The 143,433-nt window shown below is 49.0% G+C and overlaps 3 protein-coding genes across 7 annotated transcripts; 2 read left to right on the top strand and 1 right to left on the bottom strand.

Annotated features, from left to right (window-relative positions):
- Positions 1–47,205: 47,205 nt before the first annotated feature.
- ISLR2 (immunoglobulin superfamily containing leucine rich repeat 2) lies at positions 47,206–51,945 on the top strand. The gene is made up of 2 exons (XM_073363074.1): positions 47,206–47,456; positions 48,694–51,945. The coding sequence occupies exon 2, from the start codon at positions 48,701–48,703 to the stop codon at positions 50,735–50,737; it is 2,037 nt and encodes a 678-aa protein (XP_073219175.1). The 5' UTR covers positions 47,206–47,456; positions 48,694–48,700; the 3' UTR covers positions 50,738–51,945.
- A 15,151-nt stretch (positions 51,946–67,096) lies between these two features.
- On the top strand, positions 67,097–76,138 carry ISLR (immunoglobulin superfamily containing leucine rich repeat). The gene is made up of 2 exons (XM_073363075.2): positions 67,097–67,166; positions 70,586–76,138. Exon 2 carries the CDS (start codon positions 70,591–70,593, stop codon positions 71,857–71,859), a length of 1,269 nt encoding a protein of 422 aa, XP_073219176.1. The 5' UTR covers positions 67,097–67,166; positions 70,586–70,590; the 3' UTR covers positions 71,860–76,138.
- A 7,645-nt stretch (positions 76,139–83,783) lies between these two features.
- STRA6 (signaling receptor and transporter of retinol STRA6) lies at positions 83,784–138,329 on the bottom strand. Of its 5 annotated transcripts, XM_073363070.2 has the most exons (19): positions 138,271–138,329; positions 137,862–137,942; positions 129,085–129,215; positions 112,485–112,563; positions 111,372–111,457; positions 108,393–108,532; positions 107,215–107,381; positions 106,653–106,775; positions 102,468–102,535; positions 100,531–100,601; positions 99,885–99,946; positions 98,974–99,157; positions 95,783–95,858; positions 95,333–95,466; positions 89,273–89,390; positions 87,917–88,018; positions 86,860–87,023; positions 85,773–85,910; positions 83,784–85,151 (listed from the first exon to the last, which is right to left on the bottom strand). In XM_073363070.2, exons 3-19 carry the CDS (start codon positions 129,192–129,194, stop codon positions 84,973–84,975), a joined length of 2,001 nt encoding a protein of 666 aa, XP_073219171.1. In that variant the 5' UTR covers positions 129,195–129,215; positions 137,862–137,942; positions 138,271–138,329; the 3' UTR covers positions 83,784–84,972. The 5 variants fall into 5 exon arrangements, with proteins under 5 accessions (XP_073219171.1, XP_078710753.1, XP_073219172.1 ...); XM_078854627.1 differs by lacking the exon at positions 138,271–138,329 and having other exon boundaries at positions 137,862–138,189; XM_073363071.1 differs by lacking the exons at positions 137,862–137,942; positions 138,271–138,329 and adding an exon at positions 137,978–138,189 and having other exon boundaries at positions 129,085–129,213.
- Between the last annotated feature and the right edge of the window lie 5,104 nt (positions 138,330–143,433).

Genomic DNA, 143,433 nt, shown 5'->3' with positions numbered 1-143,433 from the left:
TTAATGTCCAGGTGGTTGACTTGCAGGAAGAAATGTTAGATGGGGTCGGATCTGAGTCACTACAGAGAATTCTTTCCTGGGTATCTGGTTGGTGAATCTTGCCCATATGCTCAGGGTTCAGCTGATCGCCATATTTGGGGTCGGGAAGGAATTTTCCTCCAGGGCAGATTGGAAGAGGCCCTGGGTTTTTTTTGCCTTCCTCTGTAGCTTGGGGCAGGGGTCACTTGCTGGAGGATTCTCTGCACCTTGAAGTCTTTAAACCATGATTTGAGGACTTCAATAGCTCAGACATAGGTGAGAGGCTTATCACAGGAGTGGGTGGGTGAGAGAGATTCTGTGGCCTGCATTGTGCAGGAGGTCAGACTAGATGATCATAATGGTTCCTTCTGACCTTAATATCTATGAATCTATGAATCCAGAACTATGTCACTGCGAGAAACAAATAAATACCCCTGCATTCATGACTGCCTGTGATAAATAAAGCAGGGGGATAGCTCTCTTTGTTGGACACCCAGCCAGCCAGTTAGCTGTAAAATCCCTCTTGGTAGCTGTTGTTTACTTGCTTTACCTGTAAAGGGTTAAAAAGTCCCCCAGGTAAAGAAAAAAAAGTGGGCACCTGACCAAAAGAGCCAATGGGAAGGCTAGAACTTTTTAAAATTGGGAAAGAAACTTTCCCTTTGTCCATTGTTCTCTTGGCTGCAGGGACGGAGCATCAATGCTATAAGCAGAAATGCTGTGTAAAGTTTGAACCAGGTATGAAAAAGTATTTTCCATACCTAGAAGGAATAATTTGGATAGGCAATGTTTAGTTAGAATTGGTTAAATGGAATTAATTACATACAGTAATGGCAAAGTTCTTGGTTCAGGCTTGTAGCAGTGATGGAATAAACTGCAGGCACAAATCAAGTCTCTGGAGTAGATCTGCAGCTGGGAAGATCAGCTGCCAGACTGTTGCACTGGGCAACACAGTATGGGGAGGAGGTGAGCAGCCCTCAGTGGTGAAAGAACAGGTTAAGGACTATTTAGAAAAACTGGATGTGCACAAGTCCATGGGTCCAGATCCAATGCATCCAAGGGTGCTGAGGGAGTTGGCTGCAGAGACATTGGCCATTATCTCTGAAAATTCATGACAGTCGGGGAGGTTCCAGACGATTGGAAAAAGGCAAATATAGTGCCCATATTTAAAAAAGGGAAGAAAGAGAACCCGGGGAACTACAGGCCAGTCAGCCTCACCTCAGTCCCTGGAAAAATCATGGAGCAGGTCCTCAAGGAATCCATTTTGAAGCACTTGGAGGAGAGGAAGGTGAGCAGGAACAGTCAACATGGATTCATCAAGGACAAGTCATGCCTGACCAACCTGATTGCCTTCTATGATGAGATAACTGGCTCCGTGGATATGGGGAAAGCAGTGGATGTGATATATGTTGACTTTAGCAAAGCTTTTGATACGGTCTCCCACAATATTCTTGCCAGCAAGTTAAAGTATGGATTGGATGAATGGACTGTAAGGTGGATAGAAAGCTGACTAGATTGTCGGGCTCAACAGGTAGTGACCAACAGCTCGAAGTCTAGTTGGCAGGCGGTATCAAGCGGAGTGCCCCAGGGGTAGGTCTTGAGGCTGGTTTCGTTCAACATCTTTATAAATGATCTGGGTGATGGGATTAATTGTACCCTCAGCAAGTCTGCAGATGACACTAAGATAGGGGGAGAGGTAGATACACTGGAGGGTAGGGATAGGGTCCAGAGTGACCAAGACAAATTGGAGGATTGGGTGAAAAGAAATCTGATGAGGTTCAACAAGGACAAGTGCGGAGTCCTGTACTTAGGAAGGAAGAATCCCATGCACCGCAACAGGCTGGGGACCGACTGGCTAAGCAGCAGTTCTACAGAAAAGGACCTGCGGATTACAGTGGATGAGAAGCTGGATATGAGTCAGCAGTGTGCCCTCGTTACCAAGAAGGGCAACAGCATATTGGGCTGTATTAGTAGGAGCATTGCCAGCAAATTGAGGGAAGTGATTATTCCTCTCTATTCGGCACTGGTGAGGCCATACCTGGAGTATTGTGTCCAATTTTGGTCCTCCCACTACACAAAGGGATCATAGAATCATAGAATCATAGAATCTCAGGATTGGAAGGGACCCCAGAAGGTCATCTAGTCCAACCCCCTGCTCAAAGCAGGACCAATTCCCAGTTAAATCATCCCAGCCAGAGCTTTGTCAAGCCTGACCTTAAAAACCTCTAAGGAAGGAGATTCTACCACCTCCCTAGGTAACGCATTCCAGTGTTTCACCACCCTCTTAGTGAAAAAGTTTTTCCTAATATCCAATCTAAACCTCCCCCACTGCAACTTGAGACCATTACTCCTCGTTCTGTCATCTGCTACCATTGAGAACAGTCTAGAGCCATCCCCTTTGTAACCCTCTTTCAGGTAGTTGAAAGCAGCTATCAAATCCCCCCTCATTCTTCTCTTCTGCAGGCTAAACAATCCCAGCTCCCTCAGCCTCTCCTCATAACTCATGTGTTCCAGTCCCCTAATAATTTTTGTTGCCCTTTGCTGGACTCTCTCCAATTTATCCACATCCTTCTTGAAGTGTGGGGCCCAAAACTGGACACAGTACTCCAGATGAGGCCTCACCAATGTCGAATAGAGGGGAACGATCACGTCCCTCAATCTGCTCGCTATGCCCCTACTTATACATCCCAAAATGCCATTGGCCTTCTTGGCAACAAGGGCACACTGCTGACTCATATCCAGCTTCTCGTCCACTGTCACCCCTAGGTCCTTTTCCGCAGAACTGTTGCCTAGCCATTCGGTCCCTAGTCTGTAGCTGTGCATTGGATTCTTCCATCCTAAGTGCAGGACCCTGCACTTATCCTTATTGAACCTCATCAGATTTCTTTTGGCCCAATCCTCCAATTTGTCTAGGTCCTTCTGTATCCTATCCCTCCCCTCCAGCGTATCTACCACTCCTCCCAGTTTAGTATCATCCGCAAATTTGCTGAGAGTGCAATCCACACCATCCTCCAGATCATTTATGAAGATATTGAACAAAACTGGCCCCAGGACCGACCCTTGGGGTACTCCACTTGATACCGGCTGCCAACTAGATATGGAGCCATTGATCACTACCCGTTGAGCCCGACAATCTAGCCAGCTTTCTACCCACCTTGTAGTGCATTCATCCAGCCCATACTTCCTTAACTTGCTGACAAGAATACTGTGGGAGACCATGTCAAAAGCTTTGCTAAAGTCAAGAAACAATACATCCACTGCTTTCCCTTCATCCACAGAACCAGTAATCTCATCATAAAAGGCGATTAGATTAGTCAGGCATGACCTTCCCTTGGTGAATCCATGCTGGCTGTTCCTGATCACTTTCCTCTCATGCAAGTGCTTCAGGATTGATTCTTTGAGGACCTGCTCCATGATTTTTCCAGGGACTGAAGTGAGGCTGACTGGCCTGTAGTTCCCAGGATCCTCCTTCTTCCCTTTTTTAAAGATTGGCACTACATTAGCCTTTTTCCAGTCATCCGGGACTTCCCCGGTTCGCCACGAGTTTTCAAAGATAATGGCCAATGGCTCTGCAATCACAGCCGCCAATTCCTTCAGCACTCTCGGATGCAACTCGTCCGGCCCCATGGACTTGTGCACGTCCAGCTTTTCTAAATAGTCCCTAACCACCTCTATCTCCACAGAGGGCTGGCCATCTCTTCCCCATTTTGTGATGCCCAGCTCAGCAGTCTGGGAGCTGACCTTGTTAGTGAAAACAGAGGCAAAAAAAGCATTGAGTACATTAGCTTTTTCCACATCCTCTGTCACTAGGTTGCCTCCCTCATTCAGTAAGGGGCCCACACTTTCCTTGGCTTTCTTCTTGTTGCCAACATACCTGAAGAAACCCTTCTTGTTACTCTTGACATCTCTGGCTAGCTGCAGCTCCAGGTGCGATTTGGCCCTCCTGATATCATTCCTACATGCCCGAGCAATATTTTTATACTCTTCCCTGGTCATATGTCCAACCTTCCACTTCTTGTAAGCTTCTTTTTTATGTTTAAGATCCGCTAGGATTTCACCATTAAGCCAAGCTGGTCGCCTGCCATATTTACTATTCTTTCGACTCATCGGGATGGTTTGTCCCTGTAACCTCAACAGGGATTCCTTGAAATACAGCCAGCTCTTCTGGACTCCTTTCCCCTTCAAGTTAGTCCCCCAGGGGATCCTGGCCATCCGTTCCCTGAGGGAGTCGAAGTCTGCTTTCCTGAAGTCCAGGGTCCGTATCCTGCTGCTTACCTTTCTTCCCTGCGTCAGGATCCTGAACTCAACCAACTCATGGTCACTGCCTCCCAGATTCCCATCCACTTTTGCTTCCCCCACTAATTCTACCCAGTTTGTGAGCAGCAGGTCAAGAAAAGCGCCCCCCCTAGTTGGCTCCTCTAGCACTTGCGCCAGGAAATTGTCCCCTACGCTTTCCAAAAACTTCCTGGATTGTCTATGCACCGCTGTATTGCTCTCCCAGCAGATATCAGGAAAATTAAAGTCACCCATGAGAATCAGGGCATGCGATCTAGTAGCTTCTGTGAGCTGCCGGAAGAAAGCCTCATCTGTGGGATGTGGACAAATTGGAGAGAGTTCAGCGGAGGGTAATGAAAATGATAAGGGGGCCGGGGCACATGACTTATGAGGAGAGGCTGAGGGAACTGGGGTCATTTAGTCTGCAGAAGAGAAGAGTGAGGGGGGATTTGATAGCAGCCTTCAACTACCTGAAGGGGGCTTCCAAAGAGGATGGAGCTAGGCTGTTCTCAGTGGTGGCAGATGACAGAACAAGAAGCAATGGTTTCAAGTTGCAGTGCAGGAGGCCTAGGTTGGATATTAGGAAACCCTGTTTCACTAGGAGGGTGGTGAAGCACTGGAATGGGTTACCTAAGGAGGTGATGGAATCTCCATCCTTAGAATTCTATAAGGTCAGGCTTGACAAAGCCCTGGCTGGGATGATTTAGTTGGGGTTGGTTCCGCTTTGAGCAGAAGGTTGGATGACCTCCTGAGGTCTCTTCCAACCCTAATATTCTATGATTCAGTCTTTTCTTCAGAGCTTCAGTCTGTAGCAAAGTTCCTTCAGAGGCAAGAAGCAGGACTGAAGACAAAATGGAGGAGTTTTCAGGGCCTTTTATATCCTCTGCCCGGTGGAAGATCACAGCAGCAAGATGGAGCCTGGAGTCACATGGGCAAGCCATATGTCCATGCATGACTCCATTCTTTACAGGCCAACGCCATTGTTTACATGTTTGTTTGAACATTCCCAGGAAAGCTCAGATGTGGATTGGCGTCTCCCAAAGTTCATTGTCAGCCAAGTGTTTCTTGATTGGGCACTTACTGAGAATAGTTCTTTTTCAAGAAGCTGACCAAATGCTTCACTGAGGCTAACTTGGAATCAAGACATATTAAGGTACAAGTAAATAGCCAATATTCACAACTTCAGCTACAAAAATGATACACACATACAGATAGCATAATCATAATCAGCAAATCATAACCTTTCCATCGACACCTTATACAACAACCTTTGTACAATATTTGCTGCAAATATACAACAATGGTTGCTTCAATGATCTATATAGTCACAGGTTATGTCAGTAACGTCACAATCAGCTCAAGGCGGCCCTTACATCTGACCCTGTACTGAGGGCCCTGACTTCAACTAAACATTTGTCATAACCACAGATGCGTCCGAGTGTGGTGTAGGAGCAGTTTTAATGCAGGAAGGACCAGATAAACAATTTCATCCTGTCGTGTTCCTCAGCAAAAAACTGTCTGAGAGGGAAATCCACCGGTCAGCCTCAGGAAAAGACTGTTACACCCTTGTGTACGCTCTGGAGAAATTAGGCCCGTACATTTGCGGACAGTGGTTCCACCTGCAGACTGACCATGCTGCACTGAAGTGGCTTCATGCAGTCAAAGAGACTGACAAAAAAACGTCTTCGGTGGAGTTTAGCTCTTCAAGACTTTGATTTTGAAATACAACACATTTCAGGAGCCTCTAACAAAGTGGCTGATGCACTCTCCCGGGAAGGTTTCCCGGAATCAGCTGGGTAAAAATGTCCCTGCGTTCTAAGTCATTGCGGCCCTTGAAATGTAAGAAGTACTGTTAGTTCTTTTTGTAATTATTAGTAAAATTAGAGGTGATGTATCTTATTAATTCCATTTCCTAAACCTCCAGGAAGAAATCCCAGCCAGTGTGGACCTGACCTGAAGCAGGCTGGCCAGCACGGTCTGTGATTTTGGGGGCATGTGATAAATAAAGCAGGGGGATAGCTCCCTTTGATGGACACCGAGCCAGCCAGTTAGCTGTAAAATCCCTCTTGGTAGCTGTTCTTTACTTGCTTTATCTGTAAAGGGTTAAAAAGTCCCCCAGGTAAAGGAAAAAAAGTGGCCACCTGACCAAAAGAGCCAATGGGAACCTAGAACTTTTTAAAATGGGGAAAGAAACTTTCCCTTTGTCAGATGTTCTCTGGGCTCCCTGGACGGAGCAGCAATGCTATGAGCAGAAATGCTGTCTAAGGTTTGAACCAGGTATGAAAAAGTATTTTCCATACCTCGAAGGAATAATTTGGATAGGGAATGTTTAGTTAGACTCTTTCAGGTTTATTTCTTATTTTGGATTGTGGCTCTCCTCTGTGCTAACCCCTGATGCTTTTGTTTGCTTGTAACCTTTAAGCTGAACCCCCAAGAAAGCTAGTTTGGGTGCTTAATTTTTGGATTTGCTCTTTTAAAATCTAGCAAATGCCTAAGTTCCAGATGTATTTTCTTTCTTTTTGTTTTAATAAAATTTACTTTTTTCAAAGAACAGGACTGAGTTTTTGGTGTCCTAAGAGGTTTGTGCATGTTGTTTGATTAGCTGATAGCCACAGCTAATCTTCTTTGTTTTCCTTTCTCAGCTCTTCCCTGGAGGGGGGGTGAAAGGGCTTGAGGGTATTGCACAGGGAGGAATTCCCAAATGCTCCTTCCTGGGTTCAAAGGTTGTTTTTGTTTTTTTTTGCATTTGGGTGGTGGCAGCATTTACCAAGCCAATGTCAGAGAGAAGGTGTAATCTTGGAGTTTAATTCAAGCCTGGAGTGGCAAGTGGATCCATTGTAATGGCGTGTTCTTGTAATCCAGGGTTGGGATTTGCACACACAATACCAGCCTTAATCCTACCCCAGCTCCCAGCCTCTTTCCCAGATATCAGTACAGAAATATTCTGATTTACGTACAGCAGCAGCAGGACAGTGAGCTACCCTGGGGGAGTGTTTTCATCCTTGCCAGCATTTGGCCCCACAGGCCAGTTTGATTGCTAACAAGTGGGTCAGGAGTTTAGCATTCCAAGGAGAATTCCAGTCAACAGCATCACAGAGATTCCAGTCACACTAGTTACAGACAAGAGCGAGTCACTAACCAGACCAGAATTAGTATATGAAGAAGTCACTGTCCAGTGGTCTTAGTATCAAGGAGATCACAACCTGGCCAACTTGCTCATTGCACAAGTCTTGCTGGAGTCCAGCCCTGTCCCCTTCCCCTCCCTAATGCCAATGGGGGCAGCCTACCCCAGATGGAGCTACAGGGCCCAACCCTGCCCCTGCTGATGCCAACTGGGTCCCTGCCCCCAATGGGGCGACTCTTCCAGCACTGCCGCCCTAACGTTACCAAGCTCCAGCCTGCTCCACCTGATATTGTTTGGCCCAGTTTACTCCTGCTGTGAGGCCACTGGAGATGATGGCACTATGCCCATGAGGAAGACAAACAGGATTTGGGCCCCAGGCTGAGGAATCAGTGTTGCTGTTAGAAATCAGAGGGATACATGAAGCCTGAAACATTCTGAGTCATGTTTTAAGGTAAAAGGTTTGATCGACTTGAACATGAGTGAGGCAAGTCCGCGCAAGCAAGCGCCCATTAATCCCACCTGCTGTACCACTCTGTCCCATGCAACAGACACATCCCATGCAAGAGCTATGGGAACTCTGGCAAATATCATGCAAAGTAAAGATCAAACATGCAAATGCCCCCTGGTGCATTACCAGACTTAATGGTATGATCACATGTTAATTTCTCAGCTAGTATAACAATCTGACTGTATATAGTAATGGGGCTCTTAGAAGTACCCAAGCTACAGTATCTGGGCAACTCACAATCTTTATTGCATTTATCATCACACACCCCTGTGGGGCAGGGCTGTCATCCCCATTGGGCAGGAAGGGAACTGAGACACAGAGAGGCTGTGTGACTTGCCCAAGGTCACACTGCAAGTAAATGAGGTATTGAACCTGGGTCTCAAGTTCCAAGCTAACTTGGCCCTAACTATGAGGCCATCCTTCTTCGCAACTCCAATCTTAGATACTGTCAGCAGTACCAATCACCATGTGCCTCCCAGGGTCTTTACCTCTAGCACCCCCTGTTGGTCTCCTCATTGGACCTGTGAGGGCTTGTTCCTGTGCACAATCCAGCCCTCTGGCTCAGCGACTTCTAGTCCAGGCCCCTTTTGAGGTAACAAAATACAATTAAATGTCCAAACATCCCAAGAGGTCCTACCACCCGTCTAGGGCTGCTCCTCAACCCTCCCTCCAGGCCCAGTCCTCAGCCTCACCCTGGGCTCAAGAGTCCTTGTGCTGGGGCTTTTACGCCCCTGCCTCTGGGCTGAGAAGGAAACCCAGATTCACCCTCTGCTCTGTGGTCCGGCCCAGGGACCCAATGCTCAGCAGGTAGGCCAGCTCCTTCAGATACACTGCTGCTGCTTCCCTGAGCCGCTTCCAACCTCTCAGCCCCTTGTGCTGGTTCCCAGCAGCCCATGGGGGACACAGCCTCATCTCTGATTCCAGGCGCTCCCAGTTCCTTCCTCCCCTGCAACACCAACCCACAGGGTGCCTCTCCAGTCTGCCCCTTTTCCTGGACACCAGGGGGACTAATTCCAGCCCTATGGCACTCTTCAGCCTGCCTGCCCCAGGCCCTTCACAGAGAGCAGCACTCCCCAGCTCCACTGTCCTGGGTCTCCTCCCCGACTGAGTTCTGTGCTCTGGAGTTCTCCTTGTCACAGCTGGGGTTACTAACAGCAAATGAGTCCAGTCTAGGCTCAGCTGGGGGATGGCCACTGGGTCACAGGCAAGGCTGAGCCCGATGCCCCTTACGGGGCAGCTGCCTGTAACAGACCCAAATGGGTAATGCTGCAGGATAAATTTGCTATAGCCTAGTTCACTTGCACTCAGCTCACTATTATAACAGGATAAGGTCACTGCGGGCAGGGCTGGGAATAGAACTCAGAGACACAAAGGTACTTTGGGATCTAACTCTGAAGGGGATTTAGGCACTTAAATACCATTGCAAATCTTAGCTCAGGTCTCCAAGGTGTCAGAGCCAAGACACAGACACCTTCCATGTGTGTGCCATGCCTAGCATGCTGGAGAGCTGAGCTCTGAATGGAACTCCTGCATGCTACTACAATACAAGGAATAAGAAAGGCACAGTATGGTTTTAATGACTGAAGGCAGGATTTCCAAAGAGGCCTACTGAAAGTCAATGGCAGTTGAGTGCCTAACTCCCTTGGGCCCCTTTGAATACCGGTCAGACACTGCATATGATACATTCTGATAGTTGACATTTTCAAGAAGCACCAAGGTCCCATTGACTTTCAATGAGCCGTGGGGTGCCTAAATGCCATAGGCATTCTTGAAAATGTTACATGATTCTTTAGAGATAATGGGTAACTGTCCATGTATCACACCCCTAATCATGTTTCCCCCTCTGCATCCAGAAGGATCTCCACACAGGCTTTTAGCGCTAAACAGTCCGCACCATGTCTCTTGGAACAGAATTAGAAAATGTGTGTTCTTTTCCCATGTCATAATTACGCAGGTCTTTAGCCCAGATTTCTCTTTCGTGTGACCTAACCCCAAACTCTGAACAGCGGGGGACTAGATGGCTTGGCAGGAAGATCCTGTAAAATGATGAGCTATGTTTATGGTCTGTTGGAGCAGTTCTGAGGATGGTCTCCCAGTACTGAACTGCTGCAAAGCCAGTACATCCAGCCAGGAGACAGTTCTCCCTGCATAGGGGAATCTGCCACTGGTGCAGAAACCACCACAGTAACTCCTGTGCATCCCCACTCTTGCAGAAAAGGGTAACCTCCAGTCACTGGGACAGCTCCTGCTTTCTGTGAATAGGCTTGTGATGTTCCCTTCAGGTGTTATCTGGACCAGTGATCTGCTAGGTCACTCCAATCCTTGACTCTGGGAACCAGCCTTACCCTGCTCTGCTGTGAGAACCCCCACTCCTGGGCTGTTTATCCACAGACTCTGGAATATAAGCTGCTCCCACCTACTTGCAACCAAATAGCACTAGCCAATATCTCCGGTCCCAGACACAACCTTAGGAACCTTCGTCTTGCAGTGTCCAGTTATGCCTGCTGGACACTGCAAGCTTATATGAGTTCATCAATTTAACAAAGAGATTTATATGTACCAGGCTTGTTATCCCAACGGGAATCTCTGTCACGCTTCAAATCAAATGCACTGCTTCAGGTAGACTAAGCAAACAGATTTATTAACAATAAAGATAGATTTTAAGTGATTATAAGTCAAAACATAACAAGTCAGATTTGGTCAAATGAAATAAGAGCAAAACACATTCTAAGCTGATCTTAACACTTTCAGTGTCCTTACAAACTTAGATACTTCTCACCACAGGCTGGCTGGTTGTTCTTCAGCCAGGCTCTCCCCTTTGATCACCGCTTCAGTTGCTTGGTGTGGTGTCTGTAGATGTAGGTGGAAGAGAGAGGAAGAGCATGGCAAGCGTCTCTTCCCTTTATCATGTTCTTTCCTCCCCCTTGGCTTTGCCCCCTGCCCTTCAGAGTCAGGTGAGCATTACTGAGTCTCTCCAAGCAAGGTTGAAAGAAAAGGAGTACTTGTGGCACCTTAGAGACTAACCAATTTATTTGAGCATAAGCTTTCGTGAGCTACAGCTCACTTCATCAGATGCATACTGTGGAAAGTATAGAAGATCTTTTTATACACACAAAGCATGAAAAAATACCTCCCCCACCCCACTCTCCTGTTGGTAATAGCTTATCTAAAGTGATCACTCTCCTTACAATGTGTATGATAATCAAGGTGGGCCATTTCCAGCACAAATCCAGGGTTTAACAAGAACGTCTGGGGGGGGTAGGAAAAAACAAGGGGAAATAGGTTACCTTGCATAATGACTTAGCCACTCCCAGTCTCTATTCAAGCCTAAGTTAATTGTATCCAATTTGCAAATGAATTCCAATTCAACAGTTTCTCGCTGGAGTCTGGATTTGAAGATTTTTGTTGTAATATCGCAACTTTCATGTCTGTAATCGCGTGCCCAGAGAGATTGAAGTGTTCTCCAACTGGTTTATGAATGTTATAATTCTTGACATCTGATTTGTGTCCATTTATTCTTTTACGTAGATACTGTCCAGTTTGACCAATGTACATGGCAGAGGGGCATTGCTGGCACATGATGGCATATATCACATTGGTGGATGTGCAGGTGAACGAGCCTCTGATAGTGTGGCTGATGTTATTAGGCCCTGTGATGGTGTCCCCTGAATAGATATGTGGGCACAATTGGCAACGGGCTTTGTTGCAAGGATAGGTTCCTGGGTTAGTGGTTCTGTTATGTGGTATGTGGTTGCTGGTGAGTATTTGCTTCAGGTTGGGGGGCAGGTCTGTAGGCAAGGACTGGCCTGTCTCCCAAGATTTGTGAGAGTGATCCTTAATAATGCGTTGGAGGGGTTTTAGTTGGGGGCTGAATTTCCATCCCACCATCAACCTCAGCCTGGTCCAGTCCACATAAGAGATCCACTTCCTGGACACTACAGTGCTAATAAACGATGGTCACATAAACACCACCCTATACCGGAAACTTACTGTCCTCTATTCCTACCTACATGCCTCCAGCTTTCACCCTGACCACACCACACGATCCGTTGTCTACAGCCAAGCTCTGCGATACAACCGCATTTGCTCCAACCCCTCAGACAGAGACAAACACCTACAAGATCTCTATCAAGCATTCTTACAACTACAATACCCACCTGCGGAAGTGAAGAAACAGATTGATAGAGCCAGAAGAGTTCCCAGAAGTCACCTACTACAGGACAGGCCTAACAAAGAAAATAACAGAAAGCCACTAGCCGTCACCTTCAGCCCCCAACTAAAACCCCTCCAACACATTATTAAGGATCACTCTCACAAATCTTGGGAGAGGGGAGTGGAAGCCCCCAGACCCAGCCGTTTTGCTGTCAGCTTATTTTTGTAATTTTTTTCGGCCGGCCGGAAGCCTTGGAACACAGCCAACGCAGCTGGAGAAGAAGATTTCAGAAGACAGGAGAAATAACCCAGGGAAGCTACAAATCATCATGAAGGGGGCCGTAAGACTGAGTGATTTTCTGAATTATACTCTCGTGGGGGGGAGTTTGACTGTGGTTTACTTGCGTTTGTGGCGGCACAGGGGGTGTGGCAAGGAGCCCGCCCCCGATCCATCGGTGCCCCTAACCCCCCCACCATTACTACAACTGTTACGCCCCCCTCCCCACCATCCGTCCCTGCTGGCAACCTGCCACCTACCTTCGGATCCAGCTGTTCGCTTTGAACTTTGCCTTTCGGACCGGACATAACAGCCGACCAACCGAGACTCTTTGGACAAACATGCGTGGGTCTGCACCCCCCTCACCCCGGATTGCTTATCCCACAGCTTGCCCCTATTACCGGACCCTGATTTTTTCCCCCCCCAGTCCAACCCCTTTGGCATTCCCCCCCCTGCCTGCAGCCCAGCAGGGAGGAGCGGTTACTCTGCTTCCCCCTCCCTCCTCCTCCTTCCGGTGTCTCCCCGTCTCTCCCTGCTCACAATGGCGGGGAATGAGAGGGGCGAGGCCCCACCAACAAAATCAGTTGTCCCTCCCCCACCTCCCCCCCTGCCTGACCCCCAAGGTCCTCCCCCCACCACTATTGTTAAGATACTTGCCACCCCCCCGCTGGGGCACCGGCGGCAGGAGGCACCGGGGTGATTACTGCTGCTGCTGCGCCCAGGAGGCCCGGTGCTACCTCTGCCGCTCAGCGGGGCATGTCCGCAGAGACTGCCCTTTGGCCCCAGGGGGGAAGGGCACCCGAGACCCCCGAGACCTGGCAGGACATCGGCCCCGTCGCTGCCGATGCCCCTGGCTGCCCGGCACCTGAAACCAACCCTCCTCCTACTTGACCCATCGCTGCTCCCGTCCGGGCCCAAGAGATACCTTCCCTACAATGCCCGGGCGAGCAAGGGAGTTCCACCCTTGCTATTACCAATCCAGTAGAGCCTATGGAGGAGGGTGTGGCAAGGATATTACCGGGTATAGGAGAGGGCCCGCCACAAGGAGAACCCCCCGCCCCCCATGCTGCCTCACCGCTACCCCCCCCCGAACCCCTGAACCATCGCCTCCACCCCCCAACACGACCCCTGCTAACCAACCCCCAGACAACGCTATGGAGGGCTGGACCCTAGTCCAGGGGAAGCGAGGCAAGCGGAAGGCTCGAGCTCCGCTGCATCCATCTGACACGGAAGCCCCCCGGAAGACCAGGAAAGGAGGCACTGATATTGAGCCTCCCGCTACGGCCACAAGTGAAATCCATCTGCTGGTGTTGGGAGGGGAAGGCGGACTGGCATTGGAGGGCAGAGTCCCCCCTCCATGGGAGACCCTCCCCTCTGAGACTTCTGAGGACGCCCCTTCTGCCTGGATACCACCCGAACCCCCCGCGGACCCCGAGGCGACCGTTGAGGCGGGCCCTAGAGGAGAGGCCCCCGGGGTAGCAGGAGCTGGCCTCTCCCCCATGTATGCGGAGATTGAGGCCCTAGATTTGACCCCGGTCACCCAGGGAGAGGGTGATCTACTGCCAACTGGCCTCGAGCTGGGCAACCTTACCTCAGCCCCCCTTTCCCCATGCTCCTTCCCCCTAATTGCCTTCCTGGGCGAGCACCCTGCAGAAGGTGGTCCACCACCTGATGCCATGGCCGCCAAGACCACCACGGAGCCAGCGCCTAGCATTATTGGGAGCCCCCTCCCTTACCCCTTAACCCTTGACTCTGCTCAGGAGGCACTTTCCTTTAGCTGCTTGCCTCCTGAACCCCAGAGCCTTACCCCTGCCCCTGCCCCCACCCCTGTCCCTGCAGAATTCCCCTCCTCCTGCAATGCTAATGCCACCCCTGAGGTTATTTCCTTTCCGCCTTTCGCAGATTCCCCGCAGGGAGCAGTCTTTGCAGTTTCTAGTCGCGACCCATTAGGAGTTACAATTTTTTCCCTACCATCCCCCTCCACCCCAAGGCGTGAAATGAATTTAATAACCCCAGCCTGTCAGATGCCCCGTCGGTGGTCCGCACCCTGTCTACCCGCCTTAGCGGACCACGAGGCTGCATTAAGAGTCCCACCAAGGAACACCCTGGAAATTGTAACCCCACCCCCCCATGAGCTGCGGCATGCACTACGGAAGTTCCTAGAACACACCTGTGGTGCCTGCAATAGGGTACAGCTGGCTCTTCAGCTATGGGGGGACTTTGACCAAATCCTCCAGGCCACAAGGGCCCTTATACAGGAGGGCAGGGGGCAAGGAAGGTGCGGTGCTGCGGCATACGAGCAAGCCCGTGGCTTCTGAACAGATCTACTCATCCAAGGGATGGGTCATGGGTTGCTGCGCAACCCGCCGGGGGCCCTGAACACCCCCACCAACAAGAAACCCCCACCCCCCCAGCCCTCCGCATGACGTCTCTTATTATTGCAACCCTGAATACCAGGGGCTGTAGGATGGCTCTCTGCAGGTCCCAGGTGCTCTCTTACCTTCGGGGGGGGGGTACTCTGTAGTTTTCCTGCAGGAGACCCATACGGACCCGACCGCCGAGGACAGGTGGCGGCTGGAGCGGGGGGACGGGGTATACTTTAGCCACTTCACGACTTGGCAAGCTGGAGTGGCGACCCTGTTCTCCCCCAACCTACGGCCCGAGGTGCTAGGGGTCACGGAGGCCGTGCTGGGCCACCTGCTACACCTTCGAGTCCGTATGGAGGGGCTCGTGGTCAATCTTGTTAACATCTATGCCCCGCAAATGAGCTCAAGGTGGCCACAATTCTATCAGTGGGTGTCCGACTTTCTCGGCACCCTAGATTCGCACGAGTGCGTGGTCCTGGGAGGGGACTTTAACACCACCCTCGAGGAACGGGACCACTCAGGGGCCGAGCCGAGCCCGGCCGCCGCGAATATTCTCCGAGGGATAGTTGAACATCACTCCCTAGTGGACGTCTGGCATGACCATCACCCAGATGACACTTCCACGTTCACTTTTGTCTGGGTGGAGGCCCATCGGTCACACCACTCTCGGTTGGACCGTATTTACTTATCCCATTTCCATCTTTCACAGGCCCACTCCGCCATTCGGCCGGCCCCATTCTCCGACCATCATTTAGTCACTGTAACGGTCTCCCTCCGTGCACAGAGACCGGGGCCGGCCTATTGGCACTTTAACAACAGCCTGTTGGAGGACGAGAGCTTCGTGACGTCCTTCCGAGAGTTTTGGTTGGCCTGGCGAGAGCAGTGGCGTGCCTTTCCCTTGGTGCAGCGATGGTGGGATCTCGGTGCGCGCCAAGCTCTTCTGCCGTGACTACACTCAGGGCACCAGCCGACGGCAAAAAGCGGCGATAGAGCAGTTGGAACGGGAGGTCTTAGAGATGGAGAGGTGCCTGGCCGCCAACCCCAAGGACCCGTCCCTCTGCGGAGCGTGCCGGGAGAAGCGGGAGGAGCTCCGGGCCCTCAAGGACCACCGGGCCCGAGGTGCCTTCGTTCGGTCCCGCATCCGCCTCCTTCGGGAGATGGACCGCGGCTCCCGCTTCTTCTATGCCCTGGAGAAAATGAGGGGGGCCAAGAAACACATCACCTGCCTTCTTGCGGAAGATGGCACCCCCCTCACGGATCTGGAGGAGATGTGTGGAAGGGCCCATGACTTCTACACAAGCCTTTTCTCCCCGGATCCGACCGATTCTGGCGCTTGCGGGGTGCTCTGGGAGGAACTCCCCACGGTCAGCGTGGGCGACCGAGACTGGCTAGAGCTGCCTCTCACCCTGGCTGAGTTCTCGGAAGCCCTCCATCGCATGCCCACCAATAAATCTCCGGGCATGGACGGGCTGACCGTGGAGTTTTACCGCGCGTTCTGGGACATCCTCGGTCCAGACCTAGTCACCGTCTGGGCTGAGTCCTTACAGAGAGGGGTCCTCCCTCTGTCGTGCAGGCGAGCGGTGCTCGCCTTGCTGCCGAAGAAGGGGGACCGCCGCGATTTACGAAACTGGCGTCCCGACTCGCTCCTTAGCATGGACTACAAAATCGTAGCGAAAACAATCTCGCTGCGGCTAGGGTCCGTGATAGTGGACGTGATCCACCCAGACCAGACCTATACTGTCCCGGGTCGCAGCATTTTTGACAACCTATTTCTAGTCCGAGACCTTTTGGAACTCGGGCGTAGAGATGGTCTGTCATTCGCCCTCCTGTCTCTTGATCAGGAGAAGGCGTTCGATAGAGTAGACCATGGGTACCTCCTGAGCACTCTGCAGGCGTTTGGATTCGGACCTCAGTTTGTGAGTTTTCTCCGGGTGCTGTATGCCTGCGCGGAGTGTTTGGTTAAGCTCAACTGGACCCTGACTGAACCGGTCAGCTTCGGGCGAGGAGTGCGGCAGGGGTGCCCCCTCTCGGGCCAGTTGTATGCTCTGGCGATCAAGCCTTTCCTCTGTCTCCTCTACAGGAGGATGACAGGGTTGGTGCTGCGGGAGCCGGAGCCGCGGCTGGTCCTGTCGGCGTACGCCGATGACGTACTCCTCGTGGTCCAGGACCTGGGCGACTTGGTGCGAGTGGAGGCATGCCAGGCCATCTATTCAGCAGCCTCCTCCGCCCGAGTCAACTGGGTCAAGAGCTCTGGCTTGGCGGTGGGGGACTGGCAGCAGGTGAGCTCCCTCCCACCCGCGCTTCAGACCATCCGGTGGAGTGTGGGTCCACTGCTCTATCTCGGCATTTACCTTTCCGCCACGCACCCTTCCCCGCCGGAGAACTGGCAAAATTTAGAGGGCGGGGTGATAGAGTGGATCCGGAAATGGACGAGGCTACTCCGATGTCTCTCCCTCCAAGGGAGAGCACTGGTGCTTAACCAATTAGTCCTGCCCACGCTCTGGTACCGGCTCAACACCCTGGCCCCGGCCCCGGGTTTCCTGACCCACCTCCGGAGATTGATTCTAGAGTTCTTCTGGGCAGGAATGCACTGGGCCTCTGTTGAAGTTCTTCATCTACCCCTGAAGGAAGGAGGACAGGGCCTGAAGTGTCTGTACACTCAGGTCCGCGTTTTCTGCCTCCAGGCCCTACAGAGGCTCTTTTATAGTGCAAGTAGTTCGGCGTGGAGCATACTGGTGCACGCCTTCCTGCGCCGCTTCCAAGGGCTCCGATACGACCGGCAGCTCTTTTATCTTCGTCCGAGGGGTTTTCCGCGAGACCTCTCCAGGCTGCCGGTCTTCTACCAGGACCTCCTCCGGACCTGGAAACTGTTTCTAATGACCAGGTCCGTGGCGGCCACCGTGGGAGCAGATCTCCTCACGGAGCCCCTGCTACACAACCCCCAGCTTCGTGTGCAGGTGGCGGAGTCCCGCTTGGTGCGCCAGAGGTTGGTCCTGGCGGAAGTCACGAGGGTCGGAGACCTCCTGGACTACGACTGGGGAGACTGGCTGGATCCCCTGATGCTCGCTCGGCGCATGGGGCTCTCCAGCCCCCGTATACCCCGGCGCGTACTTCAGGAGGTGAAGGCCGCCTTGACCCCCGCTGCTCGGGCTTATGTCAACCGAGCCTTGCGCGAGGGCGCACCCCGCCCATCGTCTACCCCAGGCCCACCGGACCTTTCCATTGGGCCCCTACCCCGTAGATCCCAACAAACCCCTCACCCTTTCACTGCAAGCCGGCTGCATGAACTGCAGCCGGTCAGTTTTCAAATTGCACCATGGAAATATTTATACACACTTACGCTTCACACCCTTCACGCCCACACCCTGGTGTCCCGCCCTGATACAAAGTGGCGGGCCCTCCTGCCACCTTTGGAGGGTGAGCAACCTCGATGGGCCAGCCTGTATTCCACCTTGGTCCCGAGGCCTGTCGGGGACATCAGTTGGCGGCTCCTTCACGGAGCTGTGAGCACGGGCATGTTTCTGACACAGTTTACCCCCATCCCAGATACTTGCCCTTTTTGGAATGTGAGGGAAACCCTGGCGCACATATATTTAGAGTGTGCCAGATTGCAGCCCCTTTTCTGGCTCCTCACAAATATTCTATTGCGCTTCTGGCTTCATTTTTCCCCTCACCTTTTTATCTATACACTTCCCATCCATGGCCCCACAAAGTTGCGGGATCTCCTGGTTAACCTCCTCTTAGCCTTGGCTAAAACAGCCATTTATAAGACCAGAGAGGGGAGGTTGGCTCATGAAGTGTCCTGCGATTGTAGGGCCTTTTTCCGACCCTCAGTACATTCACGTATCCGAGCGAAGTTCCTCTGGGCGGCGTCCACCGACTCCCTTGACGCCTTCGAGGAGCGGTGGGCGCTGTCTGGTGTTCTCTGCTCTGTGACTCCGTCCGGTTCCCTCCGTCTGACCCTTTGATTGAGGGGAAGAGCGAGAGACGCCAGCCCCAGCCGTTGCCGCTGTGAATGCCATCATTACTGCCATCTAGGAGGGGTCCTATAATACATGGGTGTCTACCCCCTCCACCCCTAAACCGCCCACCCCGCAGCCGTGCCCATCTTGCCGGGCACTCTCAGGAGAGGGAGGATCAGTGACACTGGGCGCGGCACTAGGTGGAAGACCACGAGTGTCGAGGAAGCCCCCCCGCTCTGGGCCCAGGCCAGCCTGAACACTTCTCCCTCCTGAAAGCTGATGTGTTATACCTTCTGTTTGCGTTGTTTTGTTGCATAGTTTATTTTGTTTCCTTTGGTAATTCTTTGTAAGTGTTACAAATAAACTTCTTTTCTGTTTCAAAAAAAAAACCCCTTCCCTGTTACCTTACCCAGGGAAAAGGGACCTACTTAGCCTGCTCTCCTGCTGCTACCCTCTGGCCTGGGCTTTCCTTGCTTTTTGCCCCTGCTTTCGGCTTCCCCCCCCGACTGGGCCAGATGCTCCCCCACTTCTCCCTTTCTTTTTTTTGTTGTTTTTTTTTCCTTTCCTGCTGTTGCTAGAGTGCTGGCCGGCTGCCAGCCGGCTGTTAGCGCCCCCCCCCGCCCTCGGATGCTGCTGCCGCTTCAGCTGAAACCCCCTCCTGAGAGGGGGGGGGCCTGCCGGCCTGCTCCCCAGAGGAGGGGAGTGGAAGGACCCAGCCCCCAGACCCAGCCGCTTGCTGTTTGTCTGTGGACCTATTTTCAGTCGAGAGGATTCTAATAACTTACTCTGGCATTTCTGGAATGCTGTTGCTGAAAAAAAGAAAACCCGGAATAGACGGAAAAAAAGCCATCCACCAGAGGAACACTGTTAGGGGAATCTACAAATCGCTGTGGAGGGGGCCTAAGACTGAGTAACTTTCGAACTGTGCTCTCGTGTGGGGGGAGGCTTTGACTGTGTCTTAATTGTGTTTACAGGGACACAGGGGGTGTGGCACGGAGCTGTCCCCCGATCCATCTGTGTCCTCCCAACCCCCACACTACGACCTTCTTCACTGTCCCCCCCCGCCATCTTTGCTGGCTATCTAATATCTGCCTCTGGACTCAGCTGCTCGCCCTGATTCCTCCACGTGGACCAGAAGCACCAGCCTACCAAACAGGACTCTCTGGACAAGCGTACGGTGGTTTATGTGCGCCCCCCCACCGAATTGTCCATCCCACAGCTTGTCCCTTTCTATCTGACCCCAACTCCTGTTAACCACCTGCCACCGCCCCTGCTGGGGCATTGGCAATGGAGGGCACCAGGGTGACCTCCACCACTGCCATGCCCATTGCCTCCCCAGACTCTAGGGAAGCCCCTCCAGCCGGCGGGAAATGCCAGGGCAAGAAGAAGGGGAAGGGTCCCACTAAAACCACCGGGCCCTCCATGGCAAGGGCCACCCGCACTGCTGCGACCCTGCCACTGACCACGGCGTCCTCCCCCGCTGCCCCCTCCACCAGTTCTGCAGATGTCCCCCCCTCAGCCCCCAGGACTTATGCCCGGGTGGCGGCAGCCCCCCCGCCTGCCGCCTCATCATCTCTCCTACCCACTGCCTCCGCCTCCATCAATAGCGTCCAGAGCCCCTTTCCCACCATGACAAGGAAGCACGGTGTCTGATGCCTCCTGGTGCCCGCCTCGCCCCACATGGAGACCTACATGCGGGCGTTGGCGAGGGTAGTGGGGCCCTCGGCCATTGTGGCATCCTCCAAAATGTACGGGAAGGTCGTCTTCTTCTTAGCATTGGAGGCTGCCACCCAGGATGCAGTGGAGAGGGGCCTGGCGGTGGGGGGTGGTGTTTGTCCCCCTAGAGCCGCTAGAGGACCTGGGTGTCCACCTGGTCCTGACCTTTGTCCCTCCTTTTCTCCCCAATGCTGCCCTGCTACCCACCCTTTCCACCCTGGGGAAACTTGTTTCTGTTATCAGCCCTCTCCCGTTGGGCTGTAAAGACCCCACACTCAGTCACATTTTTTCCTTCCGCCGGCAAGTGCAACTTTTATTGCCGTCGGTGGCGCACGACAGAGTGGCGCTCAAAGGGTCCTTCCTAGTCCCCCACTAGCGGACCCATTACCGGGTGTACTTTTCCACGGGGGAAGCCCGGTGCTACCTCTGCCGGGCGTTGGGGCATGTCCGGAGGGACTTCCTCTTAGCCCAGCAAGGAGGGGCACCTGGGATCCCCGAGACCCGGCAGGACATCGGCCCTGTCATTGTCGACGCCCCTGGCGACCCGATACCCGAACCCGCCCCCCCCCTCTTCGGACCACCGCTACTCCTGCTCAGGCCCAAGGGGCACCTCCCCTACAACGCCCAGATGAGCGGGAGAGCCCCGTCATCGCTGCTGACAATCTAGCGGGGGTCTATGGAGGAGGGTGTGGCAGAGATACCACCAGGCATGGGAGAGAGCCTGCCCCAGGGAGAATCCTCCCTCCCTTATGCTGCCCCACCGTTCCTCCCCCAAGTCCTGAGCCATCGCCTTTACCCCCTGACACAACCCCTGCTAACCAGCCACCAGATGATGCCATGGAGGGCTGGGCCCTAGTCCAGGGGAAGCGAGGCAAGCGGAAGGCTCGAGCTCCACCTCATCTACCCAAGGCGGAGGCCCCTGGAAGACCAGGAAGGGGGGCACCGATGCCAAACCTTCCGCTTTGCCCATGAGTACATCCCATCCACTGGTGTCAGACGGGAAAAACATGGCAGCACCAGAGGGTAGTGTCTCCCCTCCACGGGAGACCCTCCCCTCCAAGACCTTTGAGGAAGCCCCTGCTGTCCTGACGCTACCCGAAGCCCCCATGAACCCCGAGACAACTGTCGTGGTGGGTGCCAGTGGGGAGAACCCTGGGGCGGCGGAAAGTGTTCTCTCCTCCATGTTCGAGGAGATCGAGGCCTTAGATCTGACCCCGATCGCCCAGGGGGAGGATGATCTTTTGCCAGCAAATCTTGATCTGGGTGACTTCACTCCACCCCTCTTTTCCCCATGCTCCCTCCCCTTAACTGTTGCTTTCGCTCCCACCTCCAAGGAGCCCCTGGACTCCTCCACCGACGCAGCTGCTTATGGCACCTGCTGACGACCACCGAGCCTGCTCAGATGACAGCTGGCGCCACGCAGCCTGGGCACGAGTCGCCAGGGGCACCCCCCGTTGGTGAAGAGCAATCGACTTCCTTCCTGGGCGGGGGCCCTACAGAAGATAATCCAGCTCCTGATGCTGTGGCCACTAAATCCACCACAGAGTGCGTGCCCAGTGTCACTGAGAGCTCCCTCCCCACCCCCTTAACCCTTGAGCCAGATCGGGAGGTGCCACTATCCAGCCGCTTGCCTCCCGAAACCCAGAACCTCGCCCCTGCCCCTGCCCCTGCCCCTGCCCCTGCCCCTATCCAATTTACCTTCTGCAATATCATTGCCACCACCGGGGCTGTCTCCTTCCCTTTCCCAACTGATGACCCCCAGGGAGCGGCCTTTGTGTTCTCCTGCCCCGACCCATTAGGAGCTGCTATTTTCCCTCCACCGCCCCCTATTGCCCCAAAGCTTGAGGCGGGCCTAGAAGCTCCAGCCCATCAGGCACTCCGTCCGGGGTCCGCACACTGCTTGTCCGTTTTAGTGGACCACAGAGCTGCACCAAGGGCCCCACCGGGGAACAACTGGGAAACAGTAACCCCACCCCCCCATGAGCTGCGAGGAGAGCTGCGGAAGTTTTTAGAGGATGTCCGTGCTCCCGCCACAAGGTACAGCTTGCTCTCCAGCGATGGGGGGATTTTTTTCAAATCCTCCGGGCCACAAGGGCCCTCATGGGGGAAGGTAAAGGGACGGGGAAGCAGGATGCCGCGGCCTACTGGCGGGTCTGCGTCTTCCGTGACCAATTACTCACCTACGGGATGGGTCAAGGACTGTTGCGTGGCCTGCTGGGGGATGCGAGTGTCCCTGCCAGAGAGAATCCCCCCTGCCCCCCCCCATGACACCTCTCACCATCGCAACGTTGAATACCCAGGGTTGTAGGATGGCTCTCCGCAGGTCCCACGTGCTCTCCTTCCATCGGGAGGGAGGGTACTCTGTGATTTTCCTGCAGGAGACCCATACGGATCCGACCGCCGAAGACAGTTGGCGGCTGGAGTGGGGGGACAGGGTCTACTTTAGCCATTCCACGATTCGGCAGGCTGGAGCGGCGACCCTGTTCTCCCCCGACCTATGGCCCGAGGTGCTAGGGGTCGCCAAGGCCGTACTGGGTCGCCTGCTGCATCCCCAGGTCCATATAGAGGGGCTCATGGTTAACCTCGTTAACATCTATGCCCTGACATCGGGCCCGGAGCAGCTGCAATTCTATCAGCAGGCGTCCGCTTTTCTCGGCACCTTAGATCCTCATGAGTGCCTGGTCCTGGGAGGGGATTTTAATACCATCCTCGAGGAGCGAGACCGCTCGGGGACCGAGCAGAGCCTGGCCGCCGTGGACACCCTCCGGGAGATAGCTGAACATCACTCCCTAGTGGACATCTGGCTTGACCACCACCCGGATGACACTTCCATGTTCACCTTTGTCCGGGTGGAAGCCCATCGGTCGAGCCACTCCCAGTTGGACCGCATTTATTTATCACGCTTCCATCTCTCACGAGCCCACTCCTCCAGCATTCGGCTGGCCCCATTTTCTGACCATCACCTAGCCACCATGACAGCCTCCCTCTGTGCGGAGAGGCCGGGGCCGGCCTACTGGCATTTTAACAACAGCCTGTTGGAGGATGAGGGCTTTGTGATGTCCTTCTGGGAATTCTGGCTGGCCTGGCGAGGGCAGCGGTGCGCCTTTCCCTCGGCGTGGCGATGGTGGGACCTGGGGAAGGTGCGCGCCAGGCTATTCTGCCACGACTTCATCCGGGGCACCAGCCAATGGAGAAATGCAGCGATAGAGCAGTTGGAATGGGAGGTCTTAGAGCTGGAGAGGCATCTGGCCGCCAGCACCGAAGACCCGCTCCTCTCCAGAGCGTGCCAGGAGAAGCGGGAGGAGCTCCGGGCCCTCGAGAACCATCGGGCCCGGGGCGCCTTTGTTCGATCCCACATCTGCCTCCTTTGGGAGATGGATCACGGCTCCCGCTTCTTCTATGCCCTGGAGAAAACGAGGGGGCCAAGAAACACATCACCTGCCTTCTGGCAGAAGACGGCACTCCCCCTCACGGAACCGGTGGAGATGTGCGGGAGGGCCCTAGCCTTCTACACAAGTCTTTTCTCCCCAGATCCGACCAACCCTAGCACTTGCAGAGTGCTTTGGGAGGAGCTCCCTACGGTCAGCGTGAGTGACCGAGACCGACTAGAGTTGCCTCTCTCTCTGGCCGAGTTCTTGGAAGCCCTCAGTCGTATGCCCACTAATAAGTCTCCAGGCATGGACGGGCTGACCGTGGAGTTCTACCGCGTGTTTTGTGATGTCCTCGGCCCAGACCTTGTCACCATCTGGGCCGAGTCTCTGCAGAGCGGGGTCCTCCCTCTTTTGTGCAGGCGAGCTGTGCTCGCCTTATTGCTGAAGAAGGGGGACTTCCGCGATTTACAAAATTGGCTTCCCGTCTCACTCCTCAGCACGGACTACAAAATCGTAGCGAAAGCAATCTCGCTGTGGCTAGGGTCTGTGCTGGCTGATGTGATCCACCCAGACCAGACCTGCACCGTCCCGAACCACAGTATCTTTGATAACCTATTTCTGGTTCGGGACCTTTTGGAACTTGGGCGTAGAGACGGTCTGTTGGTCGCCCTCCTGTCCCTAGATCAGGAGAAGGCATTCGATAGGGTGGACCACAGGTACCTCCTGAGCACTTTGCAGGCGTTTGGCTTTGGACCCCAGTTTGTGGGTTTTCTCTGGGTGCTGTACACTTCCGCAGAGTGTCTGATTGAGCTCAACTGGACCCTGACCGAACCGGTCAGCTTCGGGCAAGGAGTATGGCAGGGGTGCCCCCTCTCGGGCCAGCTGTACGCTCTGGCAATCAAGCCCTTCCTCTGTCTCCTCCGCAGGAGGTTGAAAGGGTTGGTGCTGTGGGAGCCAGAGCTGCGGTTGGTCCTGTCGGTATACACTGATGACGTGCTCCTTGTGATCCAGGACCCTGGTGACTTGGCGCGAGTGGAGGCTTGCCAGGCCATCTATTCAGCAGCCTCCTCCACCCGGGTCAACTGGGTCAAGAGCTCTGGCTTGGCGGTAGGAGACTGGCGGCAGGCAAGCTCTCTCCCACCAGTGCTTCAGACCATCCGGTGGAGCGTGGGTCCGCTGCTCTACCTCGGCATTTACCTTTCTGCCACGCATCCCTCTCCGCTGGAAAACTGGGAAAATTTAGAGGGCAGGGTGATAGAGCGGCTCCGGAAATGGATGGGACTACTCCAATGTCTCTCCCTCCGAGGGAGAGCGCTGGTGCTTAACCAGCTAGTCCTGTCCACGCTCTGGTACTGGCTCAACAGCCTGGTCACGGCCCCAGGTTTCCTGACCAACCTCCGGACATCGATTCTGGGGTTCTTTTGGTCAGGAACACACTGGGCCCCTGTAGGGGTTCTTCATCTACCCCTGAAGGAAGGAGGACAGGGCCTGAAGTGTCTACACACTCAGGTCCATGTCTTCCGCCTCCAGGCCCTACAGAGGCTCGTCTATGGTGCAGGCAGTTCGGCGTGGAGCACACTGGCGCATGCCTTCCTGCGCTGCATCCGAGGGCTCTAATATGACCGGCAGCTCTTTTATCTCTGTCCGGGAGGTCTTCCGCGAGACCTCTCGGGGCTGCCAGTCTTCTAGCAGGACCTCCTCTGGACTTGGAAACTGTTTTTAATGACCAGGTCCATGGCAGCCACCGAGGGGGTAGATCTCCTTGCGGAGCCCCTGCTACACAACCCCCAACTCCGTGTGCAGGTGGCAGAGTCCCACTCAGTGCGCCAGAGCTTGATCCTGGCAGAAGTCACGAGAGTCGGAGACCTCCTGGACTACGACCGGGGAGACTGGATGGATCCCCTGACGCTCGCCTGGCGCATGGGGCTCTCCAGACCTCGCACCCCCTGGCGCATACTTCAGGAGGCGAAGGCCGCTTTGCCGCCCACTGCTCAAGCTTACCTCGACCGGGTCCTGCTCGAGGGCACGCCCTGCTCACCCTCTACCCCAGGCCCGCCGGACCTTTTAATTGGACCCCTGCCCCGCAGACCCAATCGACCCCTTCACCCCTTCACTGCGAGCTGGCTGCATGAACTGCAGCCAGTACGCTTCTAAACCGTGCCAAGGAAACATCTATACACACTCGTTCTCCACACCCTTCACGCCCTCACCCTAGTGTCCCGCCCCGACACAAAGTGGCGAGACCTTCTGCCACCTTTGGAGGGTGAGCAGCCCCCGTGGGCCAGCCTATATTCCACCTTGGTTCCGAGGCCCATCGGGGACATCAGTTGGTGGCTCCTTCATGGAGCTGTGAACACGGTTGGCATGGTTCACCCCTGTCCCAGATACTTGTCCCTTTTGTGGAGTGAGAGAAAGCCTGGCGCATGTATATTTGGAGTACGCCAGGCTGCAGCCCCTGTTCCAGCTCCTCACAAATCTCCTATTACGTTTTTGGTTGCATTTTTCCCTCACCTTTTTATTTATGCACTCCCCATCCATGGCCTCACAAAGTCGCAGGATCTCCTAGTTAACCTTCTCCTGGCCTTGACTAAAATGGCCATCTATAAAACCAGAGAGAGGAGGTTGGCTGATGGAGTTTCCTGTGACTGTGGGGCCATTTTCCGATCCTCGGTCTGTTCATGTATCTGGGCGGAGTTCCTCTAGGCAGTGTCCACCAACTCCCTTGATGCTTTTGAGGAGCGGTGGTCACTGTCCGAGGTTCTCTGCTCGGTGTCCCCATCCGGGTCTCTTTGCTTGACCATTTGATTGGGGGAGAGAGTAAGGGACCCCAGCCCCAGCCATTGCTGTTGCGGACACCACCACCTTAGAGGGGTCCTTTCACATGTGGGTGCACGTGCCCCTCCCCCCGGATTGTCCACCCCACAGCCTGCTCCTCTTGTTGGGTGCTTTCAGAGGAAGGAATTGTTGGTGACACTCGGGCGTGGCTGCAGGTAACTCGAGGGGGTGAAAGACCACAGGAATCGATAAAGCCCCCTCACTCTGGGCCACCACGTAACTCAGAAGGGTGGAAGATCACGAGAGTCAAGGAAGCCCCCCCACTCTGGGCCCAGGCAAGCTTGAACACTTCCCTCCCCTGAAGCTAATGAGAAAACAATTGTGATTGGTTGCTGTGTTACACATTGCATATGCTGCTGTTTTTACTTTGTAAGTGTGTTATGCAAATAAAAAAAACATCTTTTGCTTAAAAAAACAAAAACAAAAAAAACACTCTCCTCTAGCCCTCTGGCCTGGAGGCAGAAGGAGGGAGAGGACTGCTGCTCCTGTTGCTGATACTGCTGCTGTTAGGCCCTGGGCTCTCCCTGCTGCTCCAGCTGCTCCCCTGGCTGGGCCAGATACCATCCCCCCCTTCTCTGCTGCTACCTGGTTGCTGGACCCCCCCACCTTTGGCTGCTACTACTGTTCCAACTGCAGCCCCTTGAGGGGGAGCCTGCTACCCACTCCCCAGAGGGGGGGAGTGAGAGACCCCAGCCCCAGCTGTTGCTGCTGTGGACACCACCAACACCTCCACCACCTGAGAGGGGTCCTTTCTGCCTGCCTGGACCACCAACTGGAGTTCCTGGAGCTGCTGCTGCAGAGTTTACTGCCTGGAGCCACTGAAGCCCTGAGGAGGAGAAGAAGAGGACCATCTACCAGTGGGGGAGCACCTAGAGACTTTGCAGACCACCGTGGAGGGGGCCTTAAGACTGAGTAACTTTTGAACTGTGCTCTTGTGGTGGGGGTCTTGATTGTGTTTGTGGGGACACAGGGGGTGTGGTGTGGAGCTGCCCCCCGATCCATCTGTGTCCCCCCCAACCACCCCCACTACTACCACCACCACTGCCCCCTCCACCACCCCCACTGGCAGTATACCATCTGCCTCAGCTCCCGCCTCTGGACTCAGCTGCTTGCTTGGCTTGCCACGCCCTGATTCCACCATTTGGGCCAGAAGCAGCAGCCAGCCTAAACAGACTTTGTGCAAGCACACGTGAGTGCATGTGCCCCCACCCCGGACTGCCTACCCCACAGCTTTGCCCTTTGCTACCTGCCCCATTTGCCACTTGCAGCCTTTTGCCCCCCCTTTTGCCCCAGCCCCCCCACTAGCTTCAGTTTGTTTGCCTGCCCCCCCCCCATTTTCCCTCTACAGCCTTTGTTTGTTTGCCCCACCCTAGCCTCTGAATCTAGCCCCTTGGTTTCCCTGCCCTAACTCCAGCCCGCTCAGCCCCTTGCTCCGTGCGCCCATGCCCTCTCCCATGCGCTTGTGCCACTCCCTATTTTAGTTTCAACCCCCTTCACTGCACCCCTAATGTTGTTGTATCCCCCCCACCCCTAGTGCAGCTAGAGGAGCTGGAATTCCACCCCGTGTCGGCGACTGACCCCTAACCCCTGTTTTGTCCCCCCACCCAGCCCACCCCTTTTGGCGCCCTCGTCCCCTGCCTGCAGCCTAGCGGAGAGGAGTGGTCGACCTGCTTCCCCTTTTCCTTCCTCCTTCTGGTGTCTCCCCTTCCCTCCCTGCTCATGATAGCAGGAGACAAGACAGGTGGGGCCCCTCCAGCAGCCCCAGCTGCCCCTCCCCCGCCTGCCCCTCCGTCATCCCCCCAAGCCTCTACCTTCGCTGCCGCTGCCGAACCACCTGCCACCGCACCCTGGTGACCTCTGCTGCTGCCATGTCCCTACCCCCCTCAGATTCGGGGGGAGCTCCCCCAGCCAGTGGGAAGGACCAGGGTAAGAAGAAGGGGAAGGGCCCCACAAAAAAGACCAGGCCCTCCACGGCAGGGGCTGCCCCCACTGCCATGGCCCCACAACCGGCCCTCTGTTCCCTCCACTAGCTCTGCGGGTGTCCCTCCCCCAGCCCCCAGGGCATATGCCCAGGTGGCGGCAGCCCCCCCGCTTGCTGCTACATCATCTCTCCCGCCCACTGCCTCCGCTACCATCTATAGCGGCCGGGGCCCCTTTCCCATCATGACCAGGAAGCACAGCATCCGTTGCCTCTTGGTGCCCGCCTCGCCCCACGTGGACACCTACATGAGGGTGTTGGCAAGGGTGATGGGGCCCACGGCCATTGTGGTGGCCTCCAAAATGTATGGTAAGGTCATCTTCTTCTTAGCATCAGAGGCCGCTGCCCAGGAAGCGCTGGAAAAGGGCGTGGCAGTTGGGGGGGTGTTCGTCCCCCTGGAGCCGCTAGAGGACCTAGACATCCTCCTGGTCCTGATCTCCGTCCCTCTCTTTCTTCCCAATGCTGCCCTGTTACCCACCCTCTCCACCCTGGGGAAACCCATCTCTGTGATCAGCCCTCCCATTGGGCTGCAAAGACCCCGCCCTCCATCACGTCCTCTCATTCTGCCGGCAAGTGCAGCTTCAACTGCCACCGCTGGCATGTGATGGAGAGGCGCTTGAGGGGTCCTTCCTGGTCCCCTACCAGGGGGCCCATTACCGGGTGCATTACTCTACGGGGGAGGCCCAGTGCTACCTCTGCTGGGTGATGGGGCATGTCCGGAGGGACTGCCCCTTGGCCCAGCAAGGAGGGGTGTCCAGGACCCCCAAACCCCGGCAGGGCACCGGCTCCATCATCGCCTGCGTCCCTAGCTGCCCGGCCCCCAAAGCCACCCCTCCTCCTTCCCAGTCCACCACTGCTCACTGGTACCTCCCCCATTAGGCCCAGATGAGCAGGAGAGCCCTGCCCCCGCTGCTTGCAATATGACGGGGTCCGTGGAGGAGGGTGCAGCAGGGACACCGCCGGGCATGGGAGAGGGCCTGCCCCAGGCGGAATCCTCCCTCCCTCATGCTGCCCCATTGTTACCCTCCCCGAGTCCCTGAGCCATAACCTCTGCCCCCTGACATGACCCCTGCTAGCCAGCCCCCGGATGATGTCATGGAGGGCTGGGCCCTAGTACAGGGGAAGTGGGGCAAGCGGAAGGCTCGAGCTCCGCTCCTCCCATCTGATGCGGAGGCCCCCGGAAGACCAGGAAGGGGGGCACTGATGCCAAGCCTTCCACTTTGCCCATGGGTGTATTCCATCCACCAGTGCTGGTTGGGGAAAACGTGGCAGCACCGGAAGGCAGTATCTCCCCTCCACGGGAGTCCCTCCCCTCCGAGACCCCCAAGGGAGCCACTTCTTCCCTGGTACCATCTGAAGTCTCTATGAGCCCTGATGCAACCATTGCGTCGGGTGCCAGCAGGGAGAACCCCGGGGTGGCAGGAAGCGATCTCTCCTCCATATACGAGGAGATCGAGGCCCTGGGTCTGACCCCGGTCACCCAGGAGGAGGACGACCCTATGCCAGCGGGCTTCGATCTGGGCGACCTCACTCCAGCCCCCCTTTTCCCATGATCCCTCCCCCTAACCATTGCTTCCGCTCCCACCTCCGAGGAGCCCCTGGACTCCTCCATCAACCCGGCCCCAGAAGGCACCCCACTGACAGCCACCGAACCTGTTCAGGTGACAGCCAGTGCCATGTGGCCGGGACCCGAGCCACCAGGGGCACCCCTCGTTGGTGTGGAGCAATCGACTTCCTTCCCGGGCGGGGGCCCTACAGAAGATAGTACACCTCCTGGTGCCGTGGCTGCCAAACCCACCATAGAGCCTGTGCCCGGCATCGCTGAGAGCCCCCTCCCCACCCCCTCAAATCTTGAGCCTGATTGGGAGGCACCACCATCCATCTGCTCGGCTCCCGAAGCCCAGAATCTCGCCTCTGCTCCTGCCCCTGCTCCTGCCCCGTCCCTGATTCCAGCCCTACCCTTGATGCTGACCTGTCCCTATCCAGTCCACCTGCCGTGATATTATTGCCGCCCCGGAGCTGTCTCCTTCCCTTTTCCAGCAGATGACCCCCAGGGAGCGGTCTTTGTGTTTCCATGTCCCGACCCACTAGGGGCTGCTATCTTCCCTCCGCTATCCCCTATTGCTCCAGGATTCGAGGCGGGCCTAGTGGTGCCAGCCCATCTGGCGCCCCGTCGGGGTTCCGCACCCTGTCTGCCCGTCTCGGTGAGCCATGGGGCTGTACCAAGGGCCCCGTTGTAGAATAACCAGGAGACCGTAACCCCACCCCCCCATGCGCTGTGAGAGGAGTTGCGGGAGTTTTTAGAAGACGTCTGTGGCTCCCGCAACAAGGTACAGCTTGCTCTCCAGTGATGGGGGGACTTTCATCAAATCCTCCGAGCTGCAAGGGCCCTCATGGGGGAGGGTAAAAGGACCGGGAAGCAGGCCACCGCAGCCTACCAGCGGGTCCGCCTCTTCCGTGACTCCTTACTCACCTACGGGGTAGGTCATGGACTGTTGCGCGGCCCGTCGGGAGCCGCGAGCGTCCCTGCCGGCGAGGATCCTCCCCAGACCTCCTCATGGCACCTCTTATCATCGCAACATTGAACATCCGGGGCTGTAGGATGCGTCTCTGCAGGTCCCAGGTGCTCGCCTTCCTTCGGGAGGGGGGTACTCTGTGATTTTTCTGCAGGAGACCTATACGGATCCGACTGCCGAAGACAGCTGGCGGCTGGAGTTGGGGGACAGGGTCTATTTTAGCTATCTCACAGTTCGTATGGCTGGAGTGGCGACCCTGTTCTCCCCGACCTATGGCCCGAGGTGCTGGGGGTCACCGAGGCTGTGCCTGGCCGCCTGCTGCACCTCCGGCTCCATATGGAGGGGCTCGTGGTCAACCTTGTTAACGTCTATGCCTTGACATCAGGCCTGGAGCGGCTGCATTTCTATCAGCAGGCGTCTGCCTTCCTCGGCTCCTTGGATCCTTGTGAGTGCCTGGTCCTGGGCGGGGACTTCAACACCACCCTTGAGGAATGGGACTGCTCGGGGACCGAGCAGTGCCCAGCTGCCATGGACGTCCTCCAGGAGATAGTGGAACATCACTCCCTGGTGGACGTCTGGCACGACCACCACCCAGATGACATTTCCACGTCGCTCCACTCCAGGTTGGACCGCATTTATTTATCATGTTTCCACCTTTCACGAGCCCACTCCTCCAGGATCCGGCCGGCCCCATTTTCTGACCATCATTTAGCCACCGTGACGGCCTCCCTCTGCACAGAGAGGCCGGGGCTGGCCTATTGGCATTTCAACAACAGCTTGTTGGAGGATGTGGGCTTCGTCACATCCTTCTGGGAGTTCTGGCTGGCCTAGCGAGGGCAGCGGCGTGCCTTTCCCTCGGCGCGGCGGTGGTGGGACCTGGGGAAGGTGCGCGCCTGGCTTTTCTACTGTGAATACACCTGAGGCGTCAGCCGAAGGAGGGATGCGGTGCTAAAGCAGTTGGAACAGGAGGTCTTAGAGTTGGAGAGGCATCTGGCCGCCAGCCCTGAGGATCTGCCCCTCTGCGGAGTGTGCCGGGAGAAGCGGGAGGAGATCCGGGCCCTTGAAGATCATCAGGCCCGGGGTGCCTTTGTTCGATCCTGCATCCATCTCCTTCGGGAGATGGATCACGGCTCCCACTTCTTCTGTGCCCTGGAGAAAAGGAGGGGGGCCAGAAACACGTCACCTGCCTTCTGGCAGAAGATGGCACCCCCCTCACGGATCCGGTGGAGATGTGTGGGAGGGCGAGAGCCTTTTACGCAAGCCTTTTCTCCCTGGATTCGACCAATCCTAACGCTTGCAGAATGCTCTGGGAGGAGCTCCCTACGGTCAGTGTGGGCGACCGAGACTGGCTAGAGCTGCCTCTCACTCTGGCCAAGTTCTCGGAAGCCCTCTGTCGCATGCCCACCAATAAATCTCCGGGCATGGATGGGCTGACCGTGGAGTTCTACCACATGTTCTGGGATGTCCTTGGCCCAGACCTAGTCACTGTCTGGGCCGAGTCTTTGCAGAGCAGGGTCCTCCCTCTTTTGTGCAGGCAAGTCGTACTCGCCTTATTGCCAAAGAAGGGGGACCTCCATGATTTACGAAATTGGTGTCCCGTCTCTCTCCTCAGCATGGACTACAAAGTCGTGGCAAAAGCCATCTCCCTGCGGCTAGGGTCTGTGCTGACAGACGTGGTCTGCCCAGACCAGACCTACACCTTCCTGGGCTGCAAAATCTTTGACAACCTATATCTGGTCCGGGACCTTTTGGAACTCGGGTGTAGGGATGGTCTGTCATTCACCCTCCTGTCCTTGGATCAGGAGAAGGCGTTCTACAGGGTGGACCATGGGTATCTCCTGAGCACTCTGCAAGCATTTGGCTTCGGACCCCAGTTTGTGGGTTTTCTCTGGGTGCTGTACGCCTCCACAGAATGTCTGGTCAGGCTCAACTGGACCCTGACCGAACCGGTCAGCTTCGGGCGAGGAGTACGGCAGGGGTGCCCCCTCTCGGGCCAGCTGTACACTCTGGTGATCAAGCCCTTCCTCTGTCTCCTCCAAAGGAGGTTGATGGGGTTGGTGCTGTGGGAGCTGGAGCTGCGGCTGGTCCTGTTGGCATACACTGATGCCATGCTCCTTGTGGTCCAGGACCCTAGTGACTTGGCGCGAGTGGAGGCTTGCCAGGCCATCTATTCGGCAGCCTCCTCTGCCTGGGTCAAAAGCTCTGGCCTGATGGTCGGGGATGGCTGGCAGGCAAGCTCCCTCCCACCCACACTTCAGGCCATACGGTGGAGCGTGGGTCCGCTGCTCTATCTCAGCGTTTACCTTTCTGCCACGTATCCCTCTCCGCTGGAGAACGGGCACGATTTAGAGGGCAGGGTTATAGACTGGCTCCGGAAATGGACAGGACTACTCCAGTGCCTCTCCCTTCGAGGAAGAGCACTGGTGCTTAATCAACTGGTCCTGTCCATGCTCTGGTACTGGCTCAACACCCTGTCCCACCTCAGGCTTTCCTGGTCAACCTCCGGACATCAGTTCTGGAGTTCTTTTGGTCAGGACTGCACTGGGTCCCTGCAGGGGTTCTCCATCTACCCCTGGAGGAGGGAGGGCAGGGCCTGAAGTGTCTGCACACTCAAGTCCATGTCTTCCGCCTCCAGGCCCTGCAGAGGCTCCTTTATGGTGCAGGTAGTCTGGCATGCAGAGTACTGGCGCATACCTTCCTGTGCCGCTTCTGAGGGCTCCGATACGACCGGCAACTCCTTTATCTCCATCCAAGGGGTCTTCCACGAGACCTCTCCGTGCTGCCAGTCTTCTACCAGGACCTCCTCCGGACCTGGAAACTGTTTTCAGCGACCAGGTCCATGGTGACTACCGTGGGGGCAGATCTCCTCTTGGACCCCCTGCTACACAGCCCCCAGCTCTGCATGCAGGTGGCGGAGTCCCTCTCGGTGCGCCAGGGGTTGGTCCTGGCAGAAGTCACAAGAGTCCAAGACCTCCTGGACTACGACCGGGGAGACTGGCTGGATCCCCTGACGCTCGCTCAGAGCATGGGGCTCCCCAGTCCTCGTACTCCCCGGTGCATACTTCAGGAGGTGAGGGCCGCTTTGCCGTCCGCTGCTTGGGTTTACCTCAACTGGGTCCTGCACGAGGGCGTGCCCTGCCCACCCTCCACCCCAGGCCCTCCACACCTTTTAATTGGGCCCTTGCCCCATGGACCCAACCGACACCCCCCCCGCCCCTTCACCATGAGCCGGCTGCACGATCTGCAGCTGGTCTGCTTCCAGACCACGCCAAGGAAAATCTATACACGCTCATGTTCCACACCCTTCATGTCATGTCCTCACCCTCGTGTCCCACCCCAATACAAAATGGCAGGACCTCCTGCCACCTCTGGAGTGTGAGGAGCTCCGGTGGGCCAGCCTATACTCCACCTTGGTCCCGAGGCCTGCCGGGGATATCAGTTGGCAGCTCCTTCATCGAGCCGTGAGCACGGGCTTGTACTTGGCGTGGTTCACCCCTATCCCAGACACCTGCCCCTTTTGCGGCATGAGGGAAACCCTGGCACACATATACTTGGAGTGTGCCAGGTTGCAGCCCCTATTCCGGCTCCTCACCAATATTTTGTTACATTTCTGGCTGCACTTTTCCCCTCACCTCCTTCTCTATGCACTCCCTATCCATGGCCCACAAAGTCATGAGATCTCCTGGTCAACCTCCTCCTAGCCCTGGCTAAAGTGGCCATCTGTAAAACCAGGGTGAGGAGGTTGGCTGATGGAGTCTTCTGTGGCTGTGTGGCCTATTTCCGATCCTCCATCCGTTCACATATCTGGGCAGAGTTCCTCTGGGCGGCGTCCACTGACTCCCTTGATGCCTTTGAGGAGCAGTGCTGTCTGGGGTTCTCTGCCCAGTGTCCCCACCTCGTTCTCTTCATTTGACCCTTTGACCACACTCCGACCACACTCCTGTCCCTGTTATTTCATTAGTTGTCCCCCGTACTCATTTGGTTTCCAGGTCCTGTGGATCCCCTTCTTAGGCTGTGGGGGGATCCTTTAGCAGTAGATCCCAATAGGATCCCAACAGGAACACTTCCCGGATCCCAATTGGAACACTCTCCTGTAGCCATCTGGCCTGACTCTGTCACAATACATAAGATCACGATTATGTGAAAATGAGGTATATGGGAGTTGCAACATGCTCCCCCAAGGTATAGAATGTCACAAGGCTCCAATATTATCCACTTAAGATGGGTTGTTTCCATGCACAGCAAATGCACTAAGACAGTGGTTTGTCCACTTTTTTTATTTGCGGACCCCTAAACAATTTCAAATGGAGGTGCGGACCCCTCTGGAAATCTTAAACAGTCTGCAGACCCACAGGCATCTGCAAAGCCCAGGCTGAAAAATCACTGCATTAAAATACGCATGAAAAGCAAAAGCACACATTCTCCTGCCCATGACAAAGACTGTGCAATCATGCACAGCCATACAAAGGTGCAGAGTTAAGATTACATGCACAAAAATAAAAATTGGTTGCTGCTGGATTCTGAATGCTTAACTGAGGAACCTTACGTTGCACTGATGCAGGATTTTTCACTGAATATTGCATATATGAAATAAATAATATTCAAAGCTACAGAACTTAAGGCACTCTTTGGTAGGGAGCTAACAAAGGACTGTGGACCAAAGCCTCAACCAATGGAAATAAGCATAGCTCTGTAGAACTACAGCAGTTTACACTAGCTGAGTATCTGGACCTACATTTTTTCCCCAAGTCATCACAATGAGAAATGTGCACAAATTCACACTTATCTTAGAAATAACAGAAGGAGTCACCCTGGCTTTTTAGAGCAATGAATAGCTTTGCTGCATTAAATTAATCTCATGAAATCACATGTAATATGCTTCTCATCTGATTGGTTATAAATAATGCATTGCTTAATTTAAACCATTCATAAAATACCTCTGTGTTAGCCCAGAGCAAAGTACTATGGGAGCCTCAGTAAGAAAGCTCAAATCCTCTGTACTTATGAAAGTGGATTTTTCAAAAAAATAATTAGCGCCAAAGGGCCAGATTTTGTGCTAATTTACACGCGGTGACTTTGATGGGATTGGACGCCGGGACATGTCAATCACCCATAATCACCCACGTCTCAATTACAAGAATCTGGCTCACACAGCCCAATAAATGTTTAACTGGAAGGATTATATTTCTAATTAAAATTATGCTGATACTCAACTAGAATTCGCTACCAAACATAATTCTGACCAGACGCCCCGTTAGCTGCAGGATATCTGGAGGAGGTGAGTGTAACAGGATGTATCCCCCGGGGTAAAACCTGGAAGCTGTGGGAACCACTGTACCCCCAAACCATTCAGCTGGGCTGGCCTCTCCCACCCTGCTCTACTGGTGTGCCTCACAACAGGGCCTGGAGGGGACTGGCTATCACCCAGCACAACAGCAGGTGGTGCCACACACCCAACTAAGTCACCTGAGTGCTTTACCTAAGCCACTCATGGATTCACAATGGCGGCACCAGCCAAGTTCCCAGCTCCCTAGCCTTGCACCTCTACTGGAGTATAAACTCAGAATTATACCACCTTGTACTGCACAGAGATCTGTATGATGCAATCTCATTAAACAGTCTGCTCCTCCCTCAATGTGGGGAAGATATGCAACAGCCTTTGTTACCAGAGCTAAGATTCCCTAACACTTCATTCAATAACACACTGAGTAAGATAAAACATAAAACAAGTTTATTAACTACAGAAAAATAGATTTTAAATGATTATAAGTGATAGCAAACAGATCAAAACAGGTTACCTAGGAAATTAAACAAAATCACAATGTAAGACTTAAACACATTAGACAGGATTTGAATCAGCAATATCTCAGTCTGACTGATGATACAAGCAGGCTTTAGCTTCCTTACACAGGAAGGGCTTTCTTCTTTCCCATCCGGGACCCTCTTCCCCAGTTCAGACTTTGTTCCACAAATGTTTCAAGGTGTTGTCTTGAAGGGGAGTTAGTCCTAGTCATGATGTCACTTCTCCCGTCTATAGTTTTTCCATAGGGCGGGAACCCCTTTGTTCCTAGCCCAGTTTGTGGAACAGTGTAGGTACAAAAATGGAGTTCAGTGTCATGTGATCTGGTCACAAGCCCTTGCAGGCTCCCAATGAATCATGGCAGCCATTGCCCATAGGCTGACTTAAGCATCCATAAGATCTTCCATGGTCCATTGTCTTTGTTGATGGACCATTAGCACTATCTAGCTTCTTTGTTGTACCTGAAAGGCTAGTTGTGGGTGTTTCCAACTTCATAGAATCATAGAAGATTAGGGTTGGAAGAGACCTTAGGAGGTCATCTAGTCCAACCCCCTGCTCAAAGCAGGACCAACACCAACTAAATCATCCCAACCAGAGCTTTGTCAAGCCGGGCCTTAAAAACTTCTCAGGATGGCGATTTCACCACCTCCCTAGGTAACCCATTCCAGTGTTTTACCACCCTCCTAGTCAAATAGTGTTTCCTAATATCCAACCTAGACCTCCCCCACTGCAACTTGAGACCACTGTTCCTTGTTCTGTCATCTGCCACCACTGAGAACAGCCTAGCTTCATCTGCTTTGGAACCCCCCTTCAGATAGTTGAAAGCTGCTATCAAATCCCCCCTCACTCTTCTCTTCTGCAAACTAAATAACCCCAGTTCCAAATCATTTTTGTTGCCCTCCACTGGAATCTCTCCAATTTGTCCACATCCTTTCTGCAGTAGGGGGCCCAAAATTGAATGCAATACTCCAGGTGTTGCCTCACCAGTGCCGAATAGATGGGAATAATCACTTCCCTCGATCTGCTGGCAACGCTCCTACTAATGCAGCCCAACATGCCATTAGCCTTCTTGGCAACAAGGGCACACTATTGACTCATATCCAGCTTCTCGTCCACTCTAATCCCCAGGTCCTTTTCTGCAGAACTGCTGCTTAGCCAGTCGGTCCTAAGCCTGTAGCAGTGCATGGGATTCTTCCTTCCTAAGTGGAGGACTCTGCACTTGTCCCTGTTGAACCTCATCAGATTTCTTTTAGCCCAATCCTCCAATTTGTCTAGGTCACTCTGGACCCTATCTACCTCTCCCCCCAGCTTAGTGTCATCCACAAACTTGCTGAGGGTGCAATCCATCCTGTTATCCGGATCATTAATGAAGATGTTGTACAAAACCAGCCTTAGGACAGACCCCTGGAGCATTCCGCTTGATACCTCCTGCCAACTAGATATCGAGCCGTTGATCACTACCCGTTAAGCCTGATGATCGAGCCAGCTTTCTATCCACCTTATCCATTCATCCAGTCCATACTTCTTTAACTTGCTGGCAAGAATACTGTGGGAGACCATATCAAAAGCTTTCCTAAAGTCATGGTATGTGATGTCCACCGCTTTCCCCATATCCACGGTCAGTTACCTCATCATAGAAGGCAATCAGGTTGTCAGGCATGACTTGCCATTGGTGAATCCAAGTTGACTGTTCCTGATCACCTTCCTATTCTCCAAGTGGATGGCACAGCCTGTGGCTCATGACCTGTTAAGTGTTTCTACTGCCAAAGGCCTTAGCTGGCTGTGTGGAAGCAGGCCCCATACGGAGACTCATCACACCCAGGTTCTAGCCCTGACATTCCTCACAGTTATGCTGATTTATACCCACTATAGCTCTGGCTCATTGACTCTAGCAGGGACGCAGTGATTGACACAGTTGGGGATCTAGCCTGCTTGTTTCATTAGAGCTACACCATTCACACCAGCTGGATATCTGGCCCACAGTCCATCTTCCCCTTGGTGTGCATCAAAATCAGTGGTTCTCAACCTATTTACCACTGTGGGCCACATCCACACAATATATGTACTACCTTTACAGCCCTGAGGATGTCACATTGGCTGCAGCTGTGTGCTGATTGGGCCGCAAACAGCCCTCAAGCCCCAGGTTGAGAACCATTGGTCTAACTGCATTTCTAAAGCTTCCACGTGATGAGAACTCTAGGGTGCTCCCAGAGGTGAGGCAGTAGGTGACTGCCAGAAGCAGGACATGTTTCCAGCAGGAGGGTCCACGAGCTGTCAGTGCAGCCTCTTTAATTATCACATGTGGCACTTCTCCAGAGTTTTCCATCCCAGGAGCTTATAAAATGGCCCAAAGCAGGACCTCATGATCCTTATTTTACAAATGGGGAAACTGAGGCACAGGGTAGCAATGTGAATTCCCCAAGGTGAGCCCATGGCAGAATCATGAATAGCAGCTAGGTCTCCTGACTCCCAGGCTAATGTTCTGTTCACCACACCACACTGCCAGCAAACATTCACCTTTTGACCTTCTGTATGGGTTGACAGCTTGAACACACATGTTTTCATACTTATAGTTTCACTGCATCAAGGATTTTCTTTCCCCTCCCATAAAATACCAGGGTCAGCTGAAGGTGCAGCTAGGAAAATATGGAAGCAATGGCACAGTCCATCCACCAGGAGGAGCTTTTGGCATAGGTCAGTATAGAACTGAAATAAAGAAATAAGAGTATCAGGATTAGAGAAACAGGAAAAATCACCCTGCTATCTGCACTTGGATAGTTCAAGAGGTCTTTTCCATGACCTGTTTCTAGCATCAAGACACCTCGCCCCATGCACACAGTCACCGGAACATGTCTTGAAAAACACAGATGCAGTATTTCAGCACCTTGTCTCTGGTCACTTGATGGACTAAGAAGTCTTAGTAGGAGGTAGAAAAGGGGTCAATGAATTACGGTAACTATCATCTTGGTCAGAGCTCATCCTCTAGAAAGTCCCATACAAAATTGCTGCAGATCCAATCAGTGGGGCATGGTGTCACCTTTCCAAGTCCCGGCTCAATGTACTTGGTAAAAAGTTGCACATGGTAATATATGTACTGCTAGCAATAGGTGTCTGGGTCTAGTGCTGGCTTTCCACACAGGGGTGAATTTCATCCCAAAGAAATACAGGTGGGGTCTTGGTCAGGAGTTCCGTAGAGGGTATCTGGTAACCTCATATGCCTGGGCAACCCCTGCACTGTTTACATAGACAAAACTGCCTTGGACTCTTAGGCTGGGTTTTGCCTGAGCAAAGACTGCAGGATTGGGCCACAAAAGGAGGAGGCATCGATAATCAGAGTGGAATTCAGTTCTTCATTTGTGTGTTTAGGGATGGTGTTGGGATCTATATATATATATTTCAGCATTACCCCCCCTTGATACATGATTATGCCCTTAATTATTGTATCACTTTATAATTTTGCAAGCAATTCAATTTTATATATCACTTGCTCCAAAACTTCTTGTCGCTTTCTTATTCAGCAGTATAAATATAGCATAATAAAGGTTAACAAAATTATTAATGCAAATAATATCACGATAGGATTTAGCATTAAATTTAGAAGAGCTGTGACACTGGGAGACCATCCTTTAAAAACATCATACTAATGAGAAATTACCAATTCTCCTTCTTTCCCCAATTTTAATATTTGACCATTGTGGATCAAAATGTTTATTTTTCCCAGCTGAGCAGACTTAGATATATCTTATGTATATTGCCGGATTTTTTCACTTTCATCCATCAGTTTTTCCCAATGTATTCCCAATGTATCCCCAAATCAAAGGACCAGTCCACATCTTTTGGTTCCCAAACAATTTCCTTTTTTTTTAAATAGAGGACCTTGGTAAATAATTCCATTAACAGTGACCTCTGTTACTATACATTTACATGACTCAATTGGGCTTTTTTCTGTCATACTTCCCCAAAATACATGTTTTTCAGTGGTTAACACACAAATACACCCATTGCCTAAACCAAACATTCTTGTGCCATTAGAGGCTAAAAATTGCATGGTACATCGTCCACTTGAATGGTTCAAATGACATCCCTCTAAGGACCAAGTTAGTTGTGGGCACACCTATTTGCTTCTTCCCCACTCTTCATGATGTTTTGTTAATTCTACTAATTTATAATCCCCTTCTTCTTGAATCAAGCATGTCCCACTTATTTCTATTTCCCATAACTCTCCATTAATAATTTTTGGCAACACCCAGGCCATTGCTGCTTTTCTTTGCCTCCCTGTGTTGTATAACAGCATTCTGCCTTTCCATTCTCCCCTCAGAGTGGCTTGATCCCATTAAACTCCATATATTTCTTCCATCCTGTAATTCGTTGATTCCATGTATGAGGATCTTTGAACCATTCAAAAGGCCATTGTCCATTACTTAACAGATTAACCATTCTCTGTATATCTTGTAACCCAAAGGTTTGTATCTGTATTATATTGCTAATACAGTTTTATTTTCAATTTCAGCTACATCAAACAGATTTACATTTAGAGATGTTTTCAAGGCTTGGGCTTGTTTCAATTGGAGTTCCACACTTCTTATTCCTTGTTCCGATAATGCACCAAAATTCTATGGCACATGTCTGTATAGCCCTCAAAATCTTACCCAAAGCTGATATTTTCCCTTGTAAGTCTCAATATCAAATTAGTTTAAAACTCCAGCTCCAATACTACCTACGATATATTCACCTACACCTCTCTTATTTCATATAGTCCCATCTCCCCATTGTTGTTGCCACGCTTGTAACAGAGGCAAGGCATACGGCATACACTCTGGATGTTGTGCACTTATGTTTACTTGCGCTCCTTCCAATCAGATTGTTAGATCCACAATAGCTGGGGCTTCCCTCCTATATGGGTGTTCATCTGCCTTGATTCTTGGTGAATCTTGTTTACTCATATCTGATTAATAAACAATAAAAACCCAACCATATCCCCAAAACTATATTCCCCAAATATTCAAAAAACATAAAAGCCATAAACCATTTTTCTACCCTTTTCTCTTGACTCCCTTGCAGGTCCTCTTCGTAACAAATATCATTGGAATCCAAATCCAAATCACTCTCTTTTTGACACACAGCCGCAACTTGCAGCTCCTGTATTTTCATTTGCTTTTTCAATGCTGCTATAGTTTTCTGGCACCAGCTGTGAGAAAAGCTTGTGATCTCCTCTTCCTTTTCCTTAGTCAAATCTCAAATTAACTGTTTCATTCCTATTACTTGGACTGTTTCATTCCTGTTACTGTTACTGTTCCATAACTGTTTCATTCCTTTCAGAGTAACAGCCGTGTTAGTCTGTATTCGCAAAAAGAAAAGGCGTACTTGGGGTTAGTCTCTAAGGTGCCACAAGTACTCCTTTTCTTTTTGTTTCATTCCTATTACTAATTTATCTTTGTGTGCTTTAATCTTTTCCCAACCCATCATTCTCTTCTCTAATTCCCTATTTTGTTTCCCCATTTGTTCTCAGTTTGTATTATCTGTGCCTTGCTCACTTCCCATTACAAATTTTCCTGGCAAGTTTTAAAATTCTCTTGTAATGTTTGTAACTCTGCACAGACTTCCCCCTTACATGCAATTGCCTTTTTTACAGCTTGCCACAACAGCCATACTATGGCCATTTGCTTTTTATCGGCATTAGGCTTGTACAGCTGTACATATTTCTCAAACGTGTTTTCTAAGGTATCAAGTGTTACATCCAGTTCCACGACACCTTCCATCCAAGGGCATGTCCCAAATGGAATAATCTCCTTCTCTAACAGACTTTGGGAACTGGTATAGGAGGGTGGTGAAGCACTGGAATGTGTTACCTAGGGAGGTGGTGGAATCTCCTTCCTTTGAGGTTTTTAAGGTCAGGCTTGACAAAGCCCTGGCTGGGATGATTTAGTTGGGGATTGGTCCTGCTTTGAGAAGGGGATTGGACTAGATGACCTCCTTTCCAACCCTGATATTCTATGAGTCTATAGTATGTTTGGGGTGTGAATGTGGAATGAGTAAGGTTTGTTTTGTAATCAATAAAGAGCATTTAGAGTATTATATACCAACGCTGTGTCCAGTATCTGCTTGGTCCCCATCCCATAGGAAGGCCTCTATTGGAGGTCTATATTAAATTCCAACTGTCCCACCAGCCCACACATCCATGTGTTGGTCATCGTCTATCCCACCTCCCCCACGCCTCATCCATCCAGGTACCCATTTGTATATAATATGGGTATTCTGGTGGTACATAAGGGCCAGCCAAGAGTGGGAAACCATTGTGCTTGGTACTGAACAAACACCCAGTAATAGATGGTCCCTGCCCCCAAAGAGCTTGCAGTCAAAATAGATAAGACCATAGGGCACATAGGGGACATCTGCGGGGAGATACAAGAAGGAGAGAGGGGGCCAGGAATGTAAGCTAGGTTTCCTCAGTGAAAGGACAGAGCCTTATCCATTAGGCCTTTCTTCCTCCCCCCCCCCTTTTGTCCTCCTCCCCCAACCCAACGTGGACGGAGCCCAAGCTTCTGACATGAGTGAAACACCTCCCATTGGCTTCAGTGGTCTTTGGATTGGACCCTTTGCCTCTCCCTGCCCCAAGCCCAGCAGTTGGAAGGACAGGGCCATGTCTGTTCCAGGAGGTGCAGCAGCGTTTTCTGCAGACACTTGTGGAATTGCTGGAGTGGGTCAGAGCCATGGGCCAGCTCCCTTAATGTCCTGTCTCTAGCATCGTGGGATGTGATCATTAACACTAATGAACGCCCCTGCTTCCCCTTGTGAAATGGGTCCCTGCCGACTGGACACAAACTGCACTCCTTCTCAAGCACTCACTCGTTAGCCGAAAACCGCCCCCCGCCTCTGTTATGAGTAATAGCAGGTACCAGGCTGCGATCGCAGAGAACAAAGCATTGTAACACGGACTCTTCCATCCCCTCCTTCCCACTTGGGTACCAGTCCAAGACAAAACAAAGACAATCAGGTCTTCAAACTGCTGGGGATAATGAGGAGTCTCTCTCGGAGAGACAGCTCAACCACCGGCCCATCAGGGTGAGGAAAGAAGCCCTGAGGTCACCCCTCCACTGCTTGTGTTGTGGCGGGCGGGAGCTGTCTGCTGGTTCCTTTGGTGCAGCCTGCTTTAAGCAGCAGCAACAGGAGACACAGTTTGTAAAAGCTTGTAACAAAGCCCGGAGAGCTTCCTTTATTAAGCTGTTTTCAAAAATAAATAGCAGGTCCCTTAATGCTGACAGAGCTCGGGGGGCTAGGAGCTGTCTGACTGGCACCGCGGAACAGCTGAGAGACGGAGGCATTTCGCTGTTTAGTGTTAAAGAAAAAGTGATGTCCTCAGCACCAGAGGAACTGAAAGCAACCCTAGTCTAACTAGGTGCTGATCAGCCCTAGTTTTGCCTTTCTAATCCTGACCATCCTGCAGTTCTCCTACAAGAAAGCACTGCACTGTTAAAGAAAACAACGTCGGAACTGGAGCCACCTTAGCTCTAGACTCCATCATAGGCAAGTGTAGATTTCCCTGAGTGATTAGGGAAGGCTGGGACTTTGGAGGCCAGAGGCAATTAAATAATTAGACTCGTTTTTCAGCTGTAAAGTAAGTTTCTTCACCTACTTTTCCAGTCTATTGCATCTTTTCTACCGCCTCATCCCAGATGAGATCCCAAAAGGCAGATCCGGTAATAGGCAGGGCAAACTGTTGAATCCATCATCTCCATCTCACCCTAAAGTCCTCAGAGTGTACTATAGCATCTGGATCAACATCATGCTAAGCAAATGCACCTCTAAGCTCTAAATCCTCTTATTCATGTTGTTAGTGGGCTCACTTCGGTCGGTGCTGTACAAGCACATCGGACATGATCCAAGCCAATAGGAATCTTTCCATCAATTTCGGCAGGCATTGGATCAGGCCCATAGAAACAGACAGTTCCTGTGATAAAGGATTTACATTCTAAATAGGCAAGACAGAATTATTACCTTCTTTGTACAGATGGGGAAACTGAGGCCAAGGGGAATTAAATAACTTGCCCAAGGTCACACAGGGAGTCAGTGGCAGAGCCAAGAACTGAGCCCAGCTCTTCTGAGTCCTTATGCAGCACCTTTACTTAACCACAGGACCATGCACAATCCTCAGGGCAAAAGCTCATCTTCTTTCCAAAAGTTACAGGCTTGCTCAGGAGACAATAACGGATTTTGATTCACCAGACTTTTGAGATCTGCAGGGAAAGGCAGCAGCGCGCCAGCACCAATACTTGCTTTATGTTGCCAAAGATTATTTTACTGTTGTCGAGCTACGTTAATCCCACCCTAGCCACTGCAGCTCTCTCTGCTCTGCTCTCCCCAAACTCCAGCCAATGACAGATGTCCTTGGCAGTGGCTTTATACGGTTTAATTTGCATGATCACGCCAGATAGCGTTCACCTTTGTACAGGCTGATTTGTTCCTCCAGGAGCTGCATGCAAATAAACCTGGTGAGTTGGGACACTATGCTGAGCATTTTAGCACAGCAGACCCTCCGAGTGGGATCAGAGCAGGTAGGCAAATTTGGATTTGCCTACACAGGATGACACCAGTTTAACTAAAGGTCTGATTTTAATCGGTTTTATTAAACCAGTGCAAAAAATCAGGTGGAATGGTGGATCTTATTTCAGTTTAAACCAGGCTCATTTCGGTTTAGTTTACTGCAATTAGAAACAGGTTTAAGCTAAACCAAGATAACCAATTTAAGAAGGCATTTATGTCAGATGAATTAAACTGGTTTAAGTAAATCAGCTTAACTAAAGTAGTGCAAATGTCTGTGTAGATGAGGCAAAGAAAGAAAGATGAGTTTTAGAACAGTTTCAGGGCACGCTGTTTAACAAAGCACTGTGCTCTGTGGATGTTAATATTTAATTTTAAAAGCTTCTTCCGAAGCAGAGTACCCTTTTCAGAGGTTCTTTTCAGATACCCCAACCCCCTTTTGGGGGGCATTCATTTAAATCCTGGCCATTCAAATATGTATGAGCATGACAGAGGGTATTGATCTTATTAGAGACACCAGGCAAAACTGGATAAACCCTTATTCATTCACAGAGGGTCCCTCCGCACCCAAACGTGTGTGGCTGAATATGTAGACACATGTCGCACATATTCTATATACAATGTGTGTATATTCCCTGCACATGAGTAAGTGTGTGTGTGTGCGTGTGTAATATGTGTGTGTATAATGTTTATGTATATAGATGTACAAACATGTAATGAATGTACCTGTATGTGTTCATAAGTGAGTGTATAAAATATTATAGTGGGTTTACCTGTGCACATCCACGTCTGATGGATGGATGTATTTGTACACACATCTAGTTAAGAATACATACCCGCACGTGAAAGGAGTCTACACCTACTACTATACAGTAACATTATATGGACTTACTGTACACCAAAATGTATATTTCTATCCTGCATGTGGGTTTTCCTTCATCAGGTCATTTCTCCCTTAACATAATAAATCTGAGAGTTTATAACTCTCTGATTACATATGTACAATGGTGATTCAAACCATTTTAGATGATTTCGGGTTGATTTTTCAAACATCCATTTGTGTACATGCTGAATGGTTAAAACTTAACTATCGTTTTATTGTTTTCCCTCTTGCCTCGTTGAATTAAAAAACGTGCTCGGAGGAGGTAGCATCATTTCCTTCTTGTTTTCAGATGCTGCCGGTGCCTCCAGAACTACTTGGAGAAGGGGGATCAATTCTACTGATAAAATCAATTATGTATTTTGTTTAATATAGTTCAAAACCCAACGAGCTCTGGGCGGAAAGGACTAGCAGACGCAGGTCGGGAGAGATGGAGCTAAAAGACTTTATGCAAACACATGCTTGGAGGTGAGGTTGATCACGATCGGTTCTCACTGAGGCTGCATCAAATCATCTGTATGTTTATTTTTCTTTCAAAAGAGTTTAAACCCTTCAAAAGAGCAGACTCGTCCCAGATAATCTAAGCCAGCCCCCTCCTTTGTTTCTCCCCACACAGAAGTGCTTAGAAGCTATTTGCATTCAATTAGTGCACAACAAATAGATTCACTAAATATGGAATGTGGGGGAGGAGGGCGGAGAGTTGAAAGATGGCACATGTACGGGGAAACATATTGACATGATAAATATTGCATTGGGTTTGGTGGGAGTCCCTGCGGCTTTAACACACTCAGAATATGCAGGAGGTGGGAGAGGCTAGGCGCGCTCCCTGGCGCATCGGACGCGCGCACCGACTCTCCAACCCAGCAGCAATTAAAAAAAGGGAGGGGGCCAAGGGGGGATCAGTCATCAGGATAGTGGGACTTGCAGCCTGGGCAGCTCAAAGCTCCAAAAATGTGTGCTGCCTCTGCGATTGCAAAATTAAAGCCAGCCACCACCAGGAGCAACAGATCCACAGCAGCCCACCCATCTCTGGGGCTCCCTGTACTTCCCAACTAAATGCCTGGAGTTCAGACTGGTTTCTGCAGCTGGGTGCTTCCCTGGAAGCTGCCCCCATAGAGACACTCCAGTTTCCAAGCTGAGCAGGTAAGGCTGGGCAAACTTCACCTGCGCATACAGCTGGAAGGGATCCCTTTCCTTTTTGGCTTTGGGAGGTGCCTGCAGTTATCCAGATTGTGGTAGCTTTTGTGTGCCACGCGTGGCATGGTTGTAAAGGCATGGCAGGATGGACTAACAGTGTGTATTTCAAAGAAGGGACTTCAGGTACAAACAGCGTTGCTGTCGGAAAAAGGACGAGATCTCTTCTGATGCTATGGTAGATAGGATCCGTGCTCCCTTGCTGTCAATGGGAGTTGTGCCATTGGCTCCAGTGGGGCCCGGGTATAGCCCCAAATGTTAGATCTGTCTGTTTCTAGAGGGCTGTTTGTCTTCGCATCTGAAGCAGGGAAGCAGCAGGGGTACATGGCAAAAATGCTAATGTCTCCCTAGCTTTCTGATCTGCAGCCTCTACATGGCACGGTTTGTCTTCAAATTAATACCAGCGAAACTACAGGTTATTAGGGTAAATCTGACCGTGGTTTTACACAGGAGGTTTTTTTATATACATATACATTTATATTTCCATATTCATGTATTTGTGGTCAGCAAAAGACAGACCTAGTTACATGTTTTTTATTATCAAAGTTTGTAATCATTGCTTTATCAATTGTTCTGTTATCAATCTAAGACAGCACTTTTTGTGGAATGTATTTCTTCTCCTGTGAGCGTTCTCATGGTGTTCAGTGCCACGCAGCTTCAGGACCAATTCAACTGGAAAGTCTAAGAAAGGGATACCGGGGCTTTTAAAAGGAAAGACTAGATAACGTATATTTTTCACGCAATATGAAAACTGCACGGTGCTGTCTGAGTTTCGGGTGTGCCGGAAACGTGGTTCAATGACGTGTTATATAGAGTCCTTGCAACTTCCAAACGGCATGCGATCCGATGAAAGAAAGGCAGACAGAGAAATAGACAGGCAGGAAGAAAACGAATTGAAACAATGATTTGTTGGCTCTGATCTCTGGTTTGGGTGTGTTACTGCTTAGGCTGATGTTATCTTGCGCAACACACGTGTCCGGGGGTCCGCGTGCGCAGCGCACTGTCCCCTGAGCAGGGAGCTCTCGCTAACTTGGATTTTCCGTCGGAGGCAGAGCGCTGCTCTCTGTTCTCCCTGGGCTAAGGGAAAAGCGGAGGGACCAGGCTGCTCCCAGCCAGAGAGCGCAGCGGTGTCTCCGAGGCTAGGAGCGGGTGGGGTAATCGTGCATGTCTCTGTCTCTGGCTGCAGGAGGAAGATGGACCCGTTGCTCTGGCTGTGGATCGCAGCTTTCCTGGGGGTGAGCCAGGGCTGCCCGGAGCCCTGCTCCTGTGTGGACAAATACGCCCATCAGTTCGCAGACTGCGCTTACAAAGATCTGCAGGCGGTCCCCGTGGGGCTGCCCTCCAACGTGACCACCCTCAGCCTGTCCGCCAACAAGATCACCTCCCTGCAGAAGAGCTCCTTCGTGGAGGTCACCCAGGTCACCTCGCTGTGGCTGGCTCACAACGAGATCAGCGCCATAGAGCAGGGCACCTTCGCCATCCTGGTGCAGCTGAAGAACCTGGACATCAGCCGCAACCAGATCGTAGACTTCCCCTGGGGGGATCTGTACAACCTCAGCGCCCTGCAGCTGCTCAAGATGAACAACAACCACATGGTGAAGCTGCCCTGGGAGGCCTTCCACACCCTGAAAGACCTGAGGTCCCTGCGCATAAACAACAACAAGTTCACCACCATCGCCGAGGGCACTTTCGATTCGCTGACTTCCCTGTCTCACTTGCAGATCTACAACAACCCCTTCAACTGCACCTGCAGGCTCCTGTGGCTGAAGAGCTGGGCTGAGAACACCCTGATCTCCATCCCCGAGAAGGACTCCATCAGCTGTGCAGCCCCGGACAGCCTCCGAGGTGTCCCACTGGGGAGAATCCCAGACCTGCAGTGCGCGCCTCCCTCCGTGCAGCTGACCTATCACCCCAACCTGGACAACACCGAGCTCTACGACGGCTTCACGCTCCTGCTGCACTGCAGAGTCAGGGGCAGCCCCCAGCCGGAGGTCAGCTGGAAGGTGCAAACCGCCAGCCAAGCCCTGGAGATAAAGGGGCCCGGCGTGGAGAGGGCTGGGAACGAGCTACCCGCTGGCAGCTCCAAGCAGAGTGCAGAGCGCTTCGTGGTCTACGGGAACGGCACCCTGGTCATCCCTCACCTGAGCAAGCGAGAGGAAGGGACCTACACCTGCCTGGCCACCAACGAGCTGGGCAGCAACCAGACCTCAGTCAACGTGGCTGTTGCCGGTGCCCAGAAATACCCCGCCCGCCCCATGGAGGATCCCCTGGCAGGCAAAGCGCAGCCGGGGGAGAGGAAGCCGGGCCCCAAGGGCTCCAAGAACAGCGTCCTCAGCCCCGAAGAGAGGCCCAAACCCCTCAGCCCCACCCGGCACAGCTCCCACTCGCCGTGGCTGGAACAGGTCCCCTCCAAGCGGCCCCCCTTCGAGAAGAATTGCGGCTCCAGCGCGGACACCCAGTACGTCTCCAACCATGCCTTCAACCAGAGTGGCCAGCTGAAGCAGCACACCTTCGACCTGGGCGTCATCGCGCTGGATGTGTCGGAGAACGAGGCCAAGGTGCAGCTCACCCCCTTCTACGGACAACCGGAAAAAGCCCACCTGCGGGCGCTCTACCTGTGCGCGGAGAGCGGCCACGGCCACTCCATGGTGCAGTGGTCCAGGATCGAGGAAGGTGTGAACTCCTACTGGTTCCAGGGCTTGACCCCCGGCACCAACTACTCGGTCTGCCTGACTTACCTGGGGGAGGATTGCCAGGTGCAAGTGGTCTTCACCACCAAGAAGGAGATCCCCTCCCTCATCATCATCGTGGTGGTCAGCATCTTCCTGCTGGCCCTGGCCACCGTCCCCCTGCTGGGGGCCACCTGCTGCCACTTGCTCGCCAAGTATCAGGGCAAAACCTACAAACTCATCATGAAGGCCCAGAACCCAGACCAGATGGAGAAGCACATGGCGGCGGACTTCGACCCGCGGGCCTCTTACCTGGAGTCGGAGAAGAACTACAACCCAAGTGAGCCAGGAGAAGGTGAGGCAGAGCGGGAGGCGGAGGGGCAGAGGGAGCTGGAGCGAGACGAGAGCCTGGTGGCCGAATCCATCGCCGAGTCCCAATCCAAAACCAACCCAGAGGAGTTTGAGGTGGGGTCCGAATACAGCGACAGGCTGCCCCTTGGGGCCGAGGCTGTGAACATCTCCCAAGAGATCAATGGGAACTACAGGCAGCCAGCTCGCTGATCCGACCCCTGGCCACCCCCCAGCCACTGCCCCAACCTGTATATTGTATAATACAGTAAGATACAAACTCGATGGGGGACCTGAGCCATTCACTGGTTGATCAGCTACATCCTTCCATAGACACTTCTGCCAACAGCCCAGCGTGAGGGAAACCCAACAGAATTCAGATTCCAACCTGTTTTTTCTGGCCTCACTAAGTACTTCAGGGTGGGGTCGAGTTTTTAAACAAAATAAGTGGAATGAATTGGCCTTTAAAAAAGTATTTAACACACTATTTGAAATACAAAGTTTAAAAAAAAACCACCATCTGCTCCCAACATATTAATTCTAAACGGAGGCTGTGGTCTTTTTTAAAAGCTATGTTGGTTTGTTACAATTAAAATACAATGGATTGACTATTTCTCCCTCTTTTACAAAAGAAAATCTGAAGATATCCTGAGTTAATTTAATCAAGGCCAGTTGTCAATTTCAAGCGTGAGTGTTGTCAATTTCAGCAAGTTTTTGTGCTGGACAGCTCCCATCCCCGTCCAATGCAAACAGCTGTGCCCTTCCCACGCTGGGATGTACAAATCCCTGTATGGGGAGGATGGGCGAGTGGGTAACTGAAACCCACACCGGTCCTGACAATCCGATCAAAGATACGCAAGGTGATCTAGCGCGTCACCTGTACCTAGACAGTGTTAATAGAGCCGTGCTGTAGAATTTGAGATGTGTGTGTGACTTGGTCCTCTCTTAACTTGTGGGTGCTTCTCATTTCTTTAGAGGTAGGGGAAGAAGTGTGGAAATAACCCCACCTCTAATCTTTGTTGTCCCTTTTTCCCAGACCTTCTGGGAGGCATGTGACTCACTGAGATTTCCTAGATGTTTATTGAATAGAGTAGCGTGCTTATAGAGAAATGTATGTACCCTTGATGTGAGTCTGTGATGTTTAAAGGGGAACGGGAAATGATAGGTAACTTTTGCCGTGGAATTGAGAAAAATCTGAAATGTATATGCAGCAGGTGCATCTGTGAGTTTTTTATTTTTTGCCTCTGTATTAAAAAAGCACCAAAAATCAAAATGAAATCAGCACAACTGTCCCCAAGGCACAGAAAGATTGTTAATTGATGGTTAAATACTTTCAAAAGCAACCTTAAAAACAAAACAAACCGTAACCTTTTCTAAGCGCTTATGTATGTGAAGAGTCAATAAAACAGATTTAAAATGGAGTTTTTGTTCATTATTTATGGGGGGATATGGGTAGATTAATGGAAAATCAAATCCATATTTCAGTTTAAATTAAAAAGCTGTAGTATAATTATTTCCCCTACAATATTCTGTTTTTTCTTAAACTGGGATTTTATTTTTCAGATGCAGTTATTTTTAAAATTGTGGTTATGATCATTCTAATTTCTCCAGAGGGATGTTTTTCCCCCCATGGTTTTGTTTGTTTTTGTACCATTTTCTTTCTCTAAAGAATTTGGGGTCGTCGTTATGAGTGGCAGTTTCAGGGAATTCTAGAATTAGTCACTTAGGTTTCTGAATTACAAAGCGACAGCCTGCTTTGTTTCACAGGTACCTTTTGTCTGTCTTTACCTTTACAAGCACAGGGACATTTGGAGAGTTTATTTGATCGCCAGTAACATGTTTTGCTTTGTTTCACCAAAGTAATTTAAAAAAAAAAACGGAGACACAAATAACTGGGAAGGAAATAACCCTAACCCCTATCCCAACATTAAATTCGTCTACGATGCAGAGAAAACATTGAGACAGTTGTCTCATGGATGGAGCAAGAATAAAACTAGACTGGCCACCACCAGCTCCGCCTATGTTCAAATAAGGTAGGTGCCTGCGGGAGGAGAGAGACGGACTGACTCCAACACACAGGCCAGAGTAATATTTATCTATGCCTCCTTTACTGATGATGTGCAGCCCCCAAACTACCCGCATGAACATTCTATGTACTGTGTGTCTAGAGGTACGGTGCTTCGTGTGTGTCTGAAGATGTGTGTGCAAATAGGGCACGTTGTTTATGTAGGTAAATGTGTATACTCTGTGAGTGTGCATGAAGATAAATATACACCCCAATTATTTATAAACATACATCTACTTTATGAAATAAGGTAAATGCATGTATTTTCGCGGTGTGGATGTATACACAGGCAGATTATTTATATATATGTTTTGCTCCTGTAGATAATATATATACTCTCTGTGTGTACAGATATAAACACACATTTATCTACACCCCTACACGTCAGCTTTGTGAATAAAGGTAAATGGGTGTACCTTGTGTGTGGATACGTACACAGATTATTTATATACTTGTTCGTGTAGGTAAATGTATATACTCTGTGTGTGCAGATATAAACACACACACACACCCACTTACTGAATAAAGGTAAATGTACTTTGTGCGCCTGAACATATACACAGATTATTTATATACATATTTTGCGTATGTAAATAAAAGTATGTACTCTGGGTGGGCGTGCTCAGATATGCACACAATTACTTTGTGAATAAAGATAAATGTTTATATTTTCATGTGTTTGTAGACCTACACACCCACATTATGTGTACCCACATTTTATGTATGTAGGTCAATGTACACACTTGGAGTGCAGCTATGATTATTTAGACATGCACGTTAACAATATATAGTATATAGAGGCAGAGGTCCGCTGTAGCATACTTTGCAGACATTCATATAACTGGGTGTATCTATATACACATGCACAGCCTCTGTATGTAAGATTTTATGTAAGCCCAAGGAACCGTGCACTCCTGTGTGCGGTGTGGGGTGGGGCTGGGAAGAGTTGGTCCATCTGTTTTATTTGAGCCCCGATGTAAAGATTTCAGTTTCCTGTGCCCCTGGCTCGCTGATCTTCAGGAAGTAACCCCTGACTCCGAAAACTGCCCCCCCGCCCCAGATCTAGACCCTCCCCGCCCTTCCTGGGACAGGACTGGCGCTTTCCCCTGGTGTTTCCGCTGAGGCAGACGCACCCTCCCCGACACACGCACCCCGCAGGGTATATTCCTGAACGCCAGGCTCTGTTCCAGGCCCCGAGTCACTAACCCCTTGGCACTGTTGGACATCCGGAATCCCACAGTTTAGAAGCGTGACCGACCCCAGGGGCGATCAAAAGGAGCCATATGCCCATGTCGATTTCACCAGCGGGCGGGTAGGAAAGCAGCCCAACCAGTAAGAACGAAGGACAGCAACTAGTTTCCATGTAAAACAGGGCCATTTCAGAAGCTAGCAACACCGAACATCCCCACCGAGGTGTTTGCAATCATCTTCCCCACCCGAATGGTTTTATCCAACAATTACGCTAAGATCAGTGTTTTGTTTTTTCAAATTACCTTTATCATCTAGAGCTAGCCAGTTTATGCTTTTGCACATAGGCATATATATCGAAGATTGTGTGCTTACATATATATTAATGCCTGTGTGTGTGTGTGTTAAATGGGTAGGAATGTACTCACACACACACACACACACAGATACCTACCCATAAACATACTTGCATTCATAGATTGATAGGATCCACAGATTTTAAAACGAGAAGGGATCATTGTGGTTATGTAGTCTGACCTCATGTATACCACAGACCCAAAAATTTCAAAAAAGCAGAGGGGAGAGAGAAATATCACACGCACTCACACACACAATCTGTGACTCTAGGAATGCATGTGTGTATACATATTTGTACATACAAACACAGAGGACAGAGAGAATATTCTATATTCATATGTTAGAATAATGCTCATTTTTGGTATAACTAAGCAGGTGCAAAATCCGTGAATAAAGCATGTTAATAAACCATTTTCAGGAACTTGTATTTGCCACCCTTCAGGCACAGGTACAACTTTTTTTTTTTTAAATTTCAGTCTTTGTCAACATTAAGTTTTTGTAGACTGCTATATTGAAAGAAAGCAAACCTAGACTATAAAAATAAAAGACATAGTCAAGACAAAAGAATGGATGGATTAAATCTCTTTAAAATTAAAAATAATATGGTTTAGACTCTGATCTTCAGAATGACTCCACTGTAAATTCATTAAAATCACCGGAATTAATCCTGATTTACAGCAGTGTAACTGAGACCTGAAATTAGCCCCAAATGTTTTCTCTGCTTTAAGCTATTAGGATGTTGCCACTTCAAGAGATATTAGGGATTCAGAATTCCCAGTATAGATCAATCGCCTTTTGTGAATACATTTTAATTGAGTTTTATGCTTTAAAACATACAAAGAATAAGGAAGTACAATCATTTCTGCATCCGATTAATTATGGAGTAATAGATTTTTTCCCCTAATGTTTCTACAGGGAATCTAGTTATGAGGAGAAATTCACTGGTGCTGGATTATGCTGAGACTTTTGCTTTATGGAGGGTATTAATTAGCATTTGGAGAGGGAGAGATCAGAAAGGCTATGACAGAAGATGGAGTTTTAGATCATACAAAATCATTATTGCAATAATCAAATTGCACAGGTAATTTAGCCACACTTTATATCGTCTCTGTTTATAAATAGTTTATAAAGTGTTAATAAATTATTAATAGATATTTTAATAAATAGTCAATGGTTATAAATTGCTATAAAGGCCTGCACCCACCTATAGCTCCTTCAACTGATGTGATACCAAAAATTAATGCCAAGGACACCAGGGGGCTGTTTTCCAAATGTCTGGAATCTGACCTACAGTGGAGAGGAAAAGACAAGAAAAAGAGGAAGGAAACCTCCTGAAAGGAACTTAGCAAGAAATCTGCTGCAGGGGAAGAATGCTAGAAGATATTGTTACAGGTTGGGGGCCAGATCCTCAGCTGGAGAAAGTCACAGTAGCTCCATTGACTTAATATCTGATCTACACCAGGGGAGGATCTGCCTCCTTCAGAACAATTGGAAGAGATTGTTTCCATTTTGGATAACATGTGAACTGCAGTGGCTACTTGGAGCCATCTGCTGCCATTGGGGCTGTGACTCTCCTCTTGGTTTCCCATTGAGTTCAGTGGAGTTATTCCCAAATTGTACCAGGTAGAAGTGACATCCATTTATTAGACTTTCAGCTGCACCATCCGGTTCCTTAATTTCTTCATGAGCATGGGCAGTGTACAATTGGAGGGTCTGATCCAAAACCCGTTGAAATCAATGGGAGTCTTTCTGTTGGCTCCAGTGGGCTTTGGATCAGGCCCCTAACCGTTCAGGGCTAGATCCCCAGCAGATGTAAATCAGCATAGTTCTATTGTTTTGTTCAATATCTTCATAAATGATCTGGAGGATGGTGTGGATTGCACTCTCAGCAAATTTGCGGATGATACTAAACTGGGAGGAGTGGTAGATACGCTGGAGGGCAGGGATAGGATACAGAGGGACCTAGACAAATTGGAGGATTGGGCCAAAAGAAATCTGATGAGGTTCAATAAGGATAAGTGCAAGGTCCTGCACTTAGGACGGAAGAACCCAATGCACAGCTACAGACTAGGGACCAAATGGCTAGGCAGCAGTTCTGCGGAAAAGAACCTAGAGGTGACAGTGGACGAGAAGCTGGATATGAGTCAACAGTGCGCCCTTGTTGCCAAGAAGGCCAATGGCATTTTGGGATGTATAAGTAGGGGCATAGCGAGCAGATCGAGGGACGTGATCGTCCCCCTCTATTTGACATTGGTGAGGCCTCATCTGGAGTACTGTGTCCAGTTTTGGGCCCCACACTACAAGAAGGATATGGATAAATTGGAAAGAATCCAGAGAAGGGCAACAAAAATGATTAGGGGTCTAGAACACATGACTTATGAGGAGAGGCTGAGGGAACTGGGATTGTTTAGTCTGCAGAAGAGAAGAATGAGGGGGGATATGATAGCTGCTTTCAACTACCTGAGAGGTGGTTCCTAGGTTCTAGACTATTCTCAGTGGTAGAAGAGGACAGGACAAGGAGTAATGGTCTCAAGTTGCAGTGGGGGAGGTTTAGGTTGGATATTAGGAAAAACTTTTTCACTAGGAGGGTGGTGAAACACTGGAATGCGTTGCCTAGGGAGGTGGTGGAATCTCCTTCCTTAGAAGTTTTTAAGGTCAGGCTTGACAAAGCCCTGGCTGGGATGATTTAATTGGGGATCGGTCCTGCTTTTGAGGTTCCTTCCAACCCTGATATTCTATGATTCTATTGACTTCAATGGAGCACAGCCAATTTACAGCAATGGAGGGTCTGTCTCTGAGACAGCCCCATAGAGAGATGAGCTCACATCATTCTACTGGCTAAAGGACACCAACAAGAAATTCCCGTGTTATTTTGAGCCTTCCAGAGCCTAATTCTGCTTGGATTTACACTGGTGTAACTGCACTGAATTCCATGGACTCAGTTCTGATTTACACCAGTGTGGAAGAAGGATGAGACCTGCAAGCATCCAGCAATGGAGCCAAGCCATTGGGAAAGTATAATCATTTGGATGCACCGACATGCTATGGTATGTTTAGTCTGCTGTATTGCACGTGTCTGTCCTGAGCTGCACTGATGTGATCAATATCAGCATTAGTAGCCATAAAATGGCTTGTTGAGTTTCATTGACAAGAGGAAGCAATAGTTCACTGCACTTTTGCCTGGTAGTTTATCTTCCCCTCACAATACTAAGGGCAGACAGGTAGAGTATTAAGAGGGAAAAGAATCCTTCTCCCAGATCTTCCCCCCCTACCCCCAGTGTTGACCAAGAGATTTATAAACATGCTTTCCCAGCAAAGATGCATCAAGAGAGAGAGATTTGTGGGTCTCTCATGCAATTGAGGGAATGCAACTTGCCAGGCCTGATTCTCCACTGCCTTGAGTCTTTTGTGGGCATTTCCCCATGAGCAAAGTAGGCAGTTCTGGTCCCCTGTGCCCTCCCTGTGACTTACAAAAGAATCTGACAAATCCCTTGCACATGGCATTAAGCTAGTATATGCAGCTCTAGAGTAGTCACCCCTGCTCCTCCCCCTCCCCCTCCCTCACCCCACCGCCACCCTGGGTAGGGAGCCTGCTGGAAGAGAGGCCTCCATGTCTTGTTGTTTGAATCACTGCAAATTCAAGTGGCCTTGAGGCTGAACACATGCACACTGGATTAGTAACCAAGACATAACCCCTCCATAGGGTTTGCTTTCATAACCCTTAACCCAAGCTTTCTGATGAGCTTGGCTTGTTCCCAAAGTTTCTACCCTGCTCACCCTAGCCCTAGTTCCCCAGAGGGAGAAACAAACTCTTTTCTGTTAGTGATTACAAGTAATGAGACCCACCTAGTCTGCCTTCCAGTACAAGGCCCCCTACGGCAGTAAAATAGCCTTGCATTTCCCTGCACGGTCTTACATGGAAATGACCAGAATATTGCAATGCCAAACAAATTCAATATTGTGAAAATGTTTGCTATCCCCCGCCCCCATCCCTACCAGTCCTAGTGCTAAAGTCTGGCATCCTATCACAGTACTACAGCTAATAATAAGAAAGGGTGAAATTCACCCCGGGGTAATCTTATCAATTGTAATGTACTTCTTAGCCCTGTAGCGTAGTAGATTAATTTTTATTCAGAGCCTGCAACTTCTCCTGAATCTTGTACCAATGAAAAAGTGCATATAGTGTATTCCCATGAGATTGGGAGGCACAGGGCTTCTAAGCACCCTGGGGCATAGACTATCCCACACATCAGAGGGACTAATCAGCTCTAATTCTTTCCCCGTCCTTTCATAAAAATAACCATGCGGCTTGTATATTAATGAAGAGCATGCTCAGTGCTACCCCCGGACACTTGGTCAAAGAGCTCTCAGAAATAGTTCTCACTCAGACTCCTGGGATCTTTACCATCAAAGCCTAAATACACAGACAGCAAAAGGTACACAATAAATGCTTCTTCTGTCTTGGGTAGTGTTTTTTATTACAGAAGCTTTAATATCATTCATTGATTCAACTCCAGAACAAGCCTATGTGAGGTAGGTATTATTACCCTGTAGTGGGGTAGTCACCCCACTCCAGCCCTGAAAGGGTTAAAGCTCACCCTGGGAGAGAGCTGGGGCTGCAAGAAAAGGCTCGGTTGATTTGGGGAAACAGCCACAGCTGGGGCCACGCCCCAATAAGGCACAGCTGGCCCTATAAAAGGGCTGTGAGCCAGGCACTCAAAAAGTCTCTCTCTAGTAGTAGAGAGAGAAACTTCTGGTTGCCTGGGAGCTGAGCAGGGTATCTAGAATGGAGTAGGGCTGGTGGAAGGCCAGAGGAGCTGGGGAACTCCAGCCTGGTAAACCCCCAGGCTGCAGGCCTTGCTAAAGGCCAGGAAAGGTACTGTGGCTACAGAGGGGTAGCCTGGGAGTAGGCAGAGGCAGCTGGTCCAACGGCCCTTGCCGATGATTTGCGGTCTGCCCCAGTGAGTGGGGGCTAGACTGTGACAGGCAGTAGCCACTGAGGCAAGGTGGGGCTAGAGAGTTGGGGGTTCCCCTGGGTGGGGAGACCCAGATTGTCGGTTACCTCTGGGGGCAGAATGCTGAGGTAGAGGGATACCAAGAGGGATGGGGGGGCAGTGGCAGGCAAGACACCGGCTTGCAGAAGGTGATCTAGGCTGGAAGAGCTAATTCCCAGGATGACCAGCAGGAGGTGCCACACCGGTGAATCATTGCTTCACTACATACCCCTTTTTCACAGGTGGGGAAACTGAGGCACCAAGTGATTACAGATTTGAGCTGGTGAGTTGGCTTCAGAGTGTAGAATTATACCTTCCATTTATATAGTACCACCTATGCAAGGATCGGAAAGTGTTACACAACTATTAACTGAAGCCCTGTTTCAACTGTCAATCCTGTTCAGCAAAGCACCTACACACATGCTTTAACTTTAAGCACATGGTTAGGTCCCATTGATTATGGGACCTAAACATGCTTAAGTGTTTTGCTGAAATGGGGGGTCTATGTCCTGAACCCCAGTTCCCTGCTCCAACCAGCTGGTAACACTGCCTCTCACATATTCCCCATCTTCTGCTCTCAGTGACCTGTACCTGTCCAACCCACTGAAGTTAGCTGGGTTGCCAAGGTGTGAATATCGGAGTAGAAGTTCCCCCAGTGGGTGCATAAGAAATAGGTTGAACAATGCAGGCGATATGCCTGTGTATTAAAGAGATGACATACCTCATGGACAGAGATGCATTTGCCACATCAATAAACTGTCCTCAGTGGACCAGTTCCTCAGCAACAGCTTAATCTAATTGCTGTAGCTCCTGTAACTTCAACAGAGCTAGGCTGATTTACATCAGCCGAGGATCTGGCCCTGTAAGCCCATCCATGCCATTCTGCTCAAACCCTCCTTCCTCTCTAGAGGATCTCTCCCCTGCCTTTTCAGCCCACCCCATCTGTCTCTACACATCCATACTAATATCAGCAGGGTCAAAAATCACAGGCCCAGTCACCACTCAGATCTTATAAACACACCAAAACTCCTCTATGGTAAAGGCACTTGGCTAAATCTAGTTGTCAACCTGTGTCTCAGTTTCCCAGTCTAAAACAGGGCTGCAACACAGCATATCAATGTAGAGAAATGCTGTGCAGGGCAGAGGTGGTAAAGAGAGGCTTGTGTGACCCTGGAACTGCAGCCTTTACACATCATCTGCACAGGCTCTGGGTTGGTATCTTGATAAAATGTCAGAACATGACCGAGCCAGTCTCCTGGCTAGACTTGTGGGTGCAGCATACATTAGCTTGTAGTGTATTGTGGCACTGTCTCTTAAAATAGACATCCCTAGTCACCAGAGGGCCTTGCAGTGTAAGGGGTGTCTCATGTGATGGAGGCATGCACAGGCTCTGCAATCCCTGCTCAGAGCATGCAGGAGCCATCTTGCTATGTTTCCAATAAAAAGAGTTTTGGTTTAAAAACTTTATAGCACTGGTCTCACTCTGTTTTCTGAAGTACAGTGGCTGCAAATGACTCTGGAGGAAGATGCTCTCAGCTGCCTGATAGTGCTAGACAGCAGGACAGGCCTGAATCCCAGAAGTGCCAAGTGCTATTGACTTCAGTGGAGTTGTATCAGCCCTGTACTATGCATTGTGCCCTGCGCGCATCATTTAAGGCTCCCAGCCCCTTGGGAAATGAAGGGACAGCCTTGTGCAATCAGCTACTCTCTCTCATCCCTCCCTCTGCAAGCTCACGCACCCCTGGAAGGCGGGGAGGGGATAGGAGCTGAGCAAAAGTTCTAAGAACAAGGGGGATTTGTTTGGTCATTACCAGAGAGTGACTCACTCTCTCAAGGAACAGATAACTGGCCTTCTCCAAGATTAGCTGGTTTCAGTCCTGACTGCCCTGGAGGCCAGGTAATTGGAGAAGCAGGAAGCAAAAGGGGTGTGATTGGCTGACCTCAATTTCCCAGTAATGGTGGAGAAAGAGGAGCCAGACAGAGACAAATCAACCAGAGGCTGATGTGCTGGAGGAGAATGGAGGATGCTGGTTAAACAGAAACTAGACCCAGGAGAATGCAGCAGAGAGAGGAGTAGAGGGCGAACATGCGTCATGCTGGACAATGAGTCACAGGCCGTGAAGACAGACACTAGAGAGGGAAGGGGAAATTGGCACAGGGGAGAAAGCTAGAAGGAGCGTCTAGGTTGATTGCAGCTTATGTAGTTGTTTACGCTAGTGTAAAATATCCCTGGTTCCAGATGACAGGGCCTGATGCTCATCTCCACTAAGGCTCCTGTGCACAGCTCTATCAGAGTAAAGGGGACCAGACAGTGAGTGTAAATTAAGGACCCTCCAGACTTCCACATTCCTGTAAAGGGGCTGTAGTGAAAATGAAAATCAGGCCCTGTCAGCTCCTGGGTGTTTAACAGCTAGCTGGGGATGAACATGAGGAAATGCACAAAGGTGCAGGGTGATGGTGAACGGCCTTTGTCTGATAATGTAACAAGTGGGCAAAGGAGGCTGCAGCGCAGGACAATCAGAGGTGGGAGTCAACAGCTCTTATTTATTACATGCAGATTATTGATAGTGGAGGAGTAGCTCATTTCCAGAATGTTTTAAAAATGAACATCAGAGCAATACCACTTCCCTGCCCCTCATGTGTCAGTTGTACCAGAGCTGGGGTGACCAGACAGCAAGTGTGAAAAATCGGGATGGGGGGGGGGTAATAGGAATCTATATAAGAAAAAGACCCAAAAATCGTGACTCTCCCTATAAAATCGGGATATCTAGTCACCCTAACCAGAGCAGAGGGGGTGAAATGTCCCGTTTTGAGTCAGTAGCTTCTGCACTCACTTCACACTGATGGATCAACTGTACAAGGAGCATTAGGCCCTAGCTAGCTAAAGGCTCTCTAGAGGGCATGTCTGAGGCCTACGCGACACACAGCTTTTGTGCCACTATCACTTAGCAAGGTGGTTTGTTTAAATCGGTATCAGTATACCAGTGCAACACCTAGTGTAGCGTGGGTGCAGTGACACCCAGTAGCAAAGTGCCTATAATAGAGCAAACTCATCAGCCATGGCCAGGTGTGACAGGGCAGTGATTCTGCCTGTTTCCCCCTCCAGATAGTGGTTTGGGTTCTCGTGACTCTAGCCTGGCTAGTCATAATCTCATCTCTTTCTGGGTAGTGCAGAAATCCCAGCGCCTATAGTCCTTGCTCCCTCTGCCTCAGGGAGGTTTCCTACCCAGTGCTGGGTCAGTAGAGAAGGCCCGGCCTGCCTGCTCCACCACATGCCAGGTCAGAAGACCTGCATAAATTGGCTGGAATCAACCCCTTCCAAACCCTCACTGTTTCCTTGACTTGCTTCCCACTGCGGGTTGTGTCTCAGATGGAGGCCCTGGGATCCTGTCCTCCTAGAGGTCCAGCGTCTCCCCAGTCTTCTGCAGAATGCTCTAACTTTCAGAGGCTCCCCAGCCTTTCTGGCTGCCCCCTGGAGCCCTTCACACCTCTTCCTTGTGGGGCCAGGCCCAGAGTGTAAACTCCCTATTCCATGCTTCCTTTAACAGGCTGGTTCTAATCCTTAATCACCTGCCTCCACTCCAGGTGGCAGAATGGGCTAGTTGTGCTTGCTGGCTCCTGTTAACCCTGTCCCTGTGAGTGGGCGTTTATATTCCGTTCCCGTCCCCCTGCCACCACTCCAGTGCCCTATACTGGAGCAGCTGGAATGGAGCATATCCCTTTAACAGTGCCAGGAGAGTTAAAGCAGTACAGCTTTCTAGTGCAGACCAGATCTTAGTGCTGATGGCCTGGGTTGCATGTAAAAGTTTTGCCAGCATGTTGGTTAGGAGTGTGAAATAATCATAAGCTCCCGGTCACCAGAGTCATTTAGGCAATAATGTCTCTTCCTTGGTACAGCTCATTTCATTAAGGGGAGGTGGAAGCTCACTGTGAATGGGATGTGGGAGGCTGGAGGGGTGGCTAAGGGAGCACAGAGAGCTCCTGAGACTGGCAGCCAGCTCCAGGCTGGGAAGGGGCATCCTGGCATTTCCTACTGCCATTCCTCTGTAGCTGGTGCCCAGTGCCCTGTGCTCTCCCCACCCACACTCAGCTGCTGGTCCCTTATGCGCCGATGCCCCCTGCCCCCACCCAAGAACTACCGCCCTGTCCCCCACCCCAGCAGCTGGTGCATGTGCTCCTGCCTCTCCCTCCCACAGGCCGAGTGTTTCCACCAGGGCCCGTGGTGGCTAGAAGGTGGGGAAAGTAGAACATTGCTATCTGCTCCCTAGCAGCCAGGCCAAACTTATGCACCATAGTGGCTGCTGCAGCCCCTCCTCCAGGTCCTGCTCTCACGTCTGGGAGATATTGTGGGTGCAAAAAACACCAAGGGCACCTGGAAACATATGTCAGCCCTCCCAATATTTCCACTTCAGTGGACTACCTTCCCCCACCCCACCAGCATCACTGCCCCTGTGTATAAGCTGCACTGGCACAAGTCCTCTTTTCTGGATAAGCTTTGGCTCTATTAGGAGGGTTTGCTGGGATAGCAATCCCATTAAACCCTCTCTAGTATAGACAAGGCCTCTGTCAGAGTCAGTATCTCAGACTAGAGCTGTCTATTGGATCAGGAGCAGGCTCATTTCAGAGGGATGTCTTGCAGTGCAGCCTGCAATCATTGGCCTGGCCAGTGATTCAGGAGTCAGCTGTGAGCTCAGCTGTGATTCACATATATCATCACAGCAGCGTCATGGCTTGAACAGGAAGGTAAACTAATGGGCCTATCTCTGGGCCCTCCACTGGTTGCACTGGCATCGCTCCCAATTCACACTGATGTAACTAAGAACAGAATTAGGCCATGCATGACCTCTAGGAAATCCCTTCACCTCCCTCTCCCTCAGTTTACCCTTCTGCCAGCCTGATACAAATTCTTTTCTACACCACTTGCATTGGGAGACTAGCCTGGACCACAGGTGTAAACAGGCTTGGCAGAAGTCAACTTTTTTTTTTTTTATCATCAATTTGATGGATAAAATCAATGAGCAACTTTAAACATATTTATCAATTTCAGTTGTCAAGATTTTCACAAAATTATGCCTTTTAAGCATTTTAAATTTTTTTAATCAATTTATATTTTCACCGTTGCAGGAAATTATGGGAGGATAGGCTAATGGGGGGGGGGCATACAATAATTATTTAAGGACCATAGACATTGAGATTCCAAAAGTTAAACCTTCATAACTGTTAAAACACAAATTGTCACCATCACTTGTCAAAATATACAAAGTCAATAGCCTTAAATCAAACTCGAATAAGTGCTCATGCAGCATTTTTCATACTTTGACTCCCTGTAAATTTCGATGACTGTGGATAGAAACATTTTTTCCTCAATTTTTGTGTGTGTGTACAGTGAAGTCGACTTTTACTGATATTTACTAATGAAAATCTAATCCTTTCACCTACTGTTGTCCTCTGCACCAATAAATTCAAAGAACCAAATTCAGCCTTGGGGTAAATAGGCCTGAGTCCACTAAAGACAATGTCTCTGCGCTTGTTCCAACAGGACACATGAAGTAATGGATGGGCACTAGTTTTAAGCCCTGATCCAGCAAAGCATTTAAGCACATGATTAACTTCAACATTGTTGAAGTTTATGTGTATGTGTATTGTTGAGGCTTGTGTATATGCTTGTGTACCTGAGAAAGCATTGGCCAAGTTTGCCTCTTGTTTACACCAGACCTGTGCCCGAATCTGGCCCTAAGTGGATCAGCAATCAGAATAGCTGCATTGCTCCACGAAGTCCTACAACTCTGGCTAGCGAAAACAAAAATTGGCCAAAGCCTTGCTGCTTTTTCTACATCACTGGTTCCTATAGCTACAGTGACTTCATGGAGGCTTTTGGCTCAAAGAAGCCTTTTCATTTCTAGTGCAGTTTGTTTGTACACTGGTAGGACTAGGGCTTGCTGTAAAGCTACAGAAGGGTTTCTGGCACATTAAACATTGATTAAACATTGATTTGTTGAAGCATAGTGTCTGAGGCTGCATTAGCTAGGATTAAAATAGCAATTCTCATGCTTCAGGGCATACAGCAAACAATGGGCTGAGGTCAGGAAGGTTTCACCACCCCCACCACAGTATGATGCATGTTGGAGGGTTTGTATGTTTATCTGCTACACCCTGGATAGAGTGTTATACAAAGACTGGGTCCCTCACTGCTCTGTTGAATTTCTATGTTGTCTGCAACAATTACGTTATGGTGATGCCATAGCAGCCATTTTGGTGTACACATCATTGCTTATGGAAGCTCCTAGTTATTATTTATTTATTGTACCTGGCTGCTTGCTAGAGTTTTGTACATTACAGACATTTTTATTACCTTGGCTGTACAGCATCATGTGTAAGTTTAGCATAGATTCTTTTTCACTTCAGACTTGTCCCAGTCAGGGAAATGGGACTTTAATCTGTCCTTTCCTGGGAATGAATGCAATTTAGCAGGTCTTTTCAGTCGCTAAGATCTGTGAATTACCAGTCTTTCATCATTTCCAGATGCTTCAAAGGAAGGTGAACAAAACCCGTAGTGGACAATTATGAAATAACCTGCCCATAGAGGAACTTTCTTCCTGACTCCTAGCTGTTAATAGTTGGCTGATGTGCTGACGAATGAGGGTTTATATCCCTTATATTTTTATCCTAGCTATTGTAACCATGATTGTTCCCATTACTACTTAGGCAAAATGTCCCAACTCTTTTTTTTTTTAAGCCTGACAAACTTTGGGACTCAGTGATAACTTTCAGTGATGAGTTCCACAGGATAACTGAGATAGCACACTGATTTATTGCCTCCATGAAAGTGGGTCCCAGAGGAAGTTAAAATTGCTCAAACTATGGCAAGAAACCAAAGGGAGAGTGAATATGGAACCACAACTTGGTTTCTCTCAGGGCAAATCCCCCACTCAGTGCAAAGGGCTTAGCTACTGCAGGGAAATATAACTTACATTGTGCCACATCATGGAATTTGGCCCTGCATGTCTAATATTTCTCCATGGGCATCATCAGTTCTTCAAAATTAATGTATAGAGTTCTTGGCTACTGATCTGAAAAGGGGTTACCCTCTGGCTGACAGTATGGCTCAGACTCAGGCATTTTGGCCACTAAATCAGTAGCAGAGGCACTGAAGAGAATTTATATATTTCATAGCAGAACCGTACTAGCTACTTAGCACTAGGAATTCAGAGAGGGGAATGGAGCATTTAACAGAGTTTTGCTTCATCAGTTATTCATTAAAAAAATTCTGGAGTTATTTTTCCTTCAGATCGCAGAGCATGGAGCAAGGAAAATAGAGATTTTTAAGGGGGTTTGTGCTGTCAAAAAAAGGGGGGAGGGGGAGAGAAAGAGAGAGAAATCAACTGAAAATCTGCCCTGGAAATGGGAATTGCAGCTGAAAGGCTCAGAGTCCTGAACTCTCATAACAAGCTGGTTTTGCCATTTATTGTTTCTTTAAGAGATTCCTAGCTGTATCACAAGAGAAGAGGAGGGGAAAAAATAATTTGGCATCTTTTTCCATTTAAGTTTCTAGAGTCACTTACGAAAGGCAGGTCCTTGCTGCTGAAAATAAGTTGTCAGTTATGTCTTCAGGATGAGCCTGGTAGGACACTGAAATATTATACACTATAAGCTGCAGGAAAAATCAATTGAGGAGCAGGGATTCAACTGGTTCACAGGACATTGCTTCCATTTAAAGGTGCTTTTAGGCCTCCCTGCCCATATATCCACAAAGACAACACTGGGCAAATAAACTCTGTTGTTTGTAAATACACCAGGAATAATGGTACAACTGTTGTAGGACCGATAGCAAAGAATATCAATTCTCCCTGAGGCTTGCAACCAGCAAAGGGTGATTGTGCTTTGTTCGGCACTTTTTTGCAAGGGCAGAATTGTGTGGAGTTTTTTTTTTATTAACATTTTTGGACTGCGTGACTCTGACAGGACCCAGAACAATGTTTACAGAGTTTGCCTTGAACTGATTTGCTCTGGAAGACAGAAGGGGAAGCAGCAAAAAGAGGTAACGGTCTGCCTTTTAAGTGATCAATATGGGAGCCTTTATATTTAAATAAGACTATTAGCATTTAACCTTATTTTCCCAGGTAATCATTTGCAACACTGGCCCATTTATCTGCAGAAAATCTTGCTTCTAAAATCGTTTCCGAGTGGGACACACAGGACTTGCTGAGCAACATTACTTGGGCTGATGCTGGAATGTTGGTAGAGGCCCAAGCGTAGCTGAGAACTCTTTGATAAGCCGATATGTGGGCCAGACAATAGCCTGAAATCAATTGTCCTTGTGGCTTTAAAGCCAGGTCTCTGACTCCCGTGCAGAACAGGGAGATTTTATTTACTCGAAACTGAAGCCATGGATGTTTCAATTTAAAAAAAAAAAGGTAGTGTTTGTCAAAACCTCATGGGAGGAAAGCACAGAGCGGGGTGGAGACCTGTATTGCTTTCAAGTACCTGCAAACTCCTCAGGATGTCCTGGCAAGAGGAGTGGATGCACTGAATGTTAGAAGAAAGTATTCTTCTTGGCCCAAGTGGCTGGGAGGGGGCTGAGAAAAAATCCACAGGCCAGGACTGGAGAGGCAAATGCCAACAGTAACATCCAGACACATTCTTAATAACAGCTGAGCAAAGCGTAAGGCTTGAGCTGTGGGAGGCTAGGAAGGGGAAAGGGGGATGGGAAATGGGAAGCAGACAAAAGCCAGGTTTTGAAGCAATGCAGCCATCTTCCAAATACCGCTTCCAATCCCCTCCACCCCAACCCACACACACTCTGGGAACATCCCCACTTAGTGGGTTCTTAGGCAGATTGCAATATACTGTCTAACGCTGGACAGTCGAGCAAAGACAGAACACAAATGTTTGTGACCAGTTGTACTCTTAGCCCAAGCCTGAGAAACTGAGCAGCGCTTCAGCCTGAGCTAACATACACCTCGCAACAGACTGCCTGGCCCCACCAGCATTTACAGGCAGGTTAGTTATCATATGTGAACATGTGACTTGGAATCCCAGTCAGGCCTGAATCCACAATTCTTCCTTAGGCCACAGTCCCGCTGAAGTGCACACTAATTTTGTTCCAGAAAAGACTACAGGATTGGGCCCTTTGTTGACCAGAAATGAAAGGGTCAGTCCTGGGCTCCGTACACAGCCAGGCTCTGTAGGGCATGAAAAGCCATTGCAGGGGGGTCAGGTAGAGGAGAGGCTATGTAGGGAGCTCCACACTAATTCTCTGTGCTGGTGTGCAGCCCCCTGAAGAGTGGAGGGGCCACAGCCAGCATAGATTCACTGGGACTCAATCACACTGTGCGGGGGAGCAGGGTGTCTGAGCAGAGGATCATTGCATCTGCTACTTTGTTACTGCAGCAGTTCTGGCCTGAGTACCCTAATGCTTGTGTACAGGAGGTGACCTAAGGAGTCCGTAAGCCAGCAATGGCAGAACCCCCATTCACAAGTCTCTTCTGCTCATGGACCCTGGTGTGGCCCTGATTAAAGGTTGCTGTGCATAGTAAGATGACGCATTTAGTGCTGATTTTTGTTCAGGCAGTGTTTTTATTTTTAAAGAAATGATTCAAAATGGCAATGGCTTGTACTGCTACAGAGCCTTGCTAGTTAAATTGTCTTTCATATTTTAGTTACCAGTGTGTAACCAGTGGTGGGGAGGGGGGAAGAACTGGGTTTTCCATTTTGTGGGAAATTCCACAATGTCGAAATCTTTTCCCTTCTGAAATGGAATAAAAAAAACTAACAAAAGAAGAAATTTCCCATGAAATGACTCATGCCAAAGTCATTTCATTCCAATTTCAACCGTTTAAAATGTTATTTTATACAAAAAAACAAAGACTCTAATGTCAAAAAGTAATTTTGAATGAAAAATCAAAACATTTCATACTGAAAGTGTTGTAACAGGCTCCTAGCCTGCAGGTTGACCTTGGGCAAGTCATGGCCCCTCCCCATGCCTCAGTTTTCACAGCTGCAAAATGGGGATAATAACACTGACCTCCTTTGTAAAGCACTTTGAGAGCTACTCATGAAAAGTGCTATGTAAGAGCATCATCAAAATGCTTTGTTTTGGGGATTTTCCTAAACAAATGTCATCAAAATCCCTTTTTTTAAATGTATAATTTTAGACCAAAAGGACAATTTTCATGGAAAAACTGTTTTGAGAAAAATTTTCTGCCCATCTCTGGTAGAAACTTCACTTCATTATGTAGGAGCACTTCAGTTAGCTGGGGCGCTGCAACATGTACACAACCAGCTAATGGTGGGATTCGCCTACTTGTGTAGCCATGCTCCCACTGGCTATCATCTAGCTGGCATGAGTAGAAATAGCAGCAGAGTGCGGTAGCATGGGGAGTGGCAGCAGAGCCATGGGTTGAGCCATGCCAGGTACAGACCTGACTGAAACTGGTGGGTACGTATTCAGTGCGGCTAAGCCATGCTTCCACATCTGCTACCTGTGCCACCATGGCGACGCTGTTATTTATACTTGTGCTAGGTCCATGAGAGCTAGTATTAGTATGTGTACGTGAGGAAGAGAATCACAGCCTAGTTCCTAGTGTAGTCAGAGCCTCTGCATCCAGGCCTTCTGCCAGGCTCAGAAACGCATCGACTAGAGCAGAAAATGCCATCAGATTAGTGTGAAATCTTTACTATTCTTTCACATTTCTCTCTCCGACAGACTGAAGCCAAACTCCTCGCACCCATCTTGTGATAATACCCATTGAATCTTATGCTTTCTTGGTCTCATGCTGTCTCACAGTTTGGCAAATTGGCCCTATCTTTTGCATAGTCCAACATCATTTTGCAAATCTTACAGTAATCATGACATTGCATATATATATATTTTTTCTTTTTTTGCCCTCAAAGATCTGCTTTTAAATGATAGGGAGGGGGAAGGAAGGTAGCAGCTAAAACTGCCTGTAGAAAAAAAAGAGATCTCTGAGTCCACTTGCGAAACTGGAGAAGAGGGAAATCTGAGCTGATTTTGCTCTATGTATTATTAACTATTTGTACTCCAGTGGCAGCTAGGGGATCTAGCCGAGATCCAGGCCCCCTTGTGTTAGGGCTGTGCCAACAAAAAGGCTCAGATCTTCAAAGTTATTTAGGAGCTACAATATGTATGAATTCTAAGGATCTGTTACTGGATTCTAAGGATCTGTCATTGGCTTCTAAGGCTCTATTATTGTTAGAATGTAAATATCTTATTCAGATCAGATTTAAATCTTCTTTTCATCACATTTATCATTTAAACATTATAGCTAGCCATGTGTGGTACTGTAATCATCTGCTGTTCCTTGGGTTGATTGGCTAAATAAAAACCAGAGGGGAAAATGCTGCTCTAAGATGCAGCCAGAGGAGAGAAGCAGTGATGTCTCAGAGAAAAGATGCAAGCAAAATAACTTGTGCCAATCTTGGTCTCTTTATTCACAGAAGAAATGATGGGTCCATTTCTCTGCCTGTGGACTGCAACTTTCTTTGTGATGAGCCAGGAGTGCCCGGAGTCCTGCACTTGCGTAGAAAAAAAATATGGCCGCCAGCTAGCAGAATGTGCTTACAGAGATCTCCAGGGGGTCCCCGCGGGGCTGCCCTCCAACGTGACCACCCTCACCCTGTCGGCCAACAAGATCACCTCGTTACAGCAGAGCTCCTTTCTGGAGGTCACCCAGATACAGTCGCTGTGGCTGGCGCACAACGAAATCTGCGCCATTGAGGAAGGCACCTTCGCCAGGCTTCTGCATTTGAAAAACATAGACCTCAGCAATAACCAGCTTGCAGACTTCCCCTGGGGGGATCTGTACAACCTCAGCACTCTGCAGCTGCTGAAGATGAACAACAACCAGCTTGTGAAGTTGCCCTGGGAGGCCTTCCACACCCTGAAAGACCTGAGGTCCCTGTGGATCAACGACAACAAGTTCACCACCATCGCCCAGGGCACTTTTGATGCCATGAGTTCACTGTCCCAGTTGCAGATCTACAACAACCCCTTCAACTGCACCTGCAGGCTTCTGTGGCTAAAGAGCTGGGCTGAGAACACCCTGATCTCCATCCCCAAAAGGGACTCCATCAGCTGTGCAGCCCCGGAAAGCCTCAGAGGTGTCCCCCTGGGGAGGATCCCTGACCTTCAGTGCACACCTCCCTCTGTGCAGCTGACCTGCCACCCCAACCTGGACAACACCGTACTGTATGATGGGCTCATGCTCATGCTGCACTGCAGCGTCACGGGCAGCCCCCAGCCAGAGATTAGGTGGGAGATCCAGACCCCCATCCAAGGAACAGAGATAAATGGGCCCAATGTGGAAAGAGATAAGAATGACCTGTCTGCTGGGGGCTCCAAGCAGAGTGCAGAGCGCTTCCTGGTCTATGGAAACGGCACCCTGGTCATCCCCCACCTGAGCAAGCACGAGGAAGGGACCTATACCTGCCTGGCCACCAACGAGGTTGGTACTCGCAAGGTCTCAGTCAATGTGGCATTGGCCAATTCAGAAAACCCGGCAGAAGATCTGCTCAGAAACAACCTCGCAACCAGCAAGCTTGGAGCCAAACACTTCAACAAGGAAGCCCAAGCCAATTCCTCCCAGGCTGGAGAAAAGCTTGTGATCATCTACCGTGTTCCTGCAGGGATGGGGAGCAGTGATGGAGGCACTCTTCTGGAGTCACGTCTCTGGGCTTGCATGTTCTGTTTAGTTGTTTTCCTTTATTGCTAAGGAAAATGCCAAAGGGTTTCTCTGTATTTCTGTATCATTTATATTGACATAGTGTCATGCATGCACTGAGCTGCTGGGAGCTGTCTGAGGCACTAATCAAAGCTGGGGCTGAGATGCAGAAGCCAGGTCTGACTTTCAAACCTTCCTTCACCCCCTAGTTTCATGGCATTCAGAAACATGTGCTTGGTTCAGCCAACTGTATTAAACAAGCCAGCTGGGAAACCTGATCCAGGATCCCAATCCCACCTCCAAGTCTAAGGTGTTTAGATCTGCAGGCAGGGGTTGATTTCAACTCATCTTTGGTATGAATGTGCTGTTTCAGGATTAATGGCAACACTGGTGCAATAACCCATATCTGGCATGACCCCACCTTTAAACTAAATAGACCCTCTATTTTTTATTAGCTGTCAATGTGTGCAATGATGGGTGAACCCTGGAACAGATCCAGAGGTTTAGTTCAGATAGAAGCCAAAAGCATCCTTTCATCTACCTTCATTAGGGAAGATAAGTCCACCTCTGAATGGTAATACCAGATGGCTGAACAGCTGGCACCTTCACCAGCCAATTAGGTGCTTCCTTTCAAATTATTACCCAATCAGTTTGTTAGCTCCTAGAAGATCATATGATTGTAAGGAATAGCCAGCGTGGTTTTGCCAAGAACAAATCATGCCAAACCAACCTAATTTCATTCTTTGAGAGGGTTACTGGTCTAGTAGATGGGTGGGGGAGCAGTAGACATGATATATCTTGATTTTAGTTAGGCTTTTGACACCATCCCACATGACATTCTCATAAGCAAATGTGGTCTAGATAAAATTACTATATGGGGGGTGCACAACTGGTTGAAAGATCATTCTCAAAGAGGAATTATCATCAATGGTTCACTGTCAAACTGGGCAGGCATGTTTAGTGGCGCCCCTGCAGTGGTCAGACTTGCAGAGGTCAGTCTTGGATTCACTACTATTCAATATTTTCATTAGTGATGGATAATGGGAATGAAGAGGACACTTATAAAATCTGCAGATGAAACAAAGCTCAGAGATGTTGCAAGCATTTGGGAAGGCAGGGTTAGAATTCAAAACTACCTTGAAAAATTAGAGAAATGTCCTGAAATCAACAAGATGAAATTCAATAAAAACAAGTGCAAAGTACTTCACTTAGGAAGGAAAAATCACATGCACAACTACAAAATGGGGAATAACTAGCTAGACAGTCGTATTGCTGAAAAGGGTCTGGGAGTTATAGTGGATCACAAACTGAATATGAGTCAACAGTGTGATGCAGTTGTGAAAAGTCTATCATCATTCTGGGGAGGACAAACAGGAGTGTCATGTGCAAGGGACGAGAGGTAATTGCCCTGCCCTACTCAGCACTGGGGAGGCCTCAGCTGGAGCACTGTGGGTTCTGGGCACCACACTTTAGGAAAGATGTGGACAAATTGGAGCGAGTCCAGAGCAGAGCAACTAAAATGATCAAAGGTTTAGCAAACCTACCCTATGCAGAAAGGTAAAAAAACCTGGGCATGAGAAAGGAAGATTGAGCGGGGGTGGGGACTGATAACAGTTTTCATAGAATCATAAAAGATTAGGGTTGGAAGAGACCTCAGGAGGTCATCTAGTCCAACTCCCTGCTCAAAGCAGGACCTTTCAGATAGGTTAAGAGCTGTTATATAAAGAGGATGATGATCAATTGTTCTCCATGTCTTCGGAAGGTAGGACAGTAAGCAATGGGCTTAATCTGCAGCAAGGGAGATTTAGGTTAGACATAAGGGAAGACTTTTAGCTATAAGGGGAGTTAAGTTCTGGAACAGGCTTCCAAGGGAGGTTGTGGAATCCCCATCACTGGAGGTTTTTAAGCGCAGGTTGGACAAACCCCTGTCAGGGATGGTCTAGGTTTACTTGATCTCCGTGCAAGGGGTTGGACTTAATGACTGCAAGGTCCGTTCCAGCCCCACATTTCTCTGATTCTAGAATACCATCTTCATATTAATAAATAAGAGCCTAAGGGTGAATGGCTGAATGGAGAACCATGCTAGTCCCTGGCGGAGCAGCCAGTTGAGATGACTATAAGTAGATGATCATGATCTATGGGAAAAGGGAAAGGAAGGATGGACTCACCCACAGCAAACCCCTTTAGCTGGTCCTCAGCCAGTGTCCTATCCCCTTATTGCTGCCCTGAGACTTCATTCTGATGATCTCTTTGGATTACACGAGGGGCAGGGGTATCTGGTGCAGTTCACACCACTAGATGGTGACTCAGAGGCAGACATGACAAAGCCCCGGCTGGGATAATTTATTTGGGGTTGGTCCTGCTTTGAGCAGGGGGTTGGACAAGATGACCTCCTGCGGGCTCTTCCAACCCTGATATTCTATGATTCTATGATTCTGTGCTTTGTAGCTAGCAGAGGATGAGCGTATGGTTGAGCTGAGGCAGAGGCTGGGCTTCCAGCACTGACCTTTAGACCGAGGTACATGCATGAGTATTCCAGAGCTTTTCCACACTTCTATTCCTTTTGTTTCCCCAAAAGGCCCAATCCTGCTAGAATCTGAGTCAAGGATGCTCAGTGTATTGCAGGGAGTGCTCAGCAGTTTGCAGGACTGGGCCCTTCAATCACAATTATCCTCCTGTCCTACAGATGATGCATCAATTATACCATGTAACTGACTGATCCTTGACTCACTTTTCCCATTGAAGTCAATGGGCCAGATCCTTAGCTGGTGTAAATTGTCAAAGCTCTGTGGAGATCTAGCATCAGCTGAGAACCTGCCCCACTGAGTTACACCACTGTAAAAGTGAGAGGAAAATCACAGCCCAGACCCTCAATCTTCTCTTCATGCTCATGTCCAAATGGGGCTAAGCAGAGACCCCCCCACAGTGCATGGGGAGAAAGAGAGATGGGAAGATAAGATGAGGGAGAGTGAGTAACTGAGCTGTACTGCCATGGATGTGACATCAGAGCTTTGTCACATGTACTGGGGGCAGGGAGGGACCAGGATATGGGCTATAGCCCCTGTTGTCCCAGGGACCTATGAACAATCCAGCTGTTCTACAGGGAAAGGTCAGGGTACTGTACAGCTGTTTCTCAGGTACTTAAAGCTCTCTTTCCCAGTGTGTTTTTCTAACACTATCACCATAGGAGCTAGAACAATATTGCTGTATCCACCTCACATTGTTATTTTCAGAACTACGTGGCTGAAACATACAGAGTGCAATAAAGATCTCTCTAAAATGACCCTCCCCTCTGGCTGTGGCTCAGGGGGTGAGGGTGAGAGCGCTAAAGACAGCAAACCTCGGCCAGTGGACATGAGAGCAGGATCCGCCACCTTGGCGGTAGTAAAGCTGACTGAAATCCTGACACCGCCGTGAATCACCAGCTGCAGGCTACAGTTAAAGTGTGGGGTGGGGTGGATCTGACACCCCTTGGAGAGGTCCCATGGGAAAATACCCAGCCATGGCTTATGGAATAAACAGAGAATTCTCGATTCAGGTGTGATGGCTGAGGCTGAAGGGAAGTAACCTGGGCTGTCTCCACTCCCTCACTATGCAACAGAGGGGTCGGGGAGAAGGGGAAAACATCAAACCCCGGGGCTTCATGGGGAGGGCAGTCACCAGCCCCACCCCCACTTGCCTTCTGGGTCTGAGGGGCCATGGGCATGCAAGGGGGAGGGGTGACCCTTCAGGGCCTACTAACCCTGCCAGGAGAGCATGCTGACCCCTCACCCTTTGTGTGTGCCACCAGGGACACATGAAAACAAGCTGAGGCCCTAGACCTCCTGGGACTCCACCCCCACTTGGAATGATGGTTCCCCACACTCCGTTTAGGAGAGCCAGGGCAGCAAAAGGGGTCCTTTCACTGCCACACCCCAGAAGCTGTTAACACCCTAAAGAGTTGCACAGAGCAGTTTACCCATCCCAGCTACCCACAGACTCAGGCAGATGGTGCTGCATTGGCTACAAGCCGGTCATGGTCCCAAGCATGACTATAACGTTCACTTAGAAAAGAAAAGGAAGTTGCAATTCTCATACAGTCACATGCCTCCAGGAGCTGGGGGCCCAGGTAAAGCTAAGCCGTGGGTAGGCCCAGATGCTGCCTACATAGAAGCACAGAGGAGCTAGCCTGTCACCTGGCACTCCACAAGCCCATGCACTTCCCCTACTATCTCATATGACAGCACATGCTGGGCATTCCCTCAGTTCTGAACTAGGGATGGCTGGGAAGTGTCACACTGAGAGGCAGATGCTGGCTGCTCACACTTTGGGCAATTTGTTACTTGCTAGATGAAACTCCAATCTTGTACCAGCAACTGCTAGTGAGCTGGGGTCAACCTGAGCATATCCCCACCACAGCAAACAGCTTAGAATGCCACACCCCAAACTGGGACCTGGCCTGGGCCAAGCAGGGTCCAACACAGGATCAGAACGAAATACTTTGTGAGGGCAGCTTGGTGATTAGGGCCATTCATCTCCAGGGTGTAATGCAGCATGGCAGCTAAGTTAGAGCTGTGCAAAACTCAAATTTCCATTGCAGGGAAAATATTGACAGTATGAAGTTTGTTTTCATTTCAAAATCACAATGAAAAAGATTTTCAAGATTTCCTGCAAAATGCAAATTCTGAAGAGTTTTGGTTTTAGAAAATTTGTGATTTTGAAATTTCATTTAGAAATTTATTTTTATATTATTTCATGAGCATGTCAGTAGTACATCGTACATAATACTACTGACATGTCAGGAAATAATATTAAACTATAAAAATGAGAAACCCATTTTAGTTTAAGATTCCAAGCTCTTTTGAAATTTTCAAAAACAATGTTTTTCAAAATGAACCTTTTCATTTCAAAATATTTTTCCATTGCAATTTTTTTGCCAAAAACAAAACAGTTTTTTCACACAAAAAATACTTTTAGTCAAAACAGCTTTTTGCAGATGAAATACTGTTTAGACTAAAACCAGCTCTATGCTGAACACCTACTTCAGGGGTGGCCAACCTGAGCCTGAGAAGGAGCCAGAATTTACCAATGCACATTGCGAAAGAGCCACAGTAATACGTCAGCAGCCCCCCCATCAGCTCCTCCCCTCCCCCCATTTCCAGCGTCTCCTGCCCACTGGCTGCCCTGCTGATCAGCGCCTCCCCCTCCCTCCCTGCATCTCCCAATCAACTGTTTCGTGGCATGAAGGAGGCTCTGGGTGGGTGGGGGAGGAGCGAGGGCATGGCAGACTCAGGGGAGGGCACGGGAAGGGGTGGAGTGCGGGCAGGGCCTGTGGCAGAGCACCACCTGTGGCAGAGCACCCCCTGGCACATTGGAAAGTTGGCACCTGTAGCTCCAGCCCCAGAGTCGGTGCCTATACAAGGAGCCGCATATTAACTTCTGAAGAGCCTCATGTGGCTCTGGAGCCACAGGTTGGCCATCCCTGACCTATTTCAAGGAAACCACGTATATTCCAGTGTGAAAGCTGGAAAATAATGTGACCACAGTTTACATAGGACCTAACCAAAACCAAATTGGGGGATACATGCAATTCTTTTGCAGCCTTTTTTGGCTGTTATCAACAGCTTACTGCATGGTTCTGCCAGCATCATAGATGTGTTTGTTTAAAGCAGGAGGAAATAGGAAAGACATTAATTTCAAGCTCCATCAAAAACATGAGGGGAAATATCAATATCTGGCAGACTTAAAAATAAAAATAGCAGCTCCTGTTTTCTGCAAGACCTACAGTGTTTTCTGGCTTGCTGCATGAAAGGGAAGGATACAGTCAGCAAAGGGCTGTCATTGGCAGCCCTGTCTGCAAGATGTGCCCCAAGAGAGTCACTAACCAGAGGGCACAGTCCTGCAATGCACTCTGCAGCCCCTAGGAGGTGCTCAGCACCTCAATGGATCAGGCCCCAGAAGAACCATGGGACTGTCCCACTTCTATGAAAACCCAGAAGAACAAGCTCTGCCTTTGGGGGAAAAGGACAGAACAACAAGAGAATTTTAAAAAACCTCCTTGCTCAGAGTAACTCTTTGAATTACACCTCATAGGTTGTACTGATAGACGGCAGCATGGTCCATTTCCATCGCATGCCTCTCACAGTGGGGCTGGATTTTCAAACTTGGCCTCCATGTGTAGGCAGATTTTTGCATCAACAATCCACCATCCTCCAATACATAGAAACAAGGTTCTAGGCAAAGATACTACAGTCTAAATACCCTACTGCACCTGGAAAGTGAGGGAGATGTCACAAGACAGCACTTGTACAACAGTGTCCCCAAGAATGGAGGTCCAGATGGGAGTTCTGAGTTCTGCTTCCTATAGTCACCCATTCTCCACTCTATCCCAGGCTGATGACACCTGAAATGCACACAGTTTAAGGGGCACTATTAGTGCAAGGGTGTTGACACCTGAATACCTACTGGCTTGGATTTTTCATTAACCTGACCAGCTCCTTCCCCCAAAAGAGGGCTGCACAGCTCTTCACAAATGCTGGCTAATTAAGATTCCCAACAACCTCAAGGCTAGGGCTGGGTGGAAATTTTCCATCAAAACAGAAATTGGGGTCTGACTATATGAAATTGGTCATTGAAAGTGACTGCTTTGGGGGGATTTTTTTTTTAATTTCCATCAAAAAACCCAAAGCACCCAAGCAAACAAAAAAACCCCCCACAATATATTTTGTTTTGGCTATGGTACTGCAGTGTCTTCTGGGAGCTGCAGTTCAGGTGCTTCAGTCCTCTCACAAAAAATAACGTGGTTGGACAACTAGCAAGGTTACCATAGACAATAAAGGGGAAGGGAGGCAGATCACGATAAGTAAAGAATGCATCAGAGATCTTCTGACCAATTTGAATGAATTCAAATCAGCGTGACTGGATGTTATTCACTGCAGGGTGCTAACGGAATTATCTGAAGACATCTCAGAGCTTCTGGCAATAATATTTGCTAGCTCATGGATGACAGGAGAGATTCCTGGACACTGGAGAAAGCTAACATAGTGCCCATCTTTAAAAAGTGGGGAAAGGAGGAGCCAGGAAATGAACTATAGAACTATACAACCTGACCTCAATACCTGGGAAGCTACTAAAGCAATGTATAAAACATCCCATTTGCGAATACCTGCAGCAGCGCTTTACCGTGCCTTGTGTGGTCGTGGCACAGCGCTGGGAGAGCTCTCTAAAAAAAACCTCCATGAGGGGCGTAGCTCCCAGTGCTGGGGCACTGTCTACACTGGCGCTTTACAGCGCTGAAACTTGCTGCGCTTGGGGGGGGTGTTTTTTCACACCCCTGAGCGAGAAAGTTGCAGCACTGTAAATTGCCAGTGTAGACAAGCCCTAAGAACAAATCATGCCGAACCAGCTTGATTTTCTTCTTTGGCAGGGTAACTGGTTTGGTGGATGGGGGAATGCGGTGGACATCATATACCTGGACTTCAGCAAGGCTTTTGGCACAGTCCCACATGGCATTCTGATAAGTAAGCTGGAGAATGCAGGCTTGATAGAACTACCATTAAATGGATACGTAATTGATTAAACAACCACAAACCAAGAATAACTATTAATGAAATGATGTCAGATTGGAGGGTGGCCTCAATTGGGGTTCCACAGGGATCTGTTCTGGGTCCAGTGTTGTTTAACATCTTTATTAATGATCTGGATGTAAGAATAGAGAGCATACTGATCAAGTTTGCAGATGACACAAAGCTGGGGCAGGGTGCCAATACTTTGGACGAAAGACCTAAAATTTAAAGGGATCTTTATTAATTGGATAACTGGGCTATAGACAACGAAATGAAATACAATAAAGAAACACGTAAGGTGTTACACTTAGGGAAGAAAAACCAAATGCACAAATACAAAATGGGGGATAACTGGCTTGGCAGCAGCACTGCTAAGAAGATCTGGGAGTTGTGGTGGATCACAACCTCAACATGAGTCAGCAATGTGCTGCTGTTGCAAAAAAAAGCAAATGCAATTTTAGTTTAATTAACAGAGGCATAGCAAGCAATTCACAGATGGTACTGCTCTACTCAGCACTGGTTAAGCCTCAGCTGGAGTAGTGTGTCCAATTTTGGTCACTGTTGTATAGAAAGGACGTACAGAAACTGGGAAGGATCCAGAGGGGAGTGACAAAGATGATCAGAGGGATGAAACACAAGCCATGAGAGCAAAGGCTGCAGGAACTGGGTATGTTTAGTTTGGAAAAGAGATTAAGTGGGGATATGACAGCAGTCTTCAAATACTTGAAAGGCTGCCCTAAAAAAGATGGAGAAAAGTTGTTCTCTTTTAACACAGAGGGTAGGACAAGGGGCAATGGGTTCAAACTACAGCATAGCAGATTTAGATTGCATCTCAGGAAAAACTTCCTAACTGTAAGAACAGTAGGAGAATGGAACAGACTGCCCCGGGAGGTCGCGGAAGCTCCATTACTGGAAGTTTTCAAAAGGAGGCTGGATAGCCATCTGTCCTGGATGGTTTAGGCACAACAAATCCTGCATCTTGGCAGGGGGTTAGACTAACCCTTCCTCTGCATCATGGGCAGTTCTTGACCAGTTCATGGCCATAGAGCACAGCCTTCAGCAGATGATCTCGAGGCATGCACTCCATGTGTTCCAGCCAGGGAATCCTGCAAGCATCCAGCATAGTCAGCATAGACTGTAGGCCGGTGATCTCAAGGATCTCAGTATTGGTGATCTGTTGGTCCCAAGTAACTCCAAGGATTTTTCTGGGACACTGAAGGTGGAAACTGTTCAATCTCTGCTCCTGTTTGGAGTATGTTACCCAGCTTTCACAGCCATAAAGGAGGGTACTAAGGACACAAGCCTGACAAACAGACATCTTTGTGTTCAGGGTTAGCAGCTTGTTGTTCCAGATACATGAGGTAAGTGTGCCAAAGGTGACAGAGGCTTTGCCTATTCTAGCATCACTTTCCCTATCAAGGCTAACTGAGCTGGTTAAAATTGAGCCAAGATAGCAGAAGTGATTCGCATTGTCAAGAGCTTCATTATTGACATAGATTTTAGGATTTTTATTACCTAGAGGATTACCTGTAGTAAAGGCACTTACATTTGCTCTCACCAATACAGATGGAAACAGAAATATACTTATGATTTCTTAAACTAACTTCCATTTCAAGCCTCCTCCCCCAACCCATGTGGCTAACTTGACCCAAATTTAAATGGTTTTTGTATATAATTAAATACCAAAACCAAAAAAACCCCATTGTTGATATTCCCCTGGTGTTATCTGGACCGGTGATCTGCTGGGTCATGCCAATCTTCGACTCTGGGAGCCAGCTTTACCCTGCTCTGCTGTGAGAACCCCCACTCCTGTGCTGTTCATGCACAGCCTCTAGCATGTAAGCTGTGCCCAGTGAGTGAGCACTTTTGGCCAGCTGCTGCTTGGATCGTGCAACCAAATAACTCTAGCCAATATCTCTGGTCCCAGACACAACCCTAGGAGCCTCTGTCTTGCAGTGTCCAGTTATGCCCACTGGATGCTGCAAGCTTATATGAGTTTGTCAAAGTAACAAATACATTGATATGTACCAAGCTTGTTATCCCAAGTGGAGTCTGACACACTTCAAAACCAAATGCACTGTTTCAGGTAGAATAAACAAACAAATTTATTAAATACAAAAGATAGATTTTAAGTGATTATAAGTCAAAGCACAAGAAGTCAGATTTGGTCAAATGAAATAAAAGCAAAATGCATTCTAAGTTTAAGATTCAGAATGTGCATTTACTTTTTATTTTCTTAGGTAGCTATCCCTGACCTTTATACCTATCACTTATAATCACTTAAAATTTATCTTTCTGTAGTTAATAAACTTATTTTAATGTTTTATCCTTACCAGTGAGTTTGTCTGAAGTGCTTGGGGAATCTGCTCAGATTACAAAGGCTGGTGCAAGTCCACTATCCTTTGGTGAAGTGGCAAACTAATTAACGAGCTTGCATTGTTCAAGGGGAGGTCTTAACCAGTGTAAGACAGTACATTTCTAGGGTGCAAGGCTGGGGGCTCAGGCAGATTTGCTGGTGTTTCCCATTGTATAGTTCACAAATGGCTTGGAGAGCATTCATGCAACATAGCAGGGTGTGTCTCTTCATGCTGGTGGCTGAGTGATAACAGCTCCTGGAGGGGGTTGCTGCTTGTCACTAGCAAAGCATTTCAAGAGACAGCCCAGGCTGGAGAATTCAGAGGGCACAGCAGTACCCCAGTTCCAGGCTGTACACTGGGGATCCCATCACACCCATTAACAACTATCCACTAACCAGGCAACCTGGTCCAGCAAATAATTCCATGTAGACTACTCTGCAGTGTAGAGGACAGCACTGTCACTACATCCACTGAATGAAAAGTTATATAATGTATTCTCCATTTCTCAGGCACTTTCCACCCACAGAATTCAAAGCCTTTTTCAAAAGGAGGGTGAATAGCTCTTTGAATCTTACAGATGGGGAAACTGAGGCACAGCATAGCAAGATCACACAGCAAGTCAGTGGCAGAGCTAGGAATAGAATTCTGATGTCCTGACTCTAACCACCATCTTGCTGCCTCTCGTGGTACTTTTCATATACCATATTCAGCACACACACGCCTACCCCCAGCTTCTGAGTTGCAGTGGAGTGAACAGTTCAGGGAGAGAATCCAAATCCATTGGAAGGAGCTACACTAGAGGCTGCCTGCCAGCACCAATGGTTCAGGGGAGAAAACAAACTTCAAACACCCCCTTGTGTCTCCGCCTCATGATAATGCACACTGGTGGGTGGGTGGAAGGGCCAACAGCATGAGCAGCACCAGAACATATCTGCCCATTGTGGAAAGGGGTTTTGGAGCCTGCAGGCCCCCCAAAGCTAGATCCATTGGTAATTAAAAGGTCTGGTGGGATTCAGGGCCCTGTCTACACTGCAGCATGGACCATGTCAGGCAGAGATGCCTTAAAATGCTGTTCTACTTTGTAGGCCTCCAGCAACCTTTGCTGGGTCCCCAAACTAAAGAGATAACTGGCTTTTTAACAGACAGCTCTAATGAGATCTGATGGCAGGAAGCTGGACAAATTTAGACTAAAAATAAAAGGGACAAAGTCTTAAAGGGGTAGCTCTTTACTGGAACAACTTACCCAGGGTCACAGTGGGGTCTCCTTCCCTTACAGTCTTTCAGCCAGGATGTCTTTCTAAGAGAGACATGCTCTAGCTCAAACAGCAGTTATGGGCTGGGTGCAGGAATCACTATTCGCAGGACACTGTTATACAAGAGGTCGAACATCATGGTCTATTCTATGAAGCTCTGGTGATCGAAGTAGACCCGGTTAGAATGATATGCCCCCTCCCCCGCCCATGGAAGATGTGGGGTTTTCAGTAAAAAAAAGTTCTTCTGAAATGTCGCCGTCATGTTCCACACTGAGGTGACCATGGCTGCAGGGAACCCAGCCCATAGAGAAGAATGAGGAACCCAAACTACATCTCCCTTGAGGCAGCATTTCAGAAACAAAACCATTTCAGTTTTCAGGGTTGTTTTCTTTAAAGAACAAAGTTTCCCCACAGCAAGCAGCTGTTTCTCTCTCGCACACACACACAGTTGAAAACCCACTGAAAAACACTTGAAGGAACATTTGCAGCCAGTCCTACTGTGAAACCTTGTGCTGTCCGTGGCTTAATGGACAATGATTAGGTCCCATCTACACTAAATCATGGAAACCTGCTTGTGTCTGGCTTTGCTTTCCTTGTGGTTTGGGATTGCTGTTGTGGGGTGCAGAAGAGTGTAACAATGCCCCCAGCCATGCACCAAATGGCCACACTAACCATGGCAAGAGAAGGTCATATACAAGGGCCCTGATACGTCTCTTCCCACTGTTCTCTGCCCTTCCCCCCTCCATCACCCCCATCACCCTTGTGCTCACCCTTGCTTTCACGGGAGACCAAAACAGAACAGGCACTCTCCAAGCAGTAGGAAAGAGGCATATTATTTATTATTCCCACCTCACCATTCCAAGGGGGTTTAAACTCACTGTACTCTACAACTACTAGCTCAGCTCACTCCCAATCTGACCTGCCCACCTCTCATAGAATAAGAACAGAGGCCAAGGAATTATTAGTTTAAAAAAAATAGGGCAGGGGGAGCAGGAAGATAGACACCTCCTGTTTGCCAGAAAAGTGGAGGCAAGGACATGAGCAGAGTATGAGAAGCCAGAGGGACACGCAGCATAGAGGAGCCACACAAAACAGAGAGATCGCTCTGCCGTCTTGCTGTGAAAGCATCGAGGGCACATTTCCAATTTTACAAAGCTACAGTACCTGCAGTCTATTTATCAGCAACTGGGACTAAAAACTATAGAAAAGACGTGAACAATATATTTAAAAAGTTATTCTTTTTCTTTAAAGGCATGAAGACATATTCCTTCATAAATGCTTCATCAGAATCTCTTTAGTGCTGGGCTCTTCTGTGGAATGGCTGTCTCTGCATGAAAAAGAAAAGTTACCCTGACACAAAGGCAATCTGAAAAAACCTGCCACTACCTGGTGTGTTGAAGGGGATCCAGGTGAGACTCCAATGCAGGCTCTTGAGGGGTGGTGGGAAGGAAGATGGTGGTGCCTTCTGAAATGCAGAGTAGGTCATTCTGGTTAGGGGCAGATCCAGCTTCTTCCTCTCAGTTTGGCTAACACCCCGCAATTCTGTAGCTCCCCTTCTCTCTCCCATTCAAGCCCCCACCTCCTCTCAGCAGGGACTCAAATGTGCCAAACTGCATGGTGGAAGGGCAATTGGGATAAAAATTTGGAGACCACCAAACTCATTTCACTTGTGAGCCCAGCAGGATTTGAATCGGAAAGATTCCCAAGGGGGACCTTTGAGCTGCTTCAGGTTTCCCAGAAGCATGGGGGGCAAAGACTTGGCTTTGGGTGGCTTTAAAGCTCAGTCTCTGGGCAAGATTATCAGGCAGCCCGTCCCCCTTAGCTCCAAGCTGCCCTAAGGAAACAGCCCTGGTCTCAAAGGCAGGCAGGCAATCGGGCGCAGCCATGCTCTAGGGCTCCGCAGAGTCAAGGTCGCTGCTGTGGGGTGGTGGGACACACAAGAAGGAGAGAGGAGGCAGTGAGCAGAGCTGGAACACTTCCCAGAGAAAGGGGAGGGCTCTTCTGTGGAGGTCAGGGCTTGGCAGGGCGAGACTGGGTCCCGTTGGCTGTGGGGTCGGAGAGCACAGTCTTTCGGCAGGCCAAGAGTGATGGGTTGTTGAGGAGGGTGTAGGCCAGGCCCCACCGGGCTCTCATCTGCTTGGACTTAGATGCCTTCAGCAGCCCCTTCACAGGCTGCATCAGCTGGATCCCTGCAAAGGAGGAAACCTCAGCGTCACTCCCTCCTCCTGTCTGCCTACAGGGCGGGCTCACCATGTCTCTGGGTGAAGGGGGATTGTTCTCCCTGCCCTGCACGTGCCCCTGCACAAAGATGGAAGGAGGAGAGGAACCCACAGCCTGGCAGTGCAGAGCCAGGAAGGAATCTGCACTGATACCCCATATCACCAGGCTGCCAGTCAACCATGTCACACTGCGGAGAGGAAGAGGACATGCAGCTCTGAGGAGAAAGCATTATGCAGGGCATGAGACAGTGCATGAGCATCCCCCACCAGGGGGAGCAAGTGGGGCATTTCTACTGACACTGCCCTTGGCAGATTGAATTCTGCACCCTCCTTTGTTCATGGCACCTCCTGCTCCTTTGGTGAAAGGGTGAAACCACTCCCCAGCCCTCCCTTAGAAGGACAACCAATGCGTAGACCCAGCCTATGAATGAGACCAGAAATTTTCAACATGAGCTCCTTGCACTATCAGCACCCAGCATGGGAGTCTGTCCACAGACGCTCCCCCTGGCACCAGGAAATTCTGCTTCTCTTGGCTAGCAGTTCTTTAGCATTCACTTAAAGCTGGGAAGTGGGGAGGAAGCAAGATCTCACCTTCTTCCACATCAGTGGGTTTGAGTCCTGTCTGCCCCTCTGGGCCAGGTACTTGGAGAAGCAAGAAGCAAAAGGCTTTCATCACAGGGTGTGATTGGCTGACCTCAATTTTCAAGTAATGACAGTAAGTGCGGTAGCCTAGAGGGAACACAGGCCATGTATCATAGAATCATAGAATATTAGGGTTGGAAGGGACCTCAGGAGGTCATCTAGTCCAACCCCCTGCTCAAAGCAGAACCAATCCCCAATTTTTGCCCCAGATCCCTAAATGGCCCCCTCAAGGATTGAACTCACAACCCTGGGTTTAGCAGGCCCATGCTCAAACCACTGAGCTATCCCTCCCTCATATATCAGAGCATGTAGCAGAGTCCAGAGCGTGTGCACGCTCATACAGGTACACACACACACACACACGGAGGAGGGCAGAATTCAGGGTTGCATCTATTTGGTTTTTTCCTCCTCCACAGACGAATGGACTGCAGGGGGGCGGGCAAATCTCAATTTGAGCTACTGCTCTGTAAATCCAGAGCAGTTCTGGAGTCGCTCCAGATTCACACCAATGCAATCAGATATTAGAACCTGGGCTGTGGGCTTCACCCCCTAGGCCTCAGCAGCTTTGGGTGTCAAGAGAAGTCAAGTTTCACCAGAAACAGCCAGGGGGGACAGGGAAACCTACAACATTTAAAGGAAACAGGTTTTCAATAGCAGATAATCATGCAGTAGTGTTTGGGAAGCCAGATTCACCCCCACAGAACCCCTGGCAGGCAATGCCAAGCTGCCCAGGCCCTGTTTCTCATTTAAATATGGCAGGATGGCTAGCTAGGTTACTCCGTTCCCAGGTTCCATGTCCAGGGACAGTCCAGGAGTTAGATCCCTGCATCAGATGTGATGCACAGGATCCTTAGGTTAGCCTCAGACAGACATTCCTTGTCAATGACCCGGATCCTGCCAGAGTCATATTCCCCAGGAGCACCCCACTGGCTTTACAACATTGGGCCCAGGGGAGGACATGCCCACCATGCGTAATGCCAGAACATGGAGGGAGCAGTGTATGTTGGCTCCAGGAGGGGGCTCTCGTGTCCTTTACCTGGATCGAAGGCCTCGACGCCCCGATTCAGCAGGCTGAGGTCCAGCTGGCAGAAATGGACAGCATTGTAAAGTGCAGAAATGAACATTCTCCAGACCCCGGCCAGGACCCCCACCAGGACGTTGATGGGGAAGAGCAGATAGGTCACGATGCAGAGGGCTCGCCTGGGGCAACGAGGCAGAGATGAAACAATAGGGCCAGGAGGCCAAGGAGCCCACCCCACCATGACAAAGAGCCACTTGCTGCAGTAGTGATGCCCAGCGTTAGTCCAGCATACAGCCTGCTAACCCTCCCCAAACTTTCCACACTGCCAGGCTGCTCAGGGAAGCTGAAGGAGGCTGGCAGTGGAGTTTCTGCAGCCCCTTTGGTCCTCCGGGCATCTCAGAGGACTTTACTGACCCTCCTGTCAGTGACCACACAGACAAACACAGCAGCTTTTAGGAGGCTAGCAAGAGCTCACAGGCATGCTGGGAAGTTAGACCTGGTTTCAGGGAGGGAAGGGTTGTTGGCCACTGCGCTCGGGTAGTGTCCTGGGCTCACTGCATGAGCTCTCAGGCCTGTGTTCTGCAGGGGACCAGACCAGACAATCAATGGTCCCTTCTCGCCCTAACATCTCGGGAAAAGATAAAATCCCCATTTGTTCTTTACTGGAAAGGCAAGACCTTGGAGTGGTGATCACACAGGCCTAGGGATCCTGAGACTTGGTTTGAGGTCCATCCACTGGCTCCACCTCAGCAGCTGCCATCCCCTCTGACAGGGCGTTGGGAAGCTTCACCAGTGTTGGAGATGTGGGGGTCCTTGGATGGACGGCACTGCCTCATGGGCTCACAGCGAGACCAGGAAAGCTCTCAAGCCTTGTGGTGAACACAAGGTAAGGCATGCTTGGGGGAACTGGAAGCTCAGATGCAGCTCCGGCATTTCATACAGTTCAGCCCTGTGTCACCCGGCATACAGGTTTGTTCAAAACCACGTGCACCAAACCCAGACTAGGTGTCCTACAGCCCCTGGGACCAGAGACAAAACAGTGTGCATGTTTAGCTACTCAACACCCCTTCACCTGTTGGTCAGCTCCTTCTGCAGGTGGTGTTTCTCTAGGAAGTAGAAATGAGCAAGCAAGTTCTGCATGACCACAGCAAGCACCAGCGTCAGCCAGAACGGCCTGGGCGGGGGAGAAGACAAGGAAGGGGCAGATTCCAGTCAGTGGGTTTGCCTGACAGTTCTTCATAGAGCAGATGATCTGAATGTTTGGGCCAGATTATGGCATGGCCTGGAGGGGCCAAATGGGGGGCAGGAGAGGTACAAGAGCCCAGCACATGTGCTCAGGGGCTAGACAATTTGCAGCCCCTATGATTATGAGAGCACAGAAATTGCCACTTGCCAGCGTCCTCTGGGGAACAAGCGTGAGTGAATTACAGCTCCCTCACAGTGGCATTGGCCTGCCCTTGGGAAGGCAACAATGCTGCTACCCCTTAGGAGCTCCTGGGGGCAGGGCAGCCCTGATCCTCAGAGCTTCACAGTACAGTCTGGCCCTTGCTGACTTGTCTGCCCAGTATTATTCCATAGTACCTGCCACTGGAGGGTGAATCAGAGCTTAGAGCTAGGGGAACCCCAAACCATATTTTGATGGTTTGCCATGATGGCCCTGATTTGGCAGAGAATGTGGATGGGGAGGAGAAGGAAGAGAAAGATCACCAGGCCATTAAAAGCATCCATAAATATCAGGGTCAATGCGGCCAGTGTTAGGCCCAATCCAAGCCCCAGGATCAGAGCAGCCCTGAAAAACAGACTTTGGGAAGCTTCAGATCTGGAGCCCTGCTTCCAAGGTCAGGCCAGTCTCTCAGCAGCCTCTGCATGGGGTCCCCAAAACACACAATCAGTCATGGCTGTGTGAGAATTGTAGCCCATTCCTTCAGCAGGCAGCAAGGGCCTGATTTTCAGAAATGCTGGGCACTGGACAAGTCAGTCTCATGGGTGCTCAATGCCTCCTGCACAAGGAGGGAGCTATGCAGGGTAATAATCAGGATGGTGGAATAATCTTTCATTTAGCTTGGAGTCCTTGCCTGCAGCTGGAAGATGGAGCTCTAGGATTGCCACCTGTCTTAAATCCATGGGACAACCCCAGCTTCGCCAGAGCTGATCCTATTGTGCAGAAGGGCAATTGAAGAGCCCCAAATATACCTTCCCCTTCCCCCATGGCATTGTATTAGGATGCAGAACCGCAGTGATTTGTGGATGGAACATCCTGACATGATGCAGCTGGACTGTTAAGTTTGTTTCTTCAAGGACAGCTAGTTAGTTTGTCTTTATCACTTGCCCACCTGAGGTAATTTTGTGGCTTGACTGAGTATCCCATTCCTTATCTCCTTAGCCCAGAGCTCCCCAGTGCCTCCTGCTGGGTCTGAAAAGCACTTACCACATGTTCTCCAGGATTTTAAACAGATGCATATTTGTGCCTGACTGGAGTGGAATGACCACTAGGAAGGTGAAGCCCACGGTGCAGACAAAGAAAATCACTTGCTGGGTGAGGAGACCTTTGAGAGACAGAGCATCAGCCACAGTGGAAGGGGTAAAAAATTGCCAGGAGAAGGGTGGAGGAATCACTATCAGTCTCTAGTAAGTGGGCGCACAGCCACGGAGGGTGTTAAAACAGACATTTCCTCTAACCCTATTTACTCCCTCATTTATGTTCCTCAGAGCTGCACCATCTTTCCAAGCCCCCCCTCCTTTACACACTACATATCTAGACTGGGGTTATTTCCAAGGAGCCTAAGTGAGTTAGGCACTCTGTTTCCATTAAATCTAATAATTGAAAATCTAAATAATTGAAAATCAATGGGAACTGGCCCCTAAATCACCTACATGCTTTTGAAAGTCCCACCCTATGCACCTAACTCCTTTACACTGCTTTAAAAATAAAAACCCTCAACCTAATTCCATTGACAATCTGTTACTTCCCCTCCCACCTATGTGTTAACTTACTAGGTCTACTCTGTCATGTTCACACTCACACACAATTCATTATTGGATTTAATTGGGGGTCAGCATTTTCTTACCATGTGGCTCATTAGTCACATAGAGAAGAGCCAGCTCTGGGGTCTGGAACTGTGATTTCTAATAACAATCACACCAACACCAGCAGGGTCCACAGGACCAACGATTCATTAACCTGATCTAAGAGGTAAGCAGCGGGATACCGTACATCACACTGCTAATTCATTCAGCTCACCAATGTAAGGACATTAAAACTAGGAGTTCAGAAAAGCGTCATATTCCCAACATCAGGATATGTGACTCGTGTGTGTTCTTTCAGGTTCCCTAAGGCAATCTGCCCCAGCCCCCGTGCAGATTGCGATGGCTACAAGCCTGCCACTTCACTACTAGGGAAAGTGCAGCTTGACAGCCCTGCAGACTGAAATCCACCACTTATCTACCAGTCAGATGTGGAAGAGGCTGGGCAAGCGTCCCCTCCCACTTCTGCAACACATCCCATCTGACTTAGAAGGTTACTTTTGCGTGGTGGGAAGGGAGTTCAGGCTCCATGGCCAATGCAGCCCTTGGTCTCACTGCTGAAATGGCCAAAAAGGTCAATTAGTGCCTGTCCATTATGTTCAACCTTTGTTCTTGTTCCATTTATCAAAGGTTAATAGGGGTTTAGTATAGTGTTACTAAGGGTATATCTACACTACGAAATTAGGTCGATTTTATGGAAGTCGATTTTTAGAAATTGATTTTATACAGTCGATTGCGTATGTCCGCACTAAGTGCATTAAGTCGGCGGACTGCATTCTCACTACCATGGCTAGCATCAACTTACGGAGCAGTGCAGTGTGGGTAGCTATCCCACAGTTCCCACAGTCTCCGCCGCCCATTGGAATTCTGGGTTAAGTTCCCAATGCCTGATGGGTCAAAAACATTGTCGCGGGTGGTTTTGGGTACATGTCGTCAGTCGCCCCTCCCTCCGTGAAAGCAACGGCAGACAATCGTTTCGCCTTTTTTCCATAGGCACCATACCACGGCGAGCATGCAGCCCGCTCAGCTCAGCGACACTGCTGCTGTTGTGTCTTGGGTGCTGCTGTCAGCAGATGGTGCAGTACGACTGCTAACCATCATCATCCACCGCTTCTGCTGCAACTCTGCTCTCCTGCAGCTCGGGGGATCTGCTCTGGTCCTCCTGGGTGCTGCTAACCGTCGTCATCCACTGCTTCCGCTGCAACTCTGCTCTCCTGCAGACGCCATACCACGGCAAGCATGGAGCCCGCTCAGCTCACCGTCACCGCTGCTGTTGTGAGCACTGTAAACACCTTGTGCATTATCCTGGAGTATATGCAGAACCAGGCTAAGAGACGCCACCACGAGGAGGATTTTGATGAGGACATGGACACAGATGTTCCTGAAAGCACAGGCTGTGGCAATTGGCACATCATGGCAGCAGAGGGGCTGGTTGATACAGTGGAACGCTGATTCTGGGCCAGGCAAACAAGCACAGAGTGGTGGGACCGCAGTGTCACAGGTATGGGATGATTCACAGTGGCTGTGAAACTTTCGCATGCGTAAGGCCACTTTCCTGGAACTCTGTGAGTTGCTTTCCCCAACCCTGAAGCGCAGGAATACCAAGATGAGAGCTGCCCTGACAGTTGAGAAGTGAGTGGCAATAGCCCTGTGGAAGCTTGCAATGCCTGACTGCTACCAGTCAGTCGGGAATCAATTTGGAGTGGGCAAGCCTACTGTGGGGGCTGCTGTGATCCAAGTAGCAAGGGCGTTCTGTTATCAAGGGTAGTGACTCTGGGAAATGTGCAGATCATAGTGCAATGGGTTCCCTAACTGTGGTGGGGCGATAGACGGAACGCATATCCCCATCTTGGCACCGGACCACTTTGCCAACCAGTACGTAAACCACAGTACATAAACCGCAAGGGGTACTTCTCAATGGTGGTGCAAGCACTGGTGGTGCAAGCACTGGTGGATCACAAGGGACATTTCACCGACATCAACGTGGGATGGCTGGGAAAGGTGCATGATGCTCGCATATTTAGGAACTCCAGGCTGTTCGAGCAGCTGCGAGAAGGGACTTACTTCCCAGAACACAAAATTACCATTGGGGATGTTGAAATGCCAATAGTTATCCTTGGGGACTCAGCCTACCCCTTGCTCTCATGGCTCATGAAGCCTTACACACGCAGCCTGGACAGTAGTAAGGAACAGTTCAACTACAGGCTGAGCAAGTGCAGAATGGTGCTGTTTGCTGACTAGGTCAGACCTCAGTGCAACCAACATTCCCATTGTTATTGCTGCTTGCTGTGTGCTCCATAATATCTGTGAGAGTAAGGGGGAGACGTTTATGGTGGGGTGGGAGGTTGAGGCAAATCGCCTGGCATCCAGGTTTGAGCAGCCAGACAGCAGGGCGATTAAAAAAGCACAGCTAGGCACGCTATGCATCAGAGAGGCTTTGAAAGCCAGTTTCACGACTGGCCAGGCTATGGTGTGACCGTTGTGTGTGTTTCTCCTTGATGCAAATCCACCCCCCTTGGTTGATTTTAATTCCCTGTAACCATACCACACCCTCTCCCCCCTTCGAAATAAAGTAACTATTGTTTTGAAACCATGCATTCTTTCTTTATTAATTAAAAAAAAAGTGAGATAACTGACAAGGTAGCCTGGGTGGGGTGGGGTGGGGGAGGAGGGAAGGACAAGGCCACATTGCTTTTTGTAACCACACTACAAATCAAACTGTTTGAATGACAACCATCTGTTGCTTGGGCCATCCTCTAGAGTGCAGTGGCTGGGTGCCCAGAGCCTCCCATCCCCTGTGTTCTTGGGCATCTGGGTGTGGAGGATATGGAACTTGGGGAGGAGGTCCGGTGGTTGTACAATGGATGCAGCGGGGGGTCTGTGTCCTGTTGGCTTTCCTGCAGCTCCACCAGATGCTTCATCATGTCTGTGTGCTCCCCCATTAGCCTCAGCATCGCCTCCTTCGTCCGCTCCTTGTGCTCCTGCCTCTGCTCTTCGCGCTCACTTAATGCTTTCCTGGCGTCTAACATTGAATGCCTCCATGCATTCAGCTGTGCCCTATCAGTGCGGGAGGACTGCATGAGCTCGGAAAACATGTCATCACGAGTGTGGTTTTTTTGCCTTCTAATCTGTGATAACTTCAGGGATGGAGATGATGCGGGAGCATAGAAACATTTGCACCTGGGGGGCGGGGAGATAAAAAGGGAGAGTAAAATTTAAGATGATACATTTCTGAGAACAAAAGGGATACTCTTTCACATTGAATCAAGCAATTCACAGCAGACAGCACATGTGCTTTAGGTACAAGGTCACATTTTGCCTTTTATATTGAGTGCCTGCTGGTATGGTGAGACATCACACACAGCTGGGCAATAGAATTCAGTTTCCAGGCAGCCATGGTAAGGCACAGGGTATGCAGGGTTGGCTTCTTACGCATAACGTGGGAATGGTTTCAAACTGCAGTGCCATCCTTTCCCATAGCAAGCAATGGGTTGGGTTTCACATTTAAAAGGAGGGGCTGCAGTTTTTGGGCAGCACACACCTCCCCCATCCCACCGCGTGGCTATTCTCTGGGATGATCCCTTCACCCCTTCCACCGCGACAAGGCAAAACAGCCCAGCATGAACAGGATCCTTTTACTGTTCCCTTACAAAAATTCCCCTATTTCAACCAGGTGACCATGAATGATATCACTCTCCTGAGGCTAACACAGAAAGATATAGACCACATGTTGCTTGAATGCGACCAAAACCCAGGACCATTTGCTGCCACGCTTTGTGCTGCAATGATTCCAGAATACTTGCTAGTGGCTTGCTGTGGTAAAGTGTTCTACCATGGAGGACGAAATAAGGCAGCCCTCCCCAGAAACCTCCTGCAAAGGCTTTCAGAGTACCTCCAGGAGAGCTTCATGGAGATGTCCCTGGAGGATTCCCCCTCCATCCCCAGACATGTGAACAGACTTTTCCAGTAGCTGTACTGGCTGCGAATGCATCCCAATTCTTCAGGGCAAATCAACCATTAAACACTATTGCTTTTAAACCCTGTACTGTAGTTACAAATGTGCACTCACCGGAGCTGCCTCCTCTGGCTTCAGGGTCGGAGATCCTGCCTTCGGAGGGTATTGGGTCCAGGGTGATGAAAAGGTCCTGGCTGCCAGTGAAAACGGATTCACTGCTCGCCTGCTCCACATTCTCCTCCTCCTCATCAACAAAATCCTTCTCCCTGTTGCATGAGACTCCCCCCTTGCAGGTGTCCACGGACAGTGGTGGGGTAGTGGTACGGTCCCCCCCTAGAATGCCATGCAGCTGATCATAGAAGTGGCATGTATGGGACTCTGACCCGGAGAGCCTGTTTGCCTTCTTTGTCTTTTGGTAGGCTTGCCTGAACTCCTTAACTTTCATGTGGCATTGCTGTGTGTCCCTGTTGTATCCTCTCTCCATCATGCCCCGTGAGATTTTGGCAAATATATTTGCATTTCCTCTTTTTGCTCAGAGTTCTGCCTGCACAGATGCTTCTCCGCATACAGCGATCAGATCCAGTGTCTCCCTTTCGGTCCATGCTGGAGCTTGTTTGCGATTCTGGGGGGACTGCATGGTCACCTGTGCTGCTGAGTTCGCCATGCTGACCAAACAGGAAATGAAATTCAAAAGTTCCCGGGGCTTTTCCTGTGTACCTGGCTAGTACATCGGAGTTCAAAGTGCTGTCCAGAGTGGTCACATTGGAGCATTCTGGGATAGCTCCCGGAGGCCAATACCATCAATTTGCGTCTGCACTACCCCAAATTTGATGCAGCAAGGATGATTTTAGCGCTACTCCCCTCGCTGGGGAGGAGTACAGAAGTCAATTTTAAGAGCTCTTTAAGTCGGCGGAACGGGGTTGGTTGTGTGAATGCATCCATTTTTAAATCGACCTAATGCAGCTAAATTCCACCTAACCCCGTAGTGTAGACCAGGGCAAAGTCTGCTGGATTTGCCAAGGGGTCAATAGATTGCTCATAACCATGTGTAGCTTCTTCCGATAGGCTTAATGCCATCTATAAATATACCCTACTTATGTCTGGAACATGCTCATGTCATCTATTAACCAGGGCTGCTCAAAAGATTTTCCATCAGAGGGGTAACCAGGCCTACTAAATAAGACTGGGGGGCATTTTAAACAAAGGATTAGTCTTCCACAGAAGATTCCACTTTTACTGACAAACCGAACTATTTCCACTTCCGTATCCTGGTGTGGTGCTTCCTGAGTGCTGCAGTTGGTGTCAATCCTGGCAGTTGCATTAACTGTGAGTGGAGCTCTGCCAATTGACACCAGCTGAGGAGTTGAGCTTATGTATCTCAACTATGCCTGAGCATTTACCTAGAGCCTGTGAAAATTCGACTCTTCCCTCCAAAGCCCCAGCCCATGACACCGTCTCTTAGGCCTAAGGACCAACAGAGTGTTTGGTTCCTCTTTGAGGAGGAGTTACCCAAGCAGGCGAATGCAGTCTGGAAGCTGGCAAAGCTCATCCAACAGACCAGAGCCTGTTGGGAAGGGCAGAGCATCTGGGCACGGCAGAAGACATCTAGGACAGCCCCTCGGTACAAAGCCTTCAGATTGGCCCTGTGGAAAGAGAGGCCAGATAGACCTTTTGTACATCCAAAGGCAGCATGGGAAAGGTGTGTGTAGGAAAGGCATTTTGGTTCTATGACCAGGGTTATCCCAACCCCTGAAGGAGTTCAGGGCAGATGGGTAAGCAATAAAGCTAGTATGAAGGAGAGTATGTAAGAGTCCCTCATTCCACGCGCAGGCCCAGTCTCCCCACGTTCCACTATCTGGGGAGATCTCAGACAGGGAATAGGGTGGGGAAGACGCAGAAAGCTCTCTCTAGTCCACCGTGCTGAGGCTTGGGAACAGAAAGTCAGAAACAGGCTCTCACCTGTGCATCACCAGGGACCTCATCAGCATGGAGAAGGTGAGCAGGCAGGAGAGCACAAGGGAACAGACATAGCACACTGTAAGGGAGCAGACAGAGACAGCTGTCATTTGAACCAGAGCAATACAATGGATTGTGCTAGATCCAGAACTGGACCCAGCTACTGCCCACCATTCAATGGACTTTCCCCCCTCACATCTTCCTGACACTGGATTTACAAGTTTATTGTGACATTTTCATTGCTACATCTCTAGTGCCAGAGGGGCAGAACTGGATGACTTTGGGCTCTGTTTATGCAATCACTGCAACATATGCAAGGGCAGCATCAGGCTTCCCAGCACTGTCCTGTTAGCACACTTCCATCCTGCCCCAGAGGGATCTCCACTAGCAATCCCATTCAATCCTTGGCCACCTTGCTAAAATTGGAGGAGGGAGGCGTGATTTGGTGGCTGCAGTGACAGCCTGGTTTGGTGGCTGCAGTGACAGCCTGGTTTGGTGGCTGCAGTGACAGCCTACAGCTAGGTCATTAAAGACAAAAGTCCATCCGTCCTGGGGTATCCAGTCTCAAAACTGTGCCCAGCCACTCCAAGTCTCTTTCACCCCTCAAATCAAGCAGTGAGTGACTCCCAGGGCTCGCTACCCGGAATCTCCTTCTGGGTCTCTGCCCCCCACCACCCCAGCCTGAGTTAACTATGTGATCTACCCAGCATGTGACTTCAGTTCTTTTCTCCACCTGAAAGATGAGCTAAATGTTACAGGTGGGACAGAACCTATCTCCCTTTAAAGGGCCACTCACCCAGAGACAGTCTCCATAGTCATTACCAGTCACCCCAGTTAGCCACTCTCTTCCCACCCTCACTCCCTCCCCAAGCACTTAGTGAGTCTACAAAAAGAGTTAGACACATTCGAAATGTCACAGCAGAAATCAGCCAGCAGAAGTGTGAAAGGAATGACAGGCTGTAAAAATATCTTTGGAAGGGGGGAGCTGGGATGTGGAGAGAGATGTCAGAAAGACAATCGCAAGTAGGATTTTTAATGTGTCGCTGTTTGCAAAGAAGTGCTGCCATTGTTCTAAGTGCATAAAGGAGAGGCTGACTGAACAAGGGGAGCACCATGCTAGCCAGAGGCAACAGGGCCAAGAGCTCATCTGCCTGTCCTCCTTTCCCAATTAGCCAATCCCCCACCCCTCCACACCAGGGCTTTGTAGTTACACACTCTAGAAGCCATCTGTTCAATTCCAATACATATCAAAGTCCCCCTGAACAATAGCATCTGTAGCATGGAATTGCTGGCTGTGGATACATTTCTCCTCTTGCCCCCCTTCCCTGCTTGGCATTCACAGCTCTCTTTATTTGCTGGCACGAGACCAGGGTTTTCTTTTCATGTCTCCATCTCTCTGCCTTTTGCAGCAGCATCCACATTTTAGAACTTTGCTATGCAGCCTGGTGGGGGTTTTAGTGACCAGGCCTAGAAATTTCAGGCCTGGAAAGTGTCAGGAAAAGAGCTGACAGCTCCTGCTTTGAGTAAGAGGCACACAAACTATTTCAAAAAGGGCCATCTCACACTCTTTAGCATCCAAAACCCACTATGAGGCAAGGCAGAGCTGTTATCCCCATTGCATAGATGGGAAATAGGGGCAAAGAGAGACTAAGTGACTTGACCAAAGTCATATAGGGGAGCCTGTGGCAGAGGAGGGAATTGAACAGGGGTCTCCCAAGTCCCAGGTTACTCCCCTAACCTTTGAGCCATCCTCTTCACTCTCCAAGACTCCTTTCCCAGCAGCCCCATATTCCAGTTTCTAGAATTTCTTTGTGATTGGGACCCATTACCACAAACTGGAGGTACAACCCCTGCACTGAGCCAGCCCACATGGCACACCTGTGCACCTAATGCTAAGAGAAAGCAGGGGAAGAGTGTGTGTGTCGGGGGGAATGAATCAGAGGGGAGGTGAAGGAGAGACTTCAGACAGATCATAGCAAAAAAACATGCTCTGGGCCTTTTAGAAGTTGTTAGTGGAAGTAATTTTCAATGGAATCAAAGCACTATTAGGCACTCACCTCCCAGCGACTGGAAACTGGAGTCCTGTTACATTAATCTTCCTGGCATCCTTCCAGGGGACCAGGCCCCTTCTAAATTTCAAACCAACCTCTCGGAAAGACTCAGAGGACAGTGCAGCATTTCAGATTGTCCCAATTCCCATGACTATGCTTCGGTTTGAAAGTTTCTCCTATCAAACCCCTCCCACCAACACTACCACAGAGAGCCCATGAGATCAGCTATTGAACCCCAATTCAGCAAGGTATGTACATACATGCCTTACTGAAGCACTTGAGTAGTTTGACCCCACATATGCTTCTCTAGGCATGTGCTTCGATACCTTGCTGAACTGCAGTCTCAAGGCAGACTCACAGTCCAATGATGTCAATGAAGAAACTCCTGTTGACTTCTTTGGATCAGACTTTTGAACTTTTAATCTCTTACATCCAGGAACTTCCCTCCCAACACCAACCACACCTCACCTCCCTGCATACCCACAAACAATGGGATTAGCAACACGCTCAGGAGCAGGGACAGAACCCAAGATTCACAGTGTTCACACTCCTGTTTTAAACATTACATACCACTATGTAAGCCAGTCTAGCTGATGTTCACCGCACTGCTATGCAGGTGTCTCTATTACCATGGGACAAATGGCTCAGTGACTGAGTGGAGCCCTTAGTTATTTTTACTCATTAAAAGGAGAGAGAAAAAACAAACTGAAGCAGTTGTTGTCCTCTCACTCTGGGGAGCTGGGAATTTGCTTTGGTCTGTGCAGCTTTGCTCTAGTTGAAGAGGAAGAGTTGATACTTAAATGTTAAGAGGTCAGGAATTCTTTGGTGCATCTTGATCCTGAGGGTAAGTTTCAGTATCACAGACCTTTGCTGTCACCTAGACAAATTGCCTGTTTCTTGGGTAGTCTCAGCAGAGAGCTCCGGGACAGAGAAGTGTGTATAGTGTGGGGAGGAAGGAGAGGCATACAGACTGAACACCCCCTTCAAGACGTCACGCCAAAGCATGGCAGTTTGGAAGCTTTCCTTGCCATCCTCCATGCTGTACCGGACCTCTACACAGACAGCCCAGGATTTAGGCAGGGAAATGGGACTGGGATCATGGGCACCCCCAGCATCAAGCTTGACAGACTTGGAGAGACTCACCTTCCAGTGACCAAAGATAGTGTCTGACTGTGTTCAGCTCCCGCTCCATGTCTCCAGGGACACTCCCTGGGTTCTCTGAGGGCACAACACCAAACTGAACCAGCAGGACAGTGATTTCCTTCGTCATCCCTGCCCTCACTATCTGAATGTTGGGGACGAAGACGACGAGCAGCAGCAAGGCCATCTGTGAACCAAGAGCCTGGTGAGCGCTACAGACAGTGTGCAAGGGAGTGTGCTCATGCATGTACACCAGCAACCTGTTCACCGCCACTGTGGTAAACTCCCACCCCACAGCAGCTGCTGACCACATCCTGGACACTGCCATGGAGTGGAGGAAGCAAGGGGGATGTGGGTGCCAGAGCCTCAGACTCAATGGAAAGGTGACAGCAAGAAAAGGGTTAAAAACTCCAGTCTGTTATGCAAACTGGGACTGGCCTGAGGCTGCCAGGGCAGGAGTCCTCAGTTCCAGTCTCTCGCCCACTGCGTTGGCAGGAACACACAAAATGAACACCAACAGAGAGAGCTGTAGGCAGCTGTCATGTCTGGCCCTGCTGCAGATGGAAACCAGGGCTGTGACCAGAGTCTGGTCCTTGCTGAAGCTGATTACCCTGCCACAGCACAGTGACAGCTGCAATGAGTACAGAGGGGTGCTGCAGGCTCCGTCAGCCAGGAGTGACCCTTGGGACAATGCAGCCTGTCACTGAGGTTAATCCTTCTTGCCCCTGGGAGAACCCTCGCAGTGCCCAGAGCAAGTCACAGACTGGGTGGGATGGGTGCAGGAGCCTGGCAGTTGGATGGGGCTGCCCATCTTGCTTCCCCACTCACACAGAATGTAAGTAGGGCATGGGAAACAACAGGACAGGCTAGCACAGCCATCCACAGGCCCAGCAGGGGCATTGCTACAGGCTTACCTGGTAAACAGCAATCACGGCTGTGGTTACAGAGAGAACCAGCTTCAGAGGAACCTGGAACCCTGAAATCCCAGAATGACAGGGGGACATAAGAGACAGGAGACCAATTCCAGCCTGAGGCTTACAAGCAGCAGGGTGACAAGTTAGCAAAAGGCATCCATCTGGGCTTCCAATCCTTCACAGTGTCAGTCACTCTCACCATCCATCCAGTTTCATTATATCTGTTCATAGCTGTCTGACCCTTCTCCTTATAGACAAAAGCATCCCCACCACTATGGTTTCATCCAAGCCTTCCTCAGCACATCCAGATTCCACCTATCCACTCTGTTGATGCAACAACAGTCAACTGAACTGCTAAACAAGTACATGAGGGAAGAAGCCTAATAACACAGAAACCTTCATGCAATCTGGGACACAAGGTTGTCATGCCAATGGAGTTAGCACTCTCCCTGCAACGCCCCAAATTTCCTTTCACAAAGATAACAATTCATGCAAATTGAGTTGTGCATATTTAGTACGGCAGCTGCCTCGGCATAGATACTTTGAGAGAGAGAGCCAAGAAACAGTTACTTCATGTGGGAGGAAGTCTGGTGCCAGAGACCCTGCTATGCCTAAGAGCGCATCAGAAGATCTTGTCATACGGTACCTTCCTGGGGTGTGTAGATGTAAGAGCGTAAATACATCTGGGCCCTTGAGAGGAGACTTACTTTCCTGGAGCTGGAAGAGGAAGAATTGCGATGAGTCAGGTATGAAACGTTGGCCCAGAACAAAAACACTGCTTTGATTTTTAACATTTATCAATCAGCACCAGCAGCCTGTCCTTTTGGGTGGAAGTTCTGATGAAGCTAGTACACACAGTTCTGCCAATACACCTCAGTCCTGACTTGTAGCATGCACAGCCACTCCAGCCCCAGGCTCCCCATGCACAGCCCAGCCAGTGTATGTGGTCCTGAGCTTACCACCACCTCGAGAACAGCTTCCTTTCTAACAGTCGCAAGTAGCACTGTTCAGAGCAGCATTTCTCAACCTTTCTAGGCCAGCCACCCCTCATTTGAAGTCAAAATTGTCAAAATGCCCTTACATTTGGTATAAGAGTAAAGAAGTGTCAGTGATAACAAGAGTAATGGAATCCAAAGTCAGAATGGATCCAGTGGGATCGTCTAGTCTGACCCCTTGTATGAGATGGGCCATAGGACTGCCCTGAATTCCTGTGTGAACTACAGCATGATGGTCATGTATGAAACCCAGTAAAGATTACATTTACATCCATAATGTGTGTGTTTTGAGAAGGTGACAGAATACTTGATGTTGGAGGGTAAGGGTATGTGGGGAGGGGAGAGAAAGATTTTCTTTGCTTTAGACTAATGAAGTTTTCAATGTCTCACAAGTAAGGCTGTGAGTTTGTCACAGAGGTCATGGAATCACGGAAAGTCGTGGAATCTGTGACTTCTGCAGCAGCTGGTATGGCTGGCCTGGGGGCTGCCTGAGCAGCTCGGACGGCCCCTGGGCCAGCTGCACTGGCCGCTGCTGGGGCAATCTTGGGTCATCGCCCACCCCACCCCCCAGCAGGAGTTTGGGTAGGGGGCTCAGGGCTGGGGTTGGGGCACAGGAGGGGGTGAGGGCTCTGGGTAGTGCTTTGCAAGCTCCGACTGGGGGTGTGGGCTCTGGGGTGTGGTTGGGGATGAGGGGTTTGGGATGCAGGAGGGGGCTCCGGATTGGGGCAGGGGGTTGGAGTATGTGTGGGGGTTCTGACCCATGGCAGGGGATTTGGGTGCAGGAGGGGGTTCTGACCTAGGGCAGGGGGTTTTGGCTCCGGCCGGGCGGCACTTACTTCAGGTGACTCCTGGTCGGTGGCACAGCGGGGCTAAGGCAGGCTCCCTTCTTGCCCTGGTTCCACGCTGCTCCCAGAAGCAGCCGCCATGTCCAGCTCCTAGGCAGAGGGGCCAGGCGACTTTGCTCAGTGCGTGGTGCCTGCACCCACAGGCGCTGCCCCTGCAGCTCCATTGGCCATGGTTCCCAGCCAACAGGAGCTGCAGAGGCAGTGCTCAGGGAGGGGGCAGCACGCGGAGCTTCCCTGGTTGCCCCTGCACCTAGGAGCCGGATATGCCGGTCACTTCCGGGAGCTGCTTGGAGCCAGGGCAGGCAGGGAGCCTGCCTTAGTCCCGCTGCGCCACCAACCAGACTTTTAACGGCCTGGTCAGTGGTGCTGAACAGAGCCGCCAGGGTCCCTTTTCGACCAGGCATTCTGGTCAAAAACCGGATGCCTGGCAACCCTAGTCCCCCACTCTCATCCCCCAGCACCCGAGCCAACACCCCCCCCAAGCACCCATAGCATCCCCAGGCTGCCCCCCCACCCCAAGATTTAATCAGGGGTATATAGTATAAGTCATGGACAGGTGATGGGCCATGGATTTTTGTTTACTGCCCGTGACCTGTCCATGACTTTTACTAAAAATACCCGTGAATAAAACGTAGCTGTACTCATAACCCCCATTGTTTACTGACCTACCCCCAGGCAAGAAACACTGGATTAGAACTAGGCAGAGTTCCTGCAGAAGAGGAAGAGCATTGTTTTGGCCGTACCTTCTTTTGGGTGTTCTTTTGGCCAGGATAGTCTTCAGGTATTCATTATAATAGCCATTCCCTACAACCTAAAGAAAGCAGCACAAAAGCCCACTTGTTATTTGGATACAGGACACAGTCAGATGCCTGAATCAACGCCATGGTTCTCTCTCCTTAGGGTGGTTATCTACAAAAGCCCTATAGGTAGCCCTGTGCTCAAAGGTTTCTACCTTTGTCCAATTCTTGCTTCCCTTCTGTCCCCTGGCCGAAGAAAACCCTTCCATATATACATTCTTTAGGGAAAGCATTGCACCGTCTACTGACAGCCTCCGATATTGAATTCATTCAACACCTAGCATCTTTTTTCAAATAGAATCATTAAGCAGTTGCATTCAGCTATAGGAATAAAACTTCCACACCAAGAAGTGTTACACAATCCCCTTTTTAGATGAACAACTTTTATTGACATTTTGCAACAAAACATTTGAGTTAATCACTCTGGAAGAACACTGACTCATTCACTAGAGCCTAAATATCAATCTAGATGCGAGAATCACAGGCTCCAGCCTGAAAGACCATTTTGATACCAGACTGACCAAAAGGAAAACACTCAGTCCAATGCTAAGAAATACTGGGAGCAGGATTTAGGTGAACTAGAGGGTTCTTTAGACTAAATCCAGGATTTGGTATAACACTAAGAAATCTGCAAGGGGTGAATTTGTTTTGGTTTTGTTTGTTTGCTTGTTTTTGGTGGTGGTGGGGGGTCAGGGAGAGAGTTTGTGTTATTATATTTTTAAAATAGGTTTCCCCCCATATCCTCCAAACAAAGGTTGTCTGATCCTAAGGGATTATCCCCTACTGCCATGAAAACCTAGGGGGGAAAAACAATGAGACACCAGTTCTGGGCTGAATGGGACCCATTGATGCCTAAGCTTCTTGAGCTAAGGAGTTTACACAGAAGAGAGATTTTCTTTCTCTCCAAATACAGCAAGATAAAAAAACCCCAGAACCATCAAACCCACTGCCCTCTGGGGCACTCGTGGGCACAGCCAGTGTGCCAAGAACTGGCAGCTAGGATGGGGATACCTGGAGAACTTGGGATACAGAGGTGGCAAGTGGCAGGGGCTCAGCCAGAGGGAGCAGGTAGGGAATAGGCAGTACTCCCAGCAAAGGTTCAAGGATTAGCATTGACAGCACTTATGCTGAAGTAGGAGGGGCAGGCATTTAGAACAAGTTAGACCAATCACCTTCTTTCCTCAGAGCCCGGAATGATGGCAGCAGATGGCTTCCATAGCCTGGATCATTCCAAGACAACTCAAAATGGGAGCCTTCCCTTGCTGAACAACACCCAGCTGCTTTACTCTCATCACAGGAGGTTTGTTATGCACCAGAGGTGGAACAATTTTTATAGTGGGAATGCTGATGACAGAAACCATGGAAATCATGTTTTTTTATTACTATTTCAAGCCAGGGGGTGCACCAGCACCCCTAGTTCCAGCACCACTGTTATGCACTGAACTTCAGCCACACTCCTCTTACTCTGGGAGATATAGGGAAGGACAGGAGCACCTTGTGCATTTGTGGGAGCAACTAGAGTGCCAATGGCAGCATTAGAGGACTCTGGCTGAAGCCAAGTTCCAAGGGGTAGGATCCTGGGAGGTGACCAGGCACAACAAAACCGATGCATTAAGGACTGATAACTCAAGCTTGGGAGATGAGCACCTTCCAATTCCCCTTGCATGTAATGACACTTGGCTGGAGTGCAATCAGGATGTTGCAAGGAAAGAGGAAGTTCAGCATCTCAAATCCCTTTTCAAACAGGACTGATGCTGGATGTGGAGGAAGGCTGCCTGCTGGGCCTATGATAGCAGAGAGGAGATAAAATAGGAAGGTTTGTTTGCTTGGAAGAATAATTAAAAGTAACTTAAGTGATTGCAAGCCCCAGAGTAGGGGGTGGGTGGGAAGTGACAACACAGAACAGAGTTTACTGGAGAGTCAATAGCACTGAGTGAAGAGGCTCAGCAGGTTGGCTCAAATGAACTTATAAAAGCTTGATGTTCAGCTGACACTCTTAGGTTTGCAAGCTCATGGGGACATTGATTTCCTCTGCTTTCTAACTCTGGACAAGCCAAATGTGCCCCTAGAACAGCCTCTTCCCACCATTTCAGCTTCTGATCTTGGCTGGAGCCCAGAAGTAATGAAATACCAGGGGGGAAAGCTAATAAAATATTTGCAGAGTTTGGACTAGAGCAGTGGTTCTCAAACTGTGGGTCAGGACACCAAAGTGGGTTGCAACCCAGTTTTAATGGGATCGCCAGGGCTGGCATTAGGCTTGCTGGGGCTTAGGGCTGAAACCAAAGTCTAAGCTCTGCCACCCAAGGCTAAAGCCCTCAAGTTTCAGTGCCCCGCAGGGCGGCAGGGCTTGGGCTTTGGCTCCTGAGCCCGGGGCAGCAGGGCGTGGGCTTTGGTCCCCCTTCCTGGGGTCGTGTAGTAATTATTGTTGTCAGAAGGGGGTTGTGATGCAATGAAGATTGAGAAAACCTGCAGTAGAGGCTCTGTTCACAGCTTAGTGTTTAGTTAAGTCAGTTCCTGAAGCCTAACCCTACAGAAACACTCAGGGCCAGCTTTGCAGAGTCTGCCTCTGGTTTTCACCCAGCCATTTCTATCTGCTCAGCTGATTAAGCCTGCAGACAAGATACAGACGTAAATAGCCATGTAAGCAAGTGACGCACTTGGGAAGTGAGGAAACTGACTTACATGCACAGACAAGGGGTTTGTGCACACAGACAATCATCCCAGTGTGCAAAGTTGGATGCGGAAAGTGTGCCTTACAATTAGAGAACTTGGGTGGCCCCATTCGACCCTAAAGGCTTATCTACACTTGAAAGTTATTTTGGATTAGGATGGGGTGTGAATTTTAAAAAGTCACACAGTAGCTATTCAGGAGCAAGAAAGCGTCCACAAAAGGAACTACTGCAGGTAGTGATGATATATGCCATCATGTGCCAGCAATGCCCCTCTGCCATGTACATTGGCCAAACTGGACAGTCTCTACGCAAAAGAATAAATGGACACAAATCTGACATTAGGAATTATAACATTCAAAAACTAGTAGGAGAACACTTCAACCTCCCTGGTCACTCAATAACAGATTTAAAAGTAGCAATTCTTCAACAAAATAACTTCAAAAACAGACTCCAGTGTGAAACTGCAGAACTGGAATTAATTTGCAAACTGGACACCATCAAATTAGGCCCGAATAAAGACTGGGAGTGGATGGGTCATTACAAAAACTGATTTTACCATACTAATTTCCCCGTACTGTTACACTTTCTTGTCAACTGTTTGAAATGGGCCACCCTCATTATCACTACAAAAATGATTGTTCCTCCCTTGGTATTCTACTGTTAATTGAATTGTCTCATTAGACTGACCCCCCACTTGGTAAGGCAACTCCCATCTTTTCATGTACTATGTATATATATACCTGCTACTGTATTTTCCACTCCATGCATCTGATGAAGTAGGTTCTAGCCCACAAAAGCTTATGCCCAAATACATTTCTTAGTCTCTAAGGTGCCACAAGGACTCCTTGTTTTTACTGCAGGTAAATTTCCCTGTAGACAAGCTCTAAGTAGAAGGCCAGACAGATGTGGAAACAATATGAGAAAACCATCTGGCAGAGCGATGACCAGTCAAAAGCATTTAGTGACCATGGATTTCAGAGAACCAAGATCAGTACCTCAGGCATTTTCACTACAAAATGGGGATGATCTATTTCACACATAAAAATAGAAGAGACCTGCTATTAAGGAAAAAAATTAATACACATGGCATTTAAAGTATTGCAAAACTGATCAGTTTCCATGCCAATAAGACAATACACTCCAAAATGTGTTTTAAAAGACATAAAATACAGAGAATGGCATATTTCTTGAAAGTTGTCTGATTCATGCCACATTTTGTGTCTCTTCTATAGCCACATCTGCTCTGCTGGGCACATCTTCAGCTCTGATTACAGACACTAAAGTCTTATTCACTAATTAATTAGCTCACACACACGATCAAAATTTGAACCAATAACTAGTACATAACTGTTGCAGAGGAGTGGAACTAACATAAAAGGGGCAAAATTTATGTTTTCTACACAGTGCCCTTAGCGGAGTCAACACAGCATGGATTTGAAAGGAAGCTGCAGTGCATTACCTCTCTAGCAGTCTGTTTCTCCTGTGTGAAGCTCCTGACAAGCAGTACTGGATACCAAATGCTCAGGACTATGAGGCAGAGGATAATAGGAACATAAGATAGTAGGGAATAATACCTGTAAATCTGGGGAGAAGAGGACAGTTGCTAAGTGTGGTTATCACTTCATACTTCAGCACAAGCCTGTACGTACTATTCTATGTACTGTGACCTACAACTTCCTGCTCCTGTTGCCCCTCCATCCAAAGAGTTCAGATTCACAGTTTAGGATTCCTCAGATGCCTGCAGGTGCCCAGAATGCAGCAGTAGCCAAAAGCCTTATTCCATCTGCATTAGGTTAGGAGATTGCAAGGGCTCTGCTCCGATGTGGCCTACACTTCAGTTATCCACACCTTAGGCTCAAGAAGAGCCTGACTTGAGGCTTCACCGTGAAAGTGTCTCTCCCAGTTCCAAGCACCAGCCATTCATCCCCGCTCCCTTTCCACTTACCTGGAGATGTCTTTAGTAGCTGATATGACCAGGAAAGAAGAACAATATCCATGTTATGCATCTCATTTGCATTTACCTTGGACGACTGAGGGCAGTCCACTTTCTGCCAGATATGGACCACACAGTGGCACCAGGAGAGCAAGCAGCCTACGAAGTACCCGGCTCGGTGTCTGATTGTGGCGCATGCAATTAAAGGATAATAGAAGGCAGGGTAATAGAGCAAAGCCATGATCTTCCAGTACTCTAGACAAGGGGGTGGGGAGAGAGAAAAAACAAAATTGCAGAGCTCTCAGTACAAGGATTAATAGGCAAAGTGATGCCCTTGACTTGCATATTGGCTTAAGAGGAGACATTAAGCCACCCAAAGCTGGAGACTGGAAATCCAGTCCATGCTAATGGCATGCAGGGACAGCCAGCCATGGCACCTCTCTTCCCCTTGGCACCACCATCACATGAGGGCTTCCCATCAGCCTGCCCCATGCAAAATGCTCACTGGATGAGACCTTAGGGTGCTGCCTCCGCTTAGCAGAGTTTAACTGCCAGGATGCCTCCACTTTGCCATATGAAGCTCAGATGAACCGTCACTTTTTAGATCAAGGCGCTTCCCCTCCAGCCCCAGTTGGTTTTGTCTGGTTCAGTTCAGAGGAGCTCAGCATCTGCAGCTCCCATTCACATCAACTGGAGCTCTGGCTTCCCAGTGCCTCTATGGCAGGCCCCACCAGTACTAATGCAAGCCATGGAACAGCAGTACTAGGCAGGGCCTGACAGAGCACAAGGCTGCTTCACAAAGTTTTGCCCAAGTCACAACAGCACTGGCTTTTTCAACGGAGCCCTGCCCATCCCTGCTGGAGCTGCAGTCCCTTTCCCCGCTCCCCCAGTTGTAAAATAGTCCATTGTTAGCAGTAGCACATGCTGTCTGAAAATCTGGAGTATATTTGCACTGATCTGTGTGCAAGAGGACATGCAATAGATTGGCCAAACATTGCCTGGGGAAGGGCCAGGGGAGGCCCAACACATTTTAAATGTTAAAACAAACAAATTTATGCATGTGGGGAAAGGTAGCCAAAAAATGAAGACAGTTATTCAGGGTGTCACCCAGTTAGGGGAAAGCCTGCACTGGGTCTGAATGAGATCCCTGTGCCCACCTGGGACAGACCTGTGGGGACAGCCCTGGCTTCTGAGGGACCCAATGGACTGAAACAGCAAAACACCCGCAAACTTCAGAAAGGGAAGACCCAGCACCACCTGCATTACCTCGACTGCGTGGGGAGGAGCTGGCAATGAATGGCAGGGGGTCGGTATCCAGCACCAGCACACAAACAGAAGAGAAGAGGATTCCAAACACTGCTGCCACAAGCCCCTGGTGGCCCTCTGCCTCCAAGAAATTCACAGGGCTGCAACAATCAGGGAGGGTGGGGGGTAGAATGAGAATAGACAGGGTGCTCCTTACCCCCACCTCCCCATGGAGATCACCCTTCCCTCCACTGCAGACAGCTTGAGAGAGAAGGGCACAGTGGTTTGGGGCACCACATCCACCTGTCTCTGACACAAAGGGTAACCACTAGGTGCATCATACAACAGCTGGGATAGGGGAGTTACCACAAAGCCCCCATTGAATGGCCAGTGGGATGTACCTGTCTGTCCCATTTGCCAGCATGGCTCATCACCAAGATATCTGGATGGGTCCCCCATATCCTCTGTTTAGCTGGAAGAAACTGATCCCCAACCTGACCCTGGCACAGCCATACCCTGGGCTTCTCTGAGCTGCCCTAAGGACTCAGGTGGTTCTTCACGGTCATTGCTGAGTGTCCCTGTCACATTTGCAGGGAACATGGAGCTGCAACCTCTCTCAGGGATGGAAAATTCTTATTTCTACTGTCCCAAAGGCATGCATGGTGATTTATAGACTAAAAGGTGAGATCATGGGAATTCATGATCCATATGGCTCTGTGGATATGGGGAAAGCAGTGCATGTGATATACCTTGACTTTAGCAAAGCTTTTGATACGGTCTCCCACAGTATTCTTGCCAGCAAGTTAAAGAAGTATGGATTGGATGATTGGACTATAAGAAAGCTGGTTAGATCATCGGGCTCAACAGGTAGTGATCAACAACTCTATGTCTAGTTGGCAGCCAGTATCAAGCAGAGTGCCCCAGGGGTCAGTCCTGGGGCCAGTTTTGTTCAATATCTTCATTCATGATCTGGATGATGGGATGGACTGCACCCTCAGCAAGTTTGCAGATGACACTAAGATGTGGGGAGAGGTAAATATGATGGAGGGTAGGGATAGAGTCCAGAATGACCTAGACTAATTGGAGGATTGAGCCAAAAGTCATCAGATGAGATTCAACAAGGACAAGTGCAGAGTCCTGAACTTAGGATGGAAGAATCCCATGCACTGCTCCAGGCTGGGGACCAACTGGCTAAGCAGCAGTTCTGCAGAAAAGGATCTGGGGATTACAGTGGACAAGAAGCTGGATATGAGTCAGCAGTGAGCCCTTGTTGCCAAGAAGGCTAAAGGCATATTGGGCTGCATTAGTAGGAGCATTGCCAGCAGACTGAGGGAAGTGATTATTCTCCTCTATGCAGCACTGGTGAGGCCACACCTGGAGTATTGTGTCCAGTTTTGGGCCCCCCAAGACAGAAAGGATGTGGACAAATTGGAGAGAGTCCAGCAGAGGACAATGAAAATGATTAGGGGGCTGGGGCACATGACACATGAGGAGAAGCTGCGGGAACTGGGGTTATTTAGTCTGCAGAAGAGAAGAGTGAGGGGGATTTGATAGCAGCCTTCAACTACCTGAAGAGGTATGGAGCTAGGCTGTTGTCAGTGGTGGCAGATGACAAAACAAGGAGTAATGGTCTCAAGTTGCAGTGGGGGAGGTCTAGGTTGGAAAAACTAGTTAGGAAAAACTATTTCACTAGGAAGGTGGTGAAGTACTGGAATGGGTTACCTAGGGAGATGGTGGAATCTCCTTCCTTAGAGGTTTTTAAGGCCCGGTTTAACAAAGCCCTGGCTGGGATGATTTAGTTGGTGTTGGTCCTGCTTTGAGCAGGGGATTGGACTGGATGACCTCCTGTGGTCTCTTCCAGCCCTAATCTTCTATGATTCTATGATATTAGAGATAACAGTAAGGAATGATGAACAGGTGGAAGTAGTCAAAGGACAAGGGGGTGTCTACTGCACTAGAGTTTCTAAATAATTGCCCAAGTCACTCCATACCCCCTATTTAATGGCAGATCAGATGCCCTCCCCCACTCCAAGTTCTAGAACACAGATATCAAGGTCAGCTGGTAGCAAAGCTCCCAGAGTCACCTGGCATAACAGTGTGAGCAAAGGTCTGGGATCCTGGAGGAGGATACCAGTGGGAAGGGTTCCAGTTACTGACTGAATTTCAAATTTTCTGTGACTGGGGATAGATTGTTTAGTCTTCTGGTATCACAGTCAACCCCCGCTGCTGGGAGGAGAATGGCAACATCATTGTTTTGCACAAAGAGGTGCACAGCAGGGTTTCCTTGGGAGCATAGGCCTCTCTTCAGTTTGATTTTAGTCTAGTCTGCAGCCATCTGACCGGAACAGTGTTGGCCTAGACCACCAGGCTAGCCATCAGGGTTGCCACATGAATGGCAGAGTGACTCAGAAGCAACCATCCTGGTCATAGCTCTTAGTTTGTCAAAAGAAAAGCTGCCCCATGCTCTTAGGTCAGCCTGCTGGGGGAAGAGGAGTGGAAGGGGGGAAAGCCATGAAAGCAGTAAAGAGAAGAAGGTTCAGGTTAGGTTAGATAATGCTCCCAAGCTTTAAGATTCTTATCGTGAACTTGGAGACAGCTGAAAATTTTGACCAGAAAGAGCCTGATCCAGCCCTTCCTGCCTCTAGCCTGGGGTTTGAAATGCAGCCTTGAATTCTACACCTGCCATTTCACCTCCTAGCCTAGTTACATGCCATGCTGTAAAGTGCCAAGGTGCCAAGCTACCCAACAGCCGACTCTCTGCAAATCAGAACACTAGATATACCAAGGGCTAACAGGTGCACCCACAAAACTGTGCTCATAATAATTTTGGATGGCAAAATCAGAGACAGTTGAGGAATCGGGGTCATTAAGAGATTTCAGCAATTCCAGTCTGAACAGCATCAGGGAGTGCAGTCACATGAAAACAAATGTAAACCTCAGCCAAGGGAGCAGTGTTGTTAGATGAGTGCAGAGGTGTGGATATGGGGTTATTCTGGGTACCTCAGCAGTCCAGGTGCTCCATTCCAACAGCATTTATAGAGGCTCTTGCGTTTCACCAACAGAGACAAGACTATCAGCACGGCTAGCTGCAAAGAGAGCCAATGACAAATAATCAAAACAGTAAAAGTACCTATGAGGGTGCAAACCCCTGGCCCCATCTCTTTAAACTCTGGCCTCATGGGTGGATGTATGGGGATATCAGATACCCAGTGAGGTGTGCTGCTGTGCAAGAAGGTGCCAAACAGAGAGATGCTTATAGGTCTAAGTAACAGGGAATCAACAGTGGGCAATAAATCAGTCCCTGCCTGAGAGGGCTTGCAGCTCCCACATGCAGGTTGGTGAAGCAATAGAATAAAGGGCAGGAACACCGTTCGTGTGGCATGGAATGAACCAAAGAACAAGAAAGGGAGCTAGAGCCTCAGCTGATGTACGTCTGTAGCTCCCATTGACTGTACTGGAGGCAGGCTGATTTATACACACTAGCTGAGCATCTGGAGATTGGTGATCTCCAGAGAGGTCCAAGGGAGTACCCAGTCATTTGGGTCTTTCTCCCAACATTCCAAACTTCGGGTGGTGGTGACCAAATGTCATTACCAATTAGTGCCAAGTGAGTGGCCTAGGTGAAGAGTTGCGGGCAAAGAGGATTTCAGTGGAGTTCTAGTGAACAGGCGTCTATCTTGCAAAACTACTACTGTTATTGGCATGCTTCCTGGGAACCTCTGAAGAGGGGCCAAAAGCTGAGTGGGACACAGGGAGCAAATTACACTAAAAGCGACCCATTGGGCAGCAAGTGGAAACGTGAAGTACAGGCTGCAGCAGAGCATCTGTTCTTCTGATAAGCTAGGGACTTTCAGCACCTAAAGAGGTGCTTGATTGATAGCTCTGCTGAGTTAAACCTCAGGCACTCATATCACACTCATGAGCACAGCTCACAGATTAAGGCCAGAAGGGCCCTTGATGATCATCTGACCTTCTGCATGGTCCTGGCCGGAGAAGCTCCCCCATCCCCCAGTAATTACTGCCTCAACGACACAGACAAACGGATGTGACTTCCCTCAGAAGGCTGCACAAACCCCAGCCTCATCCAAAGATGGAATCTCGACAGATACTTACAGATATAGGAGCCATGCAGGTGTGATAAAGATGGTTGGGGATGGTGGGATCGCAGGCTGGGATAACACTAGGAAACTTACTGAAAGAAGAGAAATAAAGCCACTCAAAATATATTCATTACATAAAGGAGGAGCGAAGACTTAGGAAAATCAAATGTAATGACATGCTGTGCCTAGAGAAGCTAGAGGAGAATTCTGCAGTTGTGTTCTTCCAGCCTCAAGGAGAAAGTATATTTTTTATTCCCCATCGTTTGCCCACTTGTGTCAATATCTTAGCCATGCCTACAAAAAGCTTGCCTTCTGCGGAGCAGCCCAGGGGGATGCTAGGCAGATTTTACATAGTAGTTTAAATATATTCTACTAATGGGAAAGGATCCGTATTACAAAAGGAAAAGCAACCAAATGACAGAGGGGCTGGAAGGGCTGATGTATGAGCAAAGATTAAAAGACACTCAATATGCATAGCTTGGCTCAGTGACTCAGAAAGATTGATCATCATGTAAAACATGTTTGACAGGAGTAAATACCACAGCCAGGAAAGAGAAGGGGAATTGTTTAGGGTGGACCAAGGCAAAATAACTAGGAATAATGGGTTCTAATTAAGCAGAGGAAAGTTTAGGTTGAATATAAAGTCAAGTTGCTTAACAATGAGCCCAATCTTGCCAGCACTGAAGTCGATGAGCCTTTTGTCATTGACTTTAATGTGAGCAGGATGGAGTCTGATGGCTGTGAAAGAGGCTGCTGAGGGAGGTAATTAGAGACCTAGTCCTCACATAGTCTGGACAAAGCACTGGGGAATGTTTAGAGGAATGGGGTCAGAGAGGCTAGGTGATGCTCCTAAGGTCCCAGCCAGACTCAATGTCAGAGTCATCCCCAAATGCTGACTCCCAGCCTTGTGTTAATTTCATTAGGCAACAGCAGCTGGAGGATTTGAGTAGGGATGGCAACCAAACATTCAGATGTTTGTGAACAATCTGGGGGCACACAGTCTACAATTCAGTATGAGTTGCTCACAAAAGTTCCCAGAGCTGGGACAGAAATACCACAAAATGCACTTGGGGGGCAGGGAGGAAGTGTTTTAAGAACTTTTCGAAACCTTAATAAAGGTTCAGGAAGAGTTTTGGATGAAACCTTGGTTCATGCATCCTTAGTTTTAATGGAATTCTATGTGAGGCTCGAAAGCCTCTCAGTTTGAAAACCATTCCTGCTTCATGTTACATGTCCCACAGGTCCCCTGACTTTGATGTAGCCTCCAGAGAAGAGTTATTCTGTGACAATACCCCATTCTATTGATGTTACCTCTTAACTATAGTTTTATGACACATATATCCAGCCACATTTGAATGTTTAAAGGCCTCTGAAACACAGCCAGGAGTCTAATGGCCCAAGCACAGAGCTAGAGACTTAAGTTCTAGACTTGACTGCCACTAGTTTGCCCAGTGACGATGGACAAGTCACTTAATCTCTCCATTGCATCAGTTTCCCAATCTGTCAAACAGGGATTGTGCTTCATCACTTTTGTAAGGTGCTTTGAAAGCCACATCTGTGCAGCACTCTGTAATGACTATCATCATTATTGAACATCATTTGGTTTTAGATAGCCAGTCAGAAAGCATACCGACCTTCAGCGATCTCGGCTCTTTTCTGTGCTTACTGCAGGCAAACTGTAACATATGTACTTGAGTCTTCCCAAGCAGATTTCCATTTGCTCCTGCAGAGCTGGGTTTCAGACCGGGAAGAACCCATATTCTCTGTGTTTATTAAATTGTTCTGAGGTTACCATTAATGCAGTTATAGATACAGCTCTGGAAGTAGAACTGAAAATCCAAGTCAGACGGTCTGAAAATCTAAGTCAGATGATGATCAGAGTGTGATAGAGGAACCCTATACTTTAATTAGTGCTAACCACACAGCAAGTGTATAAACCATTATAAAGCAATCATAAAATGCTTCTACAAGCAGTCTGCATTTAAAAACATTCAACTATTCCTGCTCCTCTTCTCTGCTAACTGCTCTCCTTTGCCATATTTGAAGTCTCCTATCATCTCAGGATTCCCCACCCCACAGAAGCACCACACACTTTCCATCTGAATGGCTTTTGTTTTAAAAGTAAGATAAACAAGAAAGAGCAAACAAAGTCTCCAAAGAGCAGCGTGTCTCCTCTGTAACAGGCAAAACAACAGCTGGCTATGCAGTATGAGTTAAATTCCTCTTCACCCATAAGCCACTCAAAACAAGGTCACAAGGCGATGTGAGATATATACCCCACAGCACCCAACAGCCTCATAAGCAGTTACAATGGAACAGTCCATCATTAACTCACAATGTAGAGTTAAGGATTGTTCAGCCAAGGAAGTTATTTAATTAGCTGAACACTGCAAATTGTCATACAATAGTAACAGCCGCAACTTATACATGAATTGTCATCTGAGGACTTAAAATCAGCCTACAAAAGATGGGTTGAAATCATTACCCCATTATAGTGATAAGTAGGCTGAGGCACAGAGAGGTAGATTATATTCTGAACATGACAGGACAAGGCAATGCTCTGCGCATGTTGCCTCGATTTTGGAACAAGCAGAGAAAGGACTGACCTGACTAACTCAAAGACTTTATCTTGAGCCCAGATCATGTTGGGACAGTTTTGGAATAGCAGGCAGTATTCGTGTAGTGCAGAGAAGAGCAAGACAGCTTCCTTTATGTATCTCTGTCATAGAATCATAGAATATCAGGGTTGGAAGGGACCTCAGGAGGTCATCTAGTTCAACCTGCTGCTCAAAGCAGGACCAATCCCCAATTTTTGCCCCTGATCCCTAAATGGCCCCCTCAAGGGTTGAACTCACAACCCTGGGTTTAGCAGGCCCATGCTCAAACCACTGAGCTATCCCTCTGCTCTGCAGAACATGTGGCATTAGTACTTTCTTCTTTTCTCCCTGCTCACTCACTTTCATGTTCTGTGGAGTGTTTCTTGCACATGGGCGAACATTTAATAATGTTATGCTGACAGGTACTGGTTAGTGCAGGAATCACAAATGTCTTCGAGACAGGATGTGAACGCAGCCTTTAATTAGTGCTAACCACACAGCAAGTGTATAAACTTAGATTCATCTGTCAGGATGAATTAATCAGAAGATTCCCCCTGCCCCATGTAACACAAAAGGAGGTTGTGAACCTGCACAGGAGTTTGAACTGAGTGGGCCAGGGAATTGCTGTGAGGTGTGTGTATGGACGTGTGTATCTATCTATATACATTGCACACAAACTGAGACTGGACAAGAACAGAGAGAGAGACAGAGGTAAAAAGCAAGAAAGCCAAGCAGCAGCTGGTGAGCAGAGCATGATCCTGGATAAAGCTAGAGAGAGCCGTTGGGTCTGTTGGCTAAAGAGGCTTGGGCCTGTAAGCTAAGAAACTGCTCCTTTTGCTCTTGGTTCCTCCTGCATTTGGATAAGCTTCATTTATTCATTCCTTGTACTGAAACAAGACTTCATTAGAGAAAACACCACACTCCATCAATTTCTATTTCCATCTGGAACATCCCCAGGACAAGGGCCCATTGTACTAGCATCTGGGCATACACATACTGAGAGATTTTTTTATTATGGAACTGTGATGTTGCACCCCATAATGATTTATGGAAATATGCTTATGAAAGTAAATATGACATAACCGGAATGTTTTATGCTAGATATGCCATGTAACATATCTCTACAAAGGTTATGATCTACTGAATATATTCATCCTATTTGTATGCATGTATCATTTTTGTATTTGAAGTTATGAATATTGGTTGTGTACTTGTTTGATTTTAAGTAGCCTAAGTAAGGCATTTGGTCAACTTCTTTAGAAAGGAATTTGCCCGTTAAGTGCCCAATCAAGAAACACTTAACAGACAATGGATCTTGGAAGACTCCAATCCACATAAGAAGTCTACCTGAGGACATTGAAGGTAGCATGTGAACAATGGCTGCTACCTATAAGTTGAGTCATGCATGGAAATGTGACTTGCCCATGTGACTCCAAAACTCCATCTTATAGCTAAAAGAAAAGGAGGACTTGTGGCACCTTAGAGACTAACCAATTTATTAGAGCATAAGCTTTCGTGAGCTCACGAAAGCTTATGCTCTAATAAATTGGTTAGTCTCTAAGGTGCCACAAGTCCTCCTTTTCTTTTTGCGAATACAGACTAACACGGCTGTTACTCTGAAACCTGTCATCTTATAGCTGGGATTCTACACAGGGGGAGGGAGGGGTATCCACCCACAAGAGAAAGCCTATTTAAACCCCTGGGAGACCCCTCCATTTTGTCTTCAGCTGGCTGAAGAGACAGCCTCTCCCCCATCAAAGGTTACCTGAAAGAGACTGGAACAAAGGATAGTAACCACAGTAGTGTGAGTGATTGCTGGACCCAGACTAGAAGGAGACTAGTCTGTAAAAGAAGCTTACTGGGACATCTCTGAGGGTGAGGTTTCATCTGTAATCACTTTCTTACTGTATTAGGCATAGACTTGTGTGTTTTATTTTATTTTGTTTGGTAATTTACTTTGTTCTGTCTATTACTTCTTGGAACCACTTAAATCCTACTTTTTGTATTTACTAAAATCACTTTTTACTTATTAATTCAGACAGAGTATCTATTAATACCGGGGGGGGGGGCAAATAGCTGTGCATATCTCTCTCTCAGTGTTATAGAGGGTGAACAATTTATGAGTGTGACGGTGTCCCGCATAAGGCTTTATGGAAATACGCTTATGAATGTATATATATATGATATAACTGGAGTATGTTTTATGCTACATATACCATGTAACACATCCCTGTAGAGGTTATGATCTACTGAATCTATTAATCCTATTTGTATGCATGTACCATTTTTGTATTCGAAGTTATGAATATTGGCTGTATACTTGTCTGATTCTAAGTAGGTTTTAGTGAAAAGACTATTCTCAGTAAGTGCCCAATCAAGAAACCCTTAAGCCAACAATGAACTTGGAGATGCCAATCCACATCTGAGCTTTTCCAGGAATGTGGCTTGGCTGGTAAGGAACTCAGTCATGCATGGAGGAGTGGTAGATACGCTGGAGGGCAGGAATAAGATACAGAGGGACCTAGACAAATTGGAGGATTGGGCCAAAAGAAATCTGATGAGGTTCAATAAGGATAAGTGCAGACTCCTGCACTTACGACGGAAGAACCCAATGCACTGCTACAGACAAGGGACCAAATGGCTAGGCAGCAGTTCTGCGGAAAAGGACCTAGGGGTGACAGTGGACGAGAAGCTGGATATGAGTCAGCAGTGTGCCCTTGTTGCCAAGAAGGCCAATGGCATTTTGGGATGTATAAGTAGGGGCATAGCGAGCAGATCGAGGGACGTGATCGTCCCCCTCTATTCGACATTGGTGAGACCTCATCTGGAGTATTGTGTCCAGTTTTGGGCCCCACACTATAAGAAGGATGTGGATAAATTGGAGAGAGTCCAGCGAAGGGCAACAAAAATGATTAGGGGTCCGGAACACATGACTTATGAGGAGAGGCTGAGGGAACTGGGATTGTTTAGTCTGCAGAAGAAAAGAATGAGGGGGGATTTGATAGCTGCTTTCAACTACCTGAGAGGTGGTTCCAGAGAGGATGGTTCTAGACTATTCTCAGTGGTAGAAGAGGACAGGACAAGGAGTAATGGTCTCAAGTTGCAGTGGGGGAGGTTTAGGTTGGATATTAGGAAAAACTTTTTCACTAGGAGGGTGGTGAAACACTGGAATGCGTTACCTAGGGAGGTGGTAGAATCTCCTTCCTTAGAAGTTTTTAAGGTCAGGCTTGACAAAGCCCTGGCTGGGATGATTTAATTGGGGATTGGTCCTGCTTTGAGCAGGGGGTTGGACTAGATGACCTCCTGAGGTCCCTTCCAACCCTGATATTCTATGATTCTATGGACATGTGACTTGCCCAGGTGACTCCAAAACTCCATTTTGTAGCTGGACTTTGCATAGGAGAAAGGAGGGGATCTCCACCCACAAGAGAAAGTCTATTTAAACCCCTGGGAGACGTCTCCATTTGGTCTTCAGCTGGCTAAAGAGAGAGCCCTCTCCACCCCCAAGGATACCTGAAATAAACTGGAACAAAGGACAGTAACTACAGGGGGTGTAAGTGATTGCTGGACCCAGACTAGAAGGAGACTAGTCTGTAAAAGGAAGCTTACTGGGTGAGGATTTTACCTGTATTCAGTTTTATTACTGTACTAGACTTAGACTTGCGTGTTTTATTTTATTTTGCTTGGCAATTCACTTTGTTCGGGCTGTTACTACTTGGAACCCCTTAAATCCTACTTACTGTATTTAATAAAATCACTTTTTACTCATTAATTAACCCAGGGTATGTATTAATATGGGGGTGGGGGGGGCAAACAGCTGTTATAGAGGGTAAACAATTTATGAGTTTACCCTGAAAATCTTTATACAGGGTAAAATGGATTTATTTGGGGTTTAGACCCCATTGGGAGCTGGGCATCTGAGTGTTAGAGACAGGAAAACTTCTTAAGCTATTTTCACTTAAGCCTGCAGTTGTTGGGGGACATGATTCAGACCTGGGTCTGGGTTTGCAGCAGGCTAGCGTGTCTGGCTCAAACCAGGCAGGATGGGGTGGGATCTGAGTTACGAAAGAGAATTCTTTCCTGGGTGTCTGGCTGGTGAGTCTTGCCCACATACTCGGGGTTTAGCTGATTGCCATATTTGGGGTCGGGAAGGAATTTTCCCCCAGGGCAGATTGGCAGAGGCCCTGGGGGGTTTTCACCTTCCTCTGCAGTGTGGGGCACGGGTCACTTGCTGGAGGATTCTCTGCACCTTGAAGTCTTTAAACCACGATTTGAGGACTTTGATAGCTCAGACATAGGTTAGGAGTTTGTTATAGGAGTGGGTGGGTGAGATTCTGTGGCCTGCGTTGTGCAGGAGGTCAGACTAGAAGATCATAATGGTCCCTTCTGACCTTAAAGTCTATGATTCTATGATTATTTATCCCTGGAGCTGCTAAGTGGTGGGCAAGGCTCAGTCCAGTTTGCCTTCAAGGGCCAGCCGGTCCATGGCACCATCCCATCGTCAACAGTGTGCCCTTGTTGCCAAGAAGGCCAATGGCATTTTGGGATGTATATGTAGGGGCATTGCCAGCAGATCGAGGGATGTGATCGTTCCCCTCTATTCGACATTAGTGAGGCCTCATCTGGAGTACTGTGTCCAGTTTTGGGCCCTATAGTACAAGAAGGATGTGGAAAAATTGGAAAGAGTCCAGCGGAGGGCAACAAAAATGATTAGGGGACTGGAACACATGACTTATGAGGAGAGGCTGAGGGAACTGGGATTGTTTAGTCTGCGGAAGAGAAGAATGAGGGGGGATTTGATAGCTGCTTTCAACCACCTGAAAGGGGGTTCCAAAGAGGATGGATCTAGACTGTTCTCAGTGGTAGCTGATGACAGAAGGAGGAGTAATGGTCTCAAATTGCAGTGGGGAGGTTTAAGTTGGATATTAGGAAAAGCTTTTTCACTGGGAGGGTGGTGAAACACTAAAATGCATTACCTAGGGAGGTGGTGGAATCTCCTTCCTTTGAGATTTTTAAGGTCAGGCTTGACAAAGGTCAGGAAGATTTAGTTGGGGATTGGTCCTGCTTTGAGCAGGGGGTTGGACTAGATGACCTCCTGAGGTCCCTACCAACCCTGATATTCTATGATTCTATGATCCCTGCTTCAAAGACACGACAGACAAAGGATGGAAGGAATTATTCCCATTTTTATAGCTGAGGAGTTGAGTCACCCAGAGATTAAGTGAATGATCCAAGGTCACCCAAGGAGCCTGTGGGAGAGCGAGGATTAGAACTCAGATCATCTGAGTCCTGGTGCAGTGCCTTAACTATATGTTAAGAGGAAGCCTGATCACCACAAGCATGAGAGTTATGTGCCAAGCTAGCAATATCCAGTTCTCTTCCCTAATAATTTCCCCATATGCTTTAGATCAGAACTGGAGGCAGTACTTGCCCCAGCATTCCAGTGAACTAATTTGTATGTTTTAATATGTAGATTACACCCCCAGATTCCAACTGACTAAGCCTCCTCAAAAGGCTTCAAAGAGGCTGAGAAAGGTCTCCATTCTCTTGCAGGAATGGAAGAGAAGCAAAGAGAAAAAGTTGGCAAGATAGGAAAATGACAAAAATCAATAGAGGCTTCTACAGGGCCTCAGAATTCCTTGGGCTAGCCTTCTTACAAGGCACAGTCACAAGTGAAGAGAGTACCTATGCAATAACGCTGAACAAACATGGAAAGGAAAAAATTAAACAAAAATCTCCTCCAAGAGTGAATTTTTCTAGGCAAACTTGAATTTAAAATGCTAGACAACATCGTGAGTTGCCCTTACTTTTATTAACTTATAAGTACTTTCTGCAATATCAAGACCTCAGACCTTATGGTTATTCCAGCTTGTAGTAGGGCAGTCACCCAGCTCTTGTTAGGAAGGGGTCAAAAGCCGGGGTGGGAGGGAGGCTGGTTGGGTAAACAGTCACAGGTGTGGCCACACTCATTAGGATCCAGCTGACTCTGATAAGAGGGCAGGCTGAGGGAGTGAGAGAAGACTCTTGTTCCAGCTGAGGAGCAGAGAGGACCAGGCTGCCTGGTAGAGCAAGCAGGGTACCTGAGGCAGGTCAGGACAGAGCAGAGAAGGGCAGAGCAGGGCTGAGGAGCTATGGCCTGGTGATTCCCCAGGCTGAGGCCTTGCTAAAGGCCAGGGGAGGTACTAGGGCTGCAGGGAGACATCTGGGGCTGGAAAGGCAGCAGGTCCAAACCCCTTTGCAGATTATGAGTGGCCACTTCAGACTGCAGTTTGTCCCTGAGGGAAGGGGCTAAATGAAGACTGGCCAGTGGCTCACTGAGGCAAGGTGGGTTTAGAGTATTGGGATTCCCCATGGAGGGGAGACTCAGAGTGTGGGGGCACTGCTGTGGGGCAGTACCCCAAGGTAAGGGGCACCGGGGTCCAGGAGGGACATGGGGCTGGAAGTGCTATAAGTGGTGGAGATCAGGAGGAAGCAGGCATGGGTAGGAGGTGCTCCGAGGCTAGAACTGAACTAATTCCTAGACAACCAGCAGGAGGCACCGCAGCAGTGTGTGCCCACCATGCTACACAGCTGTATAAATAGCAATCAAGTATTTCCCCTAGTGTTGCTGAGTTCTGCTTTAAGGTTAAGCACATTGATATGCAGATCAGATGTGCAACAGCAGAAAGGATTTGCTTTCACACACTGATAGCTTTAATGCAATGGGTTGCGCCAGACATATGGAATATTCTTGCCTGCCTCCATGATTCATCAGCAGTCCTCTTCCAAAGTGTTTAAAATACATGATGCCATCTTAAGATTGTGTGTTTTATATATTTTATATACTTAAATATAGATTGTTTTGCATCATATTCTATGACCAGCGTTAGTGGGTAGCAAGCAGGTCGACTGCCTGGGACCCCACACCACAGGGGATCCTGTGAAGCTAAGTTGCTCAGGCTTCAACTTCAGCCATGTGTGATGAGGCTTGGGGGCCTGGGCTTCAGTCCCATGTGGTGAAGCTTTGGCATTCTGTCCTGGGCCCCAGAAAGTCTAATGCTGGCACTGCTTGTCAGACTCTCTTAAACCTGCTCACAGCCCTCCATGGGGTCCCAGACCGCTTGTTGAGAACCATGGCCTAGTAGATACACCATTGGACTGTGACTCAGGAGACCTGAGTTTTACTCCCAGCTCTTCTATTGATTTGTTGAGTTAAGTCATTTCACTTCCCTGTCCCTGTTTCCTTCTGTAAAATGGGGGTAAGTTAAATGCTTTGAGCTCTAGGGATAAAAAGCACGTTATCGGAATAAAGTTCATTTGAATGAGTTATTAGACCAGACTTCAATGAGACCACGGAGGGGCTGGGGATTTTTTTGGGTGGTTTTGGCAGGGCAGGAAAGTAAGAATGGCTTTTGGATCAGATTGACAATACTCTGCAAGACTTTCCATTTTAGTAAAAATGTTTGGTTTTGTTTTTTAATGAAAAAAAATCAGAAAATTTTCTTGGTCAAGATTCTCGTTTTATTTTCAAAACCTGAACATTTTTACTGAAGATTTTGTCAAAGTGTGTTTAGACTTTTGATTAAGGAAAAATGGAATGATTTTTTCCCCAAAAATCTCCCCACAAAATTAAAAATTCTCACCAAAAACTGGCATTTTTCACCAAGATCTGGTTATGACAACCTACAGCACAGTTTAATGTTCAGTAGCATATTTTGTAAATTAGTGCATCTTCCATAATTCAGTCTTAGTAAATCTTTGCTGAAAGATTGGGACATAGTTCTCATAAAAAATGGCTGTCAGATGTTTGCTATGGCAAAGTTCTAATGAATTTATGATATAGATATAAAAAGAAAGCTGTATTTTTTTTAAACTTTACCCCCAAAATGTTTACTTGTGACCTGAGAGTAAGAATGAGACAAAGTTAGGAGGGGTCAAGAAGAGAACTGGAATGGAATTGGTAACAAAAGCTTCGATATTGCTTTTCATAAGAGCCAGGGGTGGAGTGATGGACATTCTTGGCCCAAAGTTTTCATTGAAATAAACAGATAATCTCAGAGCAGCCCTGTGAGCTATTGGAAATAAAGCAAACCTTTCTTCAGAAAGATGTTGGCACAACAAGTTTCTGTCTACTTGGATTGTCAATTACTTGGGGGCAGGGAGCACCATTTTGTTCTGTGTTTGTACAGCCACTGGCACAAACCAGGGCCCCACGGCGCTGCTACAGTACAAACCGGTAAATAGTCCCCTCTCCCGCCCCCCAGGTGTGGGGAGGCAAGGTGATTGGCTCTAGTTCTCATTCACACAGAGGCCCCTTAATGAGAATCAGGTCTCAGAGCGTAAATCATTTCGATGATGTGCCGCAGGTAGCAGCCCAATGGCACTTTACAGTGCAAGGGATGGGTGGGTTACACAACATGTTCATCAAGCAATGTGTTCCAGCAGAGGAGCTGGAAGACCCATTTTACAGCTGACATCTTGTTTGCACTTTCAGTGTGAGGGCAAAAACAATATCAATCTCCTCACACAGCAGAATTCTTCTGGCATCCTTACGGCATGATATGCCCTCACCATGCGGTAATGCCAGGAGATAGGGGGCAGAATTACATTAATCTGAGAGGTTTTCATCTTCCTGAGAAATCAGCTCATAGGACAGAGCCAAAGAGATTTGGCTTAAGTGGCAGCCACAGGCATTAATAACAAATGAACATTGGTTTTGGTGTCTAAGCCAGGAACAGAAAATCTGCTCCCTACTTACTCCTCCTCTGCTTGCGTGTCCCTGCCTCTCCCCCTGCTCTTCCCTCACCCCTAGCTTATCAGTGAGCCCTCCTCATTTTTGGAGACCCTAATTACCACTGCACTCCACCACCAGCTCTTGCCTCCTTTCTTCCCCCTCTCCCGCCCCCCCACCCAACACTCACTCTAGCTGTGCTGAAAGCAACTCCTGCTAGAAGAGGGCACAAGGCCTCCTGGGAGGACGATCTTGTGGTGAAGGCACTGGAATGGGGCTCTGGAGACAATGCTTCAATTTTCTGCTCTTCCACAGACACCCTATGTGACCTTGGGTAGGTCACTCAGTGTCTCTCTACCCATGTGTACAATGGGGATAATAGGGCTTTCTCGGGCTTGCCCTGAAGGGCTTATGATATAAATAGACAAGGCCTGGCTCTCAGTAGGTTTTTATACAGCACCTGGCACAATGGGACCCCTAGCCACTACTGTAATACAAAGATGAATACTTTGTCATAGACTCATAGGAATAGAAGGGACCGCAAGGATCATCTAGTCTAATCCCCTGTCAAGATGCAGGATTTGTTGTGTCTGAATCATCCAAGACAGATGGCTGCCCAGCCTCCTTTTGAAAACCACCTGTGAAGCTGATCTCCCCCATGCCAAGTTCTCTAGCATGGAACCGCTTCTCAGCTCCATGCTAAGTGGATCTCCATGCTGCCCCACTAGACTGCTGAGCCCCTTTTGCTTCCCAGCATGAGGCAGGGAGCCAGAGCAGCAGGAGGGGCCAGGTGAGAGGCTGTTTAGGAAGCTAACTGGGCAGCGAACAGTGTTAGCCATAAAGAAAAGGAGGACTTGTGGCACCTTAGAGACTAACCAATTTATTAGAGCATAAGCTTTCGTGAGCTACAGCTCACTTCTTCAGATGTATATCCCATATATATCCCACCCACAACATCTCTAGTACATGGGCAAATCATGAAGGCTCAAAAACCCAGTGATAGCCAATGCCCTTAGGGGTTGGCCAGGAGAATGGATGATTGGGCACATGGTTCAAAGAAGAGCCTGGAGTTCTGAAAAGGCTGCTGGAGAGATGGAATGGGAGGCAGGTTGGCTGCCTCTTTTAGGGGCCTGTGATCAATGAAGCGAGGGTAGCTCCCTTTTATGGACACCAAATCAGCCAGTTAGCTGTAAAATCCCTCTTGGTGTCTGTTCTCTGTTTGCTTTACCTATAAAGGGTTAACAAGCCCACAGGTAAAAGAAAAGGAGTGGGCACCTGACCAAAGGAGCCAATGGGAAAGGGCTAAAACTTTTTTAAATTGGGAAAAACCTTCTCTTTGTGATCTATTGTTCTCTCTGGGCTGCAGCGACATGGAGCAGCAATGCTATAAGCAGGAATGCTGTGTAAAGCTTTAAGCCTGGTATGAGAAATCATCAGATCATACCTAGAATTACATATTTGCGGGATTTCAAATAAGTAAGTAAATTAGAAATGTTTAAATAGACGCAATCAGGTTTATTTCTTTAGTTTGGCTTGTGAATCTCCTCTGTGCTAACCCCAGATGGTTTTGTTTGCTTGTAACCTTTAATCTGAACCCCCAAGGAAGCTATTTTGGGTGCTTGATTTTTGGAATTGCCTTTTTAAAATCTAGCAAAAGCCTAAGTTCCAGATGTTTTTTTTTTTCCCTTTTTGTTAAGAAAATTTACCTTTTTAAAGAACAGGATTGGATTTTTGGTGTCCTAAGAGGTTTGTGCATGTTGTTTGATTAGCTGGTAGCAACAGCTAATTTCCTTTGTTTTCTTTCTCAGCTCTTCCCCGAAGGGGGGTGAAAGGGCTTGAGGGTACCCCACAGGGAGGAATTCCAAAGTGCTCCTTCCTGGGTCCAAGAGGGTTTTTTGCATTTGGGTGGTGGCAGTGTTTGCCAAGCCAAGGTCACAGAAAAGCTATATCCTTGGGAGTTTAATACAAGCCTGGAGTGGCAAGTATTAATTTTTAAAATCCTTGCGGGCCCCCACCTTCTGTACTCAAAGTGCCAGAGTGGGGATTCAGCCTCGACAGGGCTGCTGCTGAATAAGAAGAGATGATGATTCAGGAGCCAGCCATCATCAGCAAATCTATGAGCTGCCAGTGGAGGAGGACAGACCATGGGAGAAAGAGAGCAGGTGGGAAGGAACAGAGAGAGGAACAGAACAGATGACAGCAGGGTGTGAAAAGCAGAGCAGTGGAGAGAATACAATACAAGCTTTAAACAAACGAAGGCCTGATTTTAGGCATCTTACTTTGGAGTTGTCCAACTTGATTATCACAGAGGGCGGAACACCCTACCTGTGACCATAACTTTAAAAGGAGTCCCAAGTTATGCCCCTTAAAATTAAGGCACCTAAAATCATTAGTGACTGTTGAAAGTTTGGGCCCAAGACAAACCCCCTCTCCATTACAGACAATAGAGAATGTTACTTTCAAGGGATAGTGCAATGGCCACAGTGAACAGGAGGGAAAGCAGGGCTGGGCAATCCCACCTAGATGAAGTATTTTGCAGACACATGCACTCCACACACTGACATTTGAGATCCTCATATCCGGAGATCTATCAGACCTGCCTTCCTCATAGAAGCACATGTCAGTCGTGTAGTAATAATATCTAGCTCTTATCTAGCACGGTACAGTTGTCTATCTCAAAGCACTTTACAAAGGTGGTCAGTATCATTACCCCATTTTACAGATGGGGAAACTGAGGCAGATTCAGAGGAAATTACTTGCCCAAGGTCACCCAGCAGGCCAGTGGCAAGAACCAGGAATAGAACTCAGGTCTCCCAAAACCCAGTCCAACACTTTATCCACTAGGCCACACTGCCTCCCTAAGTCACACACTGAGGGCTTGTCTTCATGTACAGTGCTACAGCGGCATAGCCGCAGCACTTTAGTGAAGATGCTACTACACCAACGGGAGAGCTTTTTTCCGTAGATGTAGTTCATCCATCTCCCCGAGAGGCGGTAGCTATGTGGGAGAAGCTTTCCCATCGACATAGCACTATATACATGGGGGGTTAGGTCAGTACAACTATGTCACTCAGTGGTGTGGATTTTTTACACCTCTGAGTGACTTAGTTATACTGACACAGATCTGTAGTGTAGACCTGGCATTAGGGGTCATTGACTTATTTGGTCGTTAGTGGAGGACTAGAGAAGCATTCTGAAGATACTTCCCTGAATCTCCCTCATCTGCAAGAGTCTGCTCATTAGGTCTTGGGTTTGACCGGAAGAAGTGGTGTGTTTTAAATCAAGGGCGCTATCTCAACTCTAGCCGAGACAAAATTCTAGTGCAGACAAAGCACTGTCGTGTTTACCTCAGTGTAGCTAGCCAAGGTAAACCATAGGCCTCCTGCATCAGGGTAAAAATCTTCCTGGGCCTTTAGTCTGTTGATGTAACAACCCAGTGGAGACATCACCGTGTAAGACACCCCCTCTTTTGCAGTGAAGACAGCCTATAAGAGCAGGTGTTTTAAGAGATTTGGGAGACTTTGCTTATTTCACAAGGGTAGAAATACCCATGGGACAATATTTCAGCACCTTCGCTTCTTCCAAATCCAGAAATGCAAAAGAACATAAAATCAGAGTCAGTAAATAACACGAATGTTCTAGAACCTTCAAAGCAAAACAGTAATTCAAAAAAAGCTGTGTTTAGTTTAATCCAATCTTTTTTGACAATTCTCAGTGATCAACGTCCAATCAACATTTCAATGATATTTACCCTGATATGAATCAAGATTTAGAACCTCAGTCAAAATATTATCAGATTCTGCAAACTTTAGAGGCTTTTTGTTCTATACATGGTGCTAACCCCTATTCTTCTTGGCAACCCTGGAGCAAAGGAGTTAATTGTATTTCCACTGGGAAAGAATAAAAATATTCCATTCCCCATCATCCTTACATAGGAAGGATCAAATTCAAGAATGCTTACTGTTGATCATGTGCTTGAGTGCTGTCCTAAATCAGGGCAATAGAGCCAAAACTTGACAGTGCATGGAAATGAAACAACACTTTGTGCCTAATCCTGCTCATATGGATTGCAGGGGAGCAGGATCAGGTGGAAGTGAGAAAGAAAATGTGCTTTGCTAAGGCATGGTGGACCAGATGCAGGGGCTGTCGTCTCTGCAGTTTGCATGGTAACAAGGATTTGCCACAAGCCATCAGCTCTTGCTAGCAATACACTATATAAATGCATCTAAATATGCAGTTCATCCAAAGGGATAATATTTTTCCCAAGACAACAGATACATCGTAATGCTGCAGTAGTTACTGAAAACATCAACTTGAAACAAGTGTTAGATGGCTAAGTGGCAAAGGACTCCTTTGAGAGCACCCTGCACATAAACAATGTCACCAACATGGACCTACAAGACTGGGGTACCCACATTGCAGTTATGGGATTGTCTCCCCCGGCAGACACTTGGGGATTGCAACAGAGCCCTCCGGAGCTAAGAGCATGAGCTGCTACAACTTAGGCTAAAGAGCCAAGGCTCCTTAGCTGTGGGGTTTAAACTCACCCATACCTTCTGTGGATTGGACACAGACTAGGACCTGTAACACACATACCAATGTGGTTACACAGTCAATGTAATGTATAATGCATTGTAATGGAGAACTCTGTCCCATATGGCAAAGCAACTGTCTTAACTGGCCTGGGTGGTATGTCCCAACCTGCAGTTGTCAACAGGAGCCAATTTAAAGTGCCCATGCCAGGAAGTAGGAAAAGTTGGAGAGAGGAAGTAGAGAGGTCCCTTAACGATACCATGGGCCAGCTGTGGTGTCATGCAATTCTGCATATCACAGCCTCTCATCCCCAAAAATCAGATGTCGTGAGCAGCAACAAAAAGCAACACCAGTGCAGTGATGCACAGATAACACTAACATAGCGCTTTGCATGCTGAAGGAACATCAGTACATGTGCCAGGTAGCTGGAGGTTATTAGTGCCATCTTAAAGATGGGGAAATTGAGGCATAGAGTGGTCAGGTTTTATAACCAGAGTCAAGTGTTGCTATTGACAATTTTTTATTTGGTCATTTTTCTAAAAAGTCACTAGTGGGAAGTAGCAACGAGGAGAAAGTTGGGAGGGTGGGGAGACGGGAAGAGTTGTGCATGCATGGAGGGGAGTTCCTACTTTCCTTGATCAGAAAAATAACATTTCATTCCAGGAAAATGGGAATTTGAGACAAAAAATGATTCCCCTGCCTAACTAAGGTCAGGGTACCCTCCAGCTGCAGGGCATAACTGGGAAAAAAAACCCCAAGGGTTGATCACTCACTCATCTTGTGGCATCTCGGGTTCCATGGATTCATACATGTACCAATCAGAACTGGCGAAGTCATCATAAGCAAGGGAGCCGTGGGCTGCCAAGGAGCTGTCGTTCACCATTCTCTTCTCTCTCCACCTCCTCTGGGAAAAAGAAAGAAGAATTAAAAAAAAATTCTTGCCTTCTGCTCTTGGTAGAGCAAAAATACCCACAAGGATTGCAACAAATATTTTCCCTGGAGTTCTCTAGGGTCAGTTCAAAATGCTAAGTTTGCACAGGCTACTTTATGCTCTCGGTACTGGAGGGTCACATTGACGGATTGGGAGGAGGGGGGTAAGAATCTCTCCCTTCCAGTTAGGGCTCTTTGCCATGTGAATTTGCATCATTTCAACAGCTGATACAAACAAAAGTAAAAAAGCCAAATCTCTACCGTGAAAAATCCAGTCTTGATTGGAGCTAAAAAGATTAAAGAGCTCAAGGCATGTTTAACTGGGTCCCTTCCACTCTCTCCTCCACCCCTCCTACCCAGCCTCAGTGCCCAGAGAATCAGAGTCTTTGTTTCAGTTACTTAACAGCATTTACATGAAAGCCTGCGAGTTGTGCAAGGGTCAAGATTTGGCTCCCTAGCAAGACACAGGCTAATCTAGAAAAGAATCAAGAAGGTCAGTGCGGTAACTGTCTGAACACAGGATTGAGCCAGGCTCTGCTCCCTTCCTGGGGCATTTTAAGCTGCTGTACCACATAGTACATGGCTATACCAGTCAGAAACAGTCCCCTGTGCTTTTCACTCAAGCTGATGCTGTAACTCCTCTGCCTCTAGCCTTCACTTCATCTGGGACATTTCAGACCCTGGAGATGAGTCAGCAATGACGCTGCTTCTCTCTGTTCTACTGCTGAAGAGAAAGACATCAAAGCAAAGGGATAGAGAACAACCTTCCTTACTGGCAAAACAGAGGCCCAGAAATAGGTTTCCAATTGCAGAGCAGAACAAATGCCAGACAAGCACTGCTAAGCTCCTTGAATGGACTTTCTGTAGAAAGTTCTGTAACGCCAACAGTTGCTCAATGCAGCATCACAGCTGTTTGTAGAGAGGCAGAAGAGGTCATTTAGAGGCAGACTGCGATACCCTTCCCTGCTTGATTCCAAAGAGTCATCCCACTCGCTTGAGTCAGGCGCTGCTCAGTATGAGCAAGGGGACCAGCAGTTTGCCCTTATCGAGCAGCCTGACAGAGGTCAGAAGCAGAGCAGAGGAAAATAGAAACAGGCCAAGATTTCAAACTGGGATTCTAAAGTTAGGCTCCCACATCCATACATTGGCATCTAAATAAAAGCGGCTTGATGTTCCGGAGGTATTGCATATCCATAGCGTCTGTTGAAATCAACGGGAATAGGAGATGATCAGCACTTTTATTTAGGTCCTGTGGATTCAGATGCCTAACTTTAAGCTCCCAGGTTTGAACATTCTTTTTCCATGGTTCCTTTCCCTGATACTTGGAATAACCCCCCTGCTCAGAGAAAAAAATATTTTGTGTTCCTCAAAGTTGCTTGTTGCTGCCACAGATTGGCCTGGACATTTACCATCTCTCTTCAATAATAAGAAGAAATAGCAATTTATTACAGTATTGAATTTTTGATAACTTTTTCCCCCAGCACTTTCAGCATTTTTTTTTAAACTAAGGCACCATATGGCTCCCACGACCACATTATCTGAGCACAATCTAATGAACTTCCCATCATGACACTCCTGGGAGGTAGAGCAGTGCTCTCATCCCTGTTTTACAGATGGGGAGCTGAGGCACAGAGACTGAGACCCTGATCTGCAAAGGAATTTAGCCTAATTTCCATTGAAATTAACAAACCTCAATTCATTAGTTTCAGTGGAAGTTGGGAGCCTAAATATCTTGGAGGGTCTGGGTGACTTGCCCAAGAGCACAGAGGGAGTCTGTGGCAGAGCTGGGAATTGAAAGTGTTTAGTTAAAATAAGACATGACACTGGTCCCTGTATCTGACTTCCCTGGTTGCACCTGGGACCAAATTAACATCCCAAGAGATGCTTTTCTTATTGTATCTCCAGCCCAGTCAAAACAAAAACCAGGAAGTGCTGGAAATACCCCAAGGCAGCTGGATAGGAGAATTATAGCCATATTTGCAGACTCCTGGTTCAATTAGAGGCTTCTGGGGCAGGGGCGCACACACACACACACACACACAAAAACCCACAAACTAAGAGTACGGTTAGTGACATTTCAGGTTCCTCTAGACTCCCCCCATAACCTGCAAAGCATGGAAGCAAGGAAAAAATCTCCAGCATTCCTTGCCACCTTCATGTTACCTAAAATGCTGCTAATAACACACTGGATGAGAAATTATATTATATATCCCAGCTTCTATCCACTTCATGCTCCACTGCAAACTTTAGCAGCAACATCATATACTCTTGATCAACAGATATGCACATCTGACCGCCCCACATTTATACCGTTGAGAAGTTATTCTCCTTTAGTGGCACCAAGGTTGCTATTAAAGTTTTGCATTAGAGCATGTTACTCCCTGGAGAGACCAAGCCAGGAATCTTCTCTGGGGCAGCTGCTGAGGTTGTTCCATGGCACCATTGCTCTTTCTGTGGAAGGCACAAGAAGAGTTGTAGATAAACATTGCAACAGAGCAACAGTGCACAGCAACACCCATACTTACATAGCAAGTGTTTGTCAATGAATAATACTGCTCAGCACTCATTTTATTTTCTAGACACAACAAATCCTGCATCTTGGCAGGGAGTTGGACTCAGTGACCCTGGCAGTCCCTTATGACCCTATGATTCTATTTGACATCTTCAAAGCACTTTCCAAGCAAGACCCCATTTGTCCTCTCATACAGATAAGGGAATGATCACCAGCTGCTTCCGTCTGGTGCCACTCTGGAGCCTAGGTAGCTGGTGCAGAACGATGCTTTGCCTTCCACAGTGGCAGGCCCAAAGACACCCCTCCAGGTCCAGACACCCCAGTCTTGGGGCACGTTTGGATTCAAGTCCCAACATTGCAGCTGCCCCTTTATTTCCATAATGTGCTGAATTGAACACTCAGTCTGGAACACCCCAGAACGTTTACACCATCCAGATTAGCTGGGCCCCATCTCAATCCATTGGTTCCCAGAGCCCCTACCAAGGGTGGGGCCCTCTTGTGCTATCTGCTGTACATGCACATAGTGAGGCCAACCCTGTGCTGAGGAGCTCTCAGCCTAAATAGATGAGGCAGACAAAGGGTGGGGGAGACAGAACCCAGCAAGAGCTGAGGCACAGAGGCATTAAGTGGCTTGCCAAGGTCACACAGGAGTCTGGCAGAACCAGGAATCAAACCCAGGCCTCCTGAGTCCCACTGCAGTGCCTTAGCCACAAGATTCATCCTTCCCTCTCATAAGGGATCCATTGTACTACCTCCTGCATCATCATTAGTTCTCCCTTTACAGACCCCCACGTGGAGCCAGAACTACTGAGACCATCATGTTTGGTTCAGCCTGCTCTGAAGCCAGGCCACTGCAGGTGTGATTCACCTGCCAAGAATGTAGCACTCAGTAAAAGAAGGAGCCTATAAAACCCATGCAGCTCCTTGCAGCACCATAAAAGAATCGGTTCACCCTGGAAGGCATCCTGAGGGGAAGCAATACCAGGTGTGTACCCCGGGGTTTACAGAACGGATGGACCAGGGCAGCTTTTAGTAAAGCACCTGCATTTGGAAACTAGGCTTCAACATATGTTGCAACTGCTGCTGCTAAAACATATGACCAGATGTTCAACTGGCATACGTCAGCATTCATGGAGCATTGCCAGGCTGCACCAGCCAAGGATCTGGCCCATGGTATTTAAATTAAACATAGCTCCAAGCCTGGCATTTGAGAATAGTCTCCATCTCCTTGCTTTCAGACACACAACACAAAGAGCTAGAGAAAGTACCTGCAGAAGATGTGCGGCTACAGAAACACTGGGGAGGGTGGGGGGGTAGAAGAGAGGAATGAACCTTGATTAGCAGCTCCATTTGTACGAAACCAACAACAATCTCTAGCTCTTATATAGCTTTTTTCATCAGCACTTTACAAAGGGAAGTCAGTATCATTAGCCCCATTCTTCATATGGGGAAAACTGAGGCACAGAGCAGGGAAGGGAATTACCAAGGCCACCCAGCAGGCCAGTGGCAGAGCTGAGAATACAACTCAGGTCTCCTGCATCCCAGTTCAGGGCTCTAGCTGCCTGATGTCACAGCCTAATGCAACTCTGTAAGAAAAATCAAGTTACAATTTTGCAAGTTGGAAACTCCTTTTTACCTAGGGTGACCATATGTCCCATTTTGGCTGGGACAGTCCCTTTTTTTAAGCCCTGTCCCAACCATCCCAACTTTATATATATTGACAACTTGATCACTTGGCAAGAGCAAATGGGACAAATGCCCACTTTTGTCAAAAAAGTGGGGTGCTGTGCGGAGGAACATGCCGGGGGGGGGGGAGCGAAGATGCCAGCCCTGCACAGGCAGGGAGGCAGGGCTGGAGGGGTAGCGTTCCAGTATGTGGGGGGTTGGCAGGGTTCCAGCAACAGCCTGGCATGGGGCGGGGGGGGGGGCGCACTCAGGCAAGCAACTGGGGGTATCCAGTTTTTCCTTTGGGAAATATGGTCACCCTATTCTTACCTGAAGTACCTTGCAGGGTTTATACATCACAAGTGGTCAGGGTCTTGGCTTAATGTACAGTCTTGAACTATAGCAAGCAAACTCTAGAACCGTGCAGCCACAGGGTCAGCACTGACCCAGAAGGCAGAGTTCCACCTATTGATCCCCACCAGCCCATGCTTTTAGGAGGTCTCCCATCCACGCACTGGCCAGCCCAAGCGTCTTTAGCTTTTGAAGGCTGGGGGCAGGGGGGAGGCCAGGGGAGGCTAGTTTTGTTCTGTATCATTGGCTGATTGGAGTCCCACATCTGTGACTAAGGAACAGCTGTTGAGGACAAGCAGGCAGGGGGAGCCTCAGAGACTTTCCAATGCTGTCATGGATTTGGCGGTTCAAGGCTCTTCCTCCAGGGCTAAGTACAATGATTCTTCAGCGCTCCCATCCTTAGCCAGACTACTGGGGTGAATCAGATATAGGATTCACTAGCTGACTAATCTACCAATGCAATGCTGGCTCCCTGGGGTCATGCGCCCAGGAGAGAATCTTGCACTTACACCAGTTTGCCTCTGGAGAAGAGCCAGAAATTGGGGGATGGGGTCTGGTTCCTAAGGACAGTCTCTTCAGCACAGCTATCAATGGATGCTACATTCCTTAATGCTTGAGGACCTGGGACATCAGGTGTTAGCAGTACACTGGTGGCATTGCCTTAAGGTGTGATAAAGTTTTGCACTGCTGTATGGCACCATGAGGATTAAAGAAATAACAGTGGGAATGGGGCTCACAAGACAGCCTGTCTCAGCCTGTGGCCTGCAGAGCAGAGGCTATGCAAGAGTGAGAGGATTCTCAGGGCTTGGGTGTGAAGTTGCTGGACTAACAGTGTTCTGTTAGTCCAGCAACTAAAGAGTTAGCCTCTAGGTTGCATGCAGAGGGCCTGTTGCATTCAGGGCTCAACCCTGCGGGCCTGGCCAACTTCAACATGAAATCTTGCTTAGTAAAGATTGCAGGATCAGGCCCATACCCGAATTGGAAATCCCAGTGAGCCCAAAGCTAGTGAGAGTAGCTAGAGTGATTGAGCGACTCCAGTTGAGGATCAGGCTCAACATATGGAGACAATGTCTCCACACGGACCAATTTGTTTTGGAGCCCTGTCAAGCCTCCACTGACCAATCCTGAGCCCGGACCTCTCCCTGGCTCCAGGCATTAGGAGTAAACATTACCCATCCCTCATTCCCCACTGAGCTTGGAACACAGAGATCCTTGTGCTCTCCCACCGCACAGAGCCCCACTCCACCCAGCCTTTAACCGAAACCTGATCGCTTTGCTCCTCTAGCTAACCTCTGCCTGGGAATGCTGGGGCTTTGATCACAGCAACACCAGTGAGATTGATGGTCTCAATAAAGGCCCTTCATAGTCTTCATTTCCCACTATCTATCACTCCCTGGGGAGCTTTTGCATCTCACCACTATGAAGTGGGGGGGGAGGGGGGAGTGAGGCTGGGAGAGGTGGACTCCCCCCGTGTAATGACAGCTTATTGTGCAGCTTTTAATAAAAATGATAAAGATCCATCTCCAGAACTGTTCTGGGAGCCCTTTTTATTTTTAAAAGGGATTTCGTTTAATTCAATTGAGCTTCGCACAGAGCTGAGGCAGGAATGAAACAAGACGGACGGATCGGCTGTGGCTCGTCCAGAACTCCCCACAGTGCCTGCCGCATTTGTCTGTGCTGGGTTTGCTTAGTCTGTTAGATTTATTTATTTGCACCAGGGAGGGGCAGCTTTTCACACACACTGTTTGCACAGGTGCCAGTTAAGCAAAACAGCTGTCAGCTTACTAACGGTTAAGCAAATCCATAAAGAAACCATTAGCCATTTGCTCTTAAATTCAATCATCCCCTACTGGCATCAAGATGCAACCTGGTGATGTAGTGTAATAAATCTGTGGCTGCACAGGAATTCATGCTAATCACCATCGTGCCTGTGATATCACTGTGGTAGTGGCGGTAGAACTCAGAGCCTCCTGCTCCAAAATCACCAACCTTTCCCCACTTTTGCTAAAGGAGAATCTCCCCATTAGCTGTTAGCAGGATAGGGTCTATGATACAGCTGTGTAGCTCTGATTCCATGCAGTAAAGAGCAGAGGAATATCCAATAAGGCCAGTGCAGGCCAAATCCTGAAAGGTATTTAGGTGACTCATTGATTTCAAGACCTTTGAGGATCAGGGCCTATGTTATGTAACGTGGATATATTAGCATACTGCCTGTTTTTTAAGAGGTGGACCTCATCAGCCACTGCAGGGCAGCCCCTGCTGGGCAGCCCCTGCCACACCCCATGTGAGGGGAGAACAGGGGTGATTTCCTGGAGGGGGGGACACAACTGGCTCTGTGCCTGAAGTAGAGGCCCCCTGCACTGAGGGCATTCTCCAAGACTGTCCTTATGCCTGCCCTATGGCCTCTGCTCCAACCTCGCTAGCACAATGGGCTTCATGGAAACACTGAATCAGGCCAAAGTGGCCAAGCACAGCCCCTGTGAAGCCAGCCATCTCTGCACTAGTGCCTTAGGCCCAGATTTTTGAAGCTATGTAGACACTACTGCGCTTGGCATCACACCACCACACCAATTTAGGAGTATAAATCTCTCTTTCAAAAGGGATTTAGACACCTAGGCATCTAAACCCCATCAACTGGAATTCTGGCTCCCCAGTTCCTAAGTCCCTTTTGAAAGGAGGAGTCAGGCGCCTCAATCAATTAGGCATTGCGATGCTGAGCGCAATGCCTACATAGCTTTACAGACCTGCACCTTGGTGGCAAGGGGGCATAGAGACACCAGTGATCTTGATAGCCCATGAAGTCCAGAGCCTTTGGAATTGCCCCAGTACAGCACTAGTGAGAGCGAGACACACATTCATGGGGCAAGGGAAGTCCCAGAATATTCCATGCCCCTGTCACCCACATAGCATTCCCTTGCACACAGGAAGCCTCCTGGAGGTCAGCAGCACCCCCTACCCCCACTGCTTCCAGCCTGGTGGGAGTGGGAGACCCTGGAAAGACAAGCGCATTTACTGTTGTGGCAGTCTGGGCAAGAGGGCACTTCTCTGGCTGTTTGCAAGCAAGTTTGGTGTTCATAATGGAAGCGCTCCTGGCTGGTGCCAGTCAGTGTGTGTTCAGGGGCTGTGCAAGCTTCCCATACTTCACACACATCTCTGCTGAGACACTTCACTGACTGTACCCCCTGCTATACCTGCCCTGTACCCTCAGCTTCCCCGCAGCTCTGCCAATCCTCCTCAAGCCAGGCCAGTAGCCAAGGCTGGATCCACCAACCAAGCAGCTGTATGCCAGTCCCCACCTGCACTATTAACCCTTCAGCCCCGACTCAACATTAAAGGAGCACATGGTGAAATGCTCAGAGACTGAAGGGAGACAATGGTGTCACCACTCCATGGAGCACTGAGCTGCAGCGCCTCTTCTAGGCTGCTCAGCACCAAACAGGCTGGTCAGCCATGGAGAGTCTCCTCACCCCACCATCTGTCCTCACCACTGATCACCCAGCCTGCCAACAGCCCAAATAGCAGCCTGCAACAGTCACTGCACCCTAAGCCCCCCACTTCAGAAGCTAATTAGCTCACATGCCCCTGCTTGTAGCACATTTCCCCCTCCCCCATCCACCCTTGGCCACAGAACCCATCCAATGACTGAACTGCAAGGGGGTGGGGGTGCATGGCAAAGCATTAGTCCCCAGTCTGGACAGCCTCTGAATGTTAGAACAACTGCAGCTGGACTAGGCAACTCAGACCAGCTCTAGAACAGCGGTTCTCAGAGTGACACTTGAAAGCTTATAATGGTGATTAGAAATCATTAGCTAAGCAAACTCAAGGGGGGGTTCTAAATGCCTTTTGCTCATGTGATATTTTGAACATCAAGAACAGAATTAAATGCCTCAAACAAACTCTCCCGCAGCCAGGAGCAGCAGATTAAAGTTTGCATTTATTAACTGGAGTAATAAATAGTGGAACGTCACTAGTCACATGCAGATTCAGTAGCCTGAATTTCCCTTATAGTTTGTCAGGCTAAAGTTTATAAACAAAGTCCCCCCTGCAGCAGGGAACAACAACTTAACACAGCCCAACAAAGTAAAATGTTACCTTCTTCAGGCAACTCTTCTGAGCGGAGAGCAGATGCACAAAACTTCTCCTCTCCTCCGCAACAGTAGGAAGACGGTAATCCTGTTAAAAATACAGTCTCATTGAGAGAAACTTACAGATCAGCCACTTTCCTGCTTTCTCTCCCTGTATTTCAAAGTTACTTCAAGAGCTAGTTGTCTGGAGGCAAGTGGACTCAGCAACTGCTGCAGCTGCTCCTGTGTTTCCTAATCTGATCAGAGGATCCCAGCAGAGATGCAGCCATGCAAGCTTAAAGGCAAAGTTCAGCACACCGGAGAGAGGAGACTCTCTACTGCTGGGGAACTTTATCCCCTCCATTGCTAAGAGGGCTTGGCTCGGGGCCACCCCAGGGTTTAGAAAATTAAAAGCAACCAGTCAGTGCTTTGCTCACCCTTTGATTATCAATCACATTTCTGGAGAGTCTTCAGACAGCTCTCCGCCCCAGCACTTTGTCCACTCTGCTGTTCCCCCACCCCACGTAACACACACACAGACCATTAAGAGCTGTAGTGAACCCAGAGCCCTGAGGGACCAAACTCCAGCAAAATAGCCCCCACTTTCGCCTGTGCTGGCCGACATGAAAGGCAGGAGAGCAGATCTCCAGCTAGGGTAAACCGGCATAGCTCCACTGGAGTAAATGGGCCAGCTCATCAGCTTGTGTAAATCAGAAACACCCTATTGATTTCAGTGGAGCTATGGCAATTTATATCAGCTGAGAATCTGGCCCAGGAGCTTCCCTCTCTTTCCTCTATGCCTGACTTGCTCTGTTCCTTTGCCCCGCTACCTCTAGTTGCTCCAAATATATGAGGAGGGCTTCTCTGGCCTAGCCCCAATTCAACACAGCTCGGGGAGAGAGCTGAGTTAACTCAGTTTTTGGTTGTGTGTGACTATAGCAAGGGGGAAAGGGCCCGCTGACAGCCCTAGAGACTTAAGTCCTCTCTAGTCACAGGATAGGTACAGCTCAGCCAACAGCAGTGCAAGCTTCCTCACTGCCAGCGTAACTGTGCCCTGTCTGCTGTTAACTGACCTGATGGGAGGGCATTTGCAGTGCAGAGCACCCACATGAGTCATCCCACAGCAAGTGCAAGCTTGGTGCATTGCTACCCTGCATCCCCACTTGTACTGTTCCTCAATCTTCCTCCTGTACCTTCCTATTGTAGAGATACCTATCTCTAGGTACCTAGCCCACAGAAACAGTGGCTTCTGGGAGATTTCAGAAAGCCTTCTGGAATACTTCCGTGAACCCAGGAAATTTGTGTGGAAGAGGGCAGATTCCCCTAGTCTTTTGGGAAACTTGCATAATTCCCCACAGACCATGTGTGGAGACTGAGTCCAGCAGCCCATGCAGCTTCTCAGGAGGGCAGGTGACATTTGTTCACACAGAAAGGCCTTTTGACGAAACAAATCTTCATGAAAAGTGGTTGACGTAGTCGAACTTAGAGCCAAGCAAGCACAGGAAATGCAGGATATTCCAACATTGGCTTTTGTTCCAAATCAGGATGAAAAGTTGAAACATCTAATTTTCTCATGGAACAAAATGTTGATTTTGGAATTTTTCAATAGAAATTAAACATGTCAATATTCTCCAGTTAAAACATTTAATTTCAGTTTGTTGAACTGACCTGAAACATTTCATTTTGAGGCATTTCAATGTTAAATTGCATTTATTATTTCTCTTAGTATATAATTTATATATAGATAGATGTAATTTATTTATATGAACTAATGTTGCCAGTTGTCTTGTGGGAGCTGTAGTTCAGAATGCCTGATGCCCCCATTCTCCTCTGTGGACCAGTGTTCCCTGGGCAGACTACGTTTCCCATTATGCACTTGCAGCTGTATGACTCCCAAGATGCACTACATCAGAGGGAAGACTCTGTTGTATCATGGGAGATGTAGTCCAGCCAGGGAGCTCAGCCCATAAGAGAGAAAGGGGGCACCGAATCACATTCTCATGGGCAACAGGTCACAATAGGGAACTGCAGATTAATGTTGAGTGTTTCAGTTCAGTTCAACAAACCAAAATATTTCAGTTCAGGTTCCCCAGAAGAGCAGCCCACCCAGCAAATGAGGATCAGGCCAGGAGAGATGTCATTATGGATGAACTGAGCTGGGTGGGCCAAGGATGGACCCAGCGGCAGCTACTTGCACTGAGGAGGCAGGGTGATGTGGATCTCGTGACACTGGGAGGTGGGTGCCTCATGAGAGGCTACCTCTGTCCTTTTACAAACATGAGGGGTGGTGTTTATAAGAACCCAGAAAACCCTTTTCCCATCTCCAGAACCTGCAAAATCAGTCCCCTTCTGTGCATATTAAAATAGCAACCTGCACATTGGCATATTAGCCCCCTTGTTTCCTACTTCCACCTCCCCATGCCAGCTGCCATCAGCACAGTTGTGTCAGGATCCTGGCTGTACCCCAGACAATTCCAAAAATCCTGGTACAGTATCAGGCATGTCCCAGGCCCTTCCCTCACCCCCCTGCTCTGGAAGTAGTTTTCCTCCTCCCTGTCCTTTGTGATTATGCTGCAAAGAACTTCCACATTGTGCTGGGTGTAATACACAAAAGGCTGGACTGGGAGTTGGGGTTCTGTTGTCAGGTCTGCCACTGATCTACTGTGTGACCTTGGACAAGTCACTTCCTCTCTTCCCCCTGCTTTGGCTGCCTGGTCTATTTCGACCAATCTCTTTAGGACAGGGACTGTCTCACGAAATGTGCCTACATCACCTAGCACAAGGAGGCCTGACTTTGGTTGGGGCCACTAGACCTTACTGCTGGGCAAAACCCTGCAGTCCTGACACAGGTTAAACTCCCTTTGAAGTCAAAGGGCATTTTCCATGACTAAGGACTAGAGCAGGGATCGGCAACCTTTGGCACGCAGCCCACCAGGGAAAGCCCCTGGCAGGCTGAGTCAGTTTGTTTACCTGCCGCGTCCGCAGGTTCGGCCAATCGCAGCTCTCACTGGCCACGGTTCGCTGTCCCAGGCCAATGGGGCTGCAGGAAAGGCAGCCAGCAAATCCTTAGGCTTGCGCCACTTCCCGCAGTCCCCATTGGCCTGGAGTGGCGAACCACGGCCAGTGGGAGCTGCGATCAGCTGAACCTGCGGACGCGGCAGGTAAACAAACCAGCCTGGCCCACCAGGGGCTTTCCCTGGTGGGACGCATGCCAAAGGTTGCCGATCCCTGGACTAGAGAAATGCTACACGTTTGGGATCATCAGATGTCTTTTATTAAAAGTATCTGATCTTGCTTCCAGTTAAGTTTATGAGACATCATTACATTACTGGCCATGGGAGCCAGATAGGATCCACAGTGTTTAACAGAGATCCTAATGTTATGTAATTCTCCACCTCTAACTATCCCAAACTGTAATCATAGAATATCAGGGTTGGAAGTGACCTCAGGAGGTCATCTAGTCCAACCCTCTGCTCAAAGCAGGACCGATCCCCAACTAAATCATCCCAGCCAGGGCTTTGTGAAGCCTGACCTTAAAAACCTCTAAGGAAGGAGATTCCACCACCTCCCTAGGTAACCCATTCCAGTGCTTCACCACCATCCTAGTGAAAAAGTTTTTCCTAATATCCAACCTAAACCTCCCCCACTGCAGCTTGAGACCATTACTCCTTGTTCTGTCATCTGCTACCACTGAGAACAGTTTAGATCCATCCTATTTAGAACCCCCTTTCAGGTAGTTGAAAGCAGCTGTCAAATCTCCCCTCATTCTTTTCTTCCACAGACTAAATAATCCCAGTTCCCTCAGCCTCTCCTCATAAACCATGTGCTCCAGCCCCCTAATCATTTTTGTTGCCCTCCACTGGATTCTTTCCAATTTTTCCACATCCTTCTTGTAGTGTGAGGCCCAAAACTGGACACAGTACTCCAGATGAGGCCTCACCAATGTCGTATAGAGGGGAATGATCACATTCCTCAATCTGCTGGCAATGCTCCTACTAATGCAGCCCAATATGCCGTTAGCCTTCTTGGCAACAAGGGTTCACTGCTGACTCATATCCAGGTTCTTGTCCACTGTAACCCCTAGGTCCTTTTCTGCAGAACTGCTGCCTAGCCACTCGGTCCTTAGTCCGTAGCAGTGCCTGAGATTCCTCCGTCCTAAGTGCAGGACTCTGCACTTGTCCTTGCTGAACCTCTTCAGATTTCTTTTGGCCCAATCTTCTGATTTGTTTAGGGCCCTCTGTATCCTATCCCTAGGCTCCAGCATATCTACCACTCCTCCCAGTTTAGTGTCATCTGCAAACTTGCTGATGGTGAAGTCCACACCATCCTCCAGATCATTAATGAAGATATTGAACAAAACCGGCCCCAGGACTGACCCTTGGGACACTCTGCTTGATACCGGCTGCCAACTAGACATGGAGCCATTGATCACTATCCGTTGAGCCCGACAATCTAGCCAACTTTCTACCCACCTTGTAGTGCATTCATCCAGCCCATACTTCCTTAACTTGCTGACAAGAATACTGTGGGAGACCGTGTCAAAAGCTTTGCTAAAGTCAAGGAATAACACGTCTACTTCTTTCCCTTCATCCACAGAACCAGTTATCTCATCATAGAAGGCAGTTAGATTAGTCAGGCATGACTTGCCCTTGGTGAATCCATGCTGACTGTTCCTGATCACTTTCTTCTCCTCGAAGTGCTTCAGAATTGATTCCTTGAGGACATGCTCCATGATTTTTCCGGGGACTGAGGTGAGGCTGACTAGCCTGTAGTTCCCAGGATCCTCCTTCTTCCCTTTTTTAAAGATTGGCACTACATTAGCCTTTTTCCAGTCTTACGGGACTTCCCCCGATCGCCATGAGTTTTCAAAGATAATGGCCAATGGCTCTGCAATCATATCCGCCAATTCCTTTAGCACTCTCGGATGCAATGCATCCGGCCCCATGGACTTGCGCATGTCCAGCTTTTGTGCATGTCCCTTCTTGTTACCCATCACATCCCTTGCTACCTGCAACTCCAGTTGAGTTTTGGCCTTCCTAATTACACCCCTGCATGCTCAAGCAATATTTTTATACTCCTCTCTAGTCATCTGTGTATATCTCATTAGATTAATTGAAAATTCATGTTTGATCACATAATTAATGACTGTATTCTAATGTATTTGCACAGTGGATTAAAGGAAATTAACCAAGATGCTTAAGGAAATATAGGGGACAAGATTTTATATTTTCACACATTATAGCTTAATGGGGTTTCAATTACAGTTATGCACAACTTTCAGAGCAAATACCATTACAATCATGATCCCACACCAAAACTCTGAATCCTAACAATTTTGGCACTCGAAAGCAAGGATTATAATCCTCTAGTGGTTTACTTAGATGCTTAATTTACCCCCTTGAATAGTCCCCGTTGATTTAATTGGGAATAGTGCCACCTCACTATTTACCCTTTTTTTCAAAAAGAAAAGGAGGACTTGTGGCACCGTAGAGACTAACACATTTATTTGAGCATAAGCTTTCATCATGCATCTGATGAAGTGAGCTGTAGCTCACAAAAGCTTATGCTCAAATAAATGTGTTAGTCTCTAAGGTGCCACA

Source organism: Lepidochelys kempii, chromosome 10 (assembly GCF_965140285.1).
Source record: "Lepidochelys kempii isolate rLepKem1 chromosome 10, rLepKem1.hap1, whole genome shotgun sequence".
Lineage (NCBI taxonomy): Eukaryota > Metazoa > Chordata > Testudines > Cheloniidae > Lepidochelys > Lepidochelys kempii.
Note: the sequence above shows the minus strand (reverse complement) of the source record. Positions and strands in the feature narration are given on the sequence as shown.

Coding starts and splice junctions, on each gene's coding strand:
- ISLR2 (XM_073363074.1), top strand. CDS start 48,701: ATGGACCCGTTGCTCTGGCTGTGGATCGCAGCTTTCCTGGGGGTGAGC.
- STRA6 (XM_073363070.2), bottom strand. CDS start 129,194: ATGGTGAACGACAGCTCCTTGGCAGCCCACGGCTCCCTTGCTTATGAT. Junction 107,382..108,392: donor CTCCTCCCCACGCAGTCGAG/GTAATGCAGGTG, acceptor CCCCTTGTCTAG/AGTACTGGAAGATCATGGCT. Junction 99,947..100,530: donor CATCTACACACCCCAGGAAG/GTACCGTATGAC, acceptor CTGGGATTTCAG/GGTTCCAGGTTCCTCTGAAG.
- ISLR (XM_073363075.2), top strand. CDS start 70,591: ATGATGGGTCCATTTCTCTGCCTGTGGACTGCAACTTTCTTTGTGATG.